The following is a 141739-nucleotide window of genomic DNA, read 5'->3' as shown; positions in this document are numbered from 1 at the left end:
ACCCAGCCCCGGAACCGGAGGTGCAAGTGCCAGCGGGGCCTATGGTGTGATGAAGACGGAGGTCCGAGTCGGGGTGGGGGGGTCCGGGGGGGGGCGCGCAGGGCAGGACTCGAGGTCCCGGTGCGCACGGGCGAAGGGGCCACGGGCGCCGTCTGTCCACCTGCGCGAAGGCGCACGCGACACAAAGGCATCCGCCCGGCCGCATCACCACCCGCGCGCGCGCCCGCGGTTCGGTCCCCTTGGCCAGCGCTTGGCCCCCCAATAGTCCCGAAACTGTGGATCCGAAAGGCAGAATCGGGCTGCATCATGGGGCCTGGCCGGCCACCTCTGGAAGGCACTGTGCCCGGGTCCCGCGCCAGCCCCGCGCGCCAGCCTGGATCCCGCGTGCCCTGAGCCGCGCAGGGGAGCTGTCCTCGCGGGAACGCGGGCCACAGCGCCGGCGGGGGCGACGCGGGATGCGCGCCCCATCCCTCCCCGCCCCGCGGTCGGGCCTGCGCAGTGGTCACGAGGAGCCGCGGGTCCTTTAAGGCGGGCGCGGAGGAGCGCACAAACTCCGCCCTCAGCCCCGCCCCGAGGGGAGGCGTGCGCTCGCGGTGCCCCGCTCTTTGTGCGCTTCTCGGGTGGGGGCGGCGGGGAGAGGGTGCGACGGGACACGCGGACGGGGTCCGCTAGCTGCGCCCCCTCCCGGAGGTCCCGGGGGCCGCTCCTGGAGGCAGCGAGAAGAAAGGAGGCTTTGAGGGGCGGGCCCGGGGCTGGGGCGCTGCGGGGCCTGGCGCGCTGGCGCTGGGTCCCCGCTCCGCTCGGTCTCCCTCCGCGCCGGCCTGGAGATGCCCCGCCAGCCCGCGCGCGCTCCCCGCTCCTTTGTTCTGCCGGGCTGGCTGCGCCCGCTGTGCCCGGTTTGCCAGGCGCCTCCCGCAGACAATGAGGCCATGTGGCCGTCACGGGGGGACGGGCTTTCTCGGGAGGCCGCGGGGTGACCACAGGGCTCGAAGGCAGGCGTTCCCCCAGTGCGCCCCTGGACCAGGGAGCGAGCGCCACCGGGGGAGATGGGACCTGGCCGACTGAGAAAGACGAGTGGCAGCAGATGACAGCGCGCTGCGTCCTCCGTGGACGGATCAGCCAACGCCTTTCCTTTGGCGGAGACAAAGGTGTTGGCTTCCTCGCCCGCGCACCCGGCGCTGTCTCCGGGGAGAGGTGCTGACTGGGTCCTTAGGGACGTGCGGCTCCCAGCCACTGACAGCGCTATTTCCTAGGGAGGTTTATGTCACCTACTCTCGTCCCGATGTGGCCATACGTATATTTTTTGTAATTAGCAGGAGAGGAGTTTACTGGAGGAGCCTGGCGTGTTTGTCTTCAAAGGGGATGTTTGATGCGGGGGGAGGGGGGCGAGTCCTCCCGGGGAGCCACCACCCAGATCTCCATATTTTAGTATTTTTTAATATATTTTTTATTATTTCAGAGAGGGAGAGAGAGATAGAAACATCCATGATGAGAGAGAATCACAGATCGGCTGCTCCCTGCACGCCCCACCCTGGGGATGGAGCCCGTAACCAGGGCATGTGCCCTGACCAGGAATCCAACCCTGACCTCCTGGTTCATAGGTCGATGCTCAACCAGGGAGTCACGCGGGCCAGTGAATCTTTGTATATATATTTTTTTGACCTGGTTTATGGACTTAATTTGAGAGTGAGGAGGGAGTGCCCTTGAGGGTTCTTGCTTCTTGCGGGGTGGGGGGGGGGTCCCAGTAAGGGGGTCCCGGCTGGGGAAGGCCAGGGGGAGGCTCCGCTCTGAGCCCCTCCCCCCCTCCACTCCGCTCAGGCAGGGCCTGGAAGCATCCCCACCCCCCCACCAAGGCCTCAGCATTTGCATCTTGCCAACCTAACAGGCTACTTTTTCGCTGCTCGGTTTCTAGGAATTTTTTAAAAATATGTTTTTATTTATTTCAGAGAGGAAGGGAGAGAGAGAGAAAGATCAACGATGAGAGAGAATCACGAATCGGCTGCCTCCTGCACACTCCCTAATGGGGATGGAGCCCCAAACCCAGCCATGTGCCCTTGACCGGAACAGAACCCGAGTCCCATCCGTCCACAGGCCGATGCTCTATCCACGGAGCCACACCAGCCAGGGCCCGGTGCTGTTTTTAAACAGATAATAGACCCAACCCCAGAGCTTCTGGTTAGACTTCCCCAGGCTCCTTTAAGACCCTGGAGTTTAACTACTTTTCCTGACACAGGACCCGTTCCCCAAGGACGTCCCCGATACAGCCGTATTATTATTATTATTATTATTATTATTATTCTTTTGTTAGCACGAGAGATGCTTACAGAGTGTAGTCTCGTCATTGAGGACTTCAGTTAGTTATCATAAAGTCAGAAAAGGCACAGCCCGGCTGGCGTGGCTCAGCAATTGAGCATCCACCTAGGAACCAGGAGGTCAGGGTTCGATTCCTAGTCAAGGGGACACGCCCGGGTGGCGGGCTCCATCCCCAATGGGGGGCGTGCAGGAGGCAGCCAACCCATGATTCTCTCTCATCATGGATGTTCTTTTCTCTCTCCCTTCCTCTCTGAAATTTTATATAATAAAGATGTAATGTGCAAATAGTCCTTATGCAGTGAAGCGTAATGAGTAATGAACGACCGGATCACAGATCAGCAGGAGGGCGGGGCAACGAGCTACAGGCGGGCTCTGGGTGGGGAGGGGTGGAGGGAGCTACAGGAGGGCGGGGCAGCAGGCGGAGCGCTACAGGAAGGTGGCAGCGAGCGACTGGTGCACCAATTTGTGCGCAGGGCTACTAGTCAGTAATAAAAAATACATTTAAAACAAGAAAAGGCAAAAACAACCACAATTAGCGAGGCTGCCTTGCACTAGTTTCCGGGGGCCTCAGCTATGTTTGCCCACAGCTGGCTCCCTTTTGCTGATGAAGTAGCTGGGAAAAGACACACGTTCTCATGAAAAACGTGTCTGTACACTTTCAGTCAGCTGCTCCAACATCACGGAGCACCTGCACGCGCCATCACAGGCACAGAGGACAGTGCTGATGATGCAGGAAGGAAGGAGGGGCTGTCCCTCCCCTTGAACCTGCTCGTGGCCCCGCACAGGAGCACAGTGCGGGTACCTGCCCAGAGAGTAGGGTCCTGGGAAGATGTCCCAGGGGTGGGACATTGCAGTTGTGCTTTTTTTTTTTTTAAATATATTTTATTGATTTTTTACAGAGAGGAAGGGAGAGGGATAGAGAGTCAGAAACATCGATGAGAGAGAAACATAGATCAGCTGCCTCCTGCACACCCCCCACTGGGGATGTGCCCACAACCAAGGTACATGCCCTTGATGGGAATCGAACCTGGGACCCCTGACTCTGCAGGCCAATGCTCTATCCACTGAGCCACACCGGTCAGGGCTCAGTTGTGCTTTCAAAGAATGAGATGTAATAGTTCATTGAGCTTGGTTGAGCATCGACCTAGGAAACAGGAGGTCATGGTTCGATTGATTCCTGGTCAAGGGCACAGGCCCGGATTGCAGGCTTGATCCCCAGTGTGGGGCATGCAGGAGGCAGCTGATCCATGATTCTCTCTCATCGTGGATGTTTCTCTCCCTCTCCCTTCCTCTCTGAAATCAATCCCATCTAATAAGGAGGGAATACACTAATTGACGCTCATGCTATTGCAAAGATGGTGACACCCATAGCCAATAAGGAGGGAATATGCTAATTGACTGTCACACCCTCGATGATGGCTGGGCCCACAGCCAATAAAGAGGGACTATGCTAATTGACTGCCCGCCCTCAAAGATGGCGGTGCCCACAGCCAAGAAGGAGGGAATATGCTAATTGACTGCCATGCCCTCAAAGATGGAAGTGCCCACAGCCACAAGATGGTGGCGCCCAGCACCCTCAGCCCCGCTGGGGTGACAGGCCCGTCAGTCCCCCAGAAGCCCGGGGATGTCTTAAGGTGCAGGCAAGCCTCAGATGGCAGCTGCCCAGCCGCCCAGGGCTGCCCGAGGTTCAGGTAACCAGGGCTGGCCAAGGCTTGCACTGCTGGCAGTGGCAGCAGCAGAGGTGTGATGGAGGCGTCACCTTTCCCTGATCGCCGGGTCGCCTCCCACCCCTGAGGGCTCCCAGACTGTGAGAGGGGGCAGGCCGGGCTGAGGGACCCCCCCGTCATGCCCCGGGCCTCTAGTGCTATGTAATAAAAGCCGAGTGACCGAACAGCGGAATGACCAGAACGACTGGTCAACCAGTCGCTATGATGCGCACTGACCACCAGGAGGCAGACGTTCAATGCAGGAGCTGCCCTCTGGTGGTCAGTGCGCTCCCACAGGGGACCGTTGCTTGGCTGACCGGGATGAGCAGCGGACCCACAGCAGGCTGGTCCCCGCAGGCCACGCCCCCACCAGTGCAGGGTCCCGTGCACCGGGCCTCTAGTATCTATCCATACTAATAAAAGGGTGATATGCTAATTAGACCGGGAGACCTTCCGGACGACCTTCCGGACGACCTTTCAGACAAAGCTGGGGGCCTGGCCGGCCTGCAAACCATCCCCAAATGGCCCTCAGCCCCTCGCCCAGGCCGGCCCCACCCCCCAAGGGTACCCCCACCCTGATCTGGGACCGCCTTCAGGGCAGACCAGCCGGCACCCACCTGTGCACCAGGCCTCTATCCATACTAATAAAAGGGTAATATGCTAATTAGATCAGGAGACCTTCCGGAGACCTTTCAGACAAAGCTGGGGGCATGGCCGGCCTGCAAACCATCCCCAAATGGCCCTCAGCCCCTCGCCCAGGCCAGCCACACCCCCCAGCAGAACCCCACCCCAATATGGGCCTGGTCAGCCTGCATAACACCCCAGGCCCCTTGCCCAGGCCGGCCCCACCCCTCAAGGGTACCCCCACCCTGATCTGGGACCCCCTTCAGGGCAGACCAGCCGGCACCCACCTGTGCACCAGGCCTCTATCTATCTATACTAATAAAAGGGTAATATGCTAATTAGACTGGGAGACCTTCAGGGAGACCTGGACAAAGCCATGGTGGCGGGGCCGAGGCAGAGGTGGTTGGGGGCAATCAGGCCAGGAGGGGAAGGCAGTTGGGGGTGATCAGGCCTTTAGGGAGGCAGTCAGGAGCGAGCAGGCCGGCAGGGGGGCCCATTGGGGGCGAGCAGGCCAGCAGGGGGGCAGTTGGGGGCAATCAGGCCGGTGGGGGGGCAGTTGAGGGCGAGAAGGCCGGCGGGGGGGGGGGGCAGTTGGGGGTGAGTAGGCCAGTAAGGAGAGTGGTTAGGGGCAATCAGGCAGGCAAGCAGGTGAGCAGTTAGGAGCCAGTGGTCCCAGATTGCAAGAGGAATGTCCATCTGCCAGTTTACAGGGATCGGGCCTAAACCGGCCGTCGGACATCCCCCAAGGAGTCCCAGATTGGAGAGGGTGCAGGCCGGGCTGAGGGACACCCCCCAAACGAATTTCGTGCACCGGGCCTCTAGTCTACATAAAAGAATGGGTCCCAGGGCAGGGCCTCTCTTGTCTGACACACACAATAACTTGAAAAATATAAAGTAGCCATTTGCACTATAAAATGGCTATGGAGATCAGCACGATTATTAGCTCCGTTTTATAAATGGGGAAATATGGCAAGTGACCCTCGATATCATTGGACAGGATGGTTATAAACAGTTCTTGTCCGGTTTGGCTCAGTGGATAGAGCGTCGGCCTGCGGACTGAAGGGTCCCAGGTTCGATTCCGGTCAAGGGCATGGACCTTGGTTGCGGGCACATCCCCAGTAAGGGGCATGCAGGAGGCAGCTGATCAGTGTTTCTCTCTCATTGATGTTTCTAACTCTATCTCTCTCCCTTCCTCTCTGTAAAAAATCAATAAAACATATTGTAAAATAAAGAGTTCCTGTCACATTTCTCACTAGCACCTTCCTTGCCTTTTCCTTTCTCCCTCCCTCCCTCCTTCACAGTATATTTTTTAAAAAATATATTTTTGTTGATCTCAGAGATGAAGGGAGAGGAAGGGAAGGAGAGAGAGAGAAACATCCACGATGAGAGAGAATCACCCATCCGCTGCCTCCTGCACGCCCCACACTGGGGATCAAGCCTGCAACCCGGCCATGTGCCCTGACCGGAATCAAACCCGGGACCCTTCAGTCCGCAGGCTGATGCTCTGTCCACGGAGCCACACCACGCGGGGCTGGTGACACAGTATTGAGCCAGCACCCTGTGTGCCAGGTACTGCCCTGACCTGGGGCACAAGGCAGTCCAGGCCAATGAGTCCGGGAGTTACAATCTAATGAGGAGACAGTTAGGGGCGACCAGCTGGCAGGGGAGGGCAGTTAGGGGTGGCCAGGCCGGCAGGGGCGGGCAGATAGGAGTGGCCAGGCCGGCAGGGGCGGGCAGTTAGGGGTGGCCAGGCCGGCAGGGAAGGGCAGTTAGGGGTGGCCAGGCTGGCAGGGGAGGGCAGTTAGGGGTGACCAGGCCGGCAGGGGAGGGCAGTAAGGGGCAATCGGGCTGGCAGGGGAGCAGTTAGGCATCCATTAGGCCAGCAGGGGAGTGGTTAGGAGGCGATCAGGCTGGCAGGCAGAAGCGGTTAGGGGCAATCAGGAAGGCAGGCAGGCAAGTGGTTGGGAGCCAGCAGTCCTGGGTTGTGAGAGGGATGTCTCAGATTGGGGAGGGTGCAGGCTGGGCTGAGGGACACCCCCCGCCCTGTGCACAAATTTCATGCACCGGGCCTCTAGTATATAAAAGCTTAAGCGACCATTACAACCGAATGACAGAAAAGACCAGTCGACCAGTCGCTATGACACACACTGACCACCAGGGGCAGACACTCAATGCAGGACCTGCCCCCTGGTGGTCAGTGCGCTCCCACAGCTAACCTCCCACAGCCGGCCAACCTCCCCCCGTCCCTCCCTCCATCTAGGAGCCGACAGGAGGCCCCGGTTGGCAGCCCGGCAGGCCCATCCCCGATCGGGACTGGGCGAGACGGCCCAATAGGCCCCGATCACTGGCCAGGCCCAGGGTCGTGGCAACCCAGCGCTACTGCTTCCGCTGCAGGCGCGGTACTCCAGCACTGAGCGCTGAGGGGGCTGCGAATCAGGCCCGGAGAGAGGCCTGAAGAGAGAAGCAGGGACTGATCCGTTGAATCTGTGGCAGCTTTTGAATTGCACTTGCCTCTCCCTTTCTCTCCCAGTCTGGCCAGCAGCCGCGTCTCCATTTCTCTCCTGGCCTCCACTGGGGCTGCTGATCAGCCCGCCCATTGACAGGCCCGGAGACACTGACTGGCATAGAAACTGAACAATCAGAACCAAATCTGGGTGCTGTAAAGAACCAATGGCTGCCTAGAAGGAGGAGCTTCTGATGCTGACTGGCACAGAAACCAACCAATCAGAACCAAATCTGGGTGCTGTGGGGAGCCAATGGCTGCCTAGGAGGCAGAGCTTTTGATGCTGACTGGCATAGAACCTGACCAGTTAGAACCAAATTGGCCAGCAGAGGAGGGCAGTTGGGGGCGAGATCAGGCCAGCAGGGGAGGGCAGTTGGGGGCGAGATCAGGCCAGCAGGGGAGGGCAGTTATGGGCGATCAGGCAGGCAGGCAGGTGAGCAGTTAGGAGCCAGCGGTCCCAGATTGTGAGTGGGGTGTCCGACTGCCAGTTTAGGCCCGATCCCACAGGGGCAGTCAGACATCGCCCAAGAGGTCCCCATTTGGAGAGGGTGCAGGCTGGGCTGAGGAAACGCCCCCCTTCCGTGCACGAATTTCGTGCACCGGGCCTCTAGTCTATATATAAAAGAGTATATCCAAGGACATCAGGGTCCCCCAAAAGGTCTGGAAATGGGATTCAGCTTATAACCATTGGTTTTGCATGAAATTCTTGGGGGGCATAGCTTACTGGTATGCATCTGAGATGCAGCTGCCATGGAGGTCCCACACTCCCACAGCCCATCTTTAGGCAAAAGCAGATGATGAGCTGCAGCCTTTCCCCTCCCCCTGCCTGAGCGGCTGGTCCCAGGCCTCGGGCACAGCCAGGCCTGGCTACTATTTACACATGCGCATCTCTGCACCCCTTCTCCCAACCTTTGACCTTTGTGAAAAATTAACATACACATCACCCCGTGCCTGAGGAGCACCTAACTGAACTCTTAGGAGCGAGAAGAAAAGCATGTTCTCTCTCTGAATTGTGTTTACAGTTTGTGTGGTGTTGGTTGTGGGCTCTTCACTGCAGTTAGAGGCCCAGTCCAGGAATTCATGCACGGGTGGGGTCCAGCCAGCCCGGCCCCAATTGGGGTGGATCGGGGCTGGGCCTGTTGGGAGGAAGAGATGGCAGGAGGGTGGCTGGCTGGCCCACCAGATCGGGGCACGATCAGGGCCGGGCCAACTGGGGGAAGGGGCCGCGGGTGATTGGCTGGCGGGCCCCAACCCCCATTAGAGTTGGGGTGCTGATTGGGAGCGGGGCCAGTCACGGGGAGGGGCTGTGGTTGTGAGCTGGCCAGCCCAGTCTCCAAATGGGGTAAGGGGTGACAATCGGGGTGCCAGCGGAATGGGGGAGGGGCGGTGGGTGCTTGGCCAGCTGGCCCTGCCCCTGATGGGGTGGGGGGGCCAATCTGGGGTGGGGCCAGGCGGGGGGGGGAAGGGCTGCAGGGAGTTGGTGGGCTGGCCCTGTTGGGGTGGGGGAGTGCGATCAGGGGCAGGCTGGCTGGGGGGAGGGGCCACCAGGTTGGCCAGCCAGCCCCACCCCCTGATCGGGCAGGTTTGCTGGCCACAGTGGGCATCAAAGCGACTGGTTGTTACGGTCGCTATGGTCGCTGGCTTTATATATATATAGATGTGTCCAAGAAAGTTTCTTTATTATTATTATTACTAGTGGCCTGGTGCACGAAATTCATGCACATTAAAAGGGGATTAATTAGAGGAAATAATTTAATATTGCTATTTGCCCTTTATAATAGAAGTGTCAGAGATGAAAGAAAATTAGTAAAATGTATATGAAAACCTCCTTCCTGTCAGAGTCTGGGGCACACCACAGGACCCAGAGTAAAGTCCCCGCCCACCCCTATGCACTTCAAAATCGCGTTAGAGCCAGACCCGGCCGGCCCCCCCCCCCATTGGACTAGATCCAGACCAGGCCAGTCCCACCCTTGTCAAGCCCCGCCGGGCAGGGGACATAGCCTCAGGTCCCCTGGCCCAGTGCCAGGATGAGGGGCCTGGCCTGAGGTCCCCCAGCCCAGACCGGGGTGGGGGACATGCCTTGAGGTCCTCCATCAAGCCCCGCCAGGTGGGGGACATGGCCCGAGGTCCCCCGTCAAGCCCCACCAGCAGGGGGGTGCAGTCTCAGGTCCCCTGGCCCGGTACTGGGGCAGGGAGCGAGGCCTGAAGTCCCCGTCAAGCCCCGCTGGGTGGGGGGTGCGGTCTGAGGTCCCCCGGCCTGGTCCTGGTGTGGGGGGCATGGCATCAGGTCCCCTGGCCTGGCGCTGGGGTGGGGGGCATGGCCTCAGGTCCCCTGTCAAGCCCCACGGGGGCAGGGGAAGGCATAGCCTCAGGTCCTGCTGATTGCTTGTTAAGGCTCCTTATGGGAACTTGGCCTCAGCTGTGGGTGCAGCCATCTTTGTGACGGAGTGATGGTCAATTAGCATATCCCCTCTTTATTAGGTAGGATTTTAAATATATTTGTATTGATTTCAGAGAGGAAGGGAGAGAGAGAGAGAGACATCAATGAAGAGAGAGAATCATGGATCGGCTGCCTCCTGCACGCCCCCTACTGGAGATCGAGCCCACAACCCGGGCATGTGCCCTTGACCAGCAATGGAACCCTGACTGCCTGGTTCATAGGTCAACGCTCAAGTGCTGAGCCACGCGGGCCGGGCCCTGTCCACAGAATTGTTATCAGCAGATTTCCCTGGAAGACAGATTCAGCAGTGGCCGCAGAAGGCACTGTCCCTGCTGCCCCTCCTGCGCCCGGAGGCTCATCCCCATCTCGTTCAGGCTGTGGCCCTCCCCTGTGGCATCTCTATGAAAAGAAGAATCCTCGCCCGGCCGGCGTGGCTCAGTGGCTGAGCGTCGACCTGTGAACCAGGAGGTCAGGGTTCGATTCCCGGTCAGGGCACAGGCCCGGGTTGCAGGCTCCATCCCCAGGGTGGGGCGTGCAGGAGGCAGCCGATCCATGATTCTCTCTCATCATGGATGTTTCTCTCTCTCTCCCTCTCCCTTCCTCTCTGAAATCAATACAAATATATATATTTTTTAAAAATCCTGAGTTTCACCCTCCCTCCAGAGTCAAAGACAGACCTGGTCTGGGGTCTGGCCCACCATTGGGGTTTCCAGGAGCATTGCACCCCCACCTGCCGGGGTGCTGACTCCCACCTGTAGAGCGTGGGACCCTCCAGCAGACACAGGTCAAGCTGCTCCGTGACCTCTGGGCTCACACGGCGCCCCCTACTGTGAGCCCTCTCTCCCTCCTCCCCCCTCCTTGTCCGGTCCTCCCCCCCGCCCCAGGAGGTGGATTCCATGGAGTCAGCCCAGGAGCGGGGCGCCTGGCCCTGGGCACAGCCCTGGCCTCCGGCAGGGGCATGGGCAGGGCAGGCAGAAGACCTGACTCAGCCCGGCATCCTCATCGAAGTCCCTGGTCACGTGTCTGTGGTCAGAACCACAGGCCGCAGTGATGGCGGCAATTAACTGTGAGCGACTCAGACGACAACCTCTCTGTTCCATTTTTTTTTTGTGGGGGGGGAAAGGGGGATCTACAATTTCCTTTTCTTTCTTTTTTAAAAAATATATACTAGAGGCCCAGTGCACGGATTCGTGCACCGGTGGGGTCCCTCGGCCTGGCCAGTGGGGATCAGGCTGAAACTGGCTCTCTGTCATCCCCTGAGGGGTCCCGGATTGGGAGAGGGGTGGGGAAGGGCTCCAGGGCATGTCCGGCTGGTCTCACCCAGTCCCAATAAGCCGGACCCCAGTAGCAAGCTAACCTACCGGTCAGAGAATCTGCCCCCTGGTGGTCAGTGTGCGTCATAGCGACTGGTCATATGGTCAAGCGAACAGTCAGACACTTAGCATATTAGGCTTTTATTATATGGGATTTTTATTGATTTCAGAGAGGAAGGGAGAGGGAGAGAGAAACATCCATGATGAGAGAGAATCATGGATCGGCTGCCTCCTGCACGCCCCCTACTGGGGATGGAGCCCACAACCTGGACATGTGCCCTGACCAGGAATCGAACCCTGACCTCCTGGCTCCTGGGTCGATGCTCCACCACGGAGCCACACCGGCCCGGCCCCTGTGAGATTTCTTAAAACCTTGTCCATGTGGTTGCTCTGGGCCAGACATCTTTCAGTTCTAAAGTTCAAACGCAGCCTCTTCTTTTCAAAAGAAAGAGAGAAAAAAAATCAACCACAAATTCAAAGTCAGCTGTTTCTATAAAAAGGGGAAAAAATAGTACTTTTAAAAGAAACCGTCGCCCAAACGGGAACATTGAAACAGGAGGCCGTCATATAAATACACACAGCCTGTCGTAAAAATAGGGCGGCTTAGGGTTATGCATTTTTTTCCCCTTCGTGTGTTGAATGTCATTGAAAATCCAGCTGAGCTAAGCCGTGGTGAGCAGGGTCAGCTCAACGCGGTCACCCCTCGCCCCCGAGTGTGACAGACAGTTGTCAACACAAAGAAAAGGACCCAGCCGGTGTGGCTCAGGGGTGGAGCGTCGACCTATGAACCAGGAGGTCACGGGCACATGCCTGGGTTGCGGGCTCCATCCCCAGTAGGGGGCATGCAGGAGGCAGCCAATCCATGATTCTCTCTCATCATGGATGTTTCTCTCTCACTCTCCCTTCCTCTCTGAGATCAATAAAAATCTATACTAATAAAAGCATAATATGCTAATTAGATCGAATGACCTTCTGGACGTCCTTCTGGACAAAGCTGTGGTGGCGGAGGCTGAGGCAGTTAGGGGCGATCAGGCTGGCAGGGGAGCAGTTAGGGGCGATCAGGCAGGCAGAGGGAGGGGTTAGGGCAGGGGTGGGCAAACTTTTTGACTCGAGGGCCACAATGGGTTCTTAAACTGGACCGGAGGGCCGGAACAAAAGCATGGATGGAGTGTTTGTGTGAACTAATATAAATTCAAAGTAAAGGAGCGGAGGGGAGAGCAAGAGAACCCTCCGCTCTTTCGGCTCCGCAGGCTGGATAGAACAGCCGAACAGGCCGGATCCGGCCCGCGGGCCGTAGTTTGCCCACGGCTGGGTTAGGGGCTATCAGGCAGGCAGAGGGAGGGGTTCAGGGTGATCAGGCAGGCAGAGGGAGGGGTTAGGGGCTATCAGGCAGGCAGAGGGAGGGGTTCAGGGTGATCAGGCAGGCAGAGGGAGGGGTTAGGGGCTATCAGGCAGGCAGAGGGAGGGGTTCAGGGTGATCAGGCCTGCAGGGGAGCAATTAGGGGCAATCAGGCAGGCAGGCAGGCAGGCAGGCGAGCGGTTAGGAGCCAGTGGTCCAGGATTGCAAGAGGGATGTCCGACTGCCAGTTTAGGCCCGATCCCCCTAGGGGTCCTGGATTGGAGAGGGTGCAGGCAGGGCTGCAGGGACCCCCCCCCCATGCATGAATTTCATGCACTGGGCCTCTAGTATTGAAATAAAAATACTAACAAATAAAACAGTGAGAACTGAAGGGACCGAGAGGGGAAGAGACCTCCGTGTGCTGGCAGGCATGCACACACGCACACCTGCACCCAGTAGGCCCGCAGCTCTCCCTGGTTCCTGCCCCGGGACAGCTGTGCTGAGGCCAGGCGCAGTGTGGGCCGCTCCCTCACCTGCTGCTGAGGGTCCTCCCCCTCACTCATTAGCGCCCCTGGAAAACGCCTGCTCTCCGGCTTCTTGGTGACATTAGCAAACAGAAACCACAGAGACTGATCTGCTCGCGTGTGGGGGCAGTGAGGAGAGCAGAGCAGGGAGGCAGCCAGAGCAGCGCTGTCTACAGGCCCCGACCCCCCGGCCGGCGGGGCTCAGGGGCTGAGCATCGACCTAGGAACCAGGAGGTCCGGGTTCGATTCCCGGTCAGGGCACATGCCCGGGTTGTGGGCTCCATCCCCAGTGGGAGACGTGCAGGGGGCATGGGGGCGGGCAGGAGCAGCCGATCCATGATTCTCTCTCATCATGGATGTTTCTCTCTCTCCCCCTCCCTTCCTCTCTGAAATCAATAAAAAATATATTTTAAAAAATAAATAAGAAGTAAAATCTCTTCCCCTCCCCCCACCCCCCCCCCGCCCCACGTCTCCCTGCTGGGCCAGAGGAGAGGCCAGGTCAGGATCTCAGGCGCGGTGTCTGGGGGACACGGGTGCCTTTGTGTTGTGACATTTTCTATGTGTGTGGTTTTTTAAATCCTCACCTGAGGATGTTTTCCCCGTTGATTTCTAGAGACAGTGGAAGGGAGGGAGGAGGAGGGGAGAGAGAGGAACATCAATATTGAGAGAGACATCGATTGGCTGCCTTCTGCTCCTGCCCCTCCCGCAGCTGGGGAACCTACAACCGAGGTCCGTGCCCTTGACTGGGAATCAAACCTGGGACCCTAGCCCTGGCTGGTGTGGCTCCGTGGCTAGAACGTCGGCCTGTGGACTGAAGGGTCCCGGGTTCAATTCCGGTCAAGGGCACAGGCCCGGGTTGTGGGCTCCATCCCCAGTAGGAGGTGTGCAGGAGGCCGCCGATCCATGATTCTCTCTCATGGATGTCTCTCTCTCCCTCTTTCTCTCCCTGCCTCTCTGAGATCAATAAAAATATGTTAAAAAGGAAAAACAAAAACCTGTGACTCTTCAGTCAGCAGGCCAACGCTCTAACCACCGAGCAGTGCTGTGAGATTTCTTTTTTTAAAAAAATATATTTTTATTGATTTCAGGGAGGAAGGGAGAGGGAGGGAGAGACAGAAACATCCATGATGAGAGAGAATCATCGATCGGCTGCCTCCTGCACGCCCCACACTGGGGACCGAGCCCACAACCCGGGCCTGTGCCCTTGATCAGAATCGAACTCGGGACCCTTCAGTCTACAAGCCAACCCTCTATCTACTGAGCCACACCGGCCAGGGCTGTGCTGCGCGATTTCTTCGGTGGCCGGCCGCGTGAGGGGTGGCAAAGGGTTCGGGGAAGAAGGCCTTAGAGCGTCCAACGTGCAGGGGTGACAGGCCAGGAGGAGGCGGGAGGCCGAGGGGGGGGGATGCGGATGGAGCTGAGCCCTCAGGGTCAGGGGAGGTGGGCCAGGGCAGGGATGGGGCGAGCCGGAGGATGCTGAGAAAGCAGGTGTTTGTGGCCCTGGGAGCCGAGCGGAGAACCCAGGTGCGGTCTCACCAGCCCGAAAGAGCCTGCATCTGGGCCACAGGTCTATCTGGTCGAATCCCTTGCTGCTTCTTTTCTTTTTAAATATATTTGTGTTGATGTCAGAGAGGAAGGGAGAGGGAGAGAGACACGTCCAGAGAGAGAATCATGGATCGGCTGCCTCCTGCAGGCCCCCCACTGGGGCTGGAGCCCGCCACCCCGGCCTGTGTCCTCGGTTTCAGCCAACACGCGAGGCAGGAGGTGAGACGTCCGCCCAGGAGGGGTGCCCGAGGCTGCTCCGGAAAGGCCTCCACCCCCGAGGCCTCTGGTGATATGACCATTTCCCAGGCGCTGCCCCTGCCTACTGCCCTCGCAGAACCTACGAGCTGCCCGAGTCCCTGGCAGCCAGGCGTGTCCCGGCCTCCTAGCTGCTGGTCGGACAGCAGCTCTGCATGTTGGTAGGAAGGGCTGACGTCCTCCCAGCCTCACTGATGTGAGACCGGCCTGGCTGGCGTGGCTCAGTGGATAGCGCATCGGCCCGAGGACTGAAGGGTCCCGGGTTTGACTCCAGTCAAGGGCACGGACCTCGGTTGCAGACTTGATCCCTGGCCCCGATCAGGGCACATGTGGGAGGCAACCAATCCATGTTTCTCTCTCACACATGGATGTTTCTGTCTGTCCCACTCTTTCTAAACATCAATGGAGCCCTGGCTGGTGGGGCTCAGTGGATAGAGCGTCGGCCTGCGGACCGAAGGGTTCCAGGTTCGATTTCCGGTCAGGGCACATTCCCGGGTTGTGGGTTCGATCCTCAGTGCGGGGCGTGCAGGAGGGAGCTGATCCATGATTCTCTCTCATCATGGATGTTTCTCTTTCTCTCCCTTCCTCTCTGAAATCCATAAAAAAGTTTTTTTAAAAATATATTTTATTGATTTTTTACAGAGAGGAAGGGAGAGGGATAGAGAATTAGAAACATCGATGAGAGAGACACATCGATCAGCTGCCTCCTGCACACTCCCTACTGGGGATGTGCCCACAACCAAGGTACATGCCCTTGACCGGAATCAAACCCGGGACCCTTCTGTCCGCAGGCCGACGCTCTATCCACTGAACCACACCAGGCAGGGCAGAAAATTTTTTTTTATTGATTTTTTTTAGAGAGGAAAGGAGAGGGAAAGAGAGAGATAGAAACATCAATGATGAGAGAGAATCATCGATCGGCTGCCTCCTGCACGCCCCCTACTGGGGATCGAGCCCACAACCCAGGCATGTGCCCTGACTGGGAATCAAACCTGGGACCCCTCAGTCCGCAGGCTGACGCTCTAACCACTGAGCCACACCAGGCAGGGCAGAAAACAATTTTTTTAAATCAATGGAAAAATATATCCTCGGGTGAGGATTAAAAAAAGAAAGAAAAGGGAAACCACGTGAGACCTTCGCGGTAACTGCACATTTCCCACCACATGTGGCAGCGCAGCAGAGACGATGCGTAGCCGCTGAGGCCCGGGAAGCCGGCCCAGGCGTGAGCCGCGCTGAGAAGGGGGGCGCTGGCTGACCCGGGCCGTCCTGTGATCCGGCCGAGGCAAAAGGCGAAGTTTCTAATTACCCAGCCGCTGGCCTGCGTCTGGAGGGGAAAGAGGAAATGGCTGAGCGCTCTGCTCGTCACAGACAAGCCCAGGAGCCGAGCCAGAGCGTCTGCCCCGACCGCTGCTGGGCCGCCCTGGCCTCCCGCCCGCGGCCCCGCTGCTGCTCCCGGCTGAACTTCCCAGGCCAGCACGGCCCCGCCCCACCCTCTGCCCGTCCTGCAGGGGCATCGGAGGAAATTTCCTCCCCAAAACTTCATCATCCTCTTCTCCTTTGTTTTTATTTTTATTTTTTTATTTTTTTTAAATGTCCTCGTTTGTTTATTTATTTATTTATTTATTTATTTATTTATTTTTTTTTATATATTTTATTGATTTTATACAGAGAGGAAGGGAGAGGGATAGAGAGTTAGAAACATCGATGAGAGAGAAACATCCATCAGCTGCCTCCTGCACACCCCTTACTGGGGATGTGCCCGCAACCAAGGTGCATGCCCTTGACCGGAATCGAACCTGGGACCCTTCAGTCCGCAGGCCGACGCTCTATCCACTGAGCCAAACCGGTTTCGGCTTCTCCTTTGTTTTTAAATACTAGAGGCCCGGTGCACAAAATTCGTGCACGGAGGGGCGTGTTCCTCAGCCCAGCCTGCACCCTCTCCAATCCGGAACTCCTCAGGGGACATCCTTCTCGCAATCTGGGACCACTGGCTCCTAACCGCTCACCTGCCTGCCTGCCTGATCGCCCCTAACCATCTCTGCCTTGGCCCCCACCACCATGGCTTTGTCCAGAAGGACATCCAGAAGATGTCCGGTCTAATTAGCATATTACCCTTTAATTAGTATAGAATGTTCATTGATTTCAGAGAGGAAGGGAGGAGAGAGAGAGATAGAAACATCCATGATGAGAGAGAACCATGGATCGGCTGCCTCCTGCACGCCCCACACTGGGGATGGACGCCCCACACTGGGGATGGAGCCCGCAACCTGGGCATGTCCCTGACCAGGAATCTAACCATGACCTCCTGGTTCATAGGTGGATGCTCAGTCACTGAGCCACGCCGGCTGGGCCCTGGTTATATCTTGAGGAGCCTGAAGAATCCTGACAGGCTGCCCTCGCTGGTGTTGCTCAGTGGATAGAGCGTCAGCCTGCAGACTGAAGGGTCCTGGGTTTGATTTCGGTCAAGGGCACATGCCCAGGTTGTGGGTTTGATCCCCAGTAGGGGGCGTGCAGGAGGCAGCCGATCCATGATTCTCTTTGACGTTTCTCTCTCTCTCCCTTCCTCTCTGAATTCAGTAAAAATATCTTTAAAAAAAAGAATCCCAAGAAGGAAAACAGCTGTAGCTTACGAGATAAGGGGCCTCCTGCTCAGGCCCTGCTGGCTACCATTTATTGAGCACCTACTGTGTGCTGGGAACTGTGTGAAGGCAGAGACCCGGGTGAGGGGAGACCTGTGTGGCTCTTAGATTGAAGAGACCCTTTCAAGTGTGGGGGGCGCCCGTGGCCAGAGCAGGTTCCGGCTGGCCCAGGGGACCGTGGCCTTGCTCAGTGGGAGCGTCGTCATCCGTGTGAACTGCCTGGAGAAGCCCAGATGCCGCTGCCCTGCCTGCCGCGTGCCGGCTGCTCGGGCCCTGTTTCCGGACGCACGGAGAGCAGGGCGATCCCCCAGCTTGTCTTGTTGAGGAACCCTCGGGGGACAACCCTCTCGCAATCCGGGACCACTGGCTCCTAACCACTCGCCTGCCTGCCTGATTGCCCTCTAACTGCTCTCCCCTGCCGGCCTGATCACCCCCAACCACTCTCCCCTGCCCTAGCCGGTGTGTCTCAGTGGATAGAGCGTCGACCTGCGGACTGAGGGGTCCCGGGTTCCATTCCGGTCAAGGGCATGTACCTTGGTTGCGGGCACATCCCCAGTAGGGGGTGTGCAGGAGGCAGCTGATTGATGTTTCTCTCTCATCGATGTTTCTCTCTATCCCTCTCTCTGTAAAAATATCAATAAAATATATTAAAAAAAAATCACACAAAACAACACCAGGTTTTCCTGCAAAAACGGGAAAGCCTGAGGAAGACAAAGATGATGATGACGACTCTGTGGCTGATTTTCTCCGTCGTGACGACAACAGGACCAGGGTTTCTTTGCAGAATTTACAGAGTTCAGGGGAGTCGGTAGCATTAAGAAGCTTACGGCTCAACCCACACACCGCAGAGCAAGCGTGTCACACGCAGAGGCTAACACAGGCCAGACAAACAAGGTCTGCGTGGATGTGGCCACGGGAAAACAAAAGCTTTTATTTACATAGACATGTAGGTTTGTTCCAATGGAGACATGCTGACTACCAAGGGCTGAGATAAACGAGTCATCGTGAACATAAAGGCATAGAGCCTTTTAATAAAAATTAATCTCCTTTCTTGAACATTGACTCACCAGACTCTGAATACGCGTTACACAAACAAACCCATTTTTCTCGTTCTCCGAAAGCGAGGTATTTCCTGTTGCACACACCAAGCCGGTCAGTCCGAGATGAAGGACATGGCCATCGGCTGCTAGAACATTCGCTGCCGGTGTCCGTGGGGAGAAATGGTGCACCTGTGCATAAGGTGCGTGAGGGACGTGAATGCAACTCGATGACAGTCATCGGTCGTTAACGAACGTTGTAGCTCGTCATTAATAACAAGAGGCCTGGTGCACGAAATTAGTGCATGTGTAGGGTCCCTAGTCCTAGCCGGTGATCAGGGCTGATTGGGGCCTTCCTTCGTTCCACGCCACCCCTGATGGTCAGTGCACATCATAACGAGCCATCGAACTCCCGGTCGGTTGAACTCCCGGGGGGACAATTTGCATATTAGCCTTTTATTATATAGGACTAGCGGCCTGGTGCATGAAATTCATGCACATTAAAAGGGAATTAATTAGAGGAAATAATTTAATATTGCTATTTGCCCTTTCTCTATAATAGAAGTGTCAGACATGAAAGAAAATTAGTAAAATGTATATGAAAACCTTCCTCCTGTCAGAGTCTGGGGCACACCATGGGACCCAGAGTCAAGTCCTTGCCCACCACCCGCTTGCACTTCGAAAATGCAGGAGACCCAGACCCGGCCAGCCCCACCCCTGTCAAACCCCTCCGGGCGGGGGGGCGCAGCCTCAGACCCCCAAGCCTGGTGCCGGGCAGGGGACACAGTCTCAGGTCCCCTGTCAAGCCCTGCTGGGTGTGGGGCATGGCCTGAGGTCCCTCGCCCCAACCAGGCGCCATACAGCCTCAGGTCCCTGCTGTTCAGTTGTGATGTTATGGCGTCCCAGCTAATTTGCATATTCCTCTATTATTATTATTATTATTATTATTATTATTATTATTACTAGAGGCCTGGTGCACGAAATTCATGCACTCAGGGGGGTCCCTCAGTCCAGCCAGCACCCTCTTGAAGCTGATCAGGGAGCCTCAGGGGATGTCCGACTGCCAGCTTAGGCCCGCAGTGAGCCCGGCTTCTGGCTGAGCAGTGCTCCCCCTGTGGGAGCACACTGCCCACCAGGGGGCAGCTTCTGCATTGAGCGCCTGCCCCCTGGTGGTCAGTGTGAGTCATAGCGACTGGTCGTTCCTCTGTCCGGTCAATTTGCATATTAGCCTTTTATTATATAGGATGATTATGTCTAACAGGATATTGTAAAAATTAAGTCACGAGCCCTAACCGGTGTGGCTCAGTGGATAGAGCATCGGCCTGCGGACTGAGGGGTCCCAGGTTCGATTCCGGTCAAGGGCATGGACCTTGGTTGCGGGCACATACCCAGAGGGAGGTGTGCGGGAGGCAGCTGATCGATGTTTCTCTCTCATCGATGTTTCTGGCTCTCTATCCCTCTCCCTTCCTCTCTGTAAAAATCAATAAAATGTATTTAAAAAAAAATTAAGTCACGAAATTTTTATTAAAATGTTTCTCACGTACCATTATACTGGCTGGGCCACAAAAATATTCCTTGTGGGCCGCATGTGGCCCGCAGGCCGCGAGTTTGACATGCTTGCCTTCGACAGCTGATGGTCAGCCTGGATCAGGGGGCGGCAGGCCACGCTCCCGAGAGCCTGCGTGCAGGAGCCCGTGTGTGGGGGGCCGGCCGACTGCGTTTAAGGGTCGTGGGGCCATCGCACAATAAGGGTCCTGAACGTGGGTGAAGGTGCTGCCTGCTCCTCCTGCCAGGACACCGGCGCGTGCGGGGCCCGAAGCGAGGGCGGTGACTTCCAGGATGCGGACCAGCTGGCGCGGGGCAGGCCGTGCGAGGCTCCCCCTCCGGGGCTGTGGGCGCAGGTGTCGGGCGGACGGGCACTCGGTGGCACACACTCCCGTGGGAACTTCTCAGTTGTTTATTTTTGGGGGCAGTGAAGGTGGCTACAGGGGAGAGAATGTACCAAGTTTCACACGCGTCTGAGTGAAAACTCGCTCAGGGCTACTGAATAAAACCAAGATGTGGTTCTTTTCTGCTTTTTAATACATTTTATTGACTTCAGAGAGAAAGGGAGAGGGAGAGAGAGAGAGAGAGACATCCGTGATGAGAGAGAATCATGGACCGGCTGCCTCCTGCACGCCCCACACTGGGGATGGACCCCATAACCTGGGCATGTGCCCTGACCGGGAATCGAACCTGGGACCCTTCGGTCCGCAGGCTGATGCTCTGTCCACTGAGCTAAACCAGCCAGGGCATCAAGATGTGGTTCTGTGGTTAAAAAAAACACCAACAAAAAAAACCCACTTTCAGACAAAGGGAAGGTAGATGGAATGTGCTGCTACAATATTTGCTGTTTCTTTTTTAAAATAAATATATTTTATTGATTTTTACAGACAGGAAGGGAGAGGGATAGAGAGTTAGAAACATCGATGAGAGAGAAACATCCATCAGCTGCCTCCTGCACGCCCCCTACTGGGGATGTGCCTGCAACCAAGGTCCATGCCCTTGACCGGAATCGAACCTGGGACCCTCCAGTCCGCAGGCCGGCGCTCTATCCACTGAGCCAAACCAGTTAGGGCGAGGATCTTTTTTTTTTAAAATATATTTTTATTGATTTCAGAGAGGAAGGGAGAGGGAGAAAGAGATAGAAACATCAATGATGAGAGAGAATCGTGGATCGGCTGCCTCCTGCACACCCCCCACTGGGGATTGAGCCTGCAACCTGGGCGTGTGCCCTTGACCGGAATCAAGCCCAGGACCCTTCAGTCCACAGGCCGATGCTCTACCCACTGAGCCACACCGGCCAGGGCTGCTTGGGGGATGTTAGCGCAGTAGGTTTTATTTGTGGTCCGTGTGCTGTGCACCCCGGCCGGCGCGGGTCAGAGTCGCTCTGGGAGGTAAAGCCGCACCCGGCAGTGATGGGTGAGGCCCGGGAGGGACGGAGCGAGCACAGGAGGCCCAGATGACAGGAAGAGGAAACGGACGCCCGGCCATGCCCCCCTGTGGGACCACGGAAGGAAGAGAGGCGGGGCTGCAGGAACCAGGGTCAGACACGACCCGGGGCCTCGGCTCCCCCTGCGGCCCACGCCCTCGGTGTGGTGGGGGTGGATGTCACCCTGGGTTTGAGGGGCGCGAGTGCTCTGCCCTGGGTGAGGGCTCTGAGAAGCGTGTTCCTTGCAGGGAGCCCTTCACGAATGAGCCCCATGGGCCCTGGCCGGTGTGGCTCAGTGGATAGAGCGTCGGCCTGCAGACACAGGGTCCCGGGTTCGATTCCGGTCAAGGGCATGTACCTTGGCTGCGGGCACATCCCCAGTAGGGGGTGTGCAGGAGGCAGCTGATGGATGTTTCTCTCTCATCGATGTTTCTAACTCTATCCATCTCCCTTCCTCTCTGTAAAAAATCAATAAAATATATTAAAAAAATAAAATCAGTGGGAAAATATCCTCAGGAGAGGATGAACAATATCTATATATAAAAGCCTAAAATGCAAATTGTCTTCTCAGGGGTGGGACCGGGAGACCGGGAATTCGATCGTTTGCTATGATGTACGCTGACCACCACGGGGCGGCGCGGAGCGAAGGGAGGCCCTGGCCGGCAGCCGGAAGACCCTGATCAGCCCTGATCGCCAGCCAGGCCTAGCGACCCTATTTGTGCACGGCTGCCAGCTGCCGGCCGGGACCTCCCTCCCTTTCCCCGGCCAGCCCCGCCCCCTGGTCAACCTCCCAGTAGAGCGGACAATTTGCATACTACACTTTTTTTTTAATATATATATTTTATTGATTTCAGAGAGGAAGGGAGAGGGATAGAGAGTTAGAAACATCGATGAGAGAGAAACATCGATCAGCTGCCTCCTGCACACCTCCCACTGGGGATGTGCCCGCAACCAAGGTACATGCCCTTGACCGGAATCGAACCCGGGTCCCTTCAGTCCGCAGGCCGATGCTCTATCCACTGAGCCAAACCAGCCAGGGCTACGCTTTTATTATATGGAATGAGCAGGGGCGGGGGGGGGGGGAGGGTGGAGAGAAGGCCCGGGTTCAAAGTCCCAGCACCCTTGGTCTGGAGGGGACCAGAGACAGGAGGAAGGCCCTGGGCTGAGCCCCACGGCGCGGCCGCGGTAAGTGGTGAGTGGCGCCGCCAGGGAGCCTGCAGGGGTCGGGCGGAAGGTGGGTCTGACACTCGGGAGGCAGCAGGAAGAGCTGGGGTAGGCGCACCTCGGCCACGGAGAACAGCTGGTTCCCAGCCCGCGGAGAAAGCAAACTTCACGTTAACCTCCACACCTGGGAGCTGGGGCCCTGCCTGCACCTCCACCTTCCTCTCCAGTCCCAGCCCCGCCCACACTGCCTTCCCAGCAGCCACCCTGGCCCTCCCTCTGTGGGCCCCGGCCCCGCCTCCATCTCCCGGCCCCAGGACCTTTGCACATCCTTTCCCTCCGCCCTTCAACCTCACCTTCCGGCCTCAGCCACTTCCTTCCCTTCCCTACTTTCTCTTATTACATTTGTACTTTCTCTTTATAACATTTGCCATTTTACTTGGCTGTTGTTTTATTTATTTACCCGTTTTTTATTTTTAAACATGTTTATTGATGTCAGAGAAGACAGAGAAACATCCATGAGGAGAGAGAATTGTGGATCGGCTGCCTCCTGCACGCCCCTCACTGGGGATGGAGCCCGCCACCCGGACATGTGCCCTTGACCGGGAATCAAACCCTGACCTCCTGGTTCATGGGTCGACGCTCAGCCACTGGGCCACGCCGGCCGGGCGAACGGTAATTTCTTTTTTTTAAAAAAATATTTTTTTATTGAATTTTTTACAGAGAGGCAGGGAGAGGGATAGAGAGTTAGAAACATCGATGAGCGAGAAACATCGATCAGCTGCCTCCTGCACACCTCTCACTGGGGATGTGCCCGCAACCAAGGTCCATGCCCTTGACCGGAATCGAACCCGGGACCTTTCCGTTCACAGCCGACGCTCTATCCACTGAGCCACACCGTCAGGGCGGTAATTTCTTATTATCACCCAGTACACAGGCCTACAGGGTTTCCCCGTGGTCCCCAAGGTGCCTTCCGCACTCAGCGCCCCAGGTCCCGGATCTGAGCGGGGTCCTCCCGCCCGCAGCGTGTTTTGAAAACCATCGCGAACGTCCTAATTGGGACCAGATGTTCCCCCACGTGGGGCCCAGCGGGAGCCAGCGCCTCCTCCTTGCATTTCGGGAACCTCGGGCCTTTTCAAAGCTGCCTGGCCCCTGATGGCCTGCGCGTCCAGGAAGGGCCGGCCGCAGAGCCCGGGCCTGCGTGACGGGCCGCCGGCATTCCCGGAGCCACGGCGGCCACACCGCAGAGGAGGGCCATGGGAATAGCAGCTTCTTTTTCCGGAGCCGGGCCTGCCTGGGAAACCCCGCCTCCCTCCGGGAAGGCCGAGGCGATGCCGAGGGTGAGGTCAGCCCTTGAGAAGTCACCCATCTAGGGGGGACACAGCACTCTCTCCGGGTCAGCTCTAACGCAGCCAGCGGGGAGGCCCCAGGCTGGCCAGGCCCTGTCCCCACCATGTTTGGGGGTAGGGTCTACACAAGACTTGGCTGTGCCAGCAAGATGTTTTGTTTTGATCTTGATGAGCATTTTGTGTTTTAATATACACCGAGGGGCCAGGTTATTATGATCTCTGAACACATAATAATCTGGCCACGCAGTGTATATACTAGAGGCCCGGTGCATGACATTCGTGCACTTGGGGGGTGTCCCCTCAGCCTGGCCTGCGCCCTCTCACCCTCTCGCAGTCCAAGACCCCTCGCTCCTTACCGTTGGGTTCACTGCCCCTTAACGCTGCCACGGAGGCAGGAAAGGCTCCCGCCACCACCGCTGCGCTCGCCAGCCGTGAGCCCAGGTTCTGGCCGAGTGGTGCTCCCGCTGTGGGAGTGCACTGACCACCAGGGGGCAGCTCCTGCGTTGAGCATCTGCCCCTGGTGGTCAGCATGCATCATAGCGACCGGTCGTTCTGGTAGTTCCACAGTAGGGGTCACTTAGGCTTTTATTTCATACTAGAGGCCCGGTGCATGAAATTTGTGTGCACGGGTGTGTGTCTCTCAGCCCAGCCTGCACCTTCTCCAATCTGGGACCCCTCGAGGGATGTCTAACTGCCCGTTAAAATGGGCAGTCGGACATCCCTCTCACAATCCAGGACTGCTGGCTCCCAACTGCTTGCCTGCCTGCGTTCCTGATTGCCCCTAACCGCTTCTGCCTGCCAGCCTGATCACCCCCTAACCAATCCCCTGCAAGCCTGTTTGCCCCTAAGTTCCCTCCCCTGCAGGTCTGGTCACCCCTAACTGCCCTCCCCTGCAGGTCTGGTCACCTCTAACTGCCCTCCCCTGCTGGCCTGGTCACCCCTAACTGCCCTCCCCTGCAAGCTTGGGACCTCCCCAACTGCCCTTCCCTGCAGGCCCCGTCGCCCCCAACTTCCCTCCTCTGCCAGCCTGGTCACCCCTAACTGCCCTCCCCTGCAGGCTTGATTGCCCCCAACTGCCCTCCCCTGTTGGCCATCTTGTGGCGGCCATCTTGTGTCCACATGGGGCAGCCATCTTGTGTGTTGGAGTGATGGTCAATTTGCATATTACTCTTTTATTAGATAGGATTAGATAGGATAGAGGCCTGGTGCACGGGTGGGGGCCAGCTGGTTTGCCCTGAAGGGTGTCCCGGATCAGGGTGGGGGTTCCCTTGGGGCGTGGGGCGGCCTGGGCGAGGGGCCTGTGGTGGTTTGCAGGCTGGCCACGCCCCCTGGCGACCCAAGCGGAGGCCCTGGTATCTGGAATTTATTTATCTTCTACAATTGAAACTTTGTAGCCTGGAGCAGAGCCAAGCCTTCTGCTTGCTCCGTGGCGGCAGCCATTTCTGTTGGGATTTATGTATCTTCTATAATTGAAACTTCACCTCCTTCTTCCTCCTTTGCATCCTCAAATTCTTCCTTGGCACCTTCCTCCTCTTCCTCTCTTTCCTCTTCCTCAGCCTCCTCCTTCTCCTTCTCCTCCTCTTCAGCTTCTCCTTCAGAGGGGGGTTCATCCTCAGCTTCCTCGGCTTTTGCAGCCTCAATGGTCTCCTCCAACTCGATCTGCTCCTCCTGGACGTGGCTGGTGTATTAAGGGAAGGAGCAAGCGGACATCAAGTAGGAGCTGGTCTGTAAACCACCATAGGCAGATCGACCAAAGACCTGGGAACTGTGGGAGTAGCCACTGGCTTTGCTTCCCATGCTGGTGAAACTGAGCCTGGTCTCCTCACCTTCCAAGAGTTTCCTGTAAGCTGCAATGTCAGTGTCCAAAGCCATCTTCACATTGAGGAGGTCCTGGTATTCTTTTAAATGTCGTGCCATTTCACTCTTTGTAGTTCTCATTTTCTGATTTGTTGATTGTGTCCTGCATAGCACTAACTTCGGTGTTCTGCTTATCCTCCAGCTCTTGCAGCTGCTTTCCCAGCGCTTCGTTCATGCCCCGGCTTGCTTTGATCTCCAGGGTCTTGGCCTTGAGCAGGAGGCGGCTTTCAGACACCTCCTCCTTGGCAGCGCGCACCCCGTAGGTGTTCTTGGCATTGCTCTTGGTCAGCATGGGGAAGTGGCTCTTGTACCATTCTTCGGCATTCTGCATGTTCTTGGCAGCCAGCTTCTCGTACTGGGCGCAGATGTCCTTGAGTGCGGCGGAGAGGTCGGACTTGGAGAACACGTCCATCTCCACGGAGATCTGAGCGTATTGGATCTGCGCCTGCAGCTCGGTGATCTCCTCTTCGTGCACCTTCTTCAGAAAGGCGATTTCGTCCATCAGGCTGTCGATGCGCTTTCGAGCTTAGTGCTGGTGAGAGCCGACTCATCTGCACCTTTGCACACCTCCATCAGCCAGCCCTCCGCGTCATCATGGTTCGGCACCTCTTCCTGGTAGCACGCCTGCAGGTTGTTCCCAGTCCCTTCCAAGCCCCGGTGCCTGCTAACTGCCCACTGCCCTCTCCTCGACAGGGATGGGGCGCGGTGGGCCGGGGCACAGGCATCCCATTTTCATTAAAATGTTCAACCCCGGCCTGCTCCACCAGTGTCCGCAGGCGGCCCGGGGGCAGACAGTGATCCCAGAGACCCTGTCCATTCCCGCCTGCCCAGGTCCCCGATGGTGGCCTGGACCCCGTGGGCGGTGTCAGGCACAGCCCCGCCAGGCCTGCCCAACCCCGATGGCTGCCTGGACCCCGCGGGCGGTGTCAGGTGCTGCTTCCCCCCACCCCGCCTGCCCGGTTACCTATCGTGGCCTCGACCCAGCGGGGGCGTCAGGGGCAGCCCGCCTGGCCTGCCTGGTCCCCAATGGTCGCCTGGACCCCACAGGAGATGTCAGGTGCAGCCCGCCCCTCCTGAATATGCAAATTTACCCTCCATCTTTGTTGTCTTAATTTGCATATCACTCCTGATTGGCTGTGGGAGTAGCAGAGGTATGGTCAATTAGCATTTTCCTCTTTTATTAGTGTAGATTTTTAAAATCCTCACCAGAGGATATTTTTCCATTGATTTTTTTAGAGAGAGGGAAAGACAGGAATATCGATGTGAGAGAAACACATTGATGGGCTGAGCTGGACCAGGGGGCCCAGGCTGGGGAGGAGCCTGCAACCGAGGTCTGTGCCCTTGACCGGAATCGAACCCGGGACCCTGTGTTCTGCAGGCTGATGCTCTATCCACTGAGCAACACCGGCCAGGGCTCAGGATACTGTAACAGCTTGTCTGCACTCTGAACGGTGTTCCTTGCAAAGGTTGCAGATCGCTGTGCTGGCTCTGCCCACGTGACCCAAGTTTTTGGACCCCCCTAAGTTAGCCCAGGTATCGGGACCCGTTCTGCTCAGTCAGGTTTCTCTGGCCCTATTTCCGGGTCATAGAGACTGGATCACCGACTCCAGGGCTCTGAAGATGAGAGTTAATCCCCAGCCGGTGTGGCTCACTAGATAGAGCATCTGCCTGCAGACTGAAGGGTCCCGGGTTCGATTCCCGGTCAGGGCACATGCCCGGGTTGTGTGCTCGATTCCCAGTGTGGGGCAAGCAGGAGGCAGCCGATCCATGATTCTCTCTCATCATTGATAGTTCTCTCTCTCTCTCCCTCTTCCTTCCTCTCTGAAATCAATAAAAATATATTAAAAATAAATAAATAAAAATGAAAGTTAAGATGTCTGCAACCAGTACTGAGAGTGATCTAGTCCTATCTAATAAAGAGGGAATATGCTAATTAACCATCACTCCGTCACAAAGATGGCTGCACCCACAGCTGAGGCCAAGTTCCCATAACGAGCCTTAACAAGCAATCAGCAGGGATGTGAGGCTACACCCTCCCTAGCCCTGTGGGGCTTGACAGGGGACCTCAGGCCCATCCCCTGGCAGGGCTTGACAGGGGACCTCAAGGTGCACCCCCAGTGCTGGGTCGGGGGAACTCAGGCTGCACCTCCCACCCAGGGGAGACCTGAGGCTGCACCCCCCTGCCGATGGGGCTTGACAGGGGACCTGAGGCTGTTCCCCACTCCCAGTGCCGGGCCAGGGGACTTGAGGCTGTGCGCGCCCCCCCGCCGACCCCCGCCTGGCAGGACTTGATGGGTGACCTCAGGCCATGCCCCCCACCCAGCGGGGCTTGACAGGGGATCTCAGGCCATCTCCCATAACTGGCGGTGCTTGATGGGGGACCTCAAGGCACGCCCCCCCACCCCGGTCTGGGCTGGGGGACCTCAGGCCATGCTCCCCGTCCTGGCACTGGGTCAGGGGACCTGAGGCTATGCCCCCTGCCTGGTGGGGCTTGACAAGGGTGGGACTAGCCTGGTCTGGATCTATCCCAATGAGGGGTGGGGGCCTGCCAGGTCTGGGTCTCACGCAATTTTGAGGTGCATGTGGGTGGGTGGGGACTTAACTCTGGGTCCCGTGGTGTGCCCCAGACTCTGACAGGAGGAAGGTTTTCATATACATTTTACTAATTTTCTTTCATCTCTGACACTTCTATTATAGAGAAAGGGCAAATAGCAATATTAAATTATTTCCTCTAATTAATCTCCTTTTAACGTGCACGAATTTCGGGCACCTGGCCACTAGTTTATTTTATAAAAACCTTTAAAACATTTCAGAAACAAGGTCTGGGCTGATCGTTTTATGCGTTTTAAAAAGAATCCCTTCTTTAAGTGGCTATACAAATTATTAGTGCAACTTCAAAAACTACAAAGCCCATTTTCTACTGAATTGCATCTGTTCCTTCTATGGACATCTCTCAGAGCGAGGAAACGGAGACTTCCGAAAAAGGTTTACAATCAAGGCGATAATCCCGCCACGTGAGCTACTGTCCCTTGAGCAGGGCTACGAAGAAAAGGCCCAGAACGATATAAAAATTTACTTTTTTTAAAGAAAAAGGCACGGAGCCTAACTTTCATGAACACTTATTTGAATACGAGTGAGGCGACTTAGGAGGGAATATAAAAGTGGGCTTACAGGCTAACCAGTGAACATCGCATCGTCTTCTAGACAAACGAACCTTAAGATGGGTCGGCTCTAACAGTGACTTGAACTCAATAAAGCTGGTCTCTTGCGCACTCGCTGGTTTAGCTCAGTGGCTAGAGCGTCAGCCTGCGGACTGAAGGGTCCCCGGTTCGGTTTCGGTCAAGGGCACATGCCCGGGTTGTGGGCTCGATCCCCAGTGGGGGGCGTGCAGGAGGCAGCCGATCCATGATTCTCTCTCATCATGGATGTTTCTCTCTCTGAAATCAATAAAAAAGCGGGTCTGTCCAGACAACACTGGGCGCTGGACTGGATGGTGAGCTATGGGACATGTTTGTGATGTGAGGGGAGTGTGAGGCGGTGACAGGCGGGGCAGCCGCTCAGTATGGCGGACGCACAGGTGGGAGTAAGTCACCCGGGACAAAGCACCAGAATCACTGAGAACCCAGGTAGGAAGCGAGCTCTCTGCCGCCCTTTCCCGTGCGGCGTGGCTGTTCGCCGACAGTGAGCGCACACACGACGCAGCGGAAGCGGTTTCCCGGGTCAGCCCCGGACCCCTGTGCGTTTATTGGAGACAAGGCCCCCGCGGGGCTACTTATTCTTGCCGAGGGTCCGCTGCTTCTCCGCGTGCTCCACGATCTTCTCCTCCACGCAGAGGCCCTTGCGCCTGCGGACCGCGTTCAGGTACTTGCGGGCCTGGTTCTCGGAGTCGGCCTTCTCCCCGAAGTGCAGGTACTCCTCCTCTGTGGTCGGCACCCAGAAGGGGTCGCTGGCAATGACCTGGGGACAGGGGGCGGCAGCATGTGCCAGGTTAGGCGAGGCTACTTTCCTTCCCACGGCCAATCTATAATAATAAAAGCCTATTATGCTAATTAGACCGGACCGCCGGACGTCCTTCCAGACATCCTTCCGGATGACCTTCCAGACGCAGCCGGGGCTGCGAGGGCCGAGCCCCTTGCACGAATTTCGAGCATCGGGCCTCTAGTTCAAGAATAAAGTGCAGCCCTGACCGGTGTGGCTCAGTGGATAGAGCATCGGCCTGCGGACTGAAGGGTCCCGGGTTCGATTCCAGTCAGGGGCATGTACCTTGGTTGCGGGCACATCCCCAGTAGGGGGTGTGCAGGAGGCAGCTGATCAATGTTTCTCTCTCATTGATGTTTCTGACTCTCTCCCTTCCTCTCTGTAAAAAATCCATAAAATATATTAAAAAAAAAAAAAAAGAAGAAAGTGTAGCCCTAACTGGTGTTGCTCAGTGGATAGAGCGTCAGCCTGCGGACTGAAGGGTCCCGGGTTCGATTCCCAGTTGGGGCACTTGCCCGGGTGGCGGGATCCATCCCCAGTAGAGGGCGTGCAGGAGGCAGCCGATCCATGGTTCTCTCTCGTCATTGATGTTTCTCTCTCTCTCCCTCTCCCTTCCTCTCTGACATCAGTATAATATACTAAAAAGAAAGAAAGAGCCCTAACCGGTGTGGCTCAGTGGATAGAGTGTCAGCCTGCAGACTCAAGGGTCCCGGGTTCGATTCCAGTCAAGGGCATGTACCTTGGTTGCGGGCACATCCCCAGTAGGAGGTGTGCAGGAGGCAGCTGATCGATGTTTCTCTCTCATCGATGTTTCTAACTCTCTATCCCTCTCCCTTCCTCTCTGTAAAGATCAATAAAATATATTTTTTAAAAAGAATAAACTGCTCTGTAATCAACGAGCACTCACGCCTGGAGGGATGGCCACAGACGGGAAGAGCCCGGCCGGCGTGGCTCAGTGGCTGACAACTTGAAGCCGGAGTCACCCCTGACCCTATCGAGCTCGTCGGGAATCCCCTTAGCCCGGGACCCTCCGACAAGGTGACCCCGAAGGCTGTGCCACTGCTGGGAGCTGGGAGACAAGGGCGGGCCCGTTCTCACGGGCTCACCCAGGACACGCCTGCCTGCCGGGGGGATGCCCCTGCCCAGCTCGCAGGAAGGAAGGCACCGGAGGGCTAGCTGGCGGCTGGCTTGGATAAAACAATAACAACAGCAATAATAAAAACAGCCCAGGAGGAGAGCTTGGGGAGCTCTATTTCCTTTTTTGGCCCAATTTCCCCACGATCGCAGCCAGCAGGGGGAACTGCACGTGGGAAATAACCGCCTTCGCCGCCGTCGTCCCCGTGCCCCGCGCCCCGCATGACCTTCGCCCCGCGCCCCACGTGACCTTCGCCCCGCGCCCCGCGTGACCTTCGCCGCCCCTCTGATCCCGGTGCCGAGCAGCTCACCCCGAGGCGGTGCTGGCACGCGGAGAGCAGCCAGGCGGGAGCTCTCTCTCTGTGCTGGCTCCCAGCGCCTTTTCCTCCCTGTTCACAGGAGGGCAAGACGCAGAAAGAGAAGCGATGAGGCTGCCGACTGCAAAGGTTTCCTCGCGGGAAAACGCCTGTCGTTTTATTTTCTCGATTTTTTGGCAGCACTCTCTCAAAAGCTCCTGATTGTAAGTGACATGGTGCGGTGGAACACAAATGGGAAAAGGGCTGTGGAGGGAGAAGCCAGATCCCAACCACTGTTACTGCGGGGCCTAACGACGGGGGAACCAGAAACAGGCAGAAGAGACCGGGTCAGTGACCTGTAATTACAACGTCGTTTTCAGGGCTCGGAGACCTGAGGCTTTGGAGATGGGAGCGTGACAGTTGGCAGGGGATGGCAAAGGCCAGCACGAGCCTGAGCAAACCCTTCTTCCCTGTATTTCCCTTTAAAGTCATTTATTAAGAGACGATCCTTGCCCGGCCGGTGTGGCTCGGTGGCTGAGCATCAACCTAGGAACCAGGAAGTCATGGTTCGGTTCCCGCTCAGGGCACAGGCGCTGGTTGCGGGCTCGATCCCCAGTGGGGGCGTGCAGGAGGCAGCCGATCCGTGGTTCTCTCTTATCATGGATGTTCCTTTTTTTTTTTTTTTTTTTAAATATATTTTAGTTCCTTTTTAAAAAAAAATATATTTTATTGATTTTTACAGAGAGGAAGGGAGAGGGATAGAGAGCTAGAAACATCGATGAGAGAGAAACCTTGATCAGCTGCCTCCTGCACACTCCCTACTGGGGATGTGCCCGCAACCAAGGTCCATGCCCTTGACCAGAATCGAACCCGGGACCCTTCAGTCCGCAGGCTGATGCTCTATCCACTGAACCAAACCGGTTAGGGCATCTTATCATGGATGTTTCTATCTCTCTCCCTCTCCCTTCCTCTTTAAAATCATTAAAAATATATTAAATAAAGAGAGACTAATCCTATATAATAAAGAAGTAATATGCAAATTGACTATCACTCCAACACACAACATGGCCACCCCCATGTGGTCAAAGATGGCCGCCAGGGGAGGGCAGTTGGGGGCGACCAGGCCTGCAGGGGAGGGCAGTTGGGGGCGATGAGGCCTGCAGGGGAGGGCAGTTGGGGGTGACCAGGCCTGCAGGGGAGGGAAGTTGGGGGTGACCAGGTCTGCAAGGGAGGGTAGTTAGGGGGGACCAGGAAGGACTGCAGGGGAGGGCAGTTAGGGGCGACCAGGCCGGCAGGGGAGGGCAGTTAGGGGCGACCAGGCCAGCAGGGTTGGGCAGTTAGGGGCAATTGGGCCTGCAGGGGAACAGTTAGGCATCGATCAGGCTGGCAGGGGAGTGGTTAGGGGGTGATCAGGCTGGCAGGCAGAAGCGGTTAAGGGCAATCAGGCAGGCAGGCAGGCGAGCGGTTGGGAGCCAGCAGTCCTGGATTGTGAGAGGGACATCCAACTGCCCATTTAGGCCCAATCCCACCAGGATCATGCCTAAATGGGCAGTTGGACATCCCTTGAAGGGTCCCAGATTGGAGAGGGTTCAGGTTGGGCTGAGGGACACACACCTACCCCGTGCACGAATTTCGTGCACCGGGCCTCTAGTCCTATATAATAAAAGCCTAATATGCTAAGAGTCTGGTCAACCAATCAAAGTGTAATATGCTAATGATATGCTAAGGCCGCTCAACTGTTTGCTAGGATGTGCACTGACCACCAGGGGGCAGACACTCTGACCAGTAGGTTAGCTTGCTCCTGGGGTCCAGCCGATCGGGACTGAGTGAGATGGGCTGGACACGCTGTGCAACCCTCCCGTGGTCCCTCCTCAGCTGGCCAACCTCCTGCGTCCCCGATCATACACCGGTGGGGTCCCTCAGCCTGGCCTGCGCCCTCTCACAATCCAGGCTGAGGGACCACCCCCTCGGAGTGCACGAATTCGTGCACTGGGCCTCTACTTTTTAATAACAAGCTGTAACTAAGTCAGGAACTATTTTTAAAAAACTAAGTATGTATGATCAATTTTCACCTTCTTTTTTTTTTTTTATTAATTTTGAGAGAGGGAGGAGACTGGAAAACTTCCATGGTTTTTACATGAACAAAAACTGGCCCAAGCTGGTTTGGCGAGGGTCCCGAGTTTGATTCCGATCAAGGGCACATACCTTGGTTGCGGGCTTGATCTGCGGCCCTGGTAGGGGCGTGTGTGGAAAGCAACCAATTGATGTGTCTCTCTCACATCAATGTTTCCCTCTCTGTGTCTCTCCCCCTCCCTTCCTCTCTCTAAAAATTAATAGAAAAAAATAGCCTGGGGTGAGGATTAACAACAAAAAAAACCCCCAAACACAAAAACTGCCTATTTGCTAAGAACTTGCTGTTTTTAAACTAGCTGGTCCTAAGTATCTATCTTCTCCTTTTTCTCTGATAGTAGTGTTTCTGGTGGACATACTAGGTCACCGAGGTTTGGGGGTGGCGGGAGGGGCGGGCACACTTTTTCTAGAAAGAGCCACAGAGTAAATACTTTAGATTGCAGGCATGTACGTGGTCTTTGTCACAACCACTTAACTCTGCGTGAATAGCGCCATAGAAAATCTGTAAATGAACGGGTAGGACTACTTTCTAGTACATCCCATTCACCAAAACAGGTGACGGGGCAGTCTGCTAACTTTTTTTTTATGGTTTCAGTAATTTAAATTCTCTCTCTTTATTATCACTGTGCCTTATTTATTTTTTTTTTTTTGGAAAAATATCTTTTTATTGATTTCAGAGAGGAAGGGAGCGGGGGAGAGAGAGAGAGAAACATCAATGATGAGAGAATCATCGATCAGCTGTCTCCTGCATGTCCCCTACTGGGGATCCAGCCCACCACTCAGGCACGTGCCCTTCACCAGGTTTGAACCTGGGACCCTTCAGTCCTCAGGCTGACACTCTATCCACTGAGCCTAACTGGCTAGGGCTCTCTCTCTTTTTTAATATCCTCACCCGAGGATATTTTTCCCATTGATTTTTTTTAGAGAGAGTGGAGAGAGGGAAAGACAGGGAGAAATATCGATGTGAGAGAGACACATTGATTGGTTGCCTCCTGCACGAGCCCTGACTAGGGCTCGAGCCTGCAACCCAGGTACGTGCCCTTGACCGGAATTGAACCTGGGACCCTTCAATCCTCAGGCCGACGCTCTATCCACTGAGCCACACCGGCCAGGGCAGTCTTGCTAACTCCTGACCTAACTCCTACATCTTCTGGCCTCCTTGTCAGATGTGGCTGCGGGACAGGGTTCTGGACACCGGCGTGAGGTAAAGTGACTGCAGCACCCAGCCCGTGTCCTTAAAACAGTGGTTCTCAACCTCCTAATGCTGTGACCCGTTAATACAGTTCCTCATGTTGGGGTGACCCCCAACCATAAAATCATTTTCGTTGCTACTTCATAATTATAATTTTGCTACTGTTATGAATCGTAATGTAAATATCTGTGTTTTCCGATGGTCTTAGGCGACCCTGCTAGCGGTTCTCAACCTGTGGGTCGTGACTGCAGAGCCTAAGACCATCGGGAAACACAGATATTTACATTACAATACATAACAGTAGCAAAATTACAGTTATGAAGTAGCAACGAAAATAATTTTATGGTTGGGGGTCACCACAACATGAGGAACTGTATTAAAGGGTCGCGGCATTAGGAAGGTTGAGAACCACGGCCTTAGAGGGAGGCGTCTGCCCGCCCCTCCCCTCTCCCAGTTCTCACAGACTGGGAGACAGGAGTGGTGACGGCAGGGGAGCAGCCATTCTGGGCCATCAGGGAAGCTGAGCGTTGCGGCAGGCAGCCAGACAGAAAGAAAAGAGACTGCCTCTGCTCCCAGACTCAGAGAGAACCCCCTGCCTTATCCGAGACACTCCATTTTATTGTATTTTATTTATTTAAAAACTAGAGGCCTGATGCACGAAGGTTTGTGCAAGAATGGGCCTTCCTTCTCCTGGCTGCCGGCGCAGAGCCGCCTTTCCGCCTTCCCACGCTGCCCAGAGGCCTGGAGCGGCTGGGGCGGTGTGCAACACCTGCGTGCCGCCCCCGGCTGTTCTGCGCCTGTGTATGCAATTTAACCCGCCATCTTTGTTGGGTTAATTTGCATACTCACTCATGATTGGCTGGTGGGTGTCACGAAGGGATGGTCAATTTGAATCTTACTCTTTTATTAGTGTAGGTATTTGTATTGATTTCAGAGAGGAAGGGAGAGAGAGAGAAACATCACTGATGACAGAAAATCACTGACCGGCTGCCTCCTGCACGCCCCCTACTGGGGACTGAGCCCACAACCCGGGCACGTACCCTGACCAGGAATCGAACCGTGGCTTCCTGGTTTATAGGTCAACGCTCAACCACTGAGCCATGCTGGCTGGGTGAGCCACTCCATTATATAAAACCACGTTCAAGGACAAGACTGAGTGTACAATGATGAGGTCTCTTAAACAGACAACAAGAATACATGAATTCAAATATCTAATGCTCCCAATAATGATGCCATCACCATTGCTGCTGTCTCCTACTGGCGTGTGCTCTTACGCACCAGGTGAGTGTGCAAAACCCAAACCACAGTCCTAGAAGCTTGCAGGACGGGGAAACGGCTGCCCATGAGCGTGGGGACTGGGAAATGGCTTAAACATTTTGGAGCTCCTGGTGTCTGACACCAGGACTCTCGGACCCCCAAGCTGGTGCTCCTGGCACTGCCCACAAGCCCCCGGGGTGACGTGGAGAGCGTGAAGGGTGAACAGTGACAGCCAAAGCTGGCTTCCTGCAAACCTGCCTCATTCCAGCCCGTGCCTACAGGATCCCATTCCTGACCTCCGGCTTCGTCCGGAAACACAACCACTTGCTTCTGCCGGGCCTGCCTGCCGGTTTCCTCCCCAGCCTTGTCCCACGTGGCGTCTCCACTGCCCGCCCTCCTCCTCAGCTGGGAGCTCCTGCCTTCTTATCAGATCCTTCAAGAAGGCTGCACTGAGCCTGGCCGGCGGGGCTCCGTGGCTGAGCGCCAACCTAGGAACCTGGAGGTCACGGTTCGATTCCCAATCAGGCCACAGGCCCGGGTTGCGGGCTTGGTCCCCGGTGTGGGGCGTGCAGGAGGCAGCCGATCAAGGATTCTCATTGATGTCTCTCTCTCTCTCCCTCCCTCTCTGAAATCAATAAAAATATATTAAGCCCTGACCGGTGTGGCTCGGTGGATAGAGCGTCGGCCTGCGGACAGAAGGGTCCTGGGTTCGATTCCGGTCAAGGGCATGTACCTTGGTTGTGGGCACATCCCCAGTAGGGGGCGTGCAGGAGGCAGCTGATGGATGTTTCTCTCTCATTGATGTCTCTCTCTATCCCTCTCTCTTCCTCTCTGTAAAGAATCAATAAAAAATATATTAAAAAAAAAATAAAAATATATTAAAAAAAAAAAAAAAAGCCTGGACTGCCTGCTCTTTCCCGTTATCATTCCCTCCTAAGTGAAAAGCCACGTGTCCCCCCACTTTCTTCTCGCCTGCAATGTGGATGTGTGAGGTCTTCCTTTTGGATGACAGATAAGCTTCCCCTCTCAAGGCTAGAAAACACTTTTCCTCAGAAAGTAAGCTCCTTAAAGCGTTACTTTAAAAGGTGTCTGACGTCCTCTGTAAAATCTACACTGTATCTTGAGAGGGAAGGAAGGATGGAATGTTCTGTGTTAAATTTCACATCAAGTAAGGAGGAGGACGAGGTGTGTGTCATAAGCACGTTATCTAGGGCCGCTCGGTGTGGATGGAGAGACCATCTGACCATCTGCTTGCTTCCTCCCATCCCTCTGACCAGCAGAGCCATCAGGAGGCCAAAGGCCCAGGGGGAGGGGGGGGGGGCGCTCGCCGCCCTGGGCGTCAGCTGCAGGAAGCACATCCGTGGATGGAAGGAAGGGAAGGGGGGGGGGGGCTCTTACCTCCCAGTGGCTGAAGATCAGCTGCGGGCTGGCCAGGCCGCTGGTCCTCTTGCGGATCTCGTCGGCGAAGCCGAAGCTCTCGGCCACGGGCAGCGCGGCCTTGATGATGAACATGTCCGTGCCTTCCTTCATCTCCTCCTGCAGCACCCGGCCTTCCCTCTTGGACAGGACGGCGTAGACCCGGCCTGCAACACAGGACATCTCTTACCTCCACGGAGCTCGGGAGGCCGCGCTTACGCACATGCCCTGTGACAACCTACGAGCGAAATTAAGTCTGTTCCCCATCACTGTGGTTTCCGCCCTGGCCGGTCTGGCTCAGTGGATGGCGCGTCAGCCTGGGGACTGAAGGGTCCCGGGTTCGATTCCCGGTCAGGGCACACGCCCAGGTTGCAGGCTCCATCCCCAGTGTGGGGTGTACAGGCATCCGATCCATGATTCTCTCTCATCATTGATGTTTCTCTCTCTCTCTCTCTCCCTTCTTCTCTGAAATCAATAAAAATATATTAGAAATAACAACTGTAATAATAATGTTGGTTTCCAAAAGCATGGGCGTTTTTTAAGTGTTTATTTAAGGAGTAAACATGGCCCAGCCGGGCGGGGCTCAGGGGTTGAGCGTTGACCTATGAACCAGGAGGTCAGGGTTCGATTCCCGCTCTGGGCACATGCCCGGGTTGTGGGCTGGATCCCCGGTGTGGGGCGTGCAGGAGGCAGCCGATCCATGATTCTCTCGCATCAATGATGTTTCCATCCCTCTCTGACATCAATAAAAATCTATTTTAAAAAAAGAATAAAATGAAACAGCTTCTGCGATGGGCCTTCCTTAGGTCTAGGCTCAGCTTAAGAACAAGTTGAAAACCCCACAGGCCGCCTGGCCACACCCCCTCCCTCGCAGCCCCGCCCTCCGCCCCCATCATTTCCACACGTGGCCTAAGTGCCCTTTCTCCATGACTCCTCTGGGGTTTGGGAAGCTCCTGATCCACACTCTCTTCTGACAACTCTCCAAATGTGGCACCTTCCCAGGCCCCTGCCCTGACCAGCACTGTCTCCTGTACTCCAGTGATTCTTTTGTTTGTTTGAATAATTTTCTTTTATTGATGTCAGAGAGGAAGGGAGAGGGAGAGAGAGAGAAACATCTATGATGAGAATCACTGATCGGCTGCCTCCTGCACGCTCCCCACTGGGGATCGAGCCCACAACCCGGGCCTGTGCCCTGACCGGGAATTGAACCGTGACCTCCTGGTTCCTAGGTCGATGCTCAGTCACTGAGACACACTGGCCAGACTAAGAAAAGTTTTAAGGTGGCTTATTAAATACAAAACATCAGCCCTGACCGGTGTGGCTCAGTGGATAGAGCGTCAGCCTGCGGACTGAAGGGTCCCAGGTTCGATTCTGGTCAAGGGCATGTACCTTGGTTGTGGGCACATCTCCAGTGGGAGGTGTGCAGGAGGCAGCTGATCGATGTTTCTCTCTCATCGATGTTTCTAACTCTCTATCCCTCTCCCTTCCTCTCTGTAAAAAATCAATAAAATATATTTAAAAATAAATAAATAAATAAATAAATAAATAAATAAATAAATAAAAAACATCCGTGTGTGTGTGTGTGTGTGTTGGGGAGGGGGCTGGTAAAAGGACGACTAAAGTGGAGAAAACGGACCGTGAAGAGCAGGCCAGAGGCCAGCAGCCCCGCCCCTTCCGCCACGGGTCAGGCCGGCCTGAATCAATCAGTACTTATAATTGAGGCGAAGTGTAATTCATCATGTGCTTTGAGCCATTCACTTTTAATTCCACGAAAACTAAATGCTGAGACTTAGTGAGGGCCTGGCTCTCAGGCAGGCGCGGCCGAGGCGTGGCTGTGCTGGAGGCCCGCCGACCGGCCCCTGCTCTCCCTGAGGAATCAGTGTGGCCGGAGCAATGGGGGTTTTTGAGCGGGTGGCCTCTCACTGCAAACATATATATATTTTAATCTTCCCCCAAGGATATTTCTCCGTTGATTTTTAGAGAGAGTGGAAGGGAGAGGGAGAGACAGAGACACAGCGATGTGGGACAGACACGTTGACGGGTCGCCTCCTTGAATGTGCCCTGACCAGGGCCCGGGCCGGGGAGCAGCCTGCAACCGAGGTCCATGCCCTTGACCGGAATCGAACCCGGGACCCCTCGGTCCACAGGCCGGCGCTCTATCCACGGAGCCACACCAGCTAGGGCTCACTACTAATATTCTGATACCCCTTCAGCTGGGCATCTGGCCCCTCACACCTCAGTACACAAAGCCAGGCACCATGGGAGCGGCATCCAACGGTGAAAACATGGCAACACAACAGTTAATGGACGGAAGCGGTTTTGGTCAGGGCTTCCCCACGATCAGGGCTCCCTTTAAAGGCTTCCCCACGATCAGGGCTCCCTTTTAAGGGCTTCCCCACGATCAGGGCTCCCTTTAAAGACTTCCCCACGATCAGGGCTCCCTTTTAAGGACTTCCCCACGATCAGGGCTCCCTTTAAAGACTTCCCCACGATCAGGGCTCCCTTTTAAGGACTTCCCCACGATCAGGGCTCCCTTTAAAGACTTCCCCACGATCAGGGCTCCCTTTAAAGACTTCCCCACGATCAGGGCTCCCTTTTAAGGACTTCCCCACGATCAGGGCTCCCTTTAAAGACTTCCCCACGATCAGGGCTCCCCTTTAAAGACTTCCCCACGATCAGGGCTCCCTTTAAGGACTTCCCCACGATCAGGGCTCCCTTTAAAGACTTCCCCACGATCAGGGCTCCCTTTAAAGGCTTCCCCACGATCAGGGCTCCCTTTAAAGGCTTCCCCACGATCAGGGCTCCCTTTAAAGACTTCCCCACGATCAGGGCTCCCTTTAAAGACTTCCCCACGATCAGGGCTCCCTTTAAAGGCTTCCCCACGATCAGGGCTCCCTTTAAAGGCTTCCCCACGATCAGGGCTCCCTTTTAAGGGCTTCCCCACGATCAGGGCTCCCTTTAAAGACTTCCCCACGATCAGGGCTCCCTTTTAAGGACTTCCCCACGATCAGGGCTCCCCTTTAAGGACTTCCCCACGATCAGGGCTCCCTTTAAAGACTTCCCCACGATCAGGGCTCCCTTTAAAGACTTCCCCACGATCAGGGCTCCCTTTAAAGACTTCCCCACGATCAGGGCTCCCTTTAAAGACTTCCCCACGATCAGGGCTCCCTTTAAAGACTTCCCCACGATCAGGCTCCCTTTAAAGACTTCCCCACGATCAGGGCTCCCTTTAAAGGCTTCCCCACGATCAGGCTCCCCTTTAAAGACTTCCCCACGATCAGGGCTCCCTTTTAAGGACTTCCCCACGCCCAGCCAGCGTGGCTCGACAGGCGGGGCTCAGAAGTCTAGCGTCAACCTATGAACCAGGAGGTCAAGATTCAACTCCCGGTCAGGGCACAGGCCCGGGTTGCGGGCTCCATCCCCAGTGTGGGGCGTGCAGGAGGCAGCTGATCCGTGATCCTCTCTCCTCATGGATGTTTCTCCCTCTCTCCCTTTCCCTCCCTCTCTGAGATCAATTAGAATAAAAAATATCTCACCATAAATGTCGGGCCCTTAGGCCCTGTAAGCCTCTCCTTCAGCTCTGGGACCCCCAGACCAGCGCTCAAGATGCTGAAGCCAAGGCAGGCCCCGCCCTGCCCCGCCCACAGGACACGCGAGGCTCCCCACTCGGAGCTCACCGTCTCTCCCGCCTGGACACACTCCAGCCGACTCCATAATCGAATCCTTGTTATCTGTCTAAGCCAGCCGTGGGCAAACTACAGCCTGCGGGCCGGATCCGGCTGTTCTATCCGGTTCTCATGCTCTCCCCTCCGCTCCTTTACTTTGAATTTATATTAGTTCACACCAACACTCCATCCATGCTTTTGTTCCGGCCCTCCGGTCCAGTTTAAGAACCCATTGTGGCCCTCGAGTCAGAAAGTTTGCCCACCCCTGGAAGCCCATTCAAAAGCAACCGCCCCACAGACTCCCGTGACAGCCACCCTCAACGCAATCCCGTCGCTGTGCGGGCTTCCCTGCCCTGTGCGCTCCTTCGTGGTGTCACACATCACTAGAGGCCCGGAGCAAAGATCCGTGCAAGGGGCCCGCGCAGCCCCGGCTTCGCCCGGAAGCTCATCCAGCCGGTCATTCTGCTATTTGGCCTAATTAGCATATTAGCTCTTTATTATGTAGGACTAGAGGCCCAGTGCATGAAAATTCATACAATGGACGGGGGGTCCCTCAGCCAGGCCTGCCCCCTCTCACAGTCTGGGGGCCCTCAGGGGAGGGAAGCGACCTGGCGATCAGGGGAAGGCGACGCCCCCATCACACCTCTGCTGCTGCCACTGCCGGCAGTACAGGCCTCGGCCGGCCCTGGTTACCTGAGCCTTGGGCGGCCCTGGGCGGCTGGGGGACTCCGGAGGCAGGCGCGTGGAGTGGCCAGACCTGCCTGCCACCCCGGCAGGGCTGAGGGGACTGGGCACTGCCACCTTTGAGTGTGGGGCAGTCAATTAGCATATTCCCTCCTATTGGCTGTGGGCGCTGCCATCTTTGAGGGCGCGGCAATCAGTTAGCATATTCCCTCCTTATTGGCTGTGGGCGCCACCATCTTGGCGATGGCGTGAGGGTAAATTAGCTTATTCCCTCTTCATTAGATAGGGTTACACGTGCGTCTCCGTCCATCACAGGCAGGAAGACTGGTCTGCAGGTTCTACCATTTCCAGAGCCGGAAGTGTGGGAATTAAAGTCATGGCCCTCTCCCCACCCGCCCCCCAGAGCTTAGGAAAGGAAACAGCTGCTCACAGGCATATTTTCTCTAATAGTAAACAAACAGGAAACAATGTGGATCCCCATTTGGGGGCGACAGGAAGTCCATGATAGCATCTCAAGCTGACATGATGTTACGCGGAGATTAAACATGAACGTGACGATCCCGGAGCAGCCAGATGGCGGCAGGCTTATAGAATTGGTAATAAACGCAAAAAGCAGAACACGGCCCTGCTTCTCCCGTGAGAACACACTTACACGAGATGGACTATTGTGGACAAAAGTATGGAAGACGATGGACAACGGAAGGCAGATTTCCATGGAGAAAGCTCTCTCTCGCCCTGTGGTTTCTGTCACTGCTGGTAACACAACAGCAACGGGTGGGCGCTTCGGAGTCTCCTAAAACAGGTCCCACTGACCCTCCCTTCCCACTGCCCAGAGCAAGCAGACTGCTAGCTACATCGACTGCTAAATGGAGCAAATGTGGCCGACAGGATGCAGATGGGCCTCGACCGGGCGTGAGACAAAGCGCGCTGGGGACGGGATGGCGAGTGTGGGCTGCTGGCGGCTGTATAGACTGACCCGGCCACGTTCATGGGATGTCAGCAAGCGGCCCCCACTGGGCGACGCCCTCAGGGACGTGTCCGTGTCCTGCTCGCGGCCGTGTGTCCTCACCGTCAGCGACCTCGAGGTGCGGAAGGCACGGGAGCGAAGCCAGAGCGGACAGGGGCACACGCGCTCGGACAGAATCGGGATAGCTGGGGAAGAGCTCAAACGAGGCCCTGGCCGGTGTGGCTCAGGGGATAGAGCGGCGGCCTGCGGACTGCAGGGTCCCGGTTCAATTCCGGTCAAGGGCACATGCTTGGATTTCAGGCTCGATCCCCAGTGGGGGGCGTGCAGGAGGCAGCTGATCTATTATTTTCTCTTATCATTGATGTTTTTCTCTCTCTTGCCCTCTCCCTTCCTGTCTGAAATCAATCTATACTAATAAAGGGTTAATATGCTAATTAGACCAGGAGACCTTCTGGACATCCTTCCGGACAAAGCCATGGTGGCGGGGCCGAAGGAGAGGCGGTTAGGGGTGATCAGGCCAGGAGGGGAGGGCAGTTGGAGGTGATCAGGCTTGCAGGGGGCAGTTGGGGATGAGCAGGCCGGCAGGGGGTCAGTTTGGGGCAATCAGGCTGACAAGGGAGGGCAGTTTGGGGCGATCAGGCTGGCAAGGGGGGACAGTTTGGGGTGATCAGGCTGGCAGGGGGGCAGTTTGGGGCGATCAGACTGGCGGGGGGGGGGCAGTTGAGGGTGAACAGGCAGGCAGGTGAGCAGTAAGGAGCCAGTGGTCCCGGATTGCGAGGGATGTCCGACTGCCGGTTTAGGCCCGATCCCATAGGGCCTAAACTGGCAGTCGGACATCCCTCGAGGGTCCCAGATTGCAGAGGGTGCAGGCCGGGCTGAGGGACACCCCCTTCCCTGTGCGCAAATTTCATGCACCAGGCCACTCGTAAAAATATATTAAAAAAACAGAGTTCAAATTAAGCAGGACACAATTTAGTATGGGGAAGGGAGAGGTTTTAGAGTTGATTCACCCAACCAAGTGTCTTGTGGGGATTGCTGGGGAATTAGGAGACTCTCAGCAAAGCCTGGGGCCTTCTCGGAAGAGCTCTGAGTGCATGTCCCGGCCGGAGGCAACAGCCTTGGCAACACACAGGCCTCCTCACTCCTCCTGTCCGCTGCAGGAGGCGGCTTTTTATTTTTTTTATTGTTTTTGGTTAATCCTCACCCGAGGACAGTTTTCCATTGATTTTTAGAGAGAGTGGAAGGGAGAGGTAGAGACAAAGAGAGAAACATGGATGTGAGAGACACATCGATGGGTTGCCTCCAGCACGCGCCCGTCCAGGGCCTGGGGAGGAGCCTGCCACCGAGGTCCGTGCCCTTGACCCGAGTCGAACCCGGGACCCTTCGGTCCGCAGGCCGACGCTCTAGCCCCTGAGCCAGACCGGCCAGGGTGCAGCAGGCGATTTGGGAGCAAAAGGAAAACACAGGAAGTGGAGAGCCGCCTATTCTGATGGATGCTGGGCACCAGAGACCAAGAGAAAAGGAAATGAGCTCGGGGGCGACCCCCAGGTCCAGCGAGAGGGCTGCCAACCAACTCAGGGAAGAGAAGCAGATCGGATCTGAGCACAGCTCTGCCAGGCGGTGCGTGTCGTAACCAGCTGGCCTGAGGGACGTATCCAGAAGGCTGACCAGCCCAGCTGGCGTGGCTCTGTGGCTGAGCCTCGACCTATGAACCAGGAGGTCACCGACCTATGAACCAGGAGGTCACCGGTCAGGGCACGTGCCCGGGTTGTGGGCTCGATCCCCGGGAGAGGGCGTGCAGGAGGCAGCCGATCCATGATTCTCTCTCATCACTGATGTCTCTCTCTCTCTCCCTCTCCCTCCCTCTCGGAAATCAATAAAAATATGTTTTAAAAAAAGAAAAGAAAAAAGAGGGCTGACCAGAGAGAGTGGTGCAGACACCGCTCACTGACCAATCTGCACACAGCGGCCACCTCGCAGGCCACGAGGCCTTGCACAGCGGGGTCCGGGCCTGGACGAGGCGCAGGCAAAGGCACGTTCTGTTCCTGACCGAGAAGAGGGCAGGTGCCCGAGGGCTAAGACAGGCTTCTCCCTGCAAAGCGCTGCGACGGAGCCTGAGGGCCAAGGGCAGGGGGTCAGGTCAAAGGGCAGGGTGAAGGTCAAAGGGCAGGGTGACACCGACAGTTCCAGGGTCTGACCCAAGGCCGCCTGGTCACACACAGGTCCTGGGGATGATTTCTTTCTTTCCTTTTTTTAAAAAATATATTTTTACTGATGTCAGAGAGGAAGGGAGAGGGAGAGAGAGAAACATCAATGATGAGAGAGAATCATGGATCGGCTGCCTCCTGCATGCCCCCTACTGGGGATGTGCCCGCAACCAAGGTACGTGCCCTGACTGGGAACTGAACCTGGGACCCTTCAGTCCACAGGCCGACGCTCTATCCACTGAGCCACACCAGCCAGGACAGGGGGATGAATTCTTAACAGAAATGAGAAAACAGACACAGACTGTTGATTCAAGAGAGGTGACCCAACAGCCTGCTGGGAACTGCCAGCAGCAGGGCCTGGCTCCGAGGGTTGAGCCGCGAGCTGTCTTTTCACAAACCTAAGGACACGCCCCCCCAATCGGGTAACACGGGAGAGATGGTGCTCTGGAGAGGACACGAGTCCCCGTTATCCTGGGAGGTCACGGGAGGGAAGGGCCGCTCATGGGCTGATGGACCGTGGACACATGACAAACATGAAAAAAGGGATTAATGTGTTAAGATGAGTGTTGGGTACTTCTAAAGACAAATAAAAACATACCTGCGGGTGAGGATTCAAAAAAAAGGAGGGCCCAGCCAGTGTGGCTCAGTGGTTGAGCACCGACCTAGGAACCAGGAGGTCAGGGTTCGATTCCCGGTCAGGAGGCGGGCAGGAGGCAGCTGAGCCACGATTCACTCTCATCATTGATGTTTTTCTCTCCCTCTCCCTTCCTCTCTGAAATCAATAAAAATAAATATTTTAAATAAAAAAATTAACATTAAGCAAGATTCCATTTTCTGATCTAGACTTCCCATGATCCTCCTTTCTTACCGAGCACGTCGCTGGTGGCCATGATGTCGCACGTGTACATGGCCGCCATCAGACGCTGCGGCTTCACCTGCAGGGCGTAGCGACAGGCCTCCTTCATGGTGGCGATCAGCTGCCCCGACAGCGGCCCGTAGCAGTCCGCCAGGGCCGGCTCGCCCTTCTGGGCTGTCCTCTTCTCCGCCGGCTCGGGGTGGCCGCCTCGCCGCCCTTCGCCCCCGTCTCCCAGGGGACCGCTCGCCGCTCCCCCGGGCCCCTCTCCCGCCAGGTCCCGATTCCGTCTCTCACTGGCTCCTGGCTCCTCAAACTTGCTCTGGTCCCATCTCTCGAGGACGAAGCAGACGCCCATGAGCGGCTCCTCGCACATGGGGCCGGCGAGGGTGGCCAGCTGAAAGCCGCTCACGATGCTGTTGCCCACGTCCCGGTACCTGCTGGCCTCCTGGGTAGCCGTGCCCGCGGGGCCTGCCCACACGGAGTTCCGGAAATCGGCGCTTTTGTTCACCAGTATGTTGGGCCCACATTTTCTAGGGCCGAATGACCAGATTTGGTCCACGGTGTTCCTCCATTTCCTGCCGGTCAGGTGCTGCTCCAGCTTGCCCTTGAATTCCCGAATGTTCTCCTGTGTCTTCTGGCTCAGTGGAGCGCCCCTGCCCTCGTTCAGAGATGACGCCAGCTGCTCCATGGCGCGGATCACGTCGCTGTTTTCTTCCAGAAGCCGTGTGACTTCCTCCGGAAGGGGCACGGCCCGGACACTGAGTGTGGCCAGCTTGTTGGGCGTTGTCATGGTGACCAGCCCATCGGCGTCCACCTGGACCCCCTCGGGGACCCTGCTGTGATCTTCTCGGGCCTGGTGGATGACGGCCACCTTCTGCTGCCTGCCTATGTCCTCGTTGACCATGTCCACTCGGGGGGGTTTGGTGATGGTTTCTCGGAATGGGATGATGGGTTCGGAGACGCTGATTTCGATCTTTGCAAACCTACAGACAGATCCACGAGAAAGAGGACAGAAGGCTGTGACAAAAATAGCATTGAAACGCCCCCCCTAGAAATAGCACACAATGGAAATTCTGCAAACACAAAAAACAAAACCAAAAAAACCCACACAGATGCAGGGAGCCAATTCCAGCATGTCATAATTACAACAGTTTTGACAAAAGGTTGATGAAACTTGGGGGCTCAACAAGGGCTGAGTCACATATGTAATTACCTGTTGGAACCGCTGGAAAGGCACTTCCCCCAAACCTGAATAGGATGATTGTCAGCTCAGGGCATCTTAATCTACATGTTATTGCCTCCTGTTGGCCAAACACCTGAACAGCTGTAGGCTATTCCCCAATCTGACAATGCTTCTGTAAACCCTACCCTTTGAAGTGTATTATCTCCACCTTGCCTTAGGACAAATTGTGCTAATAAAAAGCAAGGGGTCCTGAGACAAGGAGAGTCTTTAGCTCCTTTAGCTGTAGCTCCTCTGACCGCCAATGCCTTTCAAAATTATCTTTCGTCTTCGGACTCTTATTTCATCTACGCACAGCCTTTCTCCAGATTGCTGAACCCTTCTTAATGCTGGGACAAGAACCCCGGCACACAGAAACAAAAATTCTGTTATTCTGAGAGAGAAATCATGTTCATTTCCGATCGAAAAGCCTGATGGGAACATTCCTTTAGGGGGTTCTTTTCTTTGCATGTAGTAGGATGTCACTGTTTTGTTCATTCTCAAAATAAATAAACCACCTATGTCGATAAGAATTTTTTTAAAAATATTTTTATTGATTTCAGAGAGGGAGAGGGCGAGATAGAAACATCAATGATGAGAGGGACTCATCCATCGGCTGCCTCCTGCATGCCCCCTACAGGGGATTGAGCTCACAATCCAAGCATGTGCCCTTGATTGGAATCAAACCCGGAACCTCCAATGTGCAGGCCAACACTCTATCCACTGAGCCAAACCAGCCAGGGAGATAAGAATGTTTTGAATGGAAAAATAAACGTTTTAATAGGATTTGACACATGAGCCCTAGATGGTTTGGCTCAGTGGATAGAGCGTCGGCCTGAGGACTTAAGCCTTCCAGGTTCGATTCCCGTCAAGGGCACATACCTCGGTGGCAGGCTCCTCCCCAGCCCGGGCCCTGGTTGGGGTGTGTGTAGAAGGCAACCCATCTATGTGTCTCTCTCACATTGATGTTTCTCTCTGTCTCTCCCTCTCTTCCACTCTCTCTAAAAAAAAAAATTAATGGAAAAACATCCTCGGGTTAAAAAAAAAGATCTGACACGTGAGTTCTGTAAAATAAGTTTGCCGATTTCAGTGTGTGGAGAAGAAAGTTTGATGATTCCAACTCGAAAGAGACGAAGAATCACAGAGGTTGGGGCCAGCTGGCCAGCGCCTGCCTATGTACTGGCTTTGATGACGAGGCTCAGGGCGAGGGGAGCCGGAGGCAGGAGTTCGTCTAGAGCAGTTCCTGCAGCTACTGTGTGGGTGTCTGCACGGTCGCTACTGAACGCCTGAAATGTGGCGAGTACAGCTGGGGAAAATTCTTACTTAATTTTAATCACATCAACGTAGCCTCACAGAGCCCGGGCCGGTGTGGCTCAAGGGCTAGAGCACCAGCCCACAGACGGAAGGGTCCTGGGTTCGATTCTGGTCAAGGGCACGTACCTCGGTTGCAGGCTCCATCCCCAGGCCTGGTTGGGGTATGTGCAGGAGGCAACCAATCGATGTGTCTCTCTCACATCGATGTTCCTCTGTCTCTCCCCCTCCCTTCCTCTCTCTCTAAAAATCAGTGGAAAAATATCCTCAGATAACGATTAACAAAAATCAATCAATCAATCAATCAGTGGAAAAATATCCTTAGATAACGATTAACAAAAATAAATAAATAAATAAATAAATAAATAAATAAATAGCCATACATATCTACGAGGCATCTGAAATGGGGCTAGTCTGATAGAAAACTGACATTTTTATTTTACTTAACTTCAACTGGTTTAATTTAATTTAATTTTCAAAATATATTTTATGGATTTTTTACAGAGAGGAAAGGAGAGGGATAGGGAGTTAGAAACATTGATGGGAGAGACACATCAATCAGCTGCCTCCTGCACACCTCCTACTGGGGATGTGCCCGCAAGGAGGAATGCCCTTGACGGGAATCGAACCCGGGACCCTCCAGTCCGCAGGCCGACGTGCTACCCACTGAGCAACACCGGCCGGGCCCAGTTGTTTTAGAGTAAAGCACAGGTCTTGCACTTCCGTCTGGCACTAAGTTCAAAGAGCCCTCCACCCCCCCATTTTAAAATATATTTTTATTGATTTCAGAGAGGGAGAGGGAAAGAGAGAGAGAGAAACGTCCATGATGAGAGAGAATCATGGATCGGCTGCCTCCTGCATGCCCCTTACTGGGGATCAAGCCTGCAACCCGTGCCTGTGCCCTTGACCGGATTCGAACCCAGGACCCTTCAGTCCACAGGCCGACGCTCTATCCACTGAGCCACACCGGCCAGGCCTGGACAGCCCCTTCCCGCGTGTTATATCGAGTTGAGTTTCATGCTGCATTTTCCTCCAAGTGAGAACCCTCTAGGCGAACTCCTGGCTCCTGCTCGCCTCCCTGTTCACAGAGGGCGGGTCCCGGACACGGGCAGGGCGGGACGCTGATGATAATGAAACCCCGCGGTATTCCTGGGTCTTCCATTTGCTGCCCACCTCACTCCCCGTGAACACTAAAGCTCCGGTCCGGCCTATGCGTGCTATTGGCAACGTGGATGTTGATGTGTAAGTGTACAACACGGATCTGTGTGTGTACACATGTATGTAATATGAAATGTGGAGATCTTGAAATAGATGTGTAAGTGTACTACACGGATCTGTGTGTGTACACATGTATGTAATATGAAATGTGGAGATCTTGAAATAACACTTTTCCCTGGGAAATGTTATTCAATGAGGGAAATAATATTAAAAGTTTTTTAAATGCTTTCATCTGACTCTAGATTTATTTCTGCTTTCTACATTTTTTTTAGCAGGAGGCACATATATGGTTTATCTGATTTTATACTTTTCGGTACATTTCAAAACTCAAGAAGTAATTTCCTAAAAATAATGTTACCGAAATTGTTTCTAGAATACAGAACCTAAACAGACCATGCAGTGGGTGGAAGAAAATTAAAATGTTGTGAAAAAAATTTCATTTCCAAGAAAGGTTTGGTTTCAGTGAGTTTGTTCACTTTCAAGGATTTCCTTATTTCAAATGCTTTATATATTGTAATTATACAATATGGATGTCCATTTGAAGTATTAATTTAAAGTTACTTTGATTACTGAACCTGACAGAGACGGCATACATAGGCAAAACTATAGTTCAAACATACCTAAGAAGTCAGATATAAAACCTACGATAAACTAACAATGAAAAAAATGGCTACATGTGCTTTATTTATTTACTAATCACTTATTACTAGTATATACTAGAGGCCCGGTGGACGAAATTCCTGCACCCTCTTGCAATCCGGGACCACTGATTCCTAACTGCTGGCCTGCCTGCCTGCCTAATGACTCCTAACCCCTCTGCCTGCTTGCCTCATCGCCCCTAACCGCTCACCTCTAACCCCCTGCCTGCCTGCCTGATCACCCCTAACTGGTTGCCTGCCTGCCTCATCGCCCCTAACAGCCTCTGCCTCAGCCTCCCCGCCGCCGCCACAGCAGCTTCATCTGGAAGGACGTCCGAAAGGTCGTCTGGCTGTCCAGTCTAATTAGCATATTACACTTTTATTATTATAGATGAGACACTATGCAAAGTATTTTACATGTACTATTTCTTTATATTATCATCCTCATTTTGTAGAGGAGAAAAGCAGATAAAAGTAAGGAAAAAAGCAAGTGGAGAAGCTGGGATTCAAATCTAGATTTGACCTCAGAACCCAGGCCCTTACCTGTTAAGATATATAGAAACATCAAACCGAACAGCATCTTAAAGAAATAACTCTTTAGTTTTTATCACGGGTTATAAAAATGGATTTGGTTTAGATTTATTAAAATAACCTACCACATTAGAAGTGTCAAATAATCTATGTAACAATCTTTAAAACGGTCAAATGGCATTCAAGAAAATTAAATGCTTACCCTCATTTTAAAAAAGAAAAGCAATGGAATGGGAAAATACTTTTTGAATTATCATTATTTAGAAAAAATATGGTCATACAGTTAGGACTAAGAAAATAAGCTACACACGGCTATTGACACTATAATGATCGCCCGGCAGCGTGGCTCAGTGGTTGAGTGGCGACCTATGAACCAGGAGGTCACGGTTCGATTCCCGGTCAGGGCCCATGCCCGGGTTGTGGGCTCCATCCCCAGTGTGGGCGTGCAGGAGGCTGCCGATCAGTGATTCTCTCCCATCATGGGTGTTTCTCTCTCCTTTCCCCTCTCCCTTGCTCTCTGAAGTCAATAAAAATGTTTCTGCCTTTTGCACCGCCCCCTCCCCCCCTTCTGTATTCTCCTAATCACTTCAATACGCACACCCGCCTTTGGAAAAAAGAGGAAAAACACGGCTTACAAAAGTGACCTGGGATGCCTACTCTATGACACGCACAGATTCTCAGGACAGAGCATGAGACCTCCTGAGGTTGGCCCTGCAGAGACCACATCAGTCCGAAAAGACGTCGGTCCTAACCACAGCCTGTCTACAAAAGGTGATCTTATTTTGTTGTCCTGATAGACCGTGTGTGTATAAAGTAAAATATATACATGGAAATATTTTGACTTAAGCTAAAAGGCAAAATTAGCTCTAGCCGGTGTGGCTCAGTGGATAGAGGGCCGGCCTGCGGACTGAAGGGTCCCGGGTTTGATTCCAGTCATGGGCACATACCTTCACTGCAGGGTCCCGGTCCTGGTCGGGGGCATGTGGGAGGCAACCAATTGATGTGTCTCTCTCACAGTGGTGTTTCTCTCTGTCTCTCCCTCGCTCTTCCACTCTCTCTAAAAATAAAAATAAAAAATATCCTCAGGAGAGGATTTAAAAAAATCTATAATAGTAAAAGCATAATATGCTAATTAGACCGGACAGCCAAACAACTTTCCAAATGTCATTCCGGACATCCTTCCATATGAAGCCACGGCAGTGGGGGCCCAGGCAGAGGCAGTTAGGGGCGATCAGGCAGGCAGGCAGGCAGGCAGGCAGGCAGAGAGGTTAGGCAGAGAGGTGATCAGGCAGGCAGGTAAGTGGTTAGGGGCGATCAAGCAGGCAGGCAGAGTGGTTAGGGGCGATCAGGCAGGCAGGCAGGCAGAGTGGTTAGGGGAGATCAGGCAGGTCAGGCAAGTGGTTAGGGGCGATCAAGCAGGCAGGCAGAGTGGTTAGGGGTGATCAGGCAGGCAGGCGAGCAGTTAGGGGTGATCAGGCAGGCAGGCGAGCGGTTAGGGGCGATCAGGCAGGCAGGCAGGCGAGCTGTTAGAAGACAGAGATCCCAGATTGCAAGAGGGATATCTGACTGCCGTCGGACATCCCCCAAGGGGTCCTGGATTGCGAGAGGGTGCAGGTTGGGCTGAGGGGACACCCCTCCTCTGCCTGTGCATGAATTTCATGCACCAGGCCTCTAGTAATAATAAAAAATAAAAATGCAAAATGATTCAAGTGCAGAAGTGAATGTCTGTTGTTAAAAATTAAACCTATGATCCAATAACAAGTGACAGTTCCTGTTTAGGGGAATTTCACGTTTTCTCCCCAAACCAACCGCGGATGGCTTAGGCAGCCCTGGAGCGCCCAGTGACCCTCTCTCTCCGGCGCCCCCGGCAGCTGACCTTTCCCGTAGGTCATCCAAGCAGCGCTGAAGGTGGATCTCCCCCGCCGTGACCAGCACGTGCTCTCCCGTTTCCTGAATCAGAATCTGCACACAGGGATCGGCCTGGTTCAGCAGCTTCATTCCTCGGACGAGCTGAGGCATCTCACCTAGACCGACAGACGAGACGCAGGTCACATACACAGCCTAAGGCCAATACAATCGAAGGAGAATGCCCTTGCCCGGCCGGCATGGCTCAGTGGGTGAGCGTGGACCTATAAACCAGGAAGTCGTGGTTCGATTCTCTGTCAGGGCACGTGCCCAGGTTGCGGGAGGCAGCTGTCAATGATTCTGTCTCGTCATTGATGTTTTCGTCTCTCTCTCCCTCACCCTTCCTCTCTGAAATCAATAAAAAAATATATATATATTAAAAAAAAAAAGATAATGGCATATGGAGACGCCACTGAAGATATTTACACGGGGAGTCGTGTTGCTGTGAGAAGCAATGCTCTGATCTCCCAGGCGGGATGCAGACACGGCCCCACCCTGCCACCTGCAGGACACAGCCTCCGCGGGGAGCACAGGTCCCTGAAGAGGCCTCGTTCCTGAGAGAGAGGAGGTATCCCTTGAAGAGTCGGGGTCTGTGTGGCCTCCTGGTCGGGAGGATTACTCAGTTACAGGCCTGCACGAACATTCACCGGACACCGCCGAAACAATATGTGAGGACTCAAGTGTTACATATGTGAGGACTCATGGCCCGGCCGGTGTGGCTCCGTGGTTGAGCGCTGACCTCGGAACCAGGGGGTGATGGTTCGATTCCCGGCCAGGGCACACGCCCGGGTTGGGGGCTCCATCCCCAGTGGGGGGCGTGCAGGAGGCAGCCAATCCGTGATTCTCTCTCATCACGGATGTTTCTCTCTCTCTCTTTATCTCCCTTCCTCTCTGACATCAATAAAAATATTTACAAACAAACGAACAGCAGCACGAACATCCCTGCTTTTAAGAACAGGGTCGTCTTACTCGGGTGCTTTGGCTCAATAGCAACCCTCACGATCGGGGTAGCCTCGAAGCTGAGCGGGATGAAGGGCGGGCAGGAGGGCACGCTGCACAGGGTCGCGGATTTCAGCACGAAGTCCTGAAGGCCCCCGATTCCTGCAGGGAGGAGAGAGCCGGGCTCAGTAAAAGGTGACAAATTCCAAGTTTGCACGAGAGAACTGAGAGCATCGACCCAGGACACGTGTGACAGGAAACACACGAAGGAAATGCTGCCAGGAAAAAGGCCGACGTGCTCCGAGGCTCTGGGCCCCTGGGTACAGTGTAATTGCTGTGAAAGATCCAGAAATGCGCCTGGCTGGTGTGGCTCAGTGGATAGAGCGTCGGCCTGCAGACTGAAGGGTCCCGGGTTCAATTGACGGTCATGTGCACAGGCCCGGATTGCAGACCCAGTCCTCAGGAGGGGGCGTGCAGGAGGCAGCCAATTAATCATTCCCTCTCATCACTGATGTTCCTCTCTCTCTCCCCCTCCCTTCCTCTCTGGAATCAATAAAAATATATTTAAAAAAAAATACAAACAGACTGTCAAATTACAGAGGGAAGGCTGCGGAGTGCTGGGGAGGGGGAAGAGATCAACCGGAGGACTTGTATGCATACATATAAGCACACCAATGGACACAAGACACGGGGGGGGCGGGGGGATGAGGGCATGTGACGGGGTAGGGGAGGCTGGGGAAGGTCAATGGGGGAAAAAAAAGGAGATATATGTACTACTACATGTAATACTTTAAACAATAAAATAGAATAAAAAAAATAAAAGCAGGTTGAATTACTGGCAAAATAAAATATACAAAAATTTCTACTGGGTTTCATTTTCTAAATGTACGAATCCTGTTAAATCATGCCCTAACTGGTGTGGCTCAGTGGATAGAGCGTTGGCCTGCGGAATGAAGGGGCCCAGGTTCGATTCTGGTCAAGGGCATGTACCTCGGTTGAGGGCACATCCCCAGTAGGGAGCGTGCAGGAGGCAGCTGAATTGATGTTTCTCTCTCATGGATATTTCTCTCTCCCTTACTCTCTGTAAAAAATCAATAAAAAATATTTTAAAAAATAAAAATAAAACTTAAAAAAATAAATAAAAAATAAAAATACAGAAATTCTGCGGGGTTTCGTTTTCTAAATGTACGGATCCTGTTACATCCAATCGCGCCCACACACACCCACATGACCTCAGAAATGATCGTGTCCCGATACGTATGTCTGAAAACACGAATTATTTCTAACGATCACTTTTAGTCTTTAAGACATATTAATGTGAGGAAGAGGAGTCTCTAACGAAATCGTCCCTTTGGCAAATGGACCTGCACGCGGCTCCTGGCTGGTGGCTGCACCCGACTCTAAAGCAGCCGTCGGCCCCCGGGGTGCGCGGGCCACGTGTGGTCCCTGCGGTCCAAAAGGCTGGCGACCGCTGCTCTGAAGGGCGTCTCCGAGGGGATGGGAGCAGAGAGAGCCCCCAAAGGAAAGATGGCGGGGTGCCCTGACCTCACATCCAGGGCAGCGCAGACAACACTGTAGAACAGAGGAAGAACACATACGAGGCCCACTGTCTGTGCTTTTGGGTTCAGGTAAAGATGAAGGAAGGTGTGGAGGGGAGGGGACACAGGACAGTGGGGCACGGGCGTGTAACCAGCACCCAACTCCCCCCTCTCGGGCTCAGCTGACAAGTGGGCGCAAAGGAGAGTGGCGTGGGTGCCACGCACGAACCCCAGCTGGGGGACAGACAGAGGCTGCGGGCGGGTCAGAGGTGTCCTGGTCTGACCGCACGGTGTGGCTCCCCCTCTGGCACCCAGAATTCACCATCTCGCTACACGTGGGGGTAGCTCCAAGTGTAAGAAAACCTTACATTATGGCCCGGACAGCGTGGCTCAGTAGTTGAGCGTCGACCTAGGAACCAGGAGGTCAGGGTTCAATTCCCGGTCAGGGCACAGGCCCGGGTTGTGGGCTCCATCCCCCGTGGGGGGCGTGCAGGAGGCAGCCAATCCGTGATTCTCTCTCATCATGGATGTTTCTCTCTCTCTCCCTTCCTCTCTGAAATAAAAAAATACTTTTTTTAAAAAAGAAAGAAAACCTTTTGCATTATGCTAAAGCCTGTGGTCCCCCATCTGTCCATTCTCTGCCCAGTTCCCCCCCAAAACGCTGCTTCTACTCTTAATGTGAGGACGAGGAGTCTCCAGTGAAATAATCTCTTTTGCAAACGTACTTGCTGCCTGAAACTCTGAAGGGAGCGTCGGCCTGTCGGGCCTGCTCAGCGGTTCCCAGCCGCCCTGGGGATTTTGAAAGCATCTGCCAGGTCCTTTGCGCCTTTGCCTCACACTGACCGCCTTCAGCCGCTCAGTTCATGGCACGAGGTGTAGACGTTTCTATTTCCAGGCCTTTCGTGGGCAGGAGACCCCGGTCAGACTCAAGTTTCCAAGGAGCTACATCCAGTCCCCGTGCCTCCGGTGTCTGGATTTGGTCAGGATCCGAGTTTATTTATTTACTAGTGGCCCAGTGCACGAAATTCGTGCATGAGGGGTGTGTCCCTCAGCCCGGCTGCACCCTCTCCAATCTGGGACCCCTTGGGGGATGTCTGACTGCTGGTTTAGGCCCCTGTGGGATCGGGCCTAAAGTGGCAGTCGAACATCCCTCTCACAATCTGGGACCGCTGGCTCCTAACTGTTCACCTGCCTGCCTGATCGCCCCTAATCACTCTGCCTGCCGGCCTGCTCGCCCCAAACTGCCCTCCCCTCCTGGCCTGATCGCCCCTAACTGCCTCTGCCCCACCACCATGGCTTTGTCCAGAAGGACATCTGGAAGGTTTCCCAGTCTAATTAGCATATTACCCTTTTATTAGTATAGATTTATTTAAAAAATATTTTTATTGATTTCAGAGAAGAAGGGAGAGGGAGAGAGAGAAATATCCAAGAGAAAATCTTCGTTCAGCTGCCTCCTGCACACCCCACACTGGGGATCGAGCTGCAACCCGGGCATGTGCCCTGAGTGGGTATCGAACCGTGACCTCCCAGTTCCTAGGTTAACACTCAACCACGGAGCCACGCCGGCCGGGCTCAGGGTCCAAGTTCATGACTAGGCCTCTCCGGCAGGCGCACGGAGAGGTCTACCCTGGCCACTGGCACCACAATGACCAGATCCAAGTCTGCCCGGTGTCCACCAAGCCTACGAGGCACAGCACCTCCCGGGAGGCCAGGGGCCTGGGAAAACCCCGTAGGAAGTCCTCTCTCCCCCCCCTCATCCGTCCGGCTCCTGACCTGGACCAGCATGCGCTTCCTTCCTGCGCACACGGCACCTGGTTTCAATGCGAGGGCAGAGCTGGGGCCGCCTGTCGCCCGGGACCCTGGCTGCAGACGCCGAGTGCAATCTGAACGCTGTCTTTTTGAACTTCTGGCTTACATTTCGCTGTTCACATGACCAAGTCTACTCCTGCTGACTACACGTGCCTAGATCTGTGAGCATGACTGTAATTCCCCTAAAAACCACCGGAGAAAATCAATGCCACAGGATTCCTCGTCCAGCTGAAGTCTTTATGGAAAAAGCGATGCTCCAGAGATAGTCAGAAACTACCTGTCACCATTTTCCCTTATCTTTTTTAAAATTTAATGTTTTTAATATATTTTACTTATTTTTTACAGAGAAAAAGGGAGAGGGAGCGTTAGAAACATCGATGAGAGAGAAACATCGATCAGCTGCCTCCTGCACACCTCCTACTGGGGATGTGCCCGCAACCAAGGTACATGCCCTTGACTGGAATCGAACCTGGGACCCTTCAGTCCACAGGCCGACGCTCTATCCACTGAGCCACACCGGTTAGGGCTATTTTCCCTTATCTTAAAATATAATTTTAAAATGCAGGAAAGTCCTTTATGATTTTGGGGGGGGGGGGGGGCGAATCACAATAATTTAAAATCACTTTGAGGATTTCTTGATAAACTACTAGATAATTCTTAAACACTTAAGTATTTATACAGAATACAGTTTAAAATAAGCTTTTGTTTTAAAAATAATGTAATATCAGCACTTTACAAGTACAATTTCGAAAAAACAAAAAAACAAACAAAAAACACAGTACGCCCATTACTCCGCCATCTAAATTGTGGCTATTTTCATTCTGATATATTTCCCTCCTCTGTCAGCACACACCATTTACATATTGCACACGACGGCCACACAAGTCCTTATCTGCTTACTTTCAGGCCGACCGCTTCAGCAACCATGATGACAATCACGGAGGAATACTTCCCTCCCGGTAAGCACATTTCCTACGGCATTCTCACTGGGACTGGGGCTCTGAGTGAAGGACATGTGGCCCCAAGGGACAGTCTCAGAATTTCTGAGACAGAGGTGATGGTTCAGGGGAAAAATCTAAAACTAGTGTGGCACTGATGTACTTCAAGGATTAGAGAGGGGGCAACTTTTTAAACGTTTACCAAGAAAAGGCATACGGTGTGAAATGCAAATTGTACGGGTGGTATCAGCTGGTGGAGTTTCTACTCCTCCTACTCTAAGAAAGAACTGGCTTTTTTCCTTCTGGTTTTTGTCCTATGGGTTTTGCAACTTTAATAATTTCAATTTTTTTCTCTTTTTAAATAAAAAATGGACTGTAGCATCCCAATGTCATGAATTTAAAGTTTATTAAAATTGGTTTTCTTCATAGGAGCTTTAATAAAAAAAAAAGGCATAAGGCTTATTTATATAAGCAAAACGGAAATATGGGATGAAAGCAATTTACTAAACACCAAGGGTTTTTTACTTTTTATATTTTTATTATTTCAGAGAGGAAGGGAGAGGGAGAGAGAGATAGAAACAACAGTGAGGAGAGAGAATCATGGATCGGCTGCCTCCTGCACGCCCCACACTGGGGATCGAGCCCGCAACCCCAGGCACGTGCCCTTGACCGGAATCGAACCTGGGACCCTTCAGTCCACAGGCTGACGCTCTATCCACTGAGCCACACCGGCCAGGGCTCACCAAGGATTTTTATACAAACACCAGTGACTTTTGTCTGACGGAAGATCTCTGGCCCCGTCCTCTCTACACAAGTACAATGAGATACACAGTGTGTGCACTCCGGCTGCCACGCCCCAGATCAGTCACAACACGGAACCAACGCTGAGCCCCTCCGCTGGGCACACACAGGCCCTGCCGGGCTATGCACTAGGCCAGTGGTCGGCAAACCGCGGCTCGCGAGCCACAGGCGGCTCTTTGGCCCCTTGAGTGTGGCTCTTCCACAAAATACCACGGCCTGGGCGAGTCTATTTTGAAGAAGTGCTGTTAGAAGAAGTTTAAGTTTAAAAAATTTGGCTCTCCAAAGAAATTTCAATCGTTGTCCTGTTGATATTTGGCTCTGTTGGCTAATGAGTTTGCCGACCACTGCCTTAGACCCTTCAAAAAAGCTTCTTCACCAAAACCAGCATTTTGCAAGCAGGCCAAAATGTTTTCTGGACTCTTGCCAATGTTTCCCTGTAAGGGGCCTCATTTACATATCATCGGTTATGATAGGGCACCAAGAAGACTGGGTGGGACCTGAGAGATGGATGGCCTCTGCTGACAACTTTTTTCTATTCTTTTTTTTTTTTTTTTTAAATATATTTTTATTGATGTCAGAGAGGAAGCGAGAGGGAGAGAAGAGAAACATCCATGACGAGAGAGAATCATGGATCGGCTGCCTCCTGCACGCCCCCTACTGGGGATCGAGCCCGTAACCCAGGCATGTGCCCTGACCGGAAATCGAACCCAGGACCCTTCAGTCCACAGGCCGACCCTCTATCCACTGAACCAAACCGGCGAGGGCTATTCTTCTTTTTCTTTTTTTAATTGATTTCAAAGAGGAAGGGAGAGGAAGAAAGAGAGAGAAACATCCACAATGAGAGAGAATCATGGATCGGCTGCCTCCTGCACGCCCCACAATGGGGATCGAGCCCACAACCCAGGCATGTGCCCTGACCGGGAATCGAACCCTGACCTCCTGGTTCAGAGGTCAGTGCCCAACCACTGAGCCACGCCGGCTGGGCCAAAGTGTTATTTCAAGCCAACTTGAACATTACCACACCCAGGAACCATCAACTGGGTCATTTTAATCTGTCCAATAAGCTGAGTTAAGGAGTCCCCTCAAACCTTCCCAGGAAATGAAGCTCTATGTCAAGGACATCTGGAGATCCTCCGGCTTGGGAGAGCACGGACACTACTCCGGAAGAGCCATGAGGATTCACCCAAGTATGACTTTTTTTTTGTTTTGTTTTGTTTTAAGTACAGGGCCTGGGGTGGTGGGGATCTAAAACCCTTGGCTTTGGCGTGGCTCAGTGGTTGAGCATCGACCTAGGAACCAGAAGGTCACAGTTCGATTCCCGGTCGGGGCACATGCCCGGGATGTGGGCTCCATCCCCAGTGGGGGCCGTGCAGGAGGCAGCTGATCCGTGATCCTCTCTCATCTTGGATGTTTCTCTCTCTCTCCCTCTCCCTTCCTCTCTGACATCAATAAAAATATCTTAAAAAATAAAAATAAGAAATGAATCCTTTGGCTCTGGAAGGTCACCTTCTGCTCTAGGCCCTCTGTGGTTGTACACAGAGGAAGCCAGTGCCCTCTGCTCCTGACTCGATCCCCTTCTCTCTATCTTCCCTCTGACCCCACTGAAAACTAATCAGGGTGCTGGCGAGGATGCGGAGAAAAAGGAACCCTCGTGCACTGCTGGTGGGAATGCAGACTGGTGCAGCCACTGTGGAGAACAGTATGGAGTTTCCTCAAAAAACTAAAAATGGAACTCCCATTTGACCCAGTGATCCCACTTCTAGGACTATATCTCAAGAAACCGGAAACACCCATCAGAAAGGATCTATGCACCCTATGTTCATAGCGGCACAGTTCACCATAGCTAAGATTTGGAAACGGCCTAAGTGCCCATCAGCAGATGAGTGGATTAGAAAACTGTGGTACAGCCCTAGCCAGTTTGGCTCAGTGGATAGAATGTCAGCCTGCGGACTGAAGGGTCCCAAGTTCGATTCCGGCCCAGGGCACATGCCTGGGGTTGTGGGCTCCATCCCCAGTAGAAGCCATACAGGAGGTAGCCAATCAATGATTCTCTCTCATCATTGATGTTTCTATCTCTCCCTCTCCCTTCCTCTCTGAAACCAATAACAATATATTAAAACACACACCCACACACACACACACACACACACACACACACAAACTGTGGTCCATGTACACATGGAATACTACGCTGCTGTAAAAACGAAGGAACTCTTACCATCTGCAACAGCATGGATGGACCTGGAGAGCATCATGCCGAGTGAAATAAGGCCGTCGGAGAAAGATAAATACCACATGATCTCACTCATTTGTGGGACATAACGAACACTAGGAGCCCTCGAGTCGCTGGTCCGGCCCTGCCTCGCTCCCTGGGCCCCGCAGCAGCCGCGGCCACTGCCAATCTGGCCCTGCCTCGCTCTCCGGCCCTTGAAGAGCTGCGGTCACTGCTGATCAGGCCCTCCCCGCGCACAGATACGCGGAACCTCCTCCTGTCCGGTAGACCCGTTATGGCGTCCCGGTTCATTAGCATATTTCTCTATTATACATATACAGATTACAAACTGATGAACAAAAACAGATCCAAACCCCAAGCTGGTGTGGCTCAGTGGCTAGAGCAGGGGTGGGCAAACTTTTTGACTCGAGGGCCACAATGGGTTCTTAAACTGGACCGGAGGGCCGGAACAAAAGCATGGATGGAGTGTTTGTGTGAACTAATATAAATTCAAAGTAAAGGAGCGGAGGGGAGAGCAAGAGAACCCTCCGCTCTTTCGGCTCCGCGGGCCGGATAGAACAGCCGAACGGGCCGGATCCGGCCCGCGGGCCGTAGTTTGCCCACGGCTGGGCTAGAGCGTCGGCCTGTGGACCAAAGGGTCCCAGGTTCGATTCTGGTCAAGGGCATATGCCTTGGTTGCAGGCTCCTCCCCGGCCTGGGCCCTGGTCAGGGCTCCTGCAGGTGGCAACCAATTGATGTGTTTCTCCCACATTGAATTTTCTCTGTCTCTCCCTCTCCCTTCCACTCTCTCTAGGAATCAATGGAAAAATATCCTCGGGTGAGGATGAACAAAAACAAACAAACAAAAAATAAATAAATCAAGGTGATTAAATGTTAAAAAAAAAAAAAAAAAAGATCCAGAGACAGAGAAGCATCGAACAGACCATCAAACTTCAGTGGGAAGGCAGGGGAGGGTGGGGGGATGGGGGTAAGAGATCAACCAAAGGACTTGTATGCATGCATGTGAGCATAACCAATGGACACGGACACTGGGGAGGGGGGGGGCACGTGCAGGGATGGGGGTGGCCGGGGGAGGTCAATGGGGGAAAAAGGAGACATAGGTAATACTATATGTAATACTTCAAACAATAAAATAAAACTTAAAAAAAAAAAAAGCTAATCCGGGGACCCGTGCATGTCGTGACCCTCGTCATGGGCTTGGGCGGGCAGGCAGGAGCCTAAATGTGAAACGGGCCTGTCCGCAGCTTGCCGGCTGGCATCCCTGCAGCAGACCGGTGCTGCTCGGCTCAGGTTTCAGAGGGTCAAGTCTGCCCGGGATGCTGAACAAGCCCGTGACATCCCTGCCCTTCGGCTTCCTGCTCCGAGAGGAGGCCCCGGGGAAAAGTCTCGCCATGATGACATCACCATGTCAGGGTTCTTTTCCCTTCTCATCTGGGCAGATGGAGCTCATAACGGCTAACAGTGATTCAGAGCAAGTCACATCAAGATCGGTGGCCTTTTTCTCGGCAGAGTCCATGAGAAAAAGTAATCACTGAAGAAAAGTAATTTTTCATACAGATACTAGAGGCCCCATGCACGAAAATTCGTGCAAGAGTAGGCCTTCCTTCCCCCGGCTGCCGGCACCGGCTTCCCTCCGGCACCTGGGACCCGGGCTGGCTTCCCTCCGGCCTCGGCTTCATCAGGAAGGATGTCCGGAATGACGTCCCGTCTAATTAGCATATTACCTTTTATTATTATTATAGACTAGAGGCCTGGTGCGCGAAATTCGTGCACGAGGGGCAGGTCCCCTCAGCCTGGCCTGCACCCTCTCGCCATCTGGGCCGTCTGCGCAGTGGGCTTTCAGAACACTCAGGACTCTGTGTGTGCTTGTCCCGGGCCTGGAACCCCCCTTCCCCATCGTTCCTGTCAGTTCTTCACGTCTGTTTCTGTTCTAATGGAAAACAGACTGCTGCTGCCCTTTCTCTCTGGTATTTTGCCTCTCTGGTACCTTTTAAAGCCGTTTCCATTCGGTGCCTAAGCTTCAAGGCTTCACACGTCATGCTTTCAAACACGGATAAATATTTATCCAACTCTTGGCAAGTGCTTCACGGCTTTAGATTTAAGGGCGGAGGCGCAAACGAACACTTCATGAAGTTTCTTCAATGAACAAGGGACCACGGGCACAATTCTGTTCGCAGAGCTTGGAATCGGGGTGAGGGTGGGGTGGGAGTAGGGGGGAGACAAAGGCAGATACACAAGCCATCACAATATGATGTGACAGCTGTTATCACGGGACAAGGACGAGGGGTGCCCATGTGAAGAGGGAGGTGCAAGGTACAGACTTCCCAGAGGAGCTGACACGCAGGAGGCGGGAGGAAGGAGAGGGCTGAGGGGGAGGCCCCAGCGAGGAACCAGAGTCCCCGCCTCCAGCCGCTGTGACAACACGGGACTGAAGAGACGTGCCATCCTCTCATTCAGCTGCTCTAGCCTGCAGCTGCCATCCACTCTTTGCTTTAGTCAATCTGCATTTTTGTTATGTTCCATTTGGAATCGAAGGAACTTAAAATTTATTTTCTTTTTAAAGTGGAGAATCTTATTTAAATATATTTTTATGAATTTTAGAGAGGAAGGGAAGGGGAGGGAGAGAGAAGCATCAATGATGTGAGAGAATCATGGACCGGCTGCCTCCTGCTCGTCCCACACTGGGGATCGAGCCCACAACCCGGGCATGTGCCCTGACTGGGAATCGAACCCGGGACCCTTCAGTCCATAGGCCGACGCTCTACCCACTGAGCTAAACTGGCCAGGGCGGAACTTAAACTAAATACAGCTCTCACCCTATGCCGGCTGACTAACTCCCCCGTTTTAGCTTACATGCAGGCGACATGCACGTTATCCATGGGACACGTTCAGAGGGTCTCTCGCTGTGGGACAAAGTCCCAGGCCCTGAGCAAGCACTCAGTTAATGGTCATAACAGTAGTAGTTATTGTTTTACTAGTGGATATGTTAACCACCTAAGAGTTTCTGGGTGTATAATATGAAGGGCATATTAATTTTGTACATCCTATCAACTAGTGAACCGCACAGAAGGTTGGGGTAACTTCCCGATGAGGCACAAATTCATATTCCTGATCAGATCCAGTATGAACACTGGACCCTGTGCCACTGACTTAAATTCTTATTTCACATTCCCCAGGGTGACACATGGTCTGAAGTGTGCTCCTTCCAGAGGCACATCCCAATGACAAGGATTCACACAAATGGGGAGCACACAAGGGTTAGCGCCTCAGAAGCGTAAAATGCCGCGTGAAGCTGGAAACAATGCTAAAATTTGTCTTAAGATTTAAAAAAAGAAAAAGAGAGAGATGGCTTCACACCACCAGGCAATTATCACCGGATTTCTTCCACCTTTAAACTCCAAATATTCCCAATTGAAAACAGGAAGCGGAGTCACTTCGGGGTGAAATGAAACGTTGCCACACGTACACGGCCGACCCTGACCGACAGGATCAGAGAGGAAACCAGAGGAGAAGCGGAGTGGGCAGTGACAGGGGGACGGCCCTTAAACCACGAGCCACGCCTGCTCACGGCGGGCCAGCTCCTAACTCCTCTCTTGACAATGCACCGCCACTCAGAAAAACAAACGCACAGACAGCGCAGTGATGGGGTCTGGTCAGAGAGCAACGGAAATGAATGAGGACCCCAGAAACGTACGTGTGGGCACCCGGAAATGACCAAGGGGCACCCGTGGGAGAAAGGGGGGCCACTCAGTGAACAGCACTGAAACAGTCACCTAATGCAATGGAAAAAAGAATACAAGTGCATCTCAGCCGTATGCTGTCTAGAAAAAAGAAATGGCATGTGAATCGAAGATCTAAATGCCAAGCATAAAAACCGAAAGCACTCACCAAAGATGTATGAATCTTACTACATTCCAAAAACGATGACCAAAATACCACAAAGTTAAAAGTTACAAAACAGATGTTTTCAATGTTTACAAGAGACAAAGGATTAGAAGCATCCTATATAATAAAGAGCTAATATGCTAATTAGACCGAATAGCAGAAAGCAGAACAACCTTCCGGACGAAGCAGGGGCTGCGAGGGGCTGCGAGGGCCGAGGCCCTTACCCGAGTTTCATGCACCGGGCCTCTAGTAATCTATATACACAAAAGCCTAAGCGATCACCCAACCATTCGACCGGTAGCTATAATGCGCACTGACCACCAGGGGGCAGATACTCAACGCACAGGCATGGAAACATGGAACAGATTGACATCCCCTAAGGCAGTGGTCAGCAAACTGAGTCTTGTGAGCCACATGCGGCTCGCGAGCCGCAGTTTGCTGCTCTGTTGACTAATGAGTTTGCTGACCACTGGGATAGGGGCTTAATCACAAGGGAACAACAGCCTGTAATTATTGGAATCAAGAGTCTAGGTCAGTGGTTGGCAAACTCATTAGTCAACAGAGTGGCAAACCGTGGCTCGCGAGCCGCAGTTTGCCGACCACTGCCCTAAGGGGTTCCGGATTGCGAGAGGGCGCAGGCCAGGCCGAGGGACCCCACCACTGCACGAATCCATGCACTGGGCCTCTAGTGTATAATAAAGAATTAGTACAAGTCAATGAAAAAGAAAGGCAATCCAAGAGGAACCTAGGCAAAAAATATAAGCCGTTTCCAGAAAAGACAGGAAGAGAAAAGAAAGCCCTATCCAATACAAAAACATAAAAAAGAATCCTTTTTAAAAATTGATTTCAGGGAGGAAGGGAGAGGGAGAGAGAGAGAGAAACATCAATGAGAGAGAATCACGGATCAGCTGCCTTCTGCACGTCCCCCACTAGGAATCGAGCCTGCAACCCAGGCATGTGCCCTGACCGGGAATCGAACCGTGACCTCCTGGTTCATAGGTCGATGCTCAACCCCTGAGCCATGCCGGCTGGACTAAAAAAAAAGAATCTTAATCTCATCAATAACAAGGCAAAGGTAAGTTAAAACGATGAAATATTATTTTACAACAACGGCGCTGGTAGGAGTCTGAAGCAGCCATGTGGCGGCAAAGCAGGACTGATGCGCTGGAGATGGAACAACAATAGCTACTGCTCGTGGGAGAGCGATCTTGCCACGTTCAGCAAAAGGTGCCCGGCCTGGCAGCTGCCAGTGAGAGTTCTAGCTGCGTGTCTCAAAACAATATCGAGAATAAGTTCAGCAACGCACCCATGACGCACCATGAGCAGTGGTACAGCCCTCGCGCTACACATCGAGGCGACTTGGGAGCCGGTGGGGGCACTTCCGGTTGGGGCCCCGAGCCAGGCCAGTGCCTGCAGCGGTGGGTCTGTCCTACACACAGCATTTTCCGTTCAGCGGGACAAACCTGTTTATGATGATCGGACATTCCAATCCAGCTCCCTTTAATAACAAAGTCTTTTGTGCACAGTTTAATCTGCACTGAATTTTCAGGGATGTTGTTCTGAAAATGAGTCAGTCGCCACTTTACCAAGAGCCACTCGTGGCATCTGAGTCATGAGTCCCATACGCCTGCAATCAAACTGCATCGGTAGCCCTGGCCGGTGTGGCTCAGTGGAGAGAGCTGAGAACTGAAGGGTCCCGGGTTCGATTCCGGTGAAGGGCACATGCCCGGGTTTCGGGCTCCATCCCCAGTGTGGGGTGTACAGGAGACAGCCGATCCATGATTCTCTCATCATCGATGTTTCTATCTCCCTCATTTCCTCTCTGAAATCAATTATACACACACATACACACACACACACACACACACACACACACACACACACACACGGCCCGGTGCACGGATTTGTGCACATTGAAAGGAAAATAATTAGAAGAAATATTTTAATACTGCTATTTGCCCTTTCTCCCTCAGCACCTGGGAGCTGGGTGGTGGCCCCACCCCCTACCACCGTCTGTGGGGCAATCAGGTGGGGCGATTGCCCCGCCACTTGCACCCGCCTTGGCCTAGCACCGCCTGCTCACGTACTCCACCATCCTGCCTCGGTCCGGCTCTCATCAGGGCCCATTGGAACCGGCAGTGCCTCCACTGCTGCCTGCTGTCAGCGCCACGTCGCCAACGCCCACCATGTTCCGCGCCGCCCCCGGGTGGTCAGTGCACATCATAGCGAGCGGTCGAACTCCCGGTTGAGGGGACAATTTACATATTAGGCTTTTATTATATAGGATATTTAAAAAACTTAAAAAAAACCTGCATCTGTATCTGCCACATTCATGGGGCTGCGAGTGAGCGTGACTCGATCATGCCATCCAGATGTCAAACTGGAACATTTACACAGGACAATGCACTTGACTTTATTGTACATCATTCCCCTTTAATGTGTCCTTGATATCACAGCTAAGGCATTGCACTGAGGCTTTTGAAATCAGGTCAGCAGGTCGATTACCTTTCACTGTCATTTGCAGGTGGATGTTCACTATATTATACTAGAGGCCCAGTGCACAAAATTCGTGCACGGGGGAGGGGATGTATCCTCAGCCTGGCCTGGAACACCCCTCTCCAATCTGGGACTGCTGGCTCCTAACCACTCGCCTGCCTGATTGCCTCCAACTGCCCTCCCCTGCCGGCCTGATCGCCCCCTAACTGCCCTCCCCTGCCGGCCTGATCGCCCCCTAACTGCCCTCCCCTGCCGGCCTGATTGCCCCCTAACTGCCCTCCCCTGCTGGCCTGATTGCCTCCAACTGCCCTCCCCTGCCGGCCTGATCGCCCCCTAACTGCCCTCCCCTGCCGGCCTGATCGCCCCCTAACTGCCCTCCCCTGCCGGCCTGATCGCCCCCTAACTGCTCTCCCCTGCCGGCCCGATCGCCCCCTAACTGCCTCTGCCTCATTCCCGCCACCGTTGCTTTGTCCGGAAGGAAGCTGGACATCCGGAATATGTCCAGTTGACCTGGTCTAATCAGCATATTACCCTTTTATTAGCATAGCTGCTATTTTTATAATTATTAAAAAAAGTTTGTTTTTAAACCGGAGAGTGGAAAAGAGCCTTTCTGTGGCTTGTGTGCCGCGAATGCTTGCACTGTTTGAAGGATCGCTCGGCGATAAACCAGGTGGTTAATGCTGTAAACGCACTGCATTTGCATTGATCAACGTAGGCCCTAAACTAACAAACACGGAGCTCTCGCCTCTGAGCTGCAGACCGGGGTTCCCTGGTACCCGGCCGTGGAGGGAGTCTCGGATTCCCATCCGATCGGGGCCAGAATGTTTCCTGAGGTCAATCGAGGCCCTGGGAGTGGGCAGCCGAGAGCCTGGGGGTAAAGGCCCCGCTCGATCTTATTCCACAGAAACACCCTCACCCCCGGCTCCGCTCACAGGCCACCTGGCTGAGACTGCCCTCCGCCACCCGATGCCACCTGTGTCCTGTGCCACTGGTCACAAACACGTCCCCAGTGCTAACGCTTTCCTCTAAGCCATGCCAGGAATTACGGGATTTAGAGGGGGCTGGAGAACCGCATCGTCTTGTATGTCCTGATTTGAGAAGGATTCCTGTGCTCCTTAGGTTTACGTCACCAAACCTCCACCGACGAGCGATGCTTACAGATCGGTGCTGAGCAGATGGAGGAGACCGAGATGAGGACCCCTAGACCCTTTTCCGGAATGTTGTTACTGTAAGTGCTGCTAAACGTTTTCTTATTGTTAATCCTCTCCTGAGGATATTTTCCCATTGATTGTTAGAGAGAGTGGAAGAGAGAGGGAGAGACAGAGAGAAACATCGATGTGAGAGGAACACATGGATGGGTTGCCTCCTGCACGCACCCTGACCAGGGCCCAGGCCGGGGAGGAGCCTGCAACCGAGATACGTGCCCTTGACCGGAATTGAACCTGGGGCCCTTTGGTCTGCAGGTCGACGCTCTATCCGCTGAGCCACACAGGCCAGGGCCTGCTAAACATTTTAAAAGCTCAGTCACATTATTGCTGATAACATATTCCAACCCCTGCGCCTCGGAGCCTGAGGTTTGGGAGAGGACGGCCATGTGCCTGCATACTGATGTGGCGGTTACTACGCACAGACACAGCCGACTTATTAGAAGCTCCTGAGGAGGTGCCATTCCGAAGGGAAAGGAACAATATTAGAGCGTTAACCAGGTTCTAAGCCGACACAGGCCCTTTCAATGCAAGGCGATACTTTTCCCAGGGCAGCCCTCCTTCCCTGAGGAGGCCACAGCTTCCCGAGCAGCTCTGTCACTGTAAGCTGATCACTTCCCGGATGAGTGAAACAATCACTACAGGCTGAATTTGTATGCTAACATCAGTTTAAATGTTAGTGAGGTTTCATACTATAGTAGTGATGGGTCTTAATCTATCTCTGTAAAAGCCTAAGTGACCGTCACAACCGAATGGACAACCGAACAGGCTGCGTGGGGCGACCAGACCGGCAGGGGGGTCAGTGAGGGGCAACCAGGCCGGTGGGAGGGGGGCAGTTGGGGGCGATCAGGATGGCAAGCAGAGGCAGTTAGGGGTGATCAGGCCAGCAGGGGGGCGGTTAGAGGTGACCAGGCCAGCGGGGGGGGGGGGCAGTGAGGGGTGATCAGGCCGGCAGGCAGAGGCGGTTAGAGGTGATCAGACTGGCACGGGGGGCAGTTAGGGGTGATCAGGCAGGCAGGCAGGTGAGCAGTTAGGAGCCAGCGGTCCAGGATTGTGAGAGGGATGTCTGACTGCCGGTTTAGCCCAGATCCCAGCGATCAGGCCTAACCGGCAGTCGGACATGCCCTGAGGGGTCCCGGATTGGAGAGGGTGCAAGCTGGGCTGAGTGGACCCCCGCATGCACAAATTTTGTGCACCAGACCTCTAGTTTTATAATATTCTACAAGCACAGCTGGTCAGTACGGGCTAAAGCGGTCAAACCCCTTTATAAAAGGACAGAGGAATCTGTTAAGGAGACACTAACTGAAGACGGGGCCCCCAAATGGTTAATTCATGGTCATTTTATACCCTCTTGTAAAATGACAGATCAGGACATTTCTGTCATGTAGCAGTTTTCATTAATAAGAACATCCTAACTGCCTATTATCACAGAGGACTGGTGAACTAGATTAAATATCACACAGACACTAAGAAATTGAATTCTGAAGACTACGTAGGCACAGGTTAGGCAGAATATAAAATTTTATGTAGACAGAATTACATAAATGAAAAATAAAGAGGAATACAAGTAAAAATTGTAATAGTGTTAGTGTTGAGATTATAAACAATCTACAGTAATAAAAGAGAAAGATGCAAATTGACCGTACCTTCACAATGCCCACCAACCAATCAGGAGTGAGTATGCAAATTAACCCAACAAAGATGTTCGGTTAATTTGCATATGCAGGTGCCAAGTGGCCGGGGGCGTTCTGCACTGCCCCAGCCGCTTCGGGCCTCTGGGCAGCGTAGGAAGGCGGAAAGGCGGCTCCGGGCCGGAGCAAAGGCAGTGCCGGCAGCCAGGGGAAGGAAGGCCCATTCTTGCACAAATCTTCATGCATCGGGCCTCTAGTTTTAAAATAATGAGAAGTTATTAGACACTAGTGACAAGAACTTCTGAGTTAGCAGAATCAGATGAATGTCAGCCATGGAGAGCGATATACGGCAAAGGTGACATGGCGGTGACAATGACTCTATCTAAATCAACATCATATCCACATTGAAGAAACCATCTGACCTCACACCATTGACAAAAACCAAAATCAGGCGGATTGCAGGTCTAAATCTCATAAGTAAAACAAGAAAGGTGACAGAAGAATACCACAGGGATTCTTCATGACTTTGGAGTAACCAGGTTTCTTCAACAGGACACACACACAAAAACCACTAATCATAAAAAAACGGAAAAATATTAGACTCCATTAAAGTTAAGGACTGCTGTTCATCAAAGGAGACCATTAGAACGCAAAAAGGTCAACTCAAAGAGTAGGAGAAACGATTCTATATAATAAAACCCTAATATGCAAATTGTCCCCTCGACCAGAGTTTGACGAGGGGGCGGGGCTGGCCGGCCAACCACTGGCCGCCCCTCCCCCCCGGCTGGTGGCAGTGGCAGGCGGCCAGGGAAAGGGAGGTCCCGACCAGGAGCCGTTAGGGACCCTACCCGTGCACAAATTTTGTGCACCGGGCCTCTAACCTGTAATAAAATATATCCGCCCAGCCGGTGTGGCTCAGTGGTTGAACATGGACCTATGAACCAGGAGGTCACAGTTCCATTCCTGGTCAGGGCACATGCCTGGGTAGCAGGCTCGATCCCCATGTGAGGCGTGCAGAAGGCAGCCGATCCATGATTCTCTCTCATCATGGATGTTTCTATCTCTCTCTCTCCCTCTCCCTTCCTCTTTGACACAATACAAATACATTAACAAAAAAAGAGAGTATATTCCCTATGGTTCAGCTTATACAAATCTTGGAAATGGGCAAAACCCATCGATGTCAGAGGCCAGGAGAGTCGCTACCCTGAGGGTGGGTGTGCAAGCGGCAGGTTGGAACACAGCGTCCTGTTCACGTGCCTTGAGATGTGGGCTCAGCCTACCTGTGCGGCTGGTCCTCTGGGAGGGGCTAGCTGGGTCCTGATTGACAGTCAAGTGTGAACTAAGGAACAGAGGAGGGCGGTTCCTTCTCAGGGGGAAGATGCTGGGGGTCATTACCCCCTAACTACAGCAGGAAGCTGAACTCGGGGGTCACAGGACCACCTGGCTGCAGCCTTTAGTCTTTCCATGTCAGAATAACTGTTTACAAGTGAGCTGCTGCCCTTCAGCATTCTCTGAGGTGGCTGCGAATACGTGTTAGCAGTCATCATAGTTTGAATTTTCCTTACACCTCTGCTGAGTCCTGCGCATACCAGGAGAATCATTTTTTCTTTTCTTTTGTCTTTTTGTTAGTCCTCACCCTAGGGCAGTGGTCGGCAAACTCATTAGTCAACAGAGCCAAATATCAACAGGACGACGATTGAAATTTCTTTTGAGAGTCGAAAACTGACTTCTGCGCACGGGCCACGAAGTTTCAATCGCACTATACGTGCGCGCCCACACGTGGTATTTTGTGGAAGAGCCACACTCAAGGGGCCAAAGAGCAGCATATGGCTCGCGAGCCGCGGTTTGCCGACCACTGCCCCAGGGCATCTTCCCACTGAATTTTAGAGAGTGGAGGAGACAGAGAGAAACATCGATGTGAGAGACACCTTGATTGGCTGCCTCCCACACACACACCCTGAAATGGGCCTGGATGGAGCCTGCAACCAAGATATGTGCCCTGGATCGGGACTCGAACCCGGGACCCCTCAGTCCGCACGCCGACACTACCCACTTAGCCACACTGGCCAGGGCCCCGGGAGCATTAGTTACTACTCGGAACCCTGAGTGTCTCCACGGCAGAGATTCTGCAGAGTGATACAGTGCTCAGACCTTTCTAGATGGACACCCTAAGGATAACTTTCCTAACAATCTCAAAGGCAAAGGAATTAGATTAAGAAGAATCATTTTGTCCAGCCTGTGAGGCTCAGTGGTTAAGCATTGACCTAGGAACCAGGAGGTCAGGGTTCGATTCCCGGTCAGGGCATATGCCTAGGTTGGGGGCTCGATCCCTAGCAGGAGGCGTGCAGGAGGCAGCTGATCCATGATTCTCTCTCACCACTGATGTTTCTCTCTCTCTCTCGTTTTCCCTTCTTCTCTGAAATCAATAAAAAATATCAATAATAATAAAAGCGTAATATGCTAATTAGACTGGACGTCCTTCCGGATGACCTTCCAGACGAAGCCGGGCTGTGAGGGCTGAGGCAGAGGTGGCTGCCAAGGCAGAGGCCCCTGGCCGTAGCGGCAGCGGGGGTCGAGCCCCTTGCACGGATTTCATGCACCGGCCCTCTAGTCTATATATAAAAAAGAAAGCCCTGGCTGGTGTGGCTCAGTGGCTAGAGCGTTGGCCTGCGGACTGAAGGGTCCCGGGTTTGATTCCAGTCAAGGGCACATGCCTGGGTTTTGGGCTCGATCGCCAGCAAGGGGCGTGCAGGAGGCAGCCATCTGTGATTCTCTCTCATCATAGATGTTTCTCTCTCTCTCCCTCTCCCTTCCTCTCTGAGATCAATAAACATATATTTAAAAATAAATAAGTAAAATGAAAAGGAAGAATCATGAACCACAGGCTGTAAGAATGGTGATGAGCGGAGTCCCTCTCCTCAGCCCCTGCCCCAGGCTGCCCCAGGCCTTTCCTCACCTCCCTGCCCTGGAGGCCACAGCCTGGCAGAAAGGAGACCAGAACCCGGCGGGGGGGTGGGGGGGGGAGCAGAGGGACTGGCTCAGCCACCCTCCCAGGTGAGCCCTCCATTAGGAACCTGTAGCGCTGGCTGGCATGCGCCCCGGGGACGCGTAAGATGACCTGACGCTGTCCTCCGGGCAGGCGTCCAGTTTTGGGGGATCCCTGCGCTCGGGTGTGTCTCGGCGGGGGCTGCAGTGACTCCGAGACCCACCCAGCTGCCAGCTGACCCCGTTCACAGACGGAGTGCACAAGGGCCTATTGTAAGCCCAGCGGCGACCTGCAAACCGGCTGCAGACCCTGCACCTCGGGATCGGAGCCCACGGTGCGGGCCGGCCAGGAGCCTCTGTGACTGCGGCCGTTCCCCCCTCCCTGCCCGCAGACGGACGGAGGACGGGCCCCCGTCTCCCCAAACCTGTTCCCGCGGGCTGGGTTCTTATAAGAAGTCGATTTCAAATAGTCCTATGGCTTTTTAAAAAATATACATTTTTATTGATTTCAGAGAAGAAGGGAGAGGGAGAGAGAGAGAAACATCAATGATGAGAATCATTGATCAGCCGCCTCCTGCACGCCCCCTACTGGGGATCGAGCCCGCAACCCGGGCATGTGCCCTTGACCGGAATCGAACCCGGGACCCTTCAGTCCACAGGCTGACGCTCTATCCACTGAGCCACACTGGCCAGGGCGGAAAACTGAATTTTCTTCACACCATCTCTTCCGCTTGGCTACATCCAAACCTTCCCCTGCACGTATTAGTCATTAACCACATCTCAGCAGATGATACATATTTATTATAAAAAACAACAACCACAACAACAAACAATTGAAATCTTTGGAGCTGTTAACGTCCAAGAAGATGACTTGAAGCAGTAACGTTTCCTTTTATAGGCGAGGGAGTTTCAAGTTTCACCCTTCATTGAAAACACCTGGAAATGATTTGAAAGTTTTTCAAAGTCACTCTTCCAATCGTATTACTTCCAGCCTCACCGTTCCTGGCCTTTGAAATAGAGACGCTAAAAGCAGGCCGGACAGATCAAATGCCGCGGATAAAAGCATTGGGAAAAGCACACGGTGCTCCAAACACAGAAGGCGGGGGTATTCAAACATGGATTTGGACGGGAAACCCCAAACTCATTCATTTCGGTGATCCCCCCTTAAACCTTGGCCGGGAGGCTGCAAACGGGGTGCCTTTCATCCACACCCGCTCTCCACCTCCCCGGGCCCCCGCAGGCCAGGCGGCTGTCATCAGATGTCCCCCCCCTCCCGGCTGAGAAACGCTGGGCAGCCGCCACCGCTTCCCGCTCAAGCCGGCCCGGCCCCCTCGCTCTCCCCAAGGACGTTTGAAAAGCCTGTGATCAAGCTGGAAAGTAGCTTTTCAAGAGTGGCGTGAAGTCTTCCCAACAAAGAAGGGTGTTGTGTCTGTGGCCAAGTTAAAATCTCTGGAGCTACAGTGTTGCCGATAAAATGGTCACACGGACAAGGGAGAGTCCTCATGCGGATTGATAAGGGCTCAGCAATAGGGACACATTTGAAAATATGTCCGAGAAAAGGGGTGGCTGGCCCCAGGGTGGAGATTAGACACACCCACGGTGCACTGTGCCTCTTTTTAAAAAAAAAAATATTTTTATTGATGTCAGAGAGGAAGGGAGAGGGAGAGATAGATACATCCATGATGAGAGAGAATCATGGATCGGCTGCTTCCTGCACGCCCCCTACTGGGGATGGAGCCCACAACCCAGCCATGTGCCCTTGACCAGAATCGACCTGGGATCCTTCAGTCCACAGACCGATGCTCCATCCACTGAGCCACACAGGCCAGGGCCACGAACTCAGCGCTGCTGATGAGCTGTACCAAACGCATAATATATTCAAAGCTAATTTGATAAAACAACGAAACAGGCAGGTATTGTGTGCACACATGTGTTCTATGAAGAACACGTATGGAAGGACACGTTGCTGTTATCAATGGTCACATCACAGAAGGAGCTGCAGGGTGAGACTCTTAATTTCTGACATTGGTGTGTCCTGTGGATTTTTACTAGATTACTTTTTGAAATGCAAGTGAGTGAAATCAAAATAAAAACTTATCAGCGTCCTAACCGGTGTGGCTCAGTGGATAGAGCATCGGCCTGCGGACTGAATGGTCCCAGGCTCGATGCCGGTCAAGGGCATGTACCTTGGTTGCAGGCACATCCCCAGTAGGGGGCGAGCAGGAGGCAGCTGATGGATGTTTCTATCTCTCTCTCCCTCTCCCTTCCTCTCTGTAAAAAATCAATAAAATATATTAAAAAAAACTCCAAAACAACTTATCAGCTACATTTGCCAACAAAGGATGGGTATTGTTTTTAAAACACAAAGCAATTCCACTTACAATGTTTTTCTAAACGAAAGACAATACCCTGGGGTTAGGCTATGGTGTGTGACTACTGGGTCCTGAAAATGGAACAGTGAACTTAAAGATCAAATATAACTTGTTGGAGAAAAACTAATTAAACTAAAACTGACGAAGCATCAGTGAAATGCTAAGCAGTTATCCAATAACTGACCAAGGATTCTCTCTCGTCATTGATGTTTCTCTCTCTCCCTCTCCCTTCCTCCCTGAAATCAATAAAAATGTTTTTAAAAAAGAAAATGCTCTAACTGGTGTGGCTCAGTGGACAGAGCATCGGCCTGCAGACTGAAGGGTCCCGAGTTCGATTCCGGTCAAGGGCACATGGCCCCTGTTGGGGCTTGATCCCCAGTAGGGGGCGTGCAGGAGGCAGCCGATCCATGATTCTCTCTCATCATTGATGTTTCTCTCTCTCTCCCTCTCCCTTCCTCCCTGAAATCAATAAAGATATACTAAAAAAAAAAAAAAGAAAAAAAAAGAAAAACACACAGCTCAGTCAACTGAATATGCTCACAGAGTATTTGTCCTCTTTTTGAACTCCTCCCACGGCTCTCTAACTCCTGCTCCTCCCCCCCGCCCCCCGTCTCTCCACCTACGGAAGGCCCCCACGTCTCCAGGTTGGCCAAGTCAAGCTCCCCTGCCCCTCGCTGCCTGGGCACCGGAAATACATTTGTCTTTATAAATATCAGTAGCACTGTCATCTTTGAGAAAGAACTTTACTGAAAAAGAGGTTTGCCCTGGCCGATGTGGCTCAGTGGATAGAGCGTCGGCCTGTGGACTGAAGGGTCCCGGGTTCGATTCCGGTCAGGGCACATGCCCGGGTTGCGGGCTCCATCCCCAGTGGGAGGCGTGCAGGAGGCAGCCGATCCATGAGTCTCTCTCATCATGGATGTCTCTCTCCCCCGCCCCCTTCTCCTCTGAAATCAATAAAAATATATTTAAAAAAAAATTTAACGAAGCCTTATTGGGAGTCCCTAGCTAACAACACACGGTAATTGCACCTTCTTCCAAAACTGGGTCTGGCCCGTGGCGCTGTGGGGCGGACTGGAGGCTCAGCCCGGCTCCGTCCCAGCTCCCTTAACCTGCAGGACCTCAGAGCAGCCTCCGACTAGACAGAACTTCAACTTCATCCTAGAAAGCCAAGCTCTTTCCTAGGAATCATTCCATAAACTTTCCGTGAGCACTGAGTTCAAAGACAGCTCACTTTAGCCCTGGCCAGCGGATAGAGTGTTGGCCTGCGGACTGAAGTGTTCCGGGTTCGATTCCAGTCAAGGGCACATGCCTGGGTTGCAGGCTTGATCCCGAGTATGGGCGTGCAGGAGGCAGCCGATCCATGATTCTCTCTCATCATGGATGTTTCTATCTCTCTCTCCCTCCCTCTCTGAAATCAATAAAGAAATACATACATATATATATATATAGAGAGAGAGAGAGAGAGAGAGAGAGAGAGAGACAGAGAGAGAGAGAGAGAGAGAACTCATTTTATTAAAAGAGGGAGATGGAATTCATGGGTTCAAATATTCATCTTCCTCTCCACTAACCCACAGTCCTGTGTGCAGATGAGGCATACTGAAGGAAGAGCAAACAAAACAGGAAACACACAAAAAATTCTATGATGTATGCGGAGCAAACCCACAGACTCCTTCCACCCTAAAATAAATTGACATTTGGTTGTGACATAAGTTTTGGAAATACTTCTATGTCACTTAGAGGTAGAAGCAATCCATCCAATTTGTAGACAACCTCCTAGTGGGGCTTTTTAAAGACAATTTCGTATTTTAACATGGGTTTAACATAACCCGGTTTCAGTTACAAACTTGTCTAACCTCATAAAGTAAATTCATTTTCAAATTCAGTATAAAAAAAAACTATGGGTATGTTGCACTTATGCAGAAAATCAAACTTTTGTGGGCCCCACAAACCTAGGGAACGCTGCCAGTTACTCAGAAATGGTATTCTGAAAGCCTGCCTGAGCAAGACCACCGTTATAGGACTGGCAAACTCCTACAGCTCTCACGATCTCTGGCTGTGGACAAATTAATACACCGAGTGGCCAGATGATGATGATCTCTGGACACATAATCATCCGGCCACTCAGTGTCTATCCTATAGAATAAAAGGCTAATACGCAAATGGTCCCCTCGACCAGGAGTTCGACCAGCAGGCAGGCCGGCCAACCGCCCATGTCTCCTCCCCCTGGCCAGGCTGGCCGGACCCACCCATGCACGAATTCATGCACTGGGCCTCTAATACACACACACACACACACACACACACACACACACACACATACTGAGTGGCCAGATGATTGTGTGTTCAGAGATCATAGTCTGCCCACTCAGTGTATATGTGCACATGAAAGACACGCAAGCACACATGTGCTCGCACACACGGCCTCAGCTCTCTCCTCCAAGCCTGCTCTTAGATGGAGGCCCGGGAGAGATTAACTCCTGGTGGACACAGTGGCCATCAGGAGCGACACAGCAGCGTGTGCCCGGTGGTCACTGCTGCAGAGTCACGTTAGTGCCTGCCGGACCTCCGTCCTGCCTTTGTGATCTGCAGCCCCTCCGCTCCCCATCTGTATTCTCGTCCCCAGCAAACCAGGGCAGCACTCTAACACTATCTGCTTGGTCTCCCACACACGCTTCCTCCTGCTCGAAATTCCAATTCTGTGTGCCCCAAAGGAGCACCTGGGGAGCAGGGGGCAGGACAGTCATGCGCATTCACTCACACCTGCACCGCCACATGTGTCCTAGTCACGTGCACCCACTGTGTGACACGCCGGGGCTCAGCAACACGGATAGCGCAGAGACTGCCGATCCTTGCCCATCTGGCATGGCTCAGGGGTTGAGCGTCAACCTATGAGCCAGGAGGTCACGGTTCGATTCCCGGTCAGGGCACGTGCCTGGGTTGTGGACTCGATCCCCAGTGGGGGGCGTGCAGGAGGCAGCCGATCCATGATTCTCTCTCATCAATGATGTTTCTCTCTCTCTCCCTCTCCCTTCCTCTCTGAAATCAATAAACATATATTTAAAAAACACACAAACACAGCCCTAACTGGTTTGGCTCAGTGGATAGAGCATCGGCCTGCGGACTCAAGGGTCCCGGGTTCGATTCCGGTCAAGGGCATGTACCTTGGTTGCAGGCACATCCCCAGTAGGGAGTGTGCAGGAGGCAGCTGATCCATGTTTCTCTCTCATCAATGTTTCTAGCTCTCTATCCCTCTCCCTTCCTCTCTGTAAAAAATCAATAAAATAAAAAAATAAAAACAAAACACACACACACACACACACACACACACACACACACACAAAAAGCCCTTCTCAGTCCAGTTTTCTCAACTGCAAATGAAAAGAAGTTTACCACTCGTGTTTGTGGTGAGGCTTCAATGAGAAACATACCCAGAAGTGACTGGACACCTGGCACGCAGTAGGTCTGCTAGTAAGCGCATGCTGATTCCATCCAGCTGGATGTGTCTGCGTCTCAAGTGACTTTACCAGGGTAACAGCCTTATAACGAAAGATACGCAGAGACTAGGACTTCGTGTAAATTGCTTCCAAAATGACATTTTGCCATTGTCGCTTTGGCAAAAATGGAAGGCGCGTGGCTTTGAAGAAAAACAACTGTTACCCAATAAATTGACTAATTGCTGCTTCGGTGGAGACCTGACAGGAGCCTCAGGGGAGAGGGCTGCCCGGCCTTTGATTTTCCAAGGAGATCCGATTCCTCCCCCCATTCCAGAGCCCAATCCTAAGGCCGGGTCAGAGACAACAGCGAGGTGCCTGCGCGAAACCGATGGCCCAGACCCTTTGAAATCCGATCACCAACGCCATTAGGCGTGGAACTGCGGCAAAGGAACAGCCGCTCATCTGGGGACCATAAAGCAAACCCGTGCCAACCTGCTTCTAATTGCGCGGGAGAGCAGGATGCGAGCGGTACTGTAGATGCCGCCCGCTGCCCACGGAGCAGCATGTATTTTCGTCATAATGCGTTTTCCAAGTCAGAACTGCCCGCGGAGCCGCCGCTCCATTTCCAAGATGAAGAGGAAAGCGGAGGGGAAAAGCATACAACCGAAACAATGCCCCAGTATTCGGACGCAGGCGGGAGGGCGGAGGGAGAGAGCCGGGGCCAAGATAAATGTAGATGCCGCTTTGAAATCCTTCTCCAGGCCCGAGCGGCAGCGACAGGCCTCTCACCTTCTGTCTCAACGACTCAGACCCCTCTAAACGCCCGATGCTAAAAACGCCCGCCTGCCGTGTGCAGGAATCGGGGCGGGGCCGGGGCAGGTCACAGACCTCCCAGAGGGATCCTGCGTGGGTTCAATCGAGTTCGGTCCACAAAGCACAAAGCCCCTCGGCACGCACAGACCATCCAACCACCGGCTCAGCGTCTTTATCAACAGGAGTCACAGGTGAAGGCGACAGATGTCACACGTGGGCCGCGGCAAGGGGCCCGGGCTCCTGCACACGCTCGCTCGCTAGCTCAGACACCGGCTCTTTGTTCTGTTCGCAGGCAGGACGGGCGGTGGGCACGGCTGCCCCCTGGTGGCCGCCGGCTGCAGCTGCGGCCCTGGCTGGCGCTGGGACCAGGCCTTTGCTCATCCTGCGCAGGTTCATGGCTTCGGAGAACAGACTCAGCCACTTGGCCTCTGCCCAGAAGTCAAGGCCCTGGGGGATCCCTGTGTGCGCTTTCGGGGAACGTGGCGAGGCCTCCGAATTGGCTCAGGAGAGAGAATGCCGGCTGGCCCTCCGGAGGCACAGCCATGCGTATGGTGCTCGGGAAGCCAATCAGAACGGGGACAGAGAGATCTCCAGGGGGTGGAGTTCCTAACCCTCCAAGGCTTGCTTTCTTTCATCCTCACCCGAAGATATATTTCCATGATTTTTAGAGAGAATGGAAGGGAGAGGGAGAGACACACATTGATGGGTTGCCTCCCCCATGTGCCCCGACCAGGGCCCGGGTTGGGGAGGAGCCTGCCACCGAGGTCCGTGCCCTTGAGCGGACTCGAACCCGGGACCCTTCGGTCTGCAGGCCGGCGCTCTATCCACTGAGCCACCCGGGCCGGGGCTGTGGAAGGCTTTCTGAGTGTCACCTCAAGCAATCCACAGACGGAGGGTGGGCGGGGGATATGGAGAACGGGAAAGCAATCGAGGCGATGGGAAAGCCAGGTCACGGGCAGGGGGGAGGTTCCTGGAGAACCAGCCAAAGGAAGAGGCGGGGCCACAGAGATCACGTGACCCGGCGCACTGGAGTTCCCAGGACGGTGCCAATGTGCCCGAGGTCTCGCCTGGCAAGCCCAGGCCGCTGCTCAGACAAGAGGCGGCCCCTGGCTGGCCTGGGACCCACACTGTGAATGAAGGGCCTCGGAAGAACCTGGAAGATTCAAGCAGCCCGAGTGGGAATCTAACCCCTAACCCTGTGGTGGTGCAGCCCAGCACAGAGTGAGCGCTGAAGACAAGCGGAGAACGGCTGGGCACAGAATGAAGCAAACAAAGGTCTGCCCTCTCCAGCCAACAGTGCACCACCTCGCCCCCCGTCTCTTTCTCCGGGAGCCTCCGGCCCTGACAAAGGAAGGGGTGTCCCACGGATCGATGTCCCGCCTCCCTCTCCTGGGCCCTCCACCTTCCAGGATCAAGTGAAACGGCCGAAGAGAGGTGACAATGAGGGTAAGGCTGGGTCAACAGAGGAAAAGGCTCACCCGATGCCCAAAGCTTTGGGAAACGGAGCCAGATTAGCGGTGCCCCAGGCACGCTGGGATTCACACAGGCCACCGAGAGCGGCTGGTCTCCCCAGAAGTTAAAAGAAGAGTTCCTGGCCCGGCCGGCGTGGCTCTGTGGCTGAGCATCGACCTATGAACCTGGAGGTCAGGGTTCGATTCCTGGTCAGGGCACATGCCCGGGTTGCGGGCTCCATCCCCAGTGGGGGGCGTGCAGGAGGCAGACGATCCATGATTCTCTCTCATCATGGTTGTCTCTCTCTCTCCCCCTCCCTTCCACTCTGAGATCAATAAAAATCAATATATATAAAAGCCTAAGTGACCATTCGACCATTCGCTATGATGCGCACTGACCACTGGGAGGGCAGACACTCTGACCGATAGGTTAACTCGCTGCTGGGGTCTGGCCAATCAGGACTGGGCTAGACGGGCCAGACACGCCCTGGAGCCCTCCCACGGTCCCTCCCCGGCCGGCCAACCTCCCAAGGCCCCTTCTCAGCCCCAATCAGGACTGGGGGGAGATGGGGCTGGACACGCCCTGGAGCCCTCCTGCAGTACCTCCCCAGTCCCTGATTGTGCACCAGTGGGGTCCTGGATTGCGAGAGGACACAGGCCAGGCTGAGGGAACCCACGGGTGCATGAATCCGTGCACTGGGCCTCTAGTATATTTTCTTTTTTAAAATCTGCCAGCAAAACCCTTCAAAGGCTCTGAATCCTGCTACCCACCTGACAAGGAGACACGCACACACTCATTCACACCACACCGACTTCCCGTCAGCCCAGCACCTCCCCTGGCAGAACTGAAACCCGCTCAGAAAACGGCGGGGTAGCACTCACTGCTTCCCCGTGCTGTAAAAGGAGGAGTATCAGATTTCCTCTTAAAGTGTGCCCCTGAAATTTTAAAGACTCCACCATATGGAAGAGATCTGAAAGTGAGTAAGAAAAGGCTAACGACTTGGAATCCTAATTCAATTTCCCCTCGCCATTTGAACCGGAGCCTGCAGCCAACATTGACTTTTACGGATATTCTCGGGAGGGAAGTGAACAAGAGGCCGTTGTGTGCTAAGCATGTGAGGTCTGTCCAGGCCCGTCTATACCAACGTTTCCAAACATCGGGTTGGAATTAAAGAATTTTAAACTTTCAGTGAACTATTTGTAGGCCGCAAAAATCTATCCCATGCCCTAACCGGTTTGGCTCAGTGGATAGAGCGTCAGCCTGCGGACTGAAGGGTCCCGGGTTCGATTCCCGTCGGGAGCATGTACCTCGGTTGTGGGTACATCCCCAGTGGGGGGCGTGCAGGAGCCAGCTGATGGATGTTTCTCTCTCATCGGTGTTTCTAACTCTCTATGCCTCTCCCTTCCTCTCTGTTAAAAACCAATAAAATATATTTTTTAAAAAATCTATCCCACACTTACGGTCAGGATCAGTTCTCCCAGTGAGTAATAGCCTCGTTCAAAAGTGAAATCTGCACTTTTCAAGCGCCAACAAGAGACTTTTCCTCGAGACGCCGACACGCACACCGAGCGCTTCAGAATGCCATGTGGTGCGTCCATTTCCACCTCCAGCGAGCACTGTCATCTGCATCTGATAGCCCTGACTCTGTCTCATTGTGATGGGAAGCATATGGGCATCAGTCATCTGAAGTTTTCCTATTAAAAAGGAATGACAACTTTCTCCCTGAGCGAGTAAGACTAAAAAAAAAATAAAACAACGTTTACGGGCTGGCCCCGGTGGCTACAAACACGCTCCTTGCTTTAACTTGGAACCTGTGCCCTATCAGGGGCCCGCTAACGTATAAAAGGAAACGAGAGATTACCTGGGATTAGGTGTGTGGTCCTTTCAAAGCGTGTCCACAAATTCTCTGACTTGCATCACATCAAGAGGTGGAGCTGGTTCCCGCCCTTGGATCCGGGCCAGCTGGAGCGACTCACTTCTGTCTAATGAAGGGCCAGGGCCGGGGTGGGGCCAGGGTGGGGCCGGAGTGGGGCCCAGGGCCCAGGAGGCGCCTTCATGAGAGCTGAGAAAGTTTCCCCCTCCCCCTCTTACTGGGACGCTCACTCGCAGAACCAGCCAGCACGCCGTGAGGAGGCCAGGCAGCCCCCTGGAAAAGTCACATGTGCCCGGCTGGCAGGGCTCCGTGGCTGAGCGTTGACCTATGAACCAAGAGGTCAGGGTTCGATTCCCGTTCAGGGCACATGCCTGGGTTTTGGGCTCGATCTCCAGTGTGGGGTGTGCAGGAGGCAGCCGATCAAAGATTCTCTCTCATCATGGATGTCTCCCCCTCTCTCTCCTGCTCTCTTCCTCTGACATCAGTAAAATATATCCTATATAATAATCCTATATAATAACAGGCTAATATGCAAATAGACTGAATGGCGAACAACCACAACAACCAACCAACCAACTCGTCACTATGATGTGTGCTGACACCAGGGGGTGTGCATGGAACGTGGCGGGCACTGGCCCAGCGGGACGCTGGAGCAGGTGAGCGGGGGCGCCAGACCGAGGCGGGGCGCCGCTCGCTGTCCCGGGGCGAGCCTCTGGTGGTGACTGAAAATTCTTTGCTCCCGCACGCCTCAGTCCCACCCAGCGCTCACACCTGCTGCCGGCACCCAGTGCGTTCCCGATCACTTGGCGCCGTCAGGAGGTGTGAGCGGCGGCTGCCAGCCCTGATTGCCTCTGAGGGCTTCTCCACCTCCCCCTGCTCCTGAGGGGTGATCGGGGCTGCAGCTGCTGCACGCACCCAGTGACGGCACGGGCCCCGCTTGCACTGGCTGCTGGTGCCAGCCCCCATCGCTCTGTGCCATCAGCGTGTGTGAGCGGGGCTGGTGCCGTCAGCGCGTGGGAGCAGTGGTAGCGGGAGCAGGGCTGCCAGCAGAGAGGGGGCCGCAGCAGGAGGGGCCGGGCAGGGGCACGGAGGATGGGCCAAGACCCACCCCTGTGCCCACTGCAGCCTCACGGCCCACACTTCCTTTAAAGGTGCACGAATTCATGCACCAGACCTCTAGTATACACATATATCCATTAAAAACAAGTCACAGCCACAGGGCCCAGCCCCAGTCCCAGTCCCACTCCCATCCGATGGCCCCGCAGACAACCAGTGTCACCCCCAGACATGGGGGTGAAGAGCCTTCGAGGAACTGGAGTGCCCAGGCTCTGAGCACCTCACGTGACGCCACGTGGAACAGAGGAGGAGTTGTCCAACCAAACCGCGTGCACTGCAGACGGTGAGGAAATAAAGGCTGTGTTGGTGAAGCCACTGGGCTCCGGGGGTCCTTAGGCAGCAGCAGATAAAGGGAACACGAAGACCATTTCAGCCAAATCAGCCATCCACCTTAAGCTTTCATCTCACCGCCCCACCCAAAAGGCAAACCTGTCTTAACACACACACACACACACACACACACACACACACACACACACAGCCCTTGCCAGTTTGGCTCAGTGGATAGAGCATCGGCCTGCAGACTGAAGGGCCCCGGGTTCGATTCCGGTCAAGGGCACGTAGTACCTCGGTTGCAGGCTCCTCCCTGGCCCGGGCCCTGATGTGTCTCTCCCACATCGATGTTTCTCTCCATCTCTCCCTCTCTCCTCTACTCTCCCTAAAAATCAACGGGAAAATATCCTCGGGTGAGGACCAACAAAGAAACCACACACACAGGAAGCTGTGCTGACAATCCTGGTCTCAACCACCGCAGCCGAGCGCCCTGCTGGCTGGAATCCCACGTCCATTACCCCGCTGGCAGCTGCCTCTCTCTCGGGCTGTGTGCCTTCCGTGCACTAACGAGCCAGAATCCTGGCCTTCCCCCCACCCCTTCCTTACACTCACTCCCAGCTTTGAAGAGATGCTCTTATTAAACATACTAGAGGCCCAGTGCACGAAATCTGTGAAGGGGGATGGGGGAGGTGGGTGGTGTCCCTCAGCCCAGCCTGTACCCTCTCACAATCCGGGACTGCTGGCTCCTAACTGCTCGCCTGCCTGCTTGCCTGATTGCCCCAACCACTCTGCCTGCCTGCCTCATTGCCTCTAACCACTCGCCTGCCTGCCTGATCACCCCTAACCCCTCTGCCTGCCTGCCTGACCGCCCCTAACCACCTCTGCCTGCCTGATTGCCCCTAACCCCTCTGCCTGCCTGCCTGACCACCCCTAACCACCTCTGCCTGCCTGATCGCCCCCTAACCACCTCTGCCTGCCTGATCGCCCCCTAACCACCTCTGCCTGCCTGACCACCCCCTAACCACTCACCTACCTGCCTGACCGCCCCTAACCCCTTGCCTGCCTGCCTGCCTGACCACCCCCTAACCACTCACCTGCCTGCCTGATTGCCCCTAACCCTTGCCTGCCTGCCTGCCTGACCACCCCCTAACCACTCACCTGCCTGCCTGATTGCCCCTCGCCGCCTAACTGCCTCGGGCCCAGCACAGCAGCTTTGTCCGGAAGGTCGTTCAGCTGTCCAGTCTAATTAGCATATTATGCTTTTATTATTATAGATGGCGGACGAGACGGCTGCTACTGCTCCGGTTTTTACAACGACCCAGTGACGTGGGCCTGAAAAGGCGCTTCTGACCATGAGGCTGGTAACGAGCTCCAGATGTGCTGACAGAGCCACTCACACGGGTAACCCACCAAACCGAGGAACCAAATTAAAAACGTACCGGCCATGCTGACGAACACTAGGAACGCTCCTAATGACTGAAGCAAGGTTCGCCTCCCAGACACACAGCCTGAACACTTTCCCGTAACTGAGACCGAGAAGGGCCGTGAGCAGGAATTCTTGCTCGCAGACAAAGAACCCCAGCTCGGAGCGTTCACGGGCGACTTGAGCAGCACTAATTTATTAATTTTTGTTAAAGAACTACCACAGTCCTGGCCGGTGTGGGTCTGTGGAAAGAGCGTCGGCCTGCGGACTCAAGGGTCCCGGGTTCAATTCCGGTCAAGGGCGCGTGCAGGAGGCAACCCATCGATGTGTCTCTCACATCGATGTTTCTCTCTGCCTCTCTCTTCCACTCTCTAAAAATCAATGGAAAGAGTGAGGATTAACAACAACAAAAAGAACGACCATAAGTCACACCAAGTTATTGACCTACATGCTAATCACTCAAATGAACTACGTGACGTCTGAGCACAACAGAAAAAAGACCCAATCTTTCCTTCCAAGACTCCGCCGAGTTTGTGGGTGTCAGGCGGCCTCTCAGGGGACGCGGACGCCCAGCACCACCTACCCAGCACATTTCCCGGCGGCACCTCCTCGAGGTCCTGCAGCTCCCGCCCCATCAGGAGGTACAGGTGCTCCAGCGTGCAGCACGCCATGTGGGGGACCGCGGGCAGCTCGTCCAGTGGAGCAGAGAAGCCCGATGGCACCTGGGAAAGGGAGAACGGTGGACGGCAAGTTAAGGAGCATTAAATGGAAACATCGGTTCCTGTCGATAAAGTTACTTTCATTCACAAATGAGATGCGCTGCAGTCACATTTCATGTAAGTGTGAAGCATGCAAATTTGAAATGGTGCCTCATGTATTTAAAAAGTCAAAGCCCGGCCCTGGCTGATGTGGCTCAGTGGATAGAGCGTTGGCCTTCGGACTGAAGGGTTCTGGGTTCGATTCTAGTCAAGGGCAAATGCCTGGGATTCGGGCTCGATCCCTAGTAGGGGGTGTGCAGGAGGCAGCCGATCCATGATTCTCTCTCATCACTGATGTTTCTCTCTCTCCTCCTCTCCCTTCCTCTCTGAAACCAATAGATATATTTAAAAATGAATAAAGTAGTTAAATAAAATAACGTGACTAGGCACTGATTTAAAGCGACGCCACCCTGATCAGAGCCTCAGCGGGGCTTCGCATGGACGCTGAGGAGCAGGTCCCGCCTCCCTGCTCCCTGCTCCCTGCTGACCTGACTGGCTCCCTGGGCTCAGGCCCCCTCAGCCTCCTGCATCCGAGACTGTCCCGCCACGGCTCCAGCCTGTGGTGTCCTTTGCCTTGGGCTCAGGCACATCGGGATGCCACTGCTCGCCCGCTCACAGACCCTCCTGAGCGAGGCCTGGGACCTGCCCACCAGGCGCCTGCGGCTCCCCCCCACCCCCCCGCATTCCCACGCGCCTCTGCCCGTGCCACCCAGACTCTGCATCTCCGTTTCCTGAAGATTCGCCCCTGCGCGAGCACGCCCTCTGTCCTCCCCAGTTCCTTCTTCTGGCCTCGGAGGGAAAGGCCTTACAACCATTAAGGCCAGAACACTGGGTTCAGGTGCTAGTTCCATCCCCTAAATGCTACTGAGGGAGACAGGCCTACCGATGTCACCCAGGCCACGCGAGAGGAGACACAGAATTCACCTCCATGGGCCTTTCTGGACACGAGAAACCTACCAATGAGGTAATCGCCGATCTCGCCAACTTAAAAGACATCAAAACCTTGAACCGAGACTCAGGTTCTGCTTCAGGCACTTACCCGCTGCAGAAATTCCACAGGACTGTACTTGGGCCCCAAGACGAAGATCTTCTGTCCTCTGCGGGCCACGCCGCTGAACACGCGAGCAAACGCCACAAACGTCTCCTGATTGGTCTCTCGGCTGCTGTCTTCCTGCAGCACGGGTCTCGGGGTCACACTCTCCACCTGCGGCTCACCCCCTGCCGGGAACAAAGGGGTCATGAGCGCCAAGCATGCCCTCCCCAGTGCGGGGGACAGAGGGACAGGGAATATGACGGGTATCTGGCCCAGTTTCAGGACAGAAACGGCAATAAAAGAATACTGGTGCCCGGCCGGTGTGGCTCAGTGGTTGAGTGCTGACCTATGAGCCAGGAGGTCACAGTTCGATTCCCGGTCAGGGCACACGCCTGGGTTGTGAGCTTGATCCCCAGTGTGGGGCATGCAGGAGGCAGCTGATCAATGATTCTCTCTCATCATTGATGTTTCTCTCTCTCCTCCCTTTTTGCCTCTCTGAAATCAATCCTATGTAATAAAAGCCCAATATGCAAATCGACCAAACGGCGAAACGACCTATGGAACGACCAGTCGCTATGACGCATACTGACCACCAGGGGGCAGACGCTCAATGCAGGAGCTGCCCCCAGCCCGCAGGACCCAGGCCAGCCAAGGCAGGTGCCAGTGGGGCCCCCCACTCACCCCACTGATCGGCCCTGATTGCCAGCCAGGCCTAGGGACTCCACTCATGCACTAATTTTGTGCATTGGGCCTCCAGTAAAAATATATTGGAGAAACATGTACAGACATTGGACATTAAAAATAAAAATTTGCACCAAAGCCCATTGGGAAAGCTGTACCTTTTGGCTCCTCTCCCTCCGGACTCGTTTCGGGGGTGCTCCCGTCGGCAGTGGGCCCCACGGGCTCCGGGCCCTGTGCTGCGGCGAGCCTCTCCGCGTGCCTCTGTCTTGCCTGCTCACGCCTCTGTGCAATTTCTTCCTGAGTGAGAGGCCTGTGGGACGTCACACGTTACCATCTGGCCGCACCACGCGTCTCCCAGGCGGCTCGAGCAGGGGAACAGCAGCATGAATGTGACGGGACAGGTCAACAATGGGCCCCGGGCCCCTTCTGGGCAGAAGGAGCCCCAAGTTCCCGCCCCAGCGGTGGCAACGGAGAGCAGGCCCATCAGGCTTCCTCGGAGGATGCGGGCCCAGGCACCCTGAGCGCCCACGTGCCCACGGAGCCTCCCACATCAGCAGGGACCTCTCTCGGGAAGCCATCCTCCCACCCACCGTGCGCACGCTGTCTCCCTAGCCCGCCCCGACCCCGTCCTTACCTGGGCCTGTTCTGAGGCAAAGCCTTGGCATCGACAGCAAACATTTTGGACACAAAGATAATAACCGGAGCGGTCTCTTCACTCCCACATTTCATAAAAGCTAAACAAGCAGAAAGCAAGCATGTCACTACTTTTTCCCCTTATTAGAAATCCAGGTTTTTCTGGGGAACAATTAAGATGTTTTAACTATGGCATCACCTAAATATGTACGCAGCCTGTAACCTTTTACAACTACGATAAAAACTCCATTTAGAAAACTATAAAACTGCCGGAAAAGTGGAAAAAGAACAAGCAGAATTGGCAAAAGTAAGGAAAGAAAAGCAACATTAACAGGGCAGGAGGAGGGCTGGGGACTCCTCTACGGAACTGAAGCCAGTGAATGGGCTAACCACCCGCCACAAGCCCTAATAAATATTTCCCGGGACCCAGGGGAGGAGGAACAGGATCGAGGGATGCGACCAGAGGCCAGCAGCCAGCAGGGAGCTTGTGGATAGAACACATAAAAACCAACAGCTTTTCCAATCCCCACGATAACAAGTTAGAACACAGACGAATATGTATTATAATGACAGCAATGAAAAAAATCTTAGACATATATTTTTATTGATTTCAGAGAGGAAGGGAGAGAGATAGAAACATCAATGATGAGAGACAATCATCGATCAGCTGCCTCCTGCACGCCCCATACTAGGGATCAAGCCCACAACCCAGGCATGTGCCCTTGGCCGGAATCGAACCCAGGACCCTTCAGTCCACAGGCCGATGCTCTAGCCACCGAGCTGCACCAGCCAGGGCTTAGATATAAATTAAGGTCCATTAATATAAAGATGTCAATTTTCCCTAAATCTACAAATTCTTTTTTTCATTTTATTTTTTTTTAATCTTCATCTGAGGATATATTTAGAAGAAGGCAGGTGGAAGGGGGAAAGGGGGAGGGGGAGAGGAGGATAAGGAAAGAGGAAGAGAGAAACAGAGAGATAGATAGAGAGAGAGAGAGAGAGAGAGAGAGAGAGAGAGAGAGAGAGAGAAAGATCAACCAGTTGCCTCCTGTACGCACCCCAACCAGGGCTTGAACCTACAACCTAGTGACTGGGAATAAGCCTGCAATCTTTGGTTGTATGGGATGATGCTCCAAAGAGGAGACCCCTGGCCAGGGCCTACATCTACAAACTGTATTCAATTCACAGCATATATAGCCGTTTTTCTTAGCCTACACTGGAGGTACAGATTTGGTTAGTGATGTTTTTTAAAAAAATCGCCCCACATCAAAAGACTTCACCTGTAAGTTAACCCACCAGTAAAATTCAAACAAGAAAATAAATTCCTTGCCCTAACCGGTTTGGCTCAGTGGATAGAGCGTCAGCCTGAGGACGGAAAGGTCCCGGGTTCGATTCCGGTCAAGGGCATGTACCTTGGTTGCGGGCACATCCCCAGTGGGAGGTGTGCAGGAGGCAGCTGATCGATGTTTCTCTCTCATCGATGTTTCTAACTCTCTATCCCTCTCCCTTCCTCTCTGTAAAAATCAATAAAATATATTAAAAAAGAAAATAAATTCCAGAAGTCAGAATTGAACACGGTCCAGAAGTCTTGCTTGGGGAAGCCTTGAAGAGTTTTGAGGCCCAGCGGGCATGGCTCCGTGTTTGAGTGTTGACCTATGAACCAGGAGGTCACGGTTAAATTCCCGGTCAGGGCACAAGCCCGGGTTGTGGGCTCGATCCCGTGGGGGGTGTGCAGGAGGCGGCCGACGCAGGATTCTCTCTCATCGATGCTTCTCTCTCCCTCTCTGAAATAAAATATATACATATTTCTATTGAAGAATGAGGGTGCACCCATGTTCCTCTGCACCTCACCTGCTTTCAGCGCCTGGGTTTCCGGGGGAAGCGAGTCGAACGTCTGTGACCCCGAGCACATGAGCTTCTCCACCCTCTCGGATGTTATGTCCAGGGGGCTGGGGAGTTTCTGACACACCATGGCTGAGGTCTGCTGTCAAGGACTCAAACACCGGAGGAGAACACTCTCCAAGGACGAGACCACAACATGCACTAAATCCCGCGGCAACAAGGTATGAGCCCTGGCCAGCTGGGATGGTGGGCGGCCTGCAGACGGAAGGGTCCTGGGTTTGATTCCGGTCAAGGGCACATACCTCGGTTGCAGGCTCCTCCCTGGCCTGGGCCCTGGTCAGGGTGCGTGCAGGAGGCAACCGACCCATGTGTTTTTCTCACATTGATGCTTCTGTCTCTCCCTCTCTCCCTAAAAATCGATGGAAAAATATCCTCAGGCGAGAATCACAAAAAAAAAAAAAAAAAAAAAGAGAGAGCGATTAAATTCATCTATAAAATTACTTCAGTTAATGTATGCCACTTAATGAAGTCTTTTTGGAATTAAGAATATAATGAGAAATATCAACACACTAAATAAAATATGGTACTAAGTAAAACAGTGACCTAAAACTTCTAAATCATCTACTTACTAAAGGCCCGGTGCACGAAATTCATGCATGGGGTGGGGGGGTGTCCCTCAGCCTGCCATGCGCCCTCTCCAATCTGGGACCCCTTCAGGGGTTATCCGACTGCCGGTTTAGACCCGATCTCTGTGGGCCTAAATCGGCAGTCTGACATCCCTCTCAAAATCTGGGACCACTGGCTCCCTGCCTGATGGCCCCTAACTGCTTCTGCCTGCCAGCCTGATCACCCCCAAATGCCTTCCCCTGCTGGTCCAATCACCCCCAACTGCCCTCCCCTGCTGCCACCCGCCTCCTTTGCTGGACCCGACTCCTCTGCGCCATGCGGAGCCGTGGGACCCCCAGGCCTCACTGCACGGAGCGACCGCCAGGCCCCACCTCCGCTGTGCACGCAGCCATCTTGTGGCAGCCATCTTTGTGGTGGCCATCTCGTGACGATGTCACGCACGAGGGCCACCTAAGCTTTTATTAGTATAGCTATGTAAACTTTAGTAAAAGGAAAAGTGTCTATTTTTACAGATTACTAAACAAAAATAAAAAGGAGTATCCTCTTAGAAGAATGTACATTTAGACTGGATTAGAATAAATACTAACTAGTGTTAGTAGAATAATTTTTAAATAGTTTCATAGAACACTAAGAAAAGAACACAGAAAGCTTAGCTTGGATTGGAGTGCATTATTTCCAGAGGATTTCCTGGTGGCCAATAACTCCCCCCCATTTTGTCAAAACAATGATGCCGTTAAAAACCACGGAACTAAAGGATACCAAGCACAGCCTGGGAGATGGGCAGCCACTGGCTGCAGATGGCGCTGATCTGGACCTTCGGGTCCGAGTGCCGCGCCTCCCGGGCCCCGATCTTCAATCCCAAGGAGGTGACGATTTTGTCAATCTTCTCTTTGTCTCTGCAGCAAACACAAGAGCGGGGGGTGGAAGGTCACACACAGGCGTGAAGGAGCAGCGAGGAAAGGGAGCTCAACATTACCCGACCACATTTATTCCTCACGCGTGACTCTTTCTACCAGCAGCTAAGAACACTGCAGGTGCTCCCGCCGCAGTGCGGGATGCGGTCTCCACCCGCCCACTTCTGAAGGGACCTTTCTCTAACACCTGTCCTGCCGCACCAGACCACAGCCTCCTTAAACCTGGAGCAGAGTAACCTCCATCTTGGATAAAAAACTGCTGTTTGAAACTATCTGCTATTAAGATAGTCCGTTATCCTGTAAACTCTGCCATTATAAACTCTGTCACTTTAAGACAGTCTGTTATTCTGTAAAATGACTTTGTTTTTAGTTCAAATAATAGAAAAAGATAAACTTAACTGTCTGACCTTGCAAGCTAGCCATCCAATGTAACAGACTAATATAGACTAACTAGAGGCCAGTTGCATGAAGAGATTCGTGCAATAGGCCTTCCTTCCCTTGGCTTCCAGCACTGGTTTTCCTCCGGCACCCGGGACCCAGGCCTTCGCTCTGGCCGGAGTCTGCAGTCTTCGTCTTTGTCTTCGTTGCAGACTCCGGAGTCTGCCATCTTTGTGTTTGTCTTTGCTCCGGAGTCTGCAGTCTTGTCTTTGCTGCGGCCAGAGTGCCGCTCCTGTAGATCCCTTCGCCCCCCGCCCTCCCTCTCATAGCAGGCGTCCTGCCCTGCCCAGCTATTCCACACCTGGAGCAGCTGGGTGGCCGGCATCTTTGACCTTCTGATTTGCATATTCCCTCCTGATTGGCTGGTGGGCATAGCAGAGTGATGGTCAATTTGCATGTTTCTCTTTTATTAGTATAGATCAGGGGTGGGCAAACTTTTTGACTCGAGGACCACAATGGGTTCTTAAACTGGACCAGAGGGCCAGAACGAAAGCATGGATGGAGTGTTTGTGTGAACTAATATAAATTCAAAGTAAAGGAGCGGAGGGGAGAGCAAGAGAACCCTCCGCTCTTTTGGCTCCGCGGGCCGGAAAGAACAGCCGAACGGGCCAGATCCAGCCCGCGGGCCGTAGTTTTCCCACGGCTGGTATAGATACTGATAACAATTCCCGTATTCTTATGCCAAGTGCTAACTCATTATGTATTCAAGGTTATAACTGTCTGTAACAATAACTCACACAGAGCCCTTTGTAATATCCGCAAACAAGGAGGCTCGAAAAGTATAAATATGGGAGACTTCCTCTATTTCGGGCTCAGAGATTTGGAAAGAGACACCTCCCTCTGAGCCGCGCGCAATAAACGATTCCTAATTAATCGGCTCATTAAGGCGCCTTGTATCTCATTCGCTGATTTACGACACAACAAACCAATGGTGCCAGCGGGGGAAGCGGATCACAAATGCACGCTCACAGGCGGGAACCCATCCCCGGAATAATGGAGACACTACACCCGCTCAGGCAAGCTTTCCTGTGCACTTGTCCCGAGCATGTGTGTGCCCAAGGTCCCCATCAATGGCTAGCTACGAGGCACCTTTCTGCTGCCATAACTTGTAGGGAGCGGCTATAGGGTTAGCCTCGGACCGACCGGTGGCAGAGCCACGTACAGGTCCAGCGTGGAGGGAGAGCCCCCCTCACACAATGAAGCTGGACCTCCTCGCCCTCCCTCGTTCCCGGGGAGCTGATGGGCTGGGGGAGGGGCAGCCAGTGCTGCCCAAACAAGGCTTGAGTCACGAACTGGATTGGAAACTCGCAAGAACGTTGTAAGCATGCTGACCCCGCCCCTTGTTTTGCCTGGTGGGATCTGACGATAAAATAAAGCTTCGGCTTGCAGGCTGGGTCACTGTGTCCTCACCAAGGCACAGTGGTCCACCTGGCCCCAGCTGTATTCTCTTGTCTGTCTCCTTTAATCCTTCACCGCCCTCCTCAGGCTCACCCCTGGCCGTGCTGGACGCAGCTCAATGACTATTTTATTTTAAACTGGGTTTTTAAAAATAAAGGTCCAGCCCTGGCCAGTTTGGCTCAGTGGACAGACCGTCAGCCTGCAGACTGAAGGGTCCCAGGTTCGACTCCGATCAAGAGCACACGCCCAGGGTTCGGGCTTCATCCCCAGTGGGGGGCGTGCAGGAGGCAACTGATCCATCATTCTCTCATCATGGATGTTTCTATCTCTGTCTCCCTCTCCCTTCCTCCTAAAATCAATAAAAACATGTTAAAAAGTGGAACAACAAATTGACATTTCTCTCTCTCTCAAATCAATCCTGTATAATAAAAACCTAGGTGGCCGCAACAAGATGGCTGCGCGCACAGCGGAGGCATGGCCCGGCGGCCACTCCGCATGGTGAGGCTTGGGGGTCCCACGGCTCTGCGCGGCGCGGAGGAGGCATGTCGCAGAAGGGGAGGGCACTTGAGGGCTATCAGGCCGGCAGGGGAGGGCAGTTGTGGGCCACCAGGTTGGCCGGGGGGCAGTTAGGTGTCAATCAGGCTGGCAGGCAGAAGCAGTTAGGGGCAATCAGGCAAGCAGGCAGCCGAGCGGTTAGGAGCCAGCAGTCCTGGATTGTGAGAGGGATGTCCGACTGCCAGATGTGGCCTAAACTGGCAGTTGGACATCCCCCAAGGGTCCCACATTGGAGAGGGTGCAGGCTGGGTTGAGGGACACCCCCTCTCCACTCCCCCCCGCCCAATGCACAAATTTTGTGCACCAGGCCTCTAGTAAAATAATACAGGTCCAATGTTTCTCTCCATCCTTTCATCCCTTCCCCTCGGCCTCTGTAAAACATTTCTCTCCTGTCCCTCCTGCTACGCTTCACTTGGGTTACACGTGCTCCATGAAATCGCCTCCCAGCCGTCATCAACTCATCTGTAAGAGCTCTCCTCACTTGCCCCGTCTCTCTCAGCCTCCCCAAGTAGGACTCATCCAATTGGAAACTGAGGCACATTATATCTGCCCAAAGCAAACAATTTTACAAGTCTTACTTTTTCAAGACAGCATCATACAAACTCCATATATTTTCCAGGATTAACTGTACGAATAATGGCTTCTTTCCTTTCGCCTGTAAAAGAGATTGCATACGCTCAGGTTTCTGAGTATTTAACAGGGATCTTAAAAACTCATTCTTTAGTTTTGTTGTTGTTAATCCTCACCTGAGGATATTTTTCCTTTTTTTTTTTTTTTATGAGAAAGTGGAAGGGAGGGGGAAAGACAGGGAGAAACATCGATGTGAGAGTCACATCAATTCGTTGCCTCCCACAGGCACCTCGACCAGGGCCAGGGATTGAGCCGGCAACCAAGGTATGTGCCCTTGACCGGAATTGAACCCGAGACCCTTCAGTCCTCGGGGTGACATTCTATCCTCTGAGCCACACCAGCCAGGGCTTAATACTCATTCTTGACAGGTCTTATTATCGATCCGCCTCATTTCTACTGGAAAATATTTACTCAACCACAAAGCGGAGGAAAGGAGTTATAATAACCCACCGTTCTCTTCCCATGGGAACTATGAACTTCACGAATGATGAGGCCATTTGGGGGACACATCTGTAGCCATCAAAACACCACTGACTACCCAGCAGAGAGTGAACACGTGACTCTGTGAGTGCAGGCCTCTCCATGAACTTCATGCTAAAGAATATTATTATTTTTTTAATATTCGTATTGATTTCAGAGAGGAAGGGAGAGGGAGAGAAAGAGAGAGAGAAACATCCATGATGAAAGAGAATCATGGATCGGCTGCCTCCTGCAAGCCCCCTACTGCGGATCGAGCCCGCAACCCGGGCATGTGCCCTGACCTGGGATTGAACCGTGACCTCCTGGTTCCTAGGCTGACGTTCAACCACGGAGTCACGCCGGCCGGGCTAAAGGATATTCCTAACCTGAAAAATAATCAACTTCAACGAAGAGGAAATTAAGAAAAAAAACCTACCATTTCTTTTATCAAACTATGCAAAATAATGCAACAGCCCCATGAGACGGATACACTTACACACACAATTAGATGGACTACACGCCGGGACCTCCTTTCTGAAGAGCTAGCAACAAGTTGTTAAGAAACCAGAGCCCCGGTGCACGGATTCGTGCACACTGAGAGTAAATTAATTAGAAGGTGGCCGGCGGAGCGGGACTGGGCAAGATGGGCCAGACACGCCCTGCAGCCAACATCCCACGGTGCCTCCCGGGCTGGCGCCACCTGGGGCGGCGCCGGGACACAAAGAGCGTCTGTGGAGTGAGCAGAGTCCCTCCAGCAGGTGGGGTCCTTCGGCCAGGCCTGTGGGGATCAGGCCAAAACCGGCAGTCCGACATCCCCTAGGGGTCCTGGAGTGCGAAAGGGCACTCTGCAAAGTTGCTATCTTTCGGCAGCTCCTGCGTTGCGCATCTGCCCCCTGGTGGTCATTGCGCGTCATAGCTACCGGTCGGACAGTTGCTTAGGCCTTTATATACATAGATTAAGTCATTACCTTTGAATGCTTGGTTAAAAAAAATGTCACCACGAAGACAAAAGATGTATGCAAAGATGCCCCCCGGAGTTTTACTTACAAAAACCATCTGGAAATCAGGAACAGACACTATGTCTGATCTCAGGAGAGTGATTATATAAACGATGACGCACTCGTCACACACGATGACGACAGGGCACTGAGGTGACAGGGACGGTCTTCCAGGCTTTCCTTGGATGGTTTTGCATCATCGTCAGACCCGCCCTGAGGCCCGTACTACTGCCCCCATTTCACAGGTGGAAACACTGAGGCCCAGGGCACAGCTGGTGAGTGCTGCAGCCGAGATTCAAACACCCAGTCAGCTCCCACGTGCTCCCGCCCTCCCTGCACGGGCCCCTCTTCATATGCTACTGATTAAAGGCCTTTCATGGCCCAGGGGAGATGCTCACATGGTGGGTTTTTAAAAAATATATTTTATTTATTTTTACAGAGAGGAAGGGAGAGGGACAGAGAGTTAGAAACATCGATGAGAGAGAAACATGGATCAGCTGCCTGCTGCACACTCCCTACTGGGGATGTGTCCGCAACCAAAGCACATGTCCCTGACCAGAATCGAACCCGGGGCCCCTCAGTCCGCAGGCCGACGCTCTATCCACTGAGCCAAACCGGTTAGGGCCACACGGTGGGGTTTTGTGCTTCATAATATCAAGCGAAAAAGGAGCTGCATTATGTAGACTGTATAACCTCAGCTGAGGGATGGAGAGATCTAGTCAGAAAGAATACAAGAGCCCTGGCTGGTGTGGCTCAGTGGATAGAGCGTTGGCCTGCGGACCAAAGGGTCCCGGGTTTGATTCCAGTCAAGGGCACAGACCTCGGTTGCAGGCTCCCCCCTGGCCTAGGCCCTGGTCGGATGCGTGCAGGAGGCAACCCATTGCTGTGTCTCTCTCACATCGATGTTTCTGTCTCTCCCTCTCTCTTCCACTCTCTCTAAAAGCAATGGAAAAACATCCTCGGGGAGGATTCACCAAGCAAAAGAAAAGAAGTGAAAAGCACAGCATTGGCTGAGTGCTGGCCTCGGGCTGCTTTCTTCCCTGTGCCCCACTGAGTACTTTCTAGAAAGAATGCATGTGTTCCTCAGTGAGAGTAAATTCACGAAACCCTGAACTTGACACTGAGGAGAGAAGCTTCAGGAAAAGGACCTCGCGGCCTGGGACTCGGCAGCCCTGCACCGCCTCCGTCCACAGAGGCAGGGCCCCGGAGCACCCGCTCTCCCGTCAGCACGCACGGGGACTGGCATTGATAAGAGAAGGCCTCGGCTAAGGCGAGGATGTCGGAGGCAACACACAGAGGGGTGAGAGAGAGATGTCTGTTTATGGTGGAGACGGCACACACGTGCATGATGCGAAATATGTCTTCAAGCCCGGCCGGTGCGGCTCAGTGGTTGAGCGTCGGCCCATGAACCAGAAGGTCACGGGTTCGATTCCCGGTCAGAGCACATGCCTGAGTTGTGTGCTTGATCCCTAGTGCGGGGCGTGCAGGAGGCAGCCAATCCGTGATTGTTTCTCATCATGGATGTTTCTATCTCTCCCTTTCCCTTCCTCTCTGAAATCAATAAGAAATATTTTTTAAAAAATGTCAAGTGACCAGGATCTGAGATTTTTCTCCTCCAAAAATAATAAAAGCAACTCATACAACTTAACAAAAGAAAGATAAACAATCCAATCAAAAAATGGGCAACGGACCTAAATATATACTTTTCAAAAGAAGACAGAGGAAGGCCAAGAGACATATGAAAACCTGCTCAAAGTCTGTAATCATCCGAGAGATGCAAATCAAAACTACAATGAGGTACCATATCACACCTGTCAGAATGGCTATCATCAACAAAAACAGGTGCTGGCGAGGATGCGGAGAAAAAGGAACCCTCATGCACTGCTAGTGGGAAGGCAGACTGGTGCAGCCACTGTGGAGAACAATATGGAGTTTCCTCAAAAAACTAAAAATGGAACTCCCATTGGACCCAGTGATCCCACTCCTAGGAATCTATCCTAAGAAACTAGAAACACCAATCAGAAAGGATATATGCACCCCTATGTTCATAGCAGCACAATTCACCATAGCTAAGATTTGGAAATAGCCTAAGTGCCCATCAGCAGATGAGTGGATTAAAAACTGTGGTCCATCTACACAATGCAATACTATGCTGCGGTAAAAAGAAGGAATTCTTACCATTTGCAACAGCCTGGATGGACCTGGAGAGCATTATGCTAAGTGAAATAAGCCAGGCAGAGAAAGATAATTATCACATGATCTCACTCATTTATGGAATATAATGAATGACATAAACTGATGAACAGAAACAGATCCAGAGACAGAGAAGCATTGATCAGATGCTCAAACCTCAGAGGGAAGGCAGGGGAGGGTGGGGGTAAGGGAGACATCAACCAAAGGACTTGTATGCATGCCTACAGGCCTAACCAATGGACACAGACAACAGGGGGTGAGGGCATGAGTGTGTGTGTGTGTGTGGGGGGGGGGGGGCAATGGAGGATAAGGACACATATGAAATACCTTAATCAATAAAGAAAAAAGAAATAAAAAAAAAAAGCAATTCTTGGCTCCCTGTATGTGAAGCACTCTTTAAGCAGTACTTGGATATAAGACTCACGCGCATAAACCAAATATATACAGTGACACATCCTCCAGGAACTGCCCCCGTGAGTCAAAGCCGAATCACATCTATTAAAGGTGTCACAGTTCAGGTCCCTAAGGGGAGGGAGGAACCAACATTCAAAAGAGAGTCCTGGCTGGTGTGACTCAGTGGCTAGAGCAGGGGTGGGCAAACTTTTTGACTCGAGAGCCACCATGGGTTCTTAAACTGGACCGGAGGGCCGGAACAAAAGCATGGATGGAGTGTTTGTGTGAACTAATATAAATTCAAAGTAAAGGAGCGGAGGGGAGAGCAAGAGAACCGGATAGAATAGCCGGATCCGGCCCGCGGGCCGTAGTTTGCCCACGGCTGAGCGTCAGCCTGCAGACCAAAGGCTCTCGGGTTCGATTCCGGTCAAGGGCACGTACCTCGGTTGCAGACTCCTCCCCGGTCTGGGCCCTGGTCAGGGCTCATGCAGGAGGCAACCCATCGATGTGTTCCTCTCACACCAATATTTCTCTCTGTCTCTCCCTCTCTCTTCCACTCTCTCTAACAATGTCCTCAAAGTGAGAATTAAAAACAACAAACAACAACAAAAAAACAACAACAACAAAAGGGACATGCGCCCCATTACCTGATCCACCTTCATGATCTTCTTGGCTTTCATATTTATGTAATAATCTCCCCACAATGTTTTCAAAAGAACTTCCTTCTTTATGCCAATTTTCTGACTATAGATTTGGGCAAAGTGCTCAATTCTGGAAAGAAAAAAAAAAAGCAAGTGTCTGTGTTATTAGTAACATCGATAAGAGTGACCTTCGTTAACACTTGGGTTTTCCCTGCCGGGTACCGTTCTATTCAAAGAGTTTCGAATGCATCCCTCACTGCCACCTTTCCCCTCTCCCACGAGGCGGGCACTAACTGTCTCCCCGCTTTACAGAAGGGACCAAGGAGCAGACACACGACACGGGTCACACGTGACACTGGGATGCAAGCCGAGCAGTCTGGCTCCAGAGCCCATGTTCCTGTCCCCGTCTCTCCACCTCCTCATGAAGCAGAATCCATGCTATGGCCCCCTTTAGTGTGTGTTTAATTCTCATCTGAGGATACGTTCTTATGGATTTTATTGAGAGAGAGAGAAAAGGTGGGAAGGAGGGAGGGAGGGAGAGAGGCAGGGAGGGAGGGTGAGATGAGACAGAAACATCAATTGGTTGCCCAGTGTGGCTGCTACTTCAGGAAGCAGTAAAAAGAGAATCGGTATTCTTTCTTACAACTGTGGTGCATCTACAATTCTCTCAAAATATAAAGTCCCATGTAAAGTATCAGCTGTGTAGCGTGGTGTGGCTCAGTGGTTGAGCGTCGACCTAGGAACCAGGAGGTCAGGGTTCGATTCCCGGTCAGGGCACACGCCCGGGTTGCAGGCTCCATCCCCAGTGTGGGGCGTGCAGGAGGCAGCCAATCCGTGATTCTCTCTCCCCATGGATGTTTCTTTCTCTCCCGCCCCCTTCCTCTCTGCCATCAATGAAAATAAATAAAATGTATGTATCAGCGGTGTCTGAAAGCAACAGCGAGGTTGAATCCGAGGGGAACGCACTCACCCAAAGCCCCAGCCGTCGATGGCGCTGGTGAAGACCACGTTGCCCTGGTCTGGAGAGAAGTACAGGTGGGAGTCGTCCGTGTCCTCCAAGCCCGCGCTCCAGTCGTACACCTGCTCTGCCGGGTCGGACCCCGGGGTCCCGTGGGACTCGCTCTCTCTCTCCGCTCTCTCTTCTAGGACTTTAGAAGTAAAAAGAGTTCCCGTGAGCGCATTAATCTAGGAGAGATGGTGAAACGGCAGCGTGTCAATCGGGTGCTTGGCGCCCAGGGTGGGAGACCCTGTGACTAGCAGTGGCTATGCCTAGAACCATCCGTCAGGCACCGTCTGGCTCAGGCGAAGTTGGCACTGACGACGATAAATCGCTTCCATGTTACCAACCGGTTCTTTCTGACCCAGCAGAGCTAGGCTGTAAGTCTTGGGGACCTATTTCAACATGTCACATCTTTACCTGATTTTCAGAACCGAGGCCTGGCGTCACCCGGAACTCAGGGCTCCCACGATCTTAGATTGCAGCCTTACTCAGCCTCAGCCCCGGCCATGTCACACATCAGCTACGTGTTTGAACTTCTCACCGCTCTCCGCAGGCCCCCTCTCCGACCTCTGACTCCCAACGATTTTTACTCTCAAATCATCTTATTTCCGACCTCAGAGAGACGATGGACGCTATTATTCAGAAATCCATGCCCAGCCGACGTAGCTCAGTGGTTGAGCGTCAACCGATGAACCAGGAGGTCATGGTTCCATTCCCGGTCAGGGCACATGCCCGGGTTGCGGGCTCGATCCCCAGTGGGGGGCGTGCAGGAGGCAGCCGATTAATGATTCTCTCTTATCACTGATATTCCTCTCTCTCTCCCTCTCTCTCTACTACTTCCTTCCTCTCTTAAATTAATAAAAATATATTTAAAAACACACACAAACCTCTGAAAAAGAAGTCCTGAAGTCTGTGTGTATTTGCTGGCCCTTCTCCTTCCCCTGCAGGCAGGAGTATTTCACCTGTGCCCGCCTGCAGGGAGCGGCTACAGGATCAGGTCAAGCCTCGGACCGACCTGTGGCAGAGCCACGTACAGGCCCAGCGTGGAGGGAGAGCCCCCCTCACACAATGAAGCTGGACCTCCTCGCCCTCCCTCGTTCCCGGGGAGCTGATGGGCTGGGGGAGGGGCAGCCAGTGCTGCCCAAACAAGGCTTGAGTCACGAACTGGATCGGAAACTCACAAGAACGTTGTAAGCATGCTGACCCTGCCCCTTGTTTTGCCTGGTGGGATCTGACGATAAAATAAAGCTTCGGCTTGCAGGCTGGGTCACCGTGTCCTCATCCAGGCACAGTGTCCCACCTGGCCCCAGCTGTATTCTCTTGTCTGTCTCCTTTAATCCTTCACCGCCCTCCTCAGGCTCACCCCTGGCCGTGCTGGACGCGGGTCACCCATCCGCCCGTCTCTACAGAGAACTAATCCACTGTCCCATTCCTGGTCACTGCTCTGCGTTCGACACTCCCTCCCTTCAGCAAGTGCTCTCCAGCGGGTCTCACATGGTGAAGAAAAGTCCAGCCCTGGCCGGTGTGGCTCAGTGGATAGAGCGTCGGCCTGCGGACTGAAGGGTCCCGGGTTCGATTCCGGTCAAGGGCATGGACCTTGGTTGCGGGCACATCCCCAGTTGGAGGTGTGCAGGAGGCAGCTGATGGATGTTTCTCTCTCATCGATGTTTCTAACTCTCTATCCTTCTCCCTTCCTCTCTGTAAAAAAATCAATACTAAAAAAAAAAAAAGAAGAAAAAGAAGAAGGAAGGTCCAACCCGCCTGCCTGGCATCCCAGGTTCTGAGCCCTGGGATCCTCTCTACTGCCCCCTCATCGCCGCGTGACGTCACCGCACTCTCCGCTGTAATCATCCGCAGCTGTGTGAATGAAGCACTGCACTGGGCTTTTTCTTGCCTTTAGACTGTCCGTCTCATCCTTCTCTCCGTCCCTTCACCCTGCCACAGCTCTCTCCCTGGCGCACACTCTCTTTCTTCCATCTCGAGGCTTCTGTGGTGAGACTTTTCCGAACCCCTCTTCCCTCAGGACCCGATCTGGGAGAGGTGGCCCTCACCTGTGCTCTCAGATCACACCAGGGCTCATCTCATCGATCTCCAAATAGCCCCTGTACCTGTCGGTCTGCCCTCCACACCGGGAGACCTCTGAAAATAGGGACTCTGACTGTCTGTCATTGCATTCACCATCTCTAGCATCCAATAATTCATTTATTCAACATCTATACATACAAAAGCCTAAGCGACCGTTCAATTGGTAGCTATGACGTGCACTGACCACCAGGAGGCAGACGCTCAATGCACAGAATCGTGCACCGGAGGGGTCCCTCGGCCTGGCCTGCAGGGATCAGACCGAAATTGGCAGTCTGACATCCCCTGAGGGGCCCCAGATTGTGAGAGGGCACAGGCCAGGCCGCAAGACCCCACCAGTGCACGAATCTGTGCACCGGGCCTCTAGTCTATAATAATAAAAGTGTAATGTGCTAATTAGACCGGACGTCCTTCCGGACAAAGCCGGGGCTGCGAGGGAAGCCCGGGTCCCGGCTGCCAGAGGGAAGCTGGTGGCGGCCGCCGGGGAAAGGAAGGCCTACTTTTGCACAAATTTCATGCACCAGGCCTCTCGTATAACTATGTAAAGTCTGATGAATAAAATGAATGAATGCTTGAGTACATTTCTTCTCAAGACAGCTCATCACAAAACCGAACAGCCTCCTAACATCGCCTCCCTATGGAACCAGAACTATAAGATTTCAAACAAGACAGCATGAAAACCTGTTGTCCAAGCCTCATGCGCGAGGACACTTCCAGCGGGCGGGGACCCAGAGAGGAGGCGGGTGCCGCTGCCTCTGCTGTAATATGATGATGCCAGCACATGTGCCTCGTAAGTGGGAAAGTAAAGAAATTCTACGGAAGTGAATTTCCCAGAGCCGCGCCTCAGACTCCACACAGCAACTTCCTCACAACTCTTCTTCGAGCCCCGATTTTTAAATCACCGCAGTGAAGAATGCAATACCTGTTCTAAGATGTTCTTGAGGTGGGAATAGGCCTCCTGCGGCGTGAACTTCAGCTCCACGATCAGGCGATCGATCTTATTGATCACCAGCACGGGCCGGATGTTTTCGAGCCAGGCTTGGCGCAGAACTGCCTGCGTCTGATGAAAACAGAAAGGAAAACAGAAAACTCGTGATTGGAGATAAAGCACGTTAAAGGAATCCTGAATAATCATCAGCTCATTCCGCCCTAGCTGGTTTGGCTCAGTAGGTAGAGAGTCGGCCTGCGGACTGAAGGGTCCCGGGTTTGATTCCAATCCAGGGCACATGCCCGGGTTGTGGGCTGGATCCCCAGTAGGGGGCGTGCAGGAGGCAGCCGATCCATGATTCTCTCTCATCACTGGTGTTTCTATCTCTCCCTCTCCCTTCTCCCTGAAATCAATACAAATATATTTTTTTAAATAAATAATAACCAGCCCTGACCGGTGTGGCTCAGTGGATAGAGCGTAGGCCTGCGAACTGAAGGGTCCCGGGTTTGATTCCAGTCAAGGCCATGTACCTTGGTTGCAGGCACACCCCAGTAGGGGGTGTGCAGGAGGCAGCTGATGGATGTTTCTCTCTCATCGACGTTTCTAACTCTCTATCCCTCTCCCTTCCTCTCTGTAAAAAAAAAAAAATATTTTTTAAAACCTCTCTTTAAAAAAAAAAAAAAAAATAATAACTGCTCATTTCCATACTCCTTTATAACTCAGACTATGCCAGTCAGACACAGGTGGTCACTAGACATTCACCGAGTGTAGAACACATCAGCAAAGAAGTACAGACAAGAAATCATCCTTACCTTCATGGAACTGGCCATTTACTTATGGAGGATAAATGAAACTGGGTCAGAGACAGTGAAGAGCCCGCCCGCCCGCCCGCCCAGCGTGGCTCAGTGGTTGAGCATCAACCTATGAACCTGGAGGTCAGGGTTCAATTCCCAGTCAGGGCACATGCCCAGGGGTGTGGGCTGGATCCCCATTAGGGGGCGTGGAGGCAGCCGATCCATGATTCGCTCTCATCACTGACGTTTCTCTCTCTCGCTCCCTCTCCCTTCCTCTCTGAAATCAATAAAAATACACTGAGTGGCCAGATTATTATGATCTCTGAACGCATAATAATCTGGCCACTCAATATGTGTGTGTGTGTGCGTGTGTGTGTGTGTGTGTATACATACACACACACACACACACTGTATATATTAAAGGCCTGGTGCATGAATTCGTGCATGGGTGGGGTCTGGCCAGGGGGAGGGGACATGGGTGGTTGGCCGGCCTGCCTGCTGGCCGAACTCCTGGTCGAGGGGACAATTTGCATATTAGTCTTTTATTCTATAGGATATACACTGAGTGGCCAGATTATTATGCGTTCAGAGATCATAATAATCTGGCCACTCAGTGTATTTTTATTGATTTCAGAGAGGAAGTGAGAGGGAGAGAGAGATAGAAACATCAATGATGAGAATCATTGATTGGCTGCCTCCTGCACACCCCCTACTGGGGATCGAGCCCGCAACCCAGTCATGTGCCCTTGACCGGTATTGAACCCGGGACCCTTCAGTCCACCGCTCTATCCACGGAGCCAAACCGGCCAGGGCTGTCAGTGAAATGTCTATGTGCACATTGCCATCAACAGTCAGTTCCTCTCCCCACCTTCCCTCACCGGTTACATATTTCCACACCACAGCCCACTACCTGTGGACAGACTCCCTCCACGGCATCGACCACGATGATGCACCCGTCGCAAATGCGCACCGCTGTGGACACCTCGGAGGAGAAATCCACGTGTCCCGGAGAATCAATGAGGTTGATCAGGTACTCCTCGTCACCTGGAATGGAATGGGAGGACAGACGCTGTCAGCTGTGCAGGTATACAATGCGCTGCCTCAGGCGTTCCAGAGGAAGAGAGCTCTGGAGATGCTGTCAGGCTACAGATGACAAAGGCTCCACCCGCACCTGTCAGTCCAATCAAGAATTCCCGCGGATGAAACTACTGACTCCAAATAGCATCTACGTAAAATATTTGGACTTGCCCTGGCTGGGTTGCTCAGTGGTTAGAGTGTCAGCCGTGGGACCGAAGGGTTGTGAGTTCATTTTTATTTTATTTTTTTAAATACATTTTTACTAGAGGCCCAGTGCACGAATTCATGCACAGGTGGGGTCCCTCGGCCTGGCCGGCGATTGGGGCTGATTGGGGCCATCTTGCTCAATCCTGACCGGGGTGATGGGGGCTGGCTGCCGGGGAGGGTCCGCAGGAGGTTGGCCGGCCGGAGGTACCGCGGGAGGGCTCCAGGGCGTGTCCAGTCCATCTTGCCCAGTCTTGATTGGCCGGACCCCAGGAGCAAGCTAACCTCCTGGTTGGAGCGTCTGACCCCTGGTGGTCAGTGTGTGTCATAGCGACTGGTGGAACGGTCGAACAAACAGTCGAATGAAGGGTCGGACACTTAGCATATTACGCTTTTATCATATAGGATTGATTTCAGAGAGGAAAGGAGAGGGAGAGAGAAACATCAATGAGAGAGAATCATTAATAAGCAGCCTCCTATAACGCCCCCTACTGGGGATGGAGCCCACAACCCGGGCATGGGCCCTGACCAGGAATCAAACCTGGGACCCTTCGGTCTGCAGGGCAATGTTCTATCCACTGAGCTCTGACCAGGAATCAAACTTGGGACCCTTCGGTCTGCAGGGCAATGTTCTATCCACTGAGCCCTGACCAGGAATTGAACCTGGGACCCTTCGGTCTGCAGGCCAATGTTCTATCCACTGAGCCAAACTGGCTGGGGGGTGGGTGGTGGGTTTAATTCCCGGCCTAGGGCACATACCTAGGTTGCAGGTTCCTCCCATGCCCAACTTTCAGGAGGCAACCAATCAATGTGTCTCTCTCACATCAACGTTTCTCCTCTCTCTCTCTCTCTCTCTCTCTCTCTCTCTCTCTTCCCCCCCCCCCTCTAAAAAAAGTAAATAAAATATTCAGACTTTATTATTCTAAGTTACCACTTACTTAGCATCCTGTGAGCCAGGCACTGTGCTAAGTAAACAAATTTAACCCTGATCACACATTATTGAACCCTTATGATAACCCTATTAGATACATATGACTAAACCCATTTCACAGATGAGGATGTTGAGACTATGCCTGAGAGGGAAGGTTGTTCAAAGGGGCCAAAACGGGACATGCGACTTCAGAAGACACAGAGCAGTTGCCCAACGACTTCCCTACAAAATCCCGAAGAGCAGGCGCCATCTGCTCGGTCAAGAGTTCAAGTCCATCCTACAAAAACCTAAGGCGTGACTACATGTGCCAAGCCGTGTGCTAAGTGCTCTCACATGGAGCATCCCCTCCAGTCCTCCCGGCATCACAGTATCACGCTCACAGCAGGGTGACCACACGTGCCGTGTTAGCACATCCCACTAAGCCGACGTCAGTCCCGGGCACCGCGGAGCGCCTGGCCCAGCCCCCAGGTTACAGACTGAACATTAAAACGTTAAGTAAACCATGAAGACAAACAGTAACTCATCAGAATTCTAACCTTATTCCCCATTTACTGCTAGTCCTATGTAATAAAAGGCCAATATGCAAATCGACTGAACGGCAGAATGACCGGTCGCCAATACGCACGCTGACCACCAGGGGGCAGACGCTCAATGCAGGAGCTGCCCCCTGGTGGTCAGTGCACTCGCACCGGGGGAGTGCTGCTCAGCCAGAAGCCGGGCTCACGGCTGGCGAGCGCGATGGTGGTGGAGGGAGCCTTTCCCGCCTCTGCGGCGGTGCTAAGGATGTCTGACTGCCGGCTTAGGCCCACGGGAAGCAGACCTAAGCCGTCAGTCGGACATCCCCCAAGGGCTCCGGGACTGCGAGAGGGCGCAGGCCAGCCTGAGGGACCCCTCTCCCATGTGCACGAGTTGCGTGCACCGGGCCTCTAGTTTGACATAATTCTCTTTCAAAGGTGAAATAATTATGTGAATGCTCAAACACCCCCCCAGATACTGGACATTCGCTCCTTCTCTTAACTCTGCCTTTCAACCTCTGTGGGCTCGACACCACAGGGCTGATATGGTACGTTATGGGGCGCGCAGAGGGCTGTCCCCAGGGGGACTTCAGCAGCACGATGACGTGACTCGTGCCCTAGTGACACTGATAATGACGACAACCAAGGCCGGAGCTGGCGTCTGTGGGCGGCCTGTTTGCCTGGCACTGTTCTAAGACCCTGGTTTCAGGCCCTAGTTCATGTCGACCTACAACCACCTGTGGAGGCTGCCACCATTAGCCCAGTTTTACGGAGAGGAACACGAGGAAACAGGAAGTGAAATGTTTTCCTGCAGGACACGCGGCTAGAACCCGACTCCGAGGCTCACCGCCTAAGACCAAACACTGCAGAACGGCAGCGTGGGAGCTCGAACCCATCTAACCCCAAAGACATACGCTCGGCCACGCTGCTCAAGATGGCACGCGTGTCCTCTCAGGAGCCCAGACTCCGCCGGCAGCGGGTGGCGGAACACTGGGCGAAGGACCCAAAGGGCGCTGGGGCCGTGAGAATAAATTGCTGTCTGGGCCTGTCACATTTATCCACGCCCACAGGTTCTTTCACTCGCGAGCACCGTTTCTGCCTGGCGCTCTCTGAGGCTGAGACGGCAGCCCAGCACCCGCTCGCTGAAGAGCGCAGGGTTGCCACCCATCACGGGGCATCTAGGAGCTGCCCGTCACTGATGCTTCGTTGTCTGTGGCCTGTGATTACGTGGAAGGCCTGGAAGAACCTGTTGTGCCACATTCTGGGAAGACCAAGCTGAGGTGAAGGGGAGCATGCAAAGCAATGAATGAGAGCTCTAAGAGGACGTGAGTCAGCTCTGCCTTCCGGTGACACAGAGGCCCGAGACAGGTGACTGGGGAGCCGGCCCTGGGGTCGGAGAGCCAGTTAGCCAAAGTCCTGCCAGACCCGAACACCATGGCTTCTGCCAACGACGACACTACAGGCAGTCCTCGGGTTACATCGGTGTCGTTTTGTGTTTATGTCGCTATCTCCCATTTATAAAAAAAAAACCAAGTTCCGTCACTTTGATGTATGTACATACGTGCTTCATGTTTTTTATTACTTACTAGAGGCCCGATGCACAAAATTTGTGCAGGAGTAGGCCGTCCTTCCCCCCGGCTGCCGGCACCAGCTTCCTTCTGGCTCCTGGACCCGGGTTTCCCTCTGGTCCCGGCTTTGTCGGGAATGACGTCAGGTCTAATTAGCATATTACCCTTTTATTATGATAGATTTACCACAAGTAAAGGTCAGGAATTGTTATCTTTCTTTTAAACTTTTTTTACTGTTTCACTTCATTACTGCTGTGTCTGTGCTCCACGTGAGTGCCGTAGGAGCTTACATAGGCAGGTTCCGACTTACGGCGAAAATCGCGTTACATCGCGCCGTAGGAACGGATCTCCCACGCAACCCGAGGACCTACTGTCATGTCTTATGCTTCCTGGGAAATGCCTGGATGAACAGGAGAGCGACACAGGTCCCTGGATGAACAGGAGAGTGACACAGGCCACCTGCAATGCCAGCCTGTGTATCGTCAGGAATTGGGAAAGCAGGCCCGCAGGAGGGAGACCCACTGGGAAAGCCTATGGGAGTGTTAGCCAAGTAGGCCCAACATCTGAAGGCGACAGAGCACGTCTTCCCACTGCAGTAGGTCCCCAATCAGCTACCTCAGAATCTTAGCCTTCTGCAGCTACAAGATAAACTCGATCCAAACTGCTGCTGCAAGAAAAGCCCAACAAGGCAGGCCATGGAGGCTGTCTGGTCCCTTTAGCCGGCAGCCCCTTAGCCCTCTCGTTCACAGCAGAGCTGTGTCTGGGTAATCCATTCATCCGTCGCTCGGGGTCTGCTGCTCAGCCCCGGCAGCTTGATTCCCCAAAAAGTTGTTATGAGGTAAAGTGGAGTTTAATAATCCATTTTTGAGCCAGGAATAACGGGGAACGTAGATTCTGAGTCATTTTTATGTAGAAAATATGTGATCAGTAGGGGAATAAATGATTGTAACACATAGTTAACTTGGCAATTATGATCAGTGGGTTTATAAGGACACATTGGAAAGTATTTTTTAAAAAGTATTTTTCTAGCCCTCACTGGTTTGGCCGAGTGGATAGAGCGTCGGCCTGTGGGCTGAAGGGTCCCAGGTTCGATTCCTGGTCAAGGGCATATGCCCGGGTTGCGGGCTCGATCCCCACTAGGGGGCGTGCGGAAGGCAGCCGATCAATGATTCTCTCGCATCACTGATGTTTCTATCTATCTCTCCCTCTCCCTTCCTCTCTGAAATCAATAAAAATATATTTTAAAAAGATATTTTTCTATCTCTCTCTCCCTCTTCCTTCCTCTCTGAAATCAATAACAAAATTGAAAAAATAAAAATAATAAGTATTTTTCAAGTCACACATATTAGCTGAGTTTAATATTAACCTTCCCAAATTTAATCCTTAAAGGAAAAAAAAAAGAGGGGGGGGGTCATCCGGATTAGAGTTTTGCATAGATCTATACTTCTAAAATCACTCATTTACTCATTTGCTTGTATAAAAAAAAAGAGTAAGAAAACACCTAATTAAAAATAAATGACATGTAAACCGTTCTTGAAAATAAAAAATAAAAGCATCTTAGTCTTCTCCATTTGTCAGAAGACTGCTTCCCTTCATTGGTGTGTGTACAAAAAAAATTTTTTTTGGCATAAAAAATTAATAATAAAAAAATAAAAGTTATTAATTTTCGAAAGGCTTCCATTCCCACAGCTCTGGCCACCTACCGATGATCTCTGGCCAAATACAATAATCCTTTCCAATTCCTGGAAGGGTTGCTGTCAAAATGACCTCCTTATTTGGGGAGAGCAAGCTGCCATGATCATGGCACCCCACAGCAACGCAAGTTAGACTCTAAATCCAACACACAGGCAACAGGGTGGGACAGGGACCCAGCCAAGACATGGGACACGAAGGCTGAGCCTAGGATGTCTGACCTTCCTTCTGAAGAAATCGACACAGCCCGGCCAGCGTGGCTCAGTGGCTGAGCGTCGACCAATGAACCAGGAGGTCACGGTTCAATTCCCGGTCAGGGCACACGCCCGGGTTGTGGGCTCCATCCCCAGTGGGAGTGTGTGCAGGAGGCAGCCAATTCATGATTCTCTCTCATCATTGATGTTTCTGTCTCTCTGCTTCTCCCTTCCTCTCTGAAATCAATAAAATATATTAAAAAAAAAAAAAAAGAAAGAAATCTACACAATCACCTGGGTGGACGGGGGGCAGGTGTGAACAGCCAGAGGTCCCCACCCGCATCCAGGTCTGGACAGCCTGGCTCTGACCACAGGTCATTTGGAAAGGCGAGGATGCGATGTGTGCAGTAGAACGCAGAGAAATGGAGGCACGCGATTAACCCGGGAAAAGAAGCGAAGTTTCAAAACTAGTTTTCCTTAAAAGAGAGATGGACTGCCCTGGCTAGTCTGGCTCAGTGGATAGAGCATCGGCCAGCGGACTGAAGGGTCCCAGGTTCGATTCTGATCAAGGGCATGTGCCTGGGTGGCGGGCTTGATCCCCAGTAGGGGGCGTGCAGGAGGCAGCTGATCCATGATTCTCTCTCATCATTGATGTTTCTCTCTCTCTCCCCCTCTCCTTTCCTCTCTGAAATCAATTATATTAAAGAAAACAAAAAGAGAGATGGACTTACCCTGTGCATAATGCAGGGAGATGGCGCTGGATTTCATGGTGATGCCCCGGATCTGCTCGTCTTCCCGGCTGTCCATGTACCGTAACTGTGGGAATGAAACAGAGGCACCCTTACTTCCCAAGGAATTGAAATGTCACATTCAAATGGAATGATTGGGATTTTGGTGTTAAGTGCTTTTTTTTATTTTATTGGTTTTTACAGGTAGGAAGGGAGAGGGATAGTGTTAGAAACATCAATGAGAGAGAAACATCAATCAGTTGCCTCCTGCACACCCACTACTGGGGATGTGCCCACAACGAAGGTACATGCCCTTGACCGGAATCGAACCTGGGACCCTTCAGTCTGCAGGCCGACACTCTATCCACTGAGCCAAACTGGTTAGGGCTAAGTGCTTATTTTTTTAAAAAAATACATTTTTATTGATTTCAGAGAGGAAGGGAGAGGAGAGAGAGTGAAACATCAATGATGAGAGAAAATCATGGATTGGCCGCCTCCTTCACGTCCCACACACGGGAGATGGAGCCCACAACCCGGGCATGTGTCCTGACCGGGAATCGAACCGTGACCTCCTGGTTCCTAGGTCAATGCTCAACCCCTGAGCCATGGCGGCCGGGCTTAAGTGCTTACCTTTTATAGTAAAGGCATTTTGGGTTTTATTTTAAGGGGGGGAAAAAATGGAGAATGTCAGTTTGCCATGGGGAAGAGAACGTAACACAAACTGAAAGACACGAACTACTTTGCAAATGTAGTCAGACAGCACACAGCCTCCCCGGAGGGTTGCTCATTCAGATTTTAGCCGTGAATGAGGGGTGGTCCTGAGCAATTCACGGGAGGTAGCATCGGGGGAATGCTCTTCATTCATCAAGAACACGGCCACTCATTTCCCATTCACAGGCTCTTTGACGAAGTCTGAACAGACATCCCAACAAGAGGTCTCTGGAACCACGAGACGCCTTCACTCCTTTCCCTAAATTAGATTTTAAATACAGGGTTTTTTTTTAAAGAATGATAAAGCCCTAGCCCAGTGGTCAGCAAACTGCGGCTCGCGAGCCACATGCGGCTCTTTGGCCCCTTGAGTGTGGCTCTTCCACAAAATACCACGGCCTGGGTGAGTCTATTTTGAAGAAGTGGCATTAGAAGAAGTTTAAGTTTTAAAAATTTGGCTCTCAAAAGAAATTTCAATAGTTGTACTGTTGATATTTGGCTCTGTTGACTAATGAGTTTGCCGACCCCTGCCCTAGCCAGTTTGGCTCAGTGGATAGTTTCAGCCTGTGGACTGAAGGGTCCCAGGGTCGATTCCGGCCAAGGGCACATACCTGGGTTACGGGCTCGAACCCGTGTGAGGCGTGCAGGAGGCAGCTGATCAATGATTCCCATCACTGATGTTTCTCTCTCTCTCCCTCTTCCTTCCTCTCTTAAAAAAAAAAGAAAAAAAAAAAAGAATGATAGGATAGCCCTAGCTGGTTTGGCTCAGTGGATAGAGCATTGGCCTGTGGACTGAAGGATCCCGGTTCGATTCCCGTCAAGGGCTTGTACCTCAGTTGCAGGCTCAATCCCTGGCCCCACTGGGGGCACAACTGAGAGGCAACCAATCAATGAGTCTCTCTCACACGGATGTTTCTCTCTGTGTGTCTCTCCCCCTCCCTTCCACTCTCTCTAAAAATCAATGAGAAAAATATCCTCGGGTGAGGATTAACCCAAAACAACAACAATGCCCTAACCAGTGTGGCTCAGTGGATAGAGCATCAGCCTGCAGACTGAAGGGTCCCGGGTTCAATTCCGGTCAAGGGCATGTACCTGGGTTGCGGGCACATCCCCAGTAGGAGACGTCCAGGAGGCAGCTGTATCGATGTTTCTCTCTCATCGATGTTTCTAACTCTCTCTCCCTCTCCCTTCCTCTCTGTAAAAAATCAATAAAATGTATTAAAAAAAACAATAACAAAAGGAGAATGAGAAGGTAGAAGACATTTCTAACAAGGCCATTTCGCTGATGGCTTTTATAAAGTGTCAACGCCCACACACGAGCCTGCATCTCGTTCCCTGGGCGTTACAGAGCTTCGTACTGACGGTGGCTTCAACGGACCGGGAGACCCCCTGTCCAGCTCAGCCCTGAGCACCTCGCTAACCTCCCCCGCCCGCTGCAGGACGGTCTATTCCCTGCCCTGCCTACTTCTCTCCACCGTCAAACTTTTGAAAACTTCATCCTTTTTTTTGTTTGTTTGTTAAATCCTCAGTGGAGAATGTTTTTCCCATTGATTGTTAGAGAGAGTGGAAGAGAGGGGAGAAATAGAGAGAGAGAAACATCCATGTGAGAGAGACACATCGAATGGTTGCCTCCCACACGCACCCTGACCAGGGCTGGGGACCGAGCCTGCAAGCGAGGTACGTGCCTTTGACCAGCATCGAACCCGAGACCCTTCATCAGTCCCTGGGCTGATGCTCTGTCCACTGAGCCCGACTGGTGAGGGTACTTCTTCACCCCTTTCTATGTCCTCATTTCTTTCATTCAGAAGCCCTGAGAGTAACTTATTGTCATGTGGTTGTCACACTGATTCACCCTGCATTCACTCTTTAATTTTCTGAAGAGCTTCATGCCCCATAGCTCTGGCAAACCAAACGCTTAAAAGCTACCAATGCCCTCTGGCCAAACTAACAATCCTTGTTAGCCCTCACTCTTCTTGGTCAGCCCTTAGACACACCTGAGTGAGTTACTCTTGGTTCATGTGTGTGCTCTGCACATGTGTGTGCTCTGCACGTGTGTGAAATTCTCCCAGGAGTCTCCCGTCTCCTGGTTTCCTGTCTGCCTCCTCTTCACCCCTCCCACTTCTCAGAAAGGCCTTCCTCCAGCCCTGGCCGATGTGGCTCAGTGGACAGAGCGTTGTCAGCCTGCGGACCGAAGGGTCCCGGGTTCAATTCCTGTCAAGGGCACGCGCCCGGGCGGCAGACTGGATCCCCAGTGGGGGGTGTGTAGGAGGCAGCCAATCCGAGATTCTCTCTCATCACTGATGTTTCCATCGCCCAATCCCTCTCCCTTCCTCTCTGAAATAAAACGTATATTTTAAAAAAAGGAAGGCCTTCCTCCAAAAAGTCTCATTCTCTTGTCATTCTATACTAGAGGCCTGAGGCACGAAATTCGTGCAAGAGTAGGCCTTCCTGCCCTAACCAGGGTGGCTCAGTGGATAGAGCAACAGCCTGCGGACTGAGGGGTCCCAGGTTCGATTCCAGTCAAGGGCATGTACCTTGGTTGTGGGCACATCCCCAGTAGGCGGTGTGCAGGAGGTGGCTAATCGGTGTTTCTAACTCTCTATCCCTCTCCCTTCTTTTCTGTAAAAAATCATTAAAATATATTTAAAAAAAAAAAAAAAAAAAAAAGAGTAGGTCTTCCTTCCCCTGGCTGCCGGCACAGGCTTCCCTCTGGCACCCAGGACCCAGACTTCCCTCGCAGCCCCAGCTTCGTCTGGAAGGTTAACCCGAAGGACATCAGGTCTAATTAGCATATTTCACTCTTATTATTATAGACTAGGGGCCTGGTGCACGAATTCGTGCATGGGTGAGGTCCCTCGGCCTGGCCAGCAATTGGGGCCTGCGGGCCGGGGGGAAGAACCGTGGGAGGTTGGCCAGTCGGCCTGATTGATCAGCGCAGGCCGGCCTCGGGAAGGGACCCCAGGAGGTTGGCTGGCCACGGGAGGTTGACCGTGGGAGCGCACTGACCACTGTGGGGCAGCTCCTGCGTTAAGCGTCTGCCCCCTGGTGATCACTGCGTCGTCATGGCTACCGGTCCACCGGTCATAAGGGGCGCTTAGGCTTTTATATACATAGACTAGAGGCCCAGGGCATGAAAATTCATGCCCTGGAGCGGGGGGGTCCCTCAGCCTGGCCTGCCCCCTCTCACAGTCCGGGAGCCTTCAGGGGCGGGAGGTGACCCGGATATCAGGGGAAGGTGACTCCCCATCACACCTCTGTTGCTGCCACTGCCAGCAGTGTAAGCCTCGGCCGGTCCTGGTTACCCGAGCCTTGGGCCGGCCCTGGGTGGCTGGGGGTCTGAGGAAACTGAGGGACTCCGGAGGCAGGCGTGCGGAGAGGCCGGACCTGGCTGGGGGCGCGCCCAGCTGCGCCGTGTGACTGCCACCCCAGCAGGGCTGAGGGGACTGGGCGTCGCCATCTTTGAGGGCATGGCAGTCAATTAGCATATTCGCTCCTTATTGGCTGTGGGCACCACCATCTTTGAGGGTGTGACAGTCAATTAGCATATTCCCTATTTATTAGATAGGATGGGAGATAGTGACGTAACCACGAAACAACATATGTCGATTCTGACGTAACCCAAGGACTGCCTGTAGAGCTGAAAACGAAGATCTCTTGGATTCCTTTCCTAAAACGTCGCTGAGCCTTCAAGGTCTGCGATCACTGATACACCCTCTACCGGTTCACGTTCTCTCCTGGTGGCGTAGATGCAAAACTTCCACTCACAGCAAGCAGACCTCGCAAAGGCGCCTTTTCCACTTTACCCGTGTCACTTCCCCCCAGCTGAGGCTTTTTCTGCTTTCCCCTCAAACCACCCAACTCACCCGCCTGGGGAGAGTCTCTGTGTCTGGGAAAACGGCCACAACGGTGCCAGGATATAGCCTGACTTGTGGCGCTTACAGGATCGCTAAGCGCACAGCAGACGATTCATCACACTGCAGACGGCTCACACTTGCTGAAACGCAGCAAGTGTTCATCGTGTAACTACATACCTTGCCTGCCAGGCGGCTGGAGATGATTCCATTGCTGGATATGAGGCAGTCGGCCAGGGTCGTTTTGCCTGTTAAAATAACAGTATTAATTTAAATCCACTTATTTTTTAATTTATCTCTTATTTTTAATTTTTATTATTATTACTATTACTTTTTAATCCTCACTCCAGGACATTTTCCCATTGATTTTTAGGGAGAGTGGAAGAGAAGGGAAAGACAGAGAAAGAAACATCCATGTGAGAAAAACACATCGACTGGCTGCCTCCTGCACAAGCCCTGACTAGGGCCTGGGCCGGGAGGAGCCTGCAACGGAGGCACGTAGCCCTTGACCGGAATCGAACCTGAGACCCTTTGGTCTGCAGGCAGACATGCTACCCACTGAGCCAAACTGGTTAGGGCTTTATTTTTAATTTTTTTAACCCTCACCCAAGGATATGCTTTTTTCATTGATTTTACAGAGAGAGACAGAGAGAGGAAGAGAGAGGGAGAAAGAAACACCGATTGGTCACCTCCCTCTCCTTTCCCCCACCCCCGCCCGACCAGGGATCAAACCCGAAACCTGGGTATGTGTCCTGACCGCGAATTGAACCCGAGACCCATTAATGCACAGGACAATGCTCTAACCACTGAGAAACACAGACCAGGGCTCTATTTTTTTTTTTGTAATATATATTTTTTTATTACAGAGAAGAAGGGAGAGAGAGATAGAAACATCCATGATGACAAAGAATCATTGATCGGCTGCCTCCTGTACGCCCTCTACTGGGGATTGAGCCCGCAACCTGGGCATGTGCCCCTGACTGGTATCGAACCCAGGGCCCTTCAGACCAAAGGCTGATGCTCTATCCACTGAGCCAAACTGGCTACGGGCAGGGCTCTATTTTTTTATTTATTTTATTTTTAACGTGAAGGGGCGTCTACATCTCTGCAGATTTAACATCTAACTGTAAGAACCGGTTCGGCAGAGATTTCCCACTTGCCTACACCGAGTGAAGTAGTCACAGGGGCACACGAAAGAGTTTAACGATAGTTTCCAGCGGAGTATCGTCTGGAAGGAGACAGGTCCTGACGCTCAGCGTTCTCTCCGCAGCGGGAGAATCTGCGTCTCCAGCCCGTAGGTCTCATCCATCACCCCGGAAAGCTGTCACGCCACCTGTGGCTTACGGGCAGAGCTGCTTTCTGCACGGACGCATAACTGACTGACATACAGTAACATGCACAGGCTCTCAGGCTCTCCCCGCCCCGCACTCACCCCGCAGACAGACCGCCATGCCAATCGGTACGTGGCTGACAAAGGACTTTCACACCGTCCCTGAAATCCGTCCTCCGAGACTCGGATCCAGTTTACTGTAATGACCTCATCCATCCCCCGACATCAACCCTGGCTGGTTTGGCTTAGTGGCTAGAGCGTCAGCCTGTGGACTGAGGGGTCCCGGGTTCGATTCCCCATCAGGGCACATGCCCAGGTCTCAGGCTGCATCCCCAGTAGGCAGTGTGCAGGAGGCAGCCGAACCATGATTCTCTCATCATTGCTGTTTCTCTCTCTCTCTCTCTCCCTCTCTCTCTGAAATCAATAAAAATAAAATAAAAGCCCTGACCGGTTTGGCTCAGTGGATAGAGCGTCGGCCTGTGGACTGAAGGGTCCCGGGTTCGATTCCGGTCAAGGGCATGTACCTTGGTTGCGGGCACATCCCTAGTCGGGGGTGTGCAGGAGGCAGCTGATTGATGTTTCTTTTTCATTGATGTTTCTAACTCTCCCTCTCCCTTCCTCTCTGTAGAAAAATCAATAAAATATATTTTAATAAAATAATAATAAATCAATGGAAAAAATATCCTCAGGTGAGGATGATATAAAACAAACAAACAACAAAATCATCCAACATCTTTTCCGTGATGACTCTCAATGCAAACCCTCCATAGCTCAGAAGGACAACAGGTGGCAGGCACGATAAATCATTTTTTTCTCTCTGAATGCTGCACTGGGCCATTTCAAGCATCGTGCAGTTTTTAACTGCCAAGTTTTTTTTGTTGTTGTTTGTTTGTTTTTAATAATACATTTGTGTCTTGTTTTTTAATATACTTTTATTGATTTCAGAGAGGAAGGAAGAGGGAGAGAGAGATATAAACATCCATGATGAGAGAGAATCATGGTGGATTGGCTGCCTCCTGCACTCCCTCCTACTGGGGGTCCAGCCCACAACCAGGGCATGTCCTCTTGACCGGAATAGAACCCGGGACCTTTCAGTTTCCAGGCGGACGGTCTATCCACTGAGCCACACCGGCCCGGGCTAACTCCCAAGTTTAACACTCAAATTCTCATTTAGAAAACAAGGCAACAGTTTTGGGCGGCATGGCTCCGGGGTTGAGCATCGACCTAGGAACCAGGAACCAGGAACCAGGAGGTCAGGATTCGATTCCAGGGCTGGGGGCTCCATCCCCAGTGGGGGGGGGGCATGCAGGAGGCAGCTGATCCATGATGCTCTCTCATCATCCATGTTTCTCTCTCCCTTCCTCTCTGAAATTTAAAAAAACAACAACAAAAACACAGACTAACATGAAAAAAACAAGGCAACACGCCAGAATGCATATCACCGGCCAGCTAGTTAATTTCCAATGTTTCACCGAGCGCTTCTCTGACATCAAAGGCCGGAAGTCCCGCCTCTGACCCCGCGGACACCCCGGGGTCCCGGCCCCTGCCTCGGCCCCGGACAGGCACCCCGGCTCCTCCTCACCGTGGTCCACGTGCGCCAACACGCAGATGTTCCTGACGTTCTTGGGGTTCCTCTGCAGCTGCACCATCTTCTCCAAACTATTGGGCACCATGGCGCTGGCGTCCTGGGACGGGGAAGGGCACAGGGACGATGCCAAGGGGCACCTGGGCTCCAGGGCGGGGCGTTCAAATCATTTAAAACCAATAAAATAAAATAACAACGCTGGGAGGTGCTGACGGGACAGCTTGGGTGCCGCACCCCGGAACCCGATGGAAGTTCCCGGGAGAAGGGACACCCCCACGCACCGCGGCCCAAGTCCAGCAGCCGCCCTGACGCGCACACCTGCCCGACGGGGTGTGGGGGCGGCACCTGTCCCGACAGGGCGTGGGGGCGGCTGCGAGGCACCCCGCGGCGCTGGGCGCGGGGTGCACGGTGGGGACCTCAGGGCGCCCCCCCTCCGCCGCCGTCTCCCCGCCCCGCACTCACCACGCGCGCGCTTCCCGAGGGAAACGTCCGCGGCCCAGGTCGGCCCACGGCGCCCGAGGAAAAGTTTGGGGTCACGTGCCCCCGAACCCCGCGCGGCACTGGGGTCCCGCATCCCCTTCCTCTCAGCGAAGGAAACACCTCGAGTCTACGCCCCCTTCTCCTCAGCGCGTGGGAACCGGGTCCCCGCGGGGAAGCGGCCCGTCCCTTCCCGTCGCCCGGGTTTCCCCCACGACCCGCCCGGAGACGGCCGACCGGGACCCCAAAGCCCGGCGGGCGAGGTTGAGGGGCGCACCCACCTGCTCGTAACCCTCGCCGGGTCGCACACGCGCGTCTGAGGCGCCCAGAGCTCCGCGGTCGCAGTGCGCCTGCGCGTGGGGCGGGGCGGGGCGGGGCTGGGGACGCGCGACGTCTGACCCGCGCGTGCTGACGTCACCGCGTCCGTCTCCGGGGCGCCCGCGTTGCCTGGGCGACGGCAGGCGCGTCGGAACTAGGGCAGTGGCTGCTCGGAGGCGCCGCGCAGTGGACCGGGCGGGCGGAGAGCATGCGGAGCCGGTGCCTGTGTCAGATCTGCACCTGCGGGTGAGCGGCGGCCCCGGGCGGCGGGAGGGCGGGCGCCGCGGGCGCAGCTCGGTCTGCACCGCCGGGGACCGGTACAAGCGGTTTAGACGTTTCTGCTGTGTAGACGCCCTGTCCGGGGTGCACACTGACCTGCCGGCTGGCCGGGCAAGTCCTAGGCGTGAAGGTGTGGCAGGATTAGGGCTTGTAAAGTGGAGCGATCGGATCCGGCTGGGAGCCTGGATGTCCCGCAAATTTTTTTATTTTAAGGGAAGGAAAAGAAAGATCGAGGAAAAGGAATGGAACAGAACGGTGTGCAATTCTTTTTTTTTTTTCTTAATATATTTTTACTAGAGGCCGGATGCACGAAAATTTGTGCGAGAGTAGGACTTCCTTCCCCCAGCTGCCGGCACCAGCTTCCCTCCAGCCCCTGCTTCTTCAGGAAGGACGTCCGGAATAATGTCCAGTCTAATTAGCATATTACCCTTTTATTATTATGGATTGACTTCGGAGAGGAAGGTAGAGGGAGAGAGAGATGGAAACATCCATGATGAGAGAGAGTCATGGATCGGCTGCCTCCTGCATGCCCCACACTGGGGAATCGAGTCTGTAACCCAGACATGTACCCTGACCTGAATCTAAGAGTGACCTCCTGGTTCATAGGTAGAGGCTCAACCACTGAGCCATGCCCCTCCCAGCCCCCGGACCCCAGGACCCCATCCCAAGGTGTGCAATTCTTGAGTTTTCAACCCGTTTTGGGCTTCTTTCAGTCTCCCTATTCCCCTTCCCACCCAAGCAGCTCTGGGTCCGAGTGACTGGAGAGGTGGTAGTGGCCACCTTGAGACCCAGGACTGTTCTGTGAGTCCTGCCTAGCAACCTTCCGCTCCTGTCAACAGTCGTCCGGGCTTCGCTGCTGACCCAGGGGTTAGAGAATGCTGGCTAAGTAAACGTTACCAACAGGTCCCTCCCTTCTTCTGTAATCTCCTCCAAAGGGAAATGGCCGCATGTTGATGGACAGCAGTCCCCTCCCCCAGTTTCATGGTACACATCCTATCTAATAAAAGGCTAACATGCAAATTGACCAAATGGCAGAATGACAGGTCTCTGTGATGCACACTGACCACCAAGGGGGCAGACGCTCAGTGTAGCAGCTGCCCCCTGGTGGTCAGTGCGCTCCCACAGGGGGAGCCCTGCTCAGCCAGAAGCCGGGCTCACGGCTGGTGAGGGGTGGTGGGTGGTGGTGGGAGCCTCTCCTGCCTCCATGGCAGCTGGACATCCCCCGAGGGCGTCCTGGACTGTGAGAGGGCGCAGGCTGGGCTGAGGGGGGACTCGCTCCCCCAGTGCACGAATTTCGTGCCTCTAGTTGTTTATAATTAACTAGAGGCCCGGTGCACGAAATTTGTGCACGGGTAGGGTCCCTAGGCCTGGCCAGCGATCAGGGCTGATCTGCGGGGCCATCAGGGACTCGCTGGCACCTGCCTTGGTTGGCCTGGTGCCACTGCTTGCTGGCCCCGCCCCCGCAGCTGCCAGTTGGGGCCTGCTGCCTGGGTGCAGCTCCTGCGTTGAGTGTCTGCCCCCTGGTGGTCAGTGTGCATCATAGTGGCCTGTCATTCCACTGTTTAGTCAATTTGCATATTAGGGTTTTACATAGATAGACTAGAGACCTGGTGCACGAAATCCGTGCACAGCAGGGCGGGGGCTCCCTCAGCCCGGCCTGCACCCTCTCGCAGTCCAGGAACCCTTGGGGGATGTCCGGCTGATGGCTTAGGCCCAGCAGTCAGACATCCTTTGTGCAATTGGGGCCAGGGAGGGCCACGGAAGGTTCGCCAGCTGGGGAGGGACCGTGGGAGGGCTCCAGGGCATGTCCGGCCCATCTTGCTCAGTCCCAATCAGCTGGACCCCAGCAGCAAGCTAACCTACTGGTTGGAGTGTCTGCCCCCTGGTGGTCAGTGCACGTCATAGCCAGCGGTTGAGTGGCCTTAGCTGATCATTAGCATATTACTCTCTGATTGGTTGAGTGGCTGAACAGTCAACTGGACCCTTAGCATATTAGGCTTTTATTATATAGGATAAGTGGAGGTACATGAAAAGGTACATTCACATGTGGGGCATGAATCTGAAACCTGGGCATGCACTCTGACCGGAACCGAACTAGAGACCTTTGGGTGCCCTGAAGGATGGATCTCAACCGACTGAGCCAGGCCAGTGGAAGGCTTTTTGTTTTGTTTGAGTAAAGCTGCTTTAAAAAAACAGAACTTTATTGTTGAAAGTATTACCTATGTCCTCCTTTTTCCCCCCATCGGCCCCCTCCAGTCCGCCCCCATCCCCCATTCCCCATTCCAGGCCCTCAGGACCTCACTGTCTGCCTGCATGGGTTATGCATACAAGCAAGGTCTTTGGTTGATTACCTACCCTCCCCCTCTTCCCTCCGAGTTTCCACACTCTGTTCCATGTCTCCATGTCTCTGGATCCGCTCTGTTCATCAACTTACCTTGTTGATTAGGCTCCTATATGAGTGAGATCACGGGATACGTGTGTTTCTCTGACTGACTTATTCCACTTAGCATGATACTCTCCAGGTCCCTCCATGCTGTCTCAATGGGTAAGAGATTCTTTTTTTTTTTTTTTTTTTTTACTGCTGCATAGCATTCCATGGTGTAAATGTACCACCGCTTTTTTATCCACTCGTCTGCTGATGGGCACTTGGGCTGTTTCCAGATCTCAGCTGTTGTAAATCATGGAGGAAAGATGCTCTTAAATTTAGAGACGCTGAGTTTATTGAAGGGCTCTGACTATAATGTAACTAGAGGCCCGATGCACGAAATTCGTGCAAGAGTAGGCCTTCCTTCCCCCGGCTGCCGGCACTGGCTTCCCTCTGGCACCCGGGACCCGGGCTTCCCTCCGGCCCCAGCTTCATCTGGATGGATGTCCAGAATGACATTCAGAATGATGTCCGGTCTAATTAGAATATTACCCTTTTATTATTATAGACTAGAGGCCCGTTGCACAAAGATTCGTGCAATAGGCCTTCCTTCCCCTGGCTGCCGGCACCAGTTTTCCTCCAGCACCCAGGACCCAGGCCTCCGTTCTGGCCGCCGCCTTCCATCTTCGCTCCAGCCGGAGTCTTCGCTCCGGAGCCTTCAGTCTTTGCTCCAGCGGAGCGCAGCTCCTGTCGCTCCCTCCGCCCCCCACCCTCCTCCTCATAGCAGGTGTCCCGCCCCACCTGGCTGCTCCGTGCCTGCATGCGTGCTGCCCAGAGGCCCGGAGCGGCTGGGGGGCGGGGCCACCGCCAGCTTTGTTGGGTTAATTTGCATACTCACTCCCGATTGGCTGGTGGGTGTCGCAAAGTGATGGTCAGTTGGCATATTTCTCTTTTATTAGTGTAGATTACCACACAACATGTATTTGAAGGAGAAGATAATCTTCCAGTTTGGTTTCTGTCTTCCCAGGCGACATCGTTGTCCACATGGAACCACGAGGATTTATGAAAACTCGGGCGCGTTTTGCCCAACGACGGAATATTTGGAAAACTACCCCACGTACGGCAACGTCCCTCCAGCCCAGAGTCTCAAGCCCAAGCCAGAAGCTCGGGCGTACCGCGGTAAAATGGAAGGAATAACGACCTTTAAGTAAATATGGAGCAGCTCTTTGCTTTCCTTCTTTTCCTCCCCGCTCTTCTGGGTCTGAATAACGTTGTTGAACTCTTTCCATGGAACTCCTCGGTGGATGTATGTTGGAAGCCATCCAAGACACAAAAAGCTAGCTGAGTCATCCTGTGAGACAATAAAAACCCAGAAAGATGAGGATTGAGTTTAAATGACAGACAATGAGCAGGGAAATAGAAGTTCTACTGAGATGACTTGACCTGCTAAAATCCTTTGTATTTTATCTCTTTTCTCCTGTCACCACGACCTGGAAGAATAGTTTTCTGTCTGTTCTATCTGCGGCTCCTCTAACCTGTTTTCAATACTTTAGCCTGCCAAGGTGATCTTTTTTTATTTTTATTTTTCCAAATTATTATTATTATTTTTAATCCTCACTCAAGGATATGTTTCCACTGATTTGTAGAGAGAGTGGAAGAGAAAGGGAAAGTCAGACAGAAACATCGATGTGAGAGAGACACGTGGATGGGTTACCTTCTGCAGGTGCCCTGACCAGGGCTCGGGCCGGGGAGGAGCCTGCAACCGAGGGACGTGCCCTTGACCAGAATCGAACCCGGGATCCTTCGCTCCACAGGCCGGCGCTCTATCCACTGAGCCAAACTGGCTAGGGCAAGATGACCTTTTTTTAAAATGCAAATCTAATCCTTTCGCCTCCCTGCTTAAAATACTCTTATACTTTCTGTTTTTTTAATATATTTTTATTGATTTTTTACAGAGAGGAAGGGAGAGGGAGAGAGAAACATCGATCAGCTGCCTCCTGCACACCTCCCACTGGGGATGTGCCCGCAACCAAGGTACATGCCCTTAACTGGAATCGAACCTGGGACCCTTCCGTCTGCAGGCCGACGCTCTACCCACTGAGCCAAACCGGCCAGGGCCTCTTATACTTTCTTATCGTATTTCTTTCTTTTTTAGAAAAAATCAAATGCTTTACTTTTTGAGTTGCAATTTTTTGAATTGAATTTATTGGATTTCATACACACCCAAATCTTTACCCAAACCCTCTCATGGCGTGGCCCCTACTTGCTTCTCTAACTTATTTCCCCTACAATGGCTTATGCCTATATCCCACGAATTTGTGCACCCGTGGGGTCCCTTGGCCTGGCCTGCGGGATCGGGCGAAACCGGCTCTCTGACATCCCCTGAGGGGTCCAGATTGCGAGAGGGCGCAGGCCAGACCGAGGAACCCCACTGCTGCATGATCAGGGCCGGGGAGGGACACGGGAGGTTGGCCAACTGGGGAGGGACTGCAGGAGGTTGGCCACCCAGGGAGGGACTGCAGGAGGGCTCCAAGGCATGTCCGGCCCGTCTCGCTCAGTCTCGATCAGCCGGACCCCAGCAGCAAGCTGACCTACCGGTCAGAGCGTCTGCCCCCAGGTGGTCATTGCATGTCATAGCGAACGGTTGAGCGGCCTTAGCATATCATTAGTATACTAGTGGCCCAGTGCACGAAATTCGTGCACATTAAAAGGGGATTAATTAGAGGAAATAATTTAATATTGCTATTTGCCCTTTCTCTATAATAGAAGTGTCAGAAATGAAAGAAAATTAGTAAAATGTATATGAAAACCTTCCTCCTGTCAGAGTCTGGGGCACGCCGCGGGAACCAGAGTCAAGTCCCCGCCCACCCACATGCGCCTCAAAATCGCGTGAGACCCAGACCCGGCCGCCACCCCCCCTCATTCGACTAGATCCAGACCTGGCTAGTCCCACCCTTGTCAAGCCCCGCCGGGCAGGGAACATAGCCTCAAGTCCCCTGGCCCGGCGCCAGGACCAGGGGGGCGGGGCCTGAGGTCCCCCGGCCCAGACTGGGGTGGGGGGGCATGCCTTGAGGTCCCCCATCAAGCCCCACCAGGTGTGGGACATGGCCTGAGGTCCCCTGTCAAGCCCCGCCAGGCGGGAGGGTGGGGGGTGGGAGCAGTCTCAGGTCCCCCGTCCCAGCACCGGGGGGGGGGAACAGCCTCAGGTCCCCCCTGTGCGGGGGGCTCGGCCTGAGTTCCCCCGACCCAGCATTGGAGGTGCACCTTGAGGTCCCCTGTCAAGCCCCGCCAGGCAGGGGGGCACAGCCTCAGGTCCCCTGGCTTGGTGCTGGGGCAGGGGGTGCAGCCTGAGGTCCCAGGCCTGGTGCCGGGTGGGGGGCACGGCCTGAGGTCCCCTAGCCCAGCACCAGGACGGGAAGCGCACCTTGAGATCCCCTGTCAAGCCCCATGGGGGTGGGGGAGGGCGTAGCCGCAGGTCCTGCTGATTGCTTGTTAAGGCTCCTTATGGGAACTTGGCCTCAGCTGTGGGTGCAGCCATCTTTGTGACGGAGTGATGGTTAATTAGCATATTCCCTCTTTATTAGATAGGATTACGCTTTGATTGGTTGAACAGATGACCACATGACTGGACACTTAGCATATTAGGCTTTTATTATATAGGATAGGACATGTTTCATTTCTCGCAAGTACCAGGATTAACTTGCCACAGAGCCTCCCGAGATGCTAGTTTACCTGCCTGAGAACTCCCTGCCCTCTGACCCTAGTTAATGCCCCTTCAACCTGCACATCTCCACTCAGGCATCCGTCTGCAATGCCTTGGACACCCCCCCCCCCAGCGGCCAGTAGGTGGACATCCCCAGGCCAGCACCCAGGCCAGCTCTCCTCGCATCTGCCTGTCATGTACCATTAGGTTGGTCTCCCTGTTCCGTGAAAGCAGGAAGCCAGTGTCTGTCCTCACCTCAGCATTCGCTTTCCACGAACCTGGTGCAATGCCTACAAGCACAGAGTAGGTCCTCGGTATTTATTCAGTGTGCGATTAAAAAAAAAAAGTCCTCCTGAGCCTATCCTTTTCATTCGGACTGGGCTTTTTTTATCCCTCTGTGTACCTGTCCACACATTGGGTTCGTTTTCTTGATTCTGTTCACGTGCCCGCTACATCCAAGGGCATGAAGTACAAAAGCCTGAATGAGAGCTTCCTGCTTTCAAGAAATTCAGACGTCACATTTCTATAATTTGGGGTTTAAAAAGCCCACACTGTACAATAAGCATGTCAAACTCGTGACCCGTGGGCCGCATGCCTGGTTTATTTGGCCCGTTGTTAGCCTTTGAGTTTGACATGCTTGTTCTACAAAAACGTTCATTTTTAGTGTTATCCGTTCCACACACACACACACACACACACACACACACAAACACACACACTAGAGGCCTGGTGCACGAAATTTGTGCACTCTGGCAGTCCGGGACCCCTCGGGGGATGTCTGACTGCCGGCTTAGGCCTGGGGACTGGGCATCCGATAGGGTCTAATCCGGCAGTCAGACATCCCTTTCACAGTCCAGGGCTCTCACAGTCCAGGACCCCTCGCTCCTACCATCCGCCTGCAGTGGAGGCGGGAGAGGCTCCCGCCACCACCACTGTGCTCACCAGTCATGAGCCCGGCTTCTGGCTGACCCACACTCCCGCCTTCGCGGCAATGCTAAGGAGCAGCGAGCCCCACTTCTGGCTGAGCGGCGCTCCCCCTGTGGGAGTGCACTGACCACCAGGGGGCAGCTCCTGCGTTGAGCGTCTGCTCCCTGGTGGTCAGTGCACATCATAGCGGCCGGTGGTTCCACTGTTCGGTTGATCTGCATATTAGGGTTTTATTATATCGGATCTTTATTGATTCCAGCCAGAATCACATCCATATGAGAGAAACATCCATATGAGAGAGAATCATGGATTGGCTGCCTCCTGCACACCCCCTACCAGGGATCGAGCACACAACCTGGGCCTGTGCCCTGACCAGGAATTGAACCCTGACCTCCTGGTTCATAGGTCGACGCTCCACCGCGCAGCCACGCCGGCGGGCGGTGTTCCCAGTTCTCACTTTGTTTCCCATAGCGCTCATTCCGACTGCACGACTGAGGCGAGGTCCAGAGGTGGCGGCAGGCTGCGCGGAAAGGCTGCCGTGACTCTGGACACGTCAAATGTTCTGGGGACGCGTCGATGAATAAAAGCGCACTTTCCCCTTACTGCTTCTTTCTAAAAAATTGCTTTGGCCCTGGCTGGTGTGGCTCAGTGGGTAGACCGTCGGCCTGTGGACTGAAGGGTCCTGGGTTCGATTCCCGGTCAGGGCACATGCCCGGGGTTGCAGGCTCCATCCCCAGTGGGGGGCGTGCAGGAGGCAGCCGATCCATGATTCTTTCTCATCATGGATGTTTCTCTGTCTACCTCCCTCTCCCTTCCTCTCTCAGATCAATAAAGATATATTAAAATAAATAATAAATAAAAATGGCTTGGGGTTTGGCAGTGTACTTTCTAACAAGTAACTAGCCTGGCTAGAGAAACTCAGACTTCTTCTATTTTTTAAAAATACATTTGATTGATTGTTTTTTTACAGAGAGGAAAGGAGAGTGAGAGAGAGTTAGAAACATCGATGAGAGAGAAACATCCATCAGCTGCCTCCTGCACACCCCCCACTGGGGATGTGCCCGCAACCAAAGTCCATGCCCCTGACCGGAATCGAACCCGGGACCCTTCATTCCGCAGGCTGACGCTCTACCCACTGAGGCACACCGGCCAGGGGGACAACCTCAGACTTCTAAGCTTTCTCTGTCCTCTCCTGCGTATCCCACGACCCTGCCCTCAGCCTCTTCCCCTCTAGCTGGCGTTCGGGAAGAGCAAAGAGCAATCGCCAGCTGCAAGAGGCAGAGGTATGGGATTTCTGCTGCTGCCCACCCACTAAGTAACAAATATTTATTAAGCATTTAGTCCGTGTCAGGCACCTGGGATGCAGAGATGAGCAAAAACCACAGTCACGGCCTCTCTGTGCCCATGGGCGTTGCAGCCAGCGAACGTGCTAATCAAAAACATCCCTCAGAATAAGAATAAAAGAGCCACAGTGGCCCTGGCCAGTGTGGCCCAGTGGATAGAGCATTGGCTTGTGGACTGAAGGGTCCCAGGTTCGATTCCCAGTCAGGGCACATGCCCGGGTTGCGGGCTTGGTCCGCAGTGGGGGCATGCAGGAGGCAGGTGATCCATGATTCTCTCTCATCATGGATGTTTCTCTCTCTCCCTCCCTCTCCCTTCCTCTCTGACATCAATAAAATTCCTATATAATAAAATTCTAGTATGCTACGTGTCTGATCATCCAGTCAGCCATTCAAACAATCGAAGCGTAATATGCTAATGATATATGAAGGCTGCTCAACCGCTCGCTATGATGTGCACTGACCACCAGGGGGCAGACAGTCGACTGGTCAACCAGTCACTATGACGTGCACTGACCACCAGGGGGCAGATTCTCCGACCAGTAGGTTAGCTTGCTGCTGGGGTCCAGCCAATTGGGACTGAGTAAAATGGACAGGACACACCCTGGAGCCCTCCCACTGTCCCTCCCCAGCTGGCCAACCTCCTGTCCCTCCCCGGCCCCGATTGTGCACCGGTGGGGTTCCTCGGCCTGCCCTGCACCCTCTTGCAATCTGGGACCCCTCGGGGATGTCCGAGAGCCAGTTTTGGCCCGATCCCACTCAACACAGGAGCTGCCCCCTAGTGGTCGGTGCGCTCCCACAGGGGGAGCGCCGCTCAGCCAGAAGCCGGGCTCACGGCGAGAACAGCGGTGGTGGGAACCTCTCCCACCTCCGCGGCAGCGCTAAGGTGTCCAACGGACGGATTGGGCCTAAGCTGTCAGTCAGACATCCCCTGAGGGCTCCCGGACTGCAAGAGGGCGCGGGCTGGGCTGAGGGACCCCCCCCCCAAGTGCACGAATTTCATGCACAGGGCCTCTAGTATATCTATAAAATAATGTGCAACAATGATAAAAACTATGAAGGAACTAGAGAGCCAGAATAAGAGAGGTTTGGCTTTATCAGGAAGATGCGAGAAATGAGCTAAAATGGGAATGATGTGAAGCAGGTAACCTGATTTTTTTTTAATTAAATTTTTTATTATTGATTTCAGAGAGGACGGGAGAGGGAGATAGAAACATTCATGATGAGAGAGAATCATGGATTGGCTGCCTCCTGCACGCCCCACACTGGGGATGGAGCCTGCAACCTGGGCATGTGCCCTTGGCCGGAATCGAACCCGGGACCCTTCAGTCCGCAGGCTGACGCTCTATCCACTGAGCCACACCAGCCGGGGCTGAATGTGTTTTATGTAGAAAGGTGCGAGTTTATTATTTAAAGCTGAGCAGGAGGACAGCATGTGCCCATACTTTAAGTGGAGGCGTTAAGTAGGATGGGTAAGGATTTTGACAAAGTGGACCCCGGGGGCACATTTTAAAATTTATTTCAGGTTCATTAAACCTTCCACGTGAGATAGCCTTCCAGGTCAGGGAAGAACATGCAATCGTGGGAAGATGTTACTTATGTAAGATGCCGTTACCTAAAGATCCATTCTAACGATGCCTTAGAGACCGGGATACTTGGCATACTTCTTTCTCGAGGTGTTTAGTCACTGGGCAGAGCATAAAGGAATTCAGTTATTTCTTTTTAAAAGTTTTTAAACTATATTTTTATTGATTTCAGAGAGGGAGGGAGAGGGAGAGGGAGATAGAAACATCCATGATGAGAGAGAATCATGGATCAGCTGCCTCCTCTACGCCCCCCACTGGGGAACGAGCCCACAATCCAAGCATGTGCCCTGACTGGGAATCGAACCCTGACCTCCTGGTTCACAGGTGGACACTCAACCCCTGAGCCCCACCGGCCGGGCCAGTTACTTCTTTCCAGTGGCTTATCAGCTGTCACTATTTTAATATCTCCTGACACTTTCCTTGGAAAACTCCCATACTGCATGGAAACAATCTATTATAATTAAAGCATAATATGCTAATTAGACTGGACAGCCGAACGACCTTCTGGACATCATTCCGGACGTCCTTCCGGACAAAGCCGCTGTAGCGGGGACCAAGGCAGAGGTGGTTAGGGGCAATCAGCAGGCAGAGTGGTTAGGGGCAATCAGGCAGGCAGAGTGGTTAGGAGCGATCAGGCAGGCAGACAGAATGGTTAGGGGCGATCAGGCAGGCAGGCGAGCAGTTAGGGGTGATGAGGCAGGCAGTTGACCGGTTAGGGGTGATGAGGCAGGTAGGAAGACGTGGTTAGGGGTGATGAGACAGGCAGGCAGAGTGGTTAGGGGCGATCAGGCAGGCAGGCAAGCAGTTAGGGGTGATGAGGCAGGCAGGCGAGCAGTTAGGGGTGATGAGGCAGGCAGGTGACCAGTTAGGGGTGATGAGGCAGGTAGGAAGAGGTGGTTAGGGGTGATGAGACAGGCAGGCAGAGTGGTTAGGGGTGATCAGGCAGGCTGGTGAGCAGTTTGGGGCGATCAGGCAGGCGAGCAGTTAGGGGTAATCACACAGGCAGGCAGGCGAGTGGTTAGGAGCCAGCAGTCCTAGATTGCAAGAGGGATGTCCAACTGCCGGTTTAGGCCCGATTCCACAATCGGACATCCCCCGAGGTGTCCCGGATTACGAGAGGGTGCAGGCCGGGCTGAGGGACCCCCCCCCATGCACGAATTTCATGCATCGGGTCTCTAGTCTATATATATATATAAAGGCCTAAGCGACCATTACGACCGGACAACTGGGCAACCAGACGACTGGCCGGTCACTATGATGCGCACCGACCACCAGGGGGCAGGCGCTCAACACAGGAGCTGCCCCCTGGTGGTCAGTGCGCTCTGACAGCCAACCTCCCGTAGTCCCTCCCCCCTGGCCAGCTGGCCCGAATCAGCCCCGATTGCCCACCAGGCCGAGGGACCCCACCCGTGCACGAATTCGTGCACCGGGCCTCTAGTTAGAAATAAAAGAACCTGTGAGGCTATGTGTCAAATTTATGTATTTCAGATCGGATTACCGCCCCTATGAGATAGTCCCCCAGCCTCGCCACCTACCAGAGGAATACAAACCCAAACCGGGGGACATTGATCTCGACACCACCTACAAACGGGACTTTAACTCGTACCCAGCGCAGCCCGTGGCGATAGTCCGACCCCCGGAGAGACGACACATTAAGAAAGGGAAGCTGGACACTGTCCCCACCTACAAAGGTAACCCCGTTTCAAAAAGGACAGAGCCAGCCCGCCTGGCGGGGCTCAGCACTTGAGCATCGACCTATGTCACCTTTGATTCCCGGTCAGGGCACAGGCCCGGGTTGCAGGCTTGATCCCCAGTGTGGGGTGTGCAGGAGGCAGCTGATCAGTGATTCTCTCTCATCATTGATGTTTCTATCTCCCTCTTCCTTCCTTTCCAAAATCAATAAAGATATATTTTAAACAATTAAAAAGGATGGAGCCAAAACACTGGGACTCACTTGTTGCTTTGGCATCTAACATCCAATCATTATTTTATTGTGTTGTCAAACGTAGCCCTCCTGGCTTAGGAGAAATGATATTGGTCGAAATAATCCTAATAAGAAAAGCCTACTATGCTAAGTGTCCAGTCGTCCGTTCAACCAATCAAAGCGTAATATGCTAATGAGATGCTAAGGCTGCTCAACCGCTCGCTATGACATGCACTGACCACCAGGGGGCAGAGAGTCGACCAATCACTATGACGTGCACTGACCACCAAGGGGCAGAGAATCGACCAATCACTATGACGTGCACTGACCACCAGGGGCAGACAGTCAACGCAGGAGCTGCCCACGGTGGTCAGTGGGCTCCCACAGGGGGAGCACCACTCAGCGAGAAGTCGGACTCACAGCTGGTGATTGCAGCAGCGGTGGTGGGTGCCTCTCCTGCCTCCACGGCAGCAATAAGGAGCAGGCCTAAGCCATCAGTCAGACATCCCCTAAGGGCTCCTGGACTGCGAGAGGGTGCAGGCCAGGCCGAGGGGAGGGAACCACCCCCCAAGTGCATGAATTTTGTGCACCGGGACTCTAGTATTGTATAGTGGGGGAAAAAAAAAAGACCATTTGCTGATTGAGAGTTAATAGACCTGGATTCCGGCCACATTCAGCCACTTGCTTAGTTTTGCTACATCTCACAACATACACACAGCCCGGCCGGCACGGCTCAGTGGTTGAGTGTCGACCTATGAACCAGGAGGTCATGGTTTGATTCCCCATCAGGGCACAGGTTCAGTTGTGGGCTGAATCCCCGGTGGGGGGTGTGCAGGAGGCAGCCAACCCATGATTCTCTCTCATCATTGATGTTTCTCTCTCTCTCCCTCTCCCTTCCTCTCTGAAAGCAATAAAAAATATAAAAATGTATATTAACAAACACACACATAAATACAAAGGATACCCATAAGGCAAGCGTTATGTCACATTTGTCACATTAAGTTGGTACCATTCCGGTCCTTCCATCCCAGAATGAGTTTAAAGTCTACCAAGCATCCCAGCAGCCTTTGTCAAAACCAAGGAGCATGTAGATTTTAATTCAGCCATTTCAATCATTGCATTAAGGCCCTAGCCGGTGTGGCTCAGTAGATAGAGCGTTGGCCTGTGGACTGAAGGGTCCCAGGTTCAATTCCGACCAAAGGCACATGCCTGGGTTGTGGGCTCGATCCCCAGTAGGGGGCGGGCAAAGACAGCCGATCCATGATTCTCTCTCATCATGGATGTTTCTCTCTCTCTTTCTCCCTCTCCCTTCCTCTCTGAAATCAATAAAGAAATATATTAAAAAAATAATTGCATTAAGGTAAATGATCCAACCATGGTGATTAAAACACAAAGATTGTCATAGCACATTGAAAAAACAACAACACCCAACTCTGTGCTGTTTCCATAAAACCTACGTTACACCCAAAGATAGAGACAGGTTGAAAGTTCAGGGTGGAAAAATACAGGCCATGCGAACTCTAGCGAACAGCAGGCTGTAGGGTTGACGATATTCATATCAGAAAATGTAGTCTTCAGAGCAAAGAATATTACCAGTGGTTATGAGGGGCTTTAGCCCAGGATTCGAAGACTCATTCTCTAATCCTCAGTTCATAAGAACAAGAATACACTTGACCCCGGCAGGCGTGGCTCAGTGGTTGAGTGTCGACCTCTGAACCAGGAGGTCACGGTTCGATTCCCGGTCAGGGCACATGCCCGGATTGCAGACTCCATCCCCAGTGTGGGCCATACAGGAGGCAGCCGATCCATGATTCTCTCTCATCATGGATGTTTCTCTTTCTCTCTCCCTCTCCCTTTCTCTCTGAAATCAATAAAAATATGTACATACTAGAGGCCTGATGCATGAAAATTCGTGCAAGCATAGGCCATCCTTCCCCGGACCCGGCAACGGCTTCCCTCTGGCCCCGGCTTCGTCAGGAAGGACGTCCAGAATGACGTCTGGAAGACGTCCGGTCTAATTAGCATATAACCCTTTTATTATTATAGACTAGAGACCCAGTGCATGAAATTTGTGTGCTTGTGGGAGGGTCCCTCAGCCCGGCCTGCACCCTCTCACAGTCCAAGAGCCCTCAGGGGATGTCCGACTGCCAGGAAGCAGGCCTAAGCCGGCAGTCGGACATCCTTAGCGCTGCTGTGGAGGCGGGAGAGGCTCCCGCCACTGTCACTGCACTCGTCAGCCGTGACCCCACCGATGAACGATTGGGGCCGGGGAGGGACGTGGGAGGTTGGCCAGCCAGGGAGGGACTGCAGGAGAGCTCCAGGGCGTGTCCGGCCCATCTTAGTCCCAATCCGCTGGACCCCATCAGTAAGCTAACCTACTGGTCGGAGCGTCTGCCCCCTGGTGGTCAGTGCATGTCATAGCAAGCAGTTGAGTGGCCTTAGCATATCATTAGCATATTATGCTTTGATTGGTTGAATGGCCGACCGGACGACCGGACACTTAGCATATTAGGCTTTTATTTATGTTATTTTATTTTTTTAAATATATTTTTATTGACTTCAGAGAGGAAGTGAGAGGGAGAGAGAGATAGAAACATCCATGATGAGAGAGAATCACGGATTGGCTGCCTCCTGCAAGTCCCCCACTGGGGATCGAGCACACTACCCAGGCATGTGCCCTTGACCGGAATCGAACCTGGGACCCTTCAGTTCGCAGACTGATGCTCTATCCACTGAGCCACACCGACTAGGGCTAGGCTTTTATTATATAGGATTTTTTAAAAAAAGAATATGCTTGACCCGACCCATCTTTTCTTGCTGGGTTATCCCCTAAGGCAGTGGTTGGCAAACTGCGGCTCGCGAGCCACATGCGGCTCTTTGGCCCCTTGAGTGTGGCTCTTCCACAAAATACCACAGCCTGGGCTTGTCTATTTTGAAGAAGTGGCGTTAGAAGAAGTTTAAGTTTAAAAAATTTGGCTCTCAATCTAACTGGTTTGGCTCAGTGGATAGACAGAGCGTCGGCCTGTGGACTGAAGGGTCCCAGGTTCGATTCCGGTCAAGGGCATGTACCTGGGTTGTGGGCACATCCCCAGTGGGGGGCGTGCAGGAGGCAGCTGATGGATGTTTCTCTCCATCGATGTTTCTAACTCTCTATCCCTCTCCCTTCCTCTCTGTAAAAAGGCAATAAAATATATTTTTAAAAAATTTTGGCTCTCAAAAGAAATTTCAATCATTGTACTGTTGATATTTGGCTCTGTTGACTAATGAGTTTGCCGACCACTGGGCTAAGGCCTCGGCTCGCCTACAGCCGAGGTATCCGCTCTCACCAAAGACCAGTAGCTGGACGTGGGAGAAGCCCTTTGCCCCCAGACTTGGCCATCTTAGCCGCCATGTCTAACAGATGAGGACGTTTTCTCTTCAAAGGAGGTGTCCTAAGAAGCGTTTGAGTCTCGGTTTTTCAAATACACAAGACCGTGGCTATGTCTGGACTCTTCCACTCTGCTGCGTATAACGCCCCTCCTTTATCAAATAATTCCTGGCATTTAGAAACACACATTTGGGGATGAAGTCACTTCTACAGTATTTCTCAGCCTCCTTTCTCTCTCTCTCTCTCTCTCTCTTAAATTTTTATGGGCTTGGGTGTTTCTTTTTCTTTTTAAAAAATATATCTTATTGATTTTTTACAGAGAGGAAGGGAGAGGGATAGAGAGTTAGAAACACTGATTAACTGCCTCCTGCACACCCCCTATTGGGGATGTGCCTGCAACCAAGGTACATGCCCTTGACCGGAATCGAACCTGGGACCCTTCAGTCCGCAGGCCGATGCTCTATCCACTGAGCCAAATCAGTTAGGGCCTGCCTCTCTTTTTAAAAAAAGTATATTTTTTATTGACTGCAGAGAGGAAGGGAGAGGGAGAGAGAGAGAAACATCCATGATGAGAGAGAATCATGGGTCGGCTGCCTCCTGTATGCCCCACCCTGGGGATCGAGTCTGCAACCCCGGCAAGTGCCCTGACTGGGAATCGAACCGTGACCTCCTGGTTCCTAGGTCGACGCTCAACCACTGAGCCACGCAGGGCGGGCGAGCAGGGCCCTCGTTTTGATGTGAATCCTAGATTTTATGGTTTAGCATCTTGTGAGTGATAGCACAAATCCCAACCGGTCCCCGGGAACACAACCGTAGCTCCTGCACCAAGCACGTCAAACTCAAGGCTAACGCGGGCCACATCAACGAGGCTTGAGGCCCGTGGGCCCCGAGTTTGACATGCTTGTCCCACGCTGTCTTCTCCCAAAACACAGTGGTTTTAGGCTTTCAAACGCCACCAACAGTTCCTCTCCCGGGTGGTGTCACGGGAGGAATCTAGAAGTGGGAAGTTACCCCTATCAAAGGGGCAGGAGGGGGAGCAAGGTGGAGATGGAGAAAAAGAACAGGTCTGGCCCGACCTGTGTGGCTCAACTGAGTGTCAACCTATGAGCCACAACTGGACTCCCGGTCAGGGCACAGGCCTGGGTTGTGGGCTCCATCCCCAGTGTGGGGCGTGCAGGAGGCAGCCTATCAGAGATTCTCTCTCATCATTGACTAGAGACCCGGAGCAAGACATTCGTGTATGGGGGGGAGTCCCTCAGTCTGGCCTGCACCCTCTCCAATCCGGGACCCCTCGGGGGATGTCCGACTGCCTCTCGCGATCCGGGACCGCTGGCTCCTAACCACTCACCTGCCTGCCTGCCTGCCTGCCTGATCGCCCCTAACTGCTCCCCTACCAGCCTGATCGCCCCTAACCGCCTCTGCCTCACCCCACACCCAGGACCCAGGATTCCCTCCTCCGGCTGGTCGCAGGCACCCAGGACCCAGACGGCTTCACCCAGGATGGCCACAGCTGCAGGGGACCGTGGGTGGGTGGCTTGTCCCTCTCCCCGGCCACAGCCTGGCTGTTCCCCATTCCTCTCTCCCCAGTGTCCAGTGTCTGAGCAGTTCCCGCAGGAGGGTGAAGGGCATGACGACCATTTGCATATTAGCTCTTTATTATCATTGACTAGAGGCCTGGTGCATGAAATTCATGCACGGGGGGGCGGGGTGTGTCCCTCAGCCCAGCCTGCACCCTCTCCAATCTGGGACACCTCGAGGGTTGGGCCTAAATGGGCAGTTGGACATCCCTCTCACTATCCAGGACTGCTGGCTCCCAACCGCTCGTCTGCCTGCCTGCCTAATTGCCCCTAACCACTTGTGCCTGCCAGCCTGATCACCCCCTAACCCAGCCGTGGGCAAACTACGGCCCGCGGGCCGGATCCGGCCCGTTCGGCTGTTCTATCCGGCCCGCGGAGCCGAAAGAGCGGAGGGTTCTCTTGCTCTCCCCTCCGCTCCTTTACTTTGAATTTATATTAGTTCACACAAACACTCCATCCATGCTTTTGTTCCGGCCCTCCGGTCCAGTTTAAGAACCCATTGTGGCCCTCGAGTCAAAAAGTTTGCCCACCCCTGCCCTAACCACTTCCCTGCCAACCTGACCGACGCCTAACTGCTTCCCTGCTGGCCCGATTGCCCCTAACTTCCCTCCCCTGCAGGCCTGGTCACCCCTAACTGCCCTCCCCTGCAGGCCTGGTCGCCCCCAACTGCCCTCCCCTGCAGGCCTGGTTGCCCCCAACTGCCCTCCCCTGCTGCCTGGTTGCCCCTAACTGCCCTCCCTTGCAGGCCTGGTCCCTCCCAACTGCCCTCCCCTGCAGGCCTGATCGCCCACAACTGCCCTCCCCTGCCGGCCATCTTGTGTCCACATGGGCACGACCATCTTGTGTGTTGGAGTGATGGTCAATTTGCATATTACTCTTTTATTAGATAGGATGTTTCTCTCTCCCCCTCTCCCTTCCTCTCTGCAATCAATCAAATATATATATTTCTAAAAATACTAAAAATGCTCTCTCTTTCTCTCTCAAGATGATTACAGAGCCTGGGCCCTTCAGAAAAGTGACCTCTACAAACCGGAGCACACGTACTGCCCCCCGACGGCGAAATTCGGAAACCCCACCACGTTTCAGGACGACTACGTGCCCCGGGCCGCGCAGCCCCCGCAGAGCTTCAAACCGGGGGCCGCGGCCCCGCGCCCCGCCTCCCCCTTCCAGGACCTCACCAGCCACCGCCTGGACTTCGTGCCTCACGAGCTCGGACCCAAGTCCACGCCTGCGCAGCCGAGACACGTTTACCGGCCCAGCTCCCAGCCCTTCCAGGGCCTCACCACGCACCGCTGCGCCTTTCGGGGGCTCCAGGGCGCAGCTGCCAAGGCCTGCAGGCCGGCCCGCGCCAGGGGGACCCCCCCGGCGCCGTTTGAGGGGCGCACCGAATTCCGGGACAGTTTCGAGCCCTGGGAGGTGCCACCCCGCCAGGTCAAGCCGGTGCAAGCGTACGCCCCGCCCGCAGGGGCCATGCAACTGCACAGCACGAGCCGCCTGGACTACGTGCCGCACCCGGCCCCGCCCCGCGCCGCCCCCATCCGGCCCGCCTCTCAGCGGAGAGAGAAGCGCCCCTTCCAGGGGAGAAGCACAACCCGGGAGGACTTCCCGGAGTGGGAGGCCCGTCGCCCCCGGGCACCCGTGAAGCCGCAGCAGCAGATGCCCGGCCCGTCCTCGGGGCCGTTCAACGGGGTGAGCACCTTCCAGTCCCACTTCGTGCCCCACGAGCTGGTGCCCACGGCGAGCTGCAAGCCTGTCCAGGCCCCGGTGCAGAGCTCCAGTCCCTTCCACGGCGTGACCTCCTACTCCACCGAGTTCGCCGCCAAGAAGCAGGAGGTCTGCCCGGCCAGCTACCCCTCCCCGCCGGGGTACATCTTCGAAAACGCCAACTCCCGGGGCCACCAGTTCTTCCGCAAGATCGCGCCCTCCTCCTCCTCCTCCTCCTCCTCCTCCTCCGTGCAGGCCCCCTAGCTTGCCGGCCCCCTGGCCTGCGGCAGGCTGAGAAAGGGGCTGACTGGGAGGATGTGGCGCTCCGAGGGCAAAACCAACTGTTTAGAGTCAGAAAAAAAAAATGTATGAGCGCTCACGCACATCCTCGTTAAGTTTTTCAATCAAGAAAATTGGAAAATTGCCTGGCAGGTGTGGCTCCAAGCATCGACCTATGAACCCGGAGGTCACGGTTGGATTCCCCAGTCAGGGCAAGGCCCTGGGTGCGGGCTGATCCCCAGTAGGGGGCGTGCAGGAGGCAGCCGATCAGTGATTCTCTCTCCTCATGGATGTTTCTCTCTCCCTTCCTCTCTGAAATCAATTCTTTTTTTTTTAATATACTTTATTGATTTTTTACAGAGAGGAAGGGAGAGGAAGAGAGAGGTAGAAACATCCATGAGTACTGGCCGGTGTGGCTCAGTGGATAGAGCGCCGGCCTGTGGACTGAAGGGTCCCAGGTTCGATTCCGGTCAAGGGCATGTACCTTGGTTGCAGGCACATCCCCAGGTGGGGGTGTGCAGGAGGTAGCTGATCGATGTTTCTCTCTCATCGATGTTTCTCTCTCTCTATCCCTCTCCCTTCTTCTCTGTAAAAAATCAATAAAATATATTTAAAAAAAAAAACATCCATGAGAGAGAAACATCCATCAGCTGCCTCCTGCACGCCCCCTACTGGGGATGTGCCCGCAACCAAGGTCCATGCCCTTGACCGGAATCGAACCCGGGACCCTTCAGCCCGCAGGCCGACGCTCTATCCACTGAGCCACACCGGTCAGGGCTGAAATCAGTTCTTTAAAGAAGTGCCGACCAATGTCAGGGACTCTTGCTCAGTCACTTCCTCTCTTCTCGTCCCTGTTTTCTCCTTTTCCTGATGAGGATAACTGCCTACTCAGTGACCGCTTTCCCGCCTTCGCCAGATTGTAAAGTAGCCTCGTTCGTGTGGGCTGATCCGGAGTACAACTTCCGAGTCTTCCCGCTAAAGCTGGGGTGGGGGCCCTTTCTCTGCTGAGGGCCAGGGGGCGGTTTATAACATCATTCTGGGGCCATACACAGTTATCAACTCAACGCCCGGCCGGCGTGGCTCAGTGGTTGAGTGTCGACCTATGAGCCAGGAGGTCACGGTTCGATTCTGGTCAAGGACACGTGTCTGGGTTGCAGGCTCGATCCCCTGTGGGGGGCGTGCAGGAGGCAGCCCATCCATGATTCTCTATCACCATGGATGTTTCTCTCGCTCTCCCTCTCTGAAATCAATAAAAATATATTTTAAAATAAAACAAGCCCTGACCGGTGTGGCTCAGTGGATAGAGCACTGGGCCATGGACTGAAGGGTCCCGGGTTCGATTCCGGTCGAGGGCACGTACCTTGGTTCAGGCTCAATCCCCAGTAGGGGGCGTGTAGGAGGCATCTGATGGATGTTTCTCTCTCTCATCGATGTTTCTCTCTCATCCATGTTTCTAACTCTCTATCCCTCTCCCTTTCTCTCTGTAAAAAGTCAATAAAAATATATTAAAAAAAAAAAAAGAAGATCAGCCTGCTACATTGGGTCAAACACCTCCTTAACTCACCGCTAATGCCTTGGCAGGGCCAGACCAAATGACTTCGTGGGGCCGGCGTTCCCCAGCCCCGCTCTAAGGCTTCACAGGCACCCGAGTCGTTACAGAGAACGCAGAGCTTCAACTGGAGGGAGTAACGTCGTCTGAGTGACAGCACCATCTCCAGACGGGAAAGCGCCTTGGCCAGCGCCGTTTCAGGAATGACGGGCAGCTCTGCGGAGATCTGCCGGGTCCCCTCAGGGAGGCACGCCCAAGTGCCATGCCCAGGAGTCCCCCAAGAACTGGGCCCCGTGGGGGCCTCACTGTGTCCCCCATCACCTTCGTGATCTGGAAAGAACATAGGACACCTAGACGTGCTGAAATCTAGTGAATGACACTCATGCTGCGTGTGACTTTGAGAAATGATTGCATTCTGGGGGAATATGGTTTATCGTAATGTTTAGTCTTTCTTTTTCTTTTTCTTTTTGCTTTTTAACGTTCAGTCTTTGGTAGCTTTCGATTTGTTTCAGACCACATACTGCATTGAGAACGAGCCCGTGTGTTTAAACTATTTTTAATTATTTGGAAGTCGCTCGTTAACTTACCGTTGTACTGATTAGTTAAAATGGTGATAATGTGAGATTCTATATGTCTGTGCAACATTAATCAAGCATCAATAAAAGGAAGGAATATTTCAGGAAGTTGTTTTTGTACCCAATTTCCTCTGGAAACAGAGCTTTTCATAAAGTCCTATCAAGTTAACCTTTACATAATTCCGTATTCTTACCTTTTTAACAGAAAATAATATACTCAACCTGAAGGCCTGGGGACTATCACAGCATCACACCCTGGCCTATATTTTTAAAGTATGTTTTATTGATTTGTTACAGAGAGGAAAGGAGAGGGATAGAGTTAGAAACATCGATGAGAGAGAAACATCCATCAGCTGCCTCCTGCACACTCCCTACTGGGGATGTGCCCACAACCAAGGTCCATGCCCTTGACCGGAATCAAACCCGGGACCCTTCAGTCCACAGGCCGACGCTCTATCCACTGAGCCACACTGGTTAGGGCTGGCCTATATATATAAATATATATTTTTATTGATTTCAGAGAGGAAGGGAGAGGGAGAGAGAGAGAGAAACATCCATGATGAGAGAGAATCATGGATCGGCTGCCTCCTGCACGCCCCCTATGGGGATGGAGCCTGCAACCCGGGCATCGAACCTTGACCTCCTGGTTCCTAGGTCGGCGCTCAACCACCGAGCCACGCCGGCCGGGCGAGACCCTATTTCCAAATCAGGTCTCATTGTGGGAGTTAGAACGTTTGGCGGGGGGTGGGGGTGGGGGCAGGAAGAGATACAATTCAACCCACAAAAGATGGAAATGATGGCAATAAGCATTTGCAAGGGTACCCCCACATCATTCGTCATTGGGGGCATTTCTTTGGGCTGGAAATGAAGATGCTAACGTTTCCTCTCTCTCCTGAAAATGCTCTCCACGCCTTCCAGGGGTCCTCAAACTTTTTAAACAGGGGCCAGTTCACTGTCCCTCAGGCCGTTGGAGGGCCGGACTATAGTTTAAAA

General features: G+C 53.5%; 3 protein-coding genes and 1 pseudogene across 6 annotated transcripts; 2 read left to right on the top strand and 2 right to left on the bottom strand.

The window, feature by feature from the left end:
- Window positions 1-24924: 24924 nt before the first annotated feature.
- On the bottom strand, window positions 24925-26305 carry LOC308239021 (neurofilament light polypeptide-like; annotated as a pseudogene). Its single transcript has one exon. The product of its transcript is annotated as a neurofilament light polypeptide-like (transcript).
- Window positions 26306-28335: 2030 nt separating this feature from the next.
- Window positions 28336-119595, bottom strand: EFL1 (elongation factor like GTPase 1). 3 transcript variants are annotated; one of them, XM_080651675.1, is made up of 20 exons: window positions 119535-119595; window positions 118774-118876; window positions 116042-116109; window positions 111306-111390; window positions 105304-105437; window positions 103594-103731; window positions 100560-100774; window positions 99596-99719; window positions 94854-94930; window positions 91730-91866; window positions 90353-90475; window positions 88503-88602; window positions 88027-88178; window positions 87194-87372; window positions 85980-86118; window positions 53150-53281; window positions 52152-52299; window positions 45371-46341; window positions 36962-37146; window positions 28336-29533 (listed from the first exon to the last, which is right to left on the bottom strand). In XM_080651675.1, exons 2-20 carry the CDS (start codon window positions 118862-118864, stop codon window positions 29345-29347), a joined length of 3387 nt encoding a protein of 1128 aa, XP_080507801.1. In that variant the 5' UTR covers window positions 118865-118876; window positions 119535-119595; the 3' UTR covers window positions 28336-29344. The 3 variants fall into 3 exon arrangements, with proteins under 3 accessions (XP_080507801.1, XP_080507802.1, XP_080507803.1); XM_080651676.1 differs by having other exon boundaries at window positions 118774-118916; window positions 119535-119593; XM_080651677.1 differs by having other exon boundaries at window positions 119239-119536.
- Window positions 119596-119699: 104 nt separating this feature from the next.
- Window positions 119700-125019, top strand: SAXO2 (stabilizer of axonemal microtubules 2). Its single transcript, XM_080651721.1, has 2 exons — window positions 119700-119817; window positions 123243-125019. The coding sequence occupies exons 1-2, from the start codon at window positions 119780-119782 to the stop codon at window positions 123424-123426; spliced, it is 222 nt and encodes a 73-aa protein (XP_080507847.1). The 5' UTR covers window positions 119700-119779; the 3' UTR covers window positions 123427-125019.
- A 6229-nt stretch (window positions 125020-131248) lies between these two features.
- On the top strand, window positions 131249-138607 carry LOC308239020 (stabilizer of axonemal microtubules 2-like; the record flags this gene model as incomplete). The annotated part of the gene is made up of 2 exons (XM_080651574.1): window positions 131249-131462; window positions 137625-138607. 2 exons carry the CDS (start codon window positions 131249-131251, stop codon window positions 138605-138607), a joined length of 1197 nt encoding a protein of 398 aa, XP_080507700.1.
- Between the last annotated feature and the right edge of the window lie 3132 nt (window positions 138608-141739).

This window comes from Plecotus auritus (assembly GCF_963455305.1).
Source record: "Plecotus auritus genome assembly, chromosome: 15".
Taxonomy (NCBI): Eukaryota; Metazoa; Chordata; class Mammalia; order Chiroptera; family Vespertilionidae; genus Plecotus; species Plecotus auritus.
The sequence above is the reverse complement of the archived record's forward strand: the minus strand, read 5'-3'. Positions and strand labels throughout refer to the sequence as shown.

Excerpts from the sequence above, each read along its gene's own strand:
- EFL1 (XM_080651675.1), bottom strand. The coding sequence starts at position 118,864 with ATGGTGCCCAATAGTTTGGAGAAGATGGTGCAGCTGCAGAGGAACCCC. Across the intron at positions 105,438-111,305 it reads CTCCCTGCATTATGCACAGG|GTGACGAGGAGTACCTGATC; the intron begins GTAAGTCCATCT and ends ATTCCATTCCAG. Across the intron at positions 91,867-94,853 it reads TATGATGCTGTCTTGAAAAA|AGACAAAGAGAAGATTGACA; the intron begins GTAAGACTTGTA and ends TGTTTGCTGCAG.
- SAXO2 (XM_080651721.1), top strand. The coding sequence starts at position 119,780 with ATGCGGAGCCGGTGCCTGTGTCAGATCTGCACCTGCGG. Across the intron at positions 119,818-123,242 it reads TGTCAGATCTGCACCTGCGG|GCGACATCGTTGTCCACATG; the intron begins GTGAGCGGCGGC and ends CTGTCTTCCCAG.